A 144,179-nucleotide genomic window follows, 5' to 3' on the forward strand; every position below is an offset into this window, starting at 1 on the left:
CTTTTAGAACCTATAAAACTATCTTTGAGCTATGATCATAATTTGTGTTCTGGTAAGATTTGAGAGGAACAGACTGAAGAGAATTAGGACGGTAAGCATAACTCTATGAGAGATTTAAACCTAGCTGGTTAAAAAAAATACTTCGACGTTTTGTGGTCTGTGAAGAGAGGAGGGAACTTACCAGTCTGTATCCCCTTTCCTAGTAAAGTCATGAGGCGTTGCGGATATTACCAGTGTTCAGCTCAGTTACATAGTAAGTCATACACATATATCACAATCTATTCTGTGTAGCAAGTGTAAGTGAAATGTCTTGATAAGGAAAAGGATGTCAATCGTAAGCAATGATGGCAAGAGATGCCTCAAAGGAAAACGAAACACACCTGGTGATGCTTGGACATGGCTTTCCAGGTACACAGCCATTGCTCCTTCCTATTCCTCCCCATAGCATACCCTCCAAAACTCAGAGTGGAGCTAACAGGCAAGATATGAAGTCAGTTGTTGATAACTTATTTAGCATTAAAGCATCAGAGGCAGAAATTAGGAGGTTATAACAAACTAACAACCCTGCATAACCCCCGACTTTAAAAAATTCACCACCCCACTGACTAAATTCACATTACTGAAAAACAACAAATGAAAATCTAAGACAGTAGGCAAACAGTATATACTTTAGAAAAATCTTTAATGTGTTGTTTGGAACAATTCTATGAAACAAATATGTAATGTAATTATATTTTCTATTAACCCATTTCATTGTGAAATTCTTCATTCAGGGCTCAAAGGTTCTAGGATTATCAGTGATGTCAAAAATTCTAAGAAAATCTGACCAAGTCATAGCTGTTTGTAAAATTTTTTCAGTTTATATTTTTCAAAAAAAAATCTCTTTAGCACTTGGACAAGGGAAGGTATGCTACATAGTGATGGCCTTTTAATTTTTATTTGTATTTTGTTGGCAGTTCAGTTCAGTCGGTTTTGACAACATTTATTGAGCACCTACTATGTACCAGGCACTGTACTAGATGCTGGAGACACAAAGATGAATAAGACATGGTCCCTGTCCCCAAGGAGCTTACAGTCTCTTAGAGGCAAACAGGTAGTGCAAAGACGTAGAGTTTATTCTAAAATGGACAAAAATATCAATAACGTAGTAATATTGGGTCTTTAAATACAATGGCATGTCATTGTTTGTAATGTCAAGGCAGACAATTAAAATGAAGACCATTTGCATATGATAAAACAGTAAAAATCATTAAGACCTAACTTTTAAAGATTCACATGATAAAGGTAGTTAATACTAAAAATTTACATCATAGTTTTTCAAGTATTTCATACTTAGAAATATTATTGCCCACATTTGTGCTATAGTCAAAGCCATAATTCCAGGTTACTGAGTCATTCACATCTCAGCACGCTGGGATTCAGTTTCTCACTGAGTTTATGAATTAGAATGGCTAATTCCTCAGTCGCTTGGCTCTTGTCCTCCAAAAGTTCATAGCGAAGGCTGGAGATATCTTGCTTGATTTCTTTTAATTCACCTACGGTATTTGTATTAAAAAACATATAATTGGTAATTTGCCCTTCGTATTTATAAAAAAACAAGAGTGAAATTTATACATGAATGCATTTGTCTCATAACATCTCCAACATAGCTACTTTAGGTGTTTTCCTTTAGAATGTTTAAGAAATGTCTGCCTTTAAAAATGTACTGACTTTGGAAAAAAAACCATAAAAAGTAGTTCAGCTATGTTTTAAAAGTAAAACTCAGCTAAAGTATTGTCCTGTGGCTCAGCCAATTTTTAACACAGGGTGATTTCTCTGTTAACTGGTCTATAATCAGAGTATCTCCTTTCTATCTTCAGGGAGTTTGTCTGGTTCCCTGAGCCATAAGGGTTGACACCTATATGGATTATCTCCCATTGCTAGGCTGGAAGGGAATCCTAGCAAAATGAAACATTTCTAAAAATGAATCAATCTATATAACAGGCAAATACTCACATGTAAGAAGTAAATTGAGGTCAAGTTTGAAGTAAGGGAAAGGAAGGAAAAAGAGTAGGGGTATTTCTTAGGGAAGGCAATGGCAATGAACATAGAGCTAAGGAACAAACAAATTAGTTTCTGTGGCACAGGGGATGATGTATAAGGAAATAACAAGCAATGGTGAAATTAAGGAGTTTAGATATGATACCACTGGCAATGTTTACATACATAGAAGTCTCCATAGGAAACTTCTGGCTATTAAAACACAACTATTCCCATAATTTAGCTTGGTAATACTCTGAGCATGTGTAGATTGCAATTAATAACTGGATTCTCTTGCAAATAATTGTAATGTAGATAAGCCATTGACCTTGAAAGGTAAACCTTGGGTCATGAATTTATCTTGAATCCAAGAAATGATTCTTTAAATCATTGGCACTTTAATAGCTTTCTATAATAGAATCATATGTAAAACATATTTTTCATGATATTTCCTGGTATCTTTATGATGCTTTAAAGTATAATCTATGTTCTTTTATTATATAAACGTCAGAACCTTTTATTTTAAAGAATTCTAACTCTTCCTCAAGAATACACACAAACATTTGATTCTTTTTGTGGCAAAAAAAAAGGTGGGGGGGGGCTTTTCCTTTCGCATTTGGCAACATAGAGGAAATAAACTGATCAAATTCGAAATCGCGAGGCCAGTCTTTTGTGGAAGAAATGGATTCTCACAGCATTTAATATCATATTTGGACCATAAGCCCAGTGGGCCCCCTTTCACCTCCCTACTACTACATTCTTCTTCCTTGTTTTTGAGTTATGGGAAGCCTACACACTAAGTGTTGTACTTAGTCTGCCAATACAGGAAACACAAATTACTCATCCTCTTTGGAATTCAGCTTCTTCATTTATTCAGTGAACAGGTTAAATTATATGATATACTTTCTTAGTTAGAACTTTGTTCAAAACTCCTAAGTTTCCTTAATTCATTTTCCTCTTTTGTATAAAAGGACTTGGAAGATGACTCCTTGTTTTTGATGCTGTCATGGTGGCCCATTGCCCCCTTCACTTAGTTATGAGGTTATGGTACAACAAATAAGGGAGGTTATGGTACAACAAATAAGGGAGGTTATGGTACAACAAATAAGGTTTCTGCTTTCTAAACTAAAACTCAATTCCAATCCTGTCTCTCTGAGACTGTTTCTAGGTCATCATGATTGGATTTTTGCTGGTTTCCAATCACACATTCTTAGATTTCTACAAACACATACCATTGTATTGACTCAGATTTGTAAGAGATTCCTTGCATTAATCAAGTAATGGCTTCAAAGCTCATCAACAGTTTAGTTTAGCCTTTTCTTATCAGCGTAGCTATATCTAGTAGCATCTCACTGGTGCTGAAAGCTATAGTTTCTATTTTTAGGGCAACTTATTTCTCCCTGGTTGATTTCTTTCCATCTCTGGACCTGTACTTTGGCTTATACCCCAGCCTTTGATGAAAAAGTGTTATAGTCCAGACAGACGTGCTGCCTAGGATATGCCTGGAAAACAGGTGCCAAGAAGAAAAGTGAAAGGCAAAAGAGAAACACCAGATGAGAAAAATGGGTTAGAGATTTCTTTCTGGACAACAAAGTAAAGATTTTTCTGAAGAAATGTGGATTCTGTTTGAGCCAACGTTATTTTACCTGCATCACCGGAAAAATGTTAACACTCAATGTGAACTCCCTGAAACAGAAGTGAAACTACAGACTACTTATGTAATAGGGATTAGAAACTCCCAGAAAGATGGCAGACTTTACATTCTAAGAAATCAGGGCATTCTGTAGTGATAAACTGTCTCTGATTGACAATTTAAATAACTGTTTCTTTAAAAAGACAGAGTTTTAGAAATGTAGCATAAGATTCTCCTGTCAATCTTGGAGGAACCCAAACAGTTACCTGAGATTGGATTTTTTTGTTTTCCTTTTTCACACGTTTTAATTTTAATTTATTACTAAAATGTTTTGTACTGAAATCAGTAATGCCCCCGTCTTTCCTACTGGGATTAAGTGGCTTAAACTTGTTTTGATATAGTATGATGAGTCAAAGTACAAGGCAACTCCAAAATCAACTTAAATTTGTTTTCTTTTTGTTTTCTTTTTTGAAAGCAGGGTAAGAAGGAATTGCACTAACAATAGTGATTTCTGGTTGACTTTTACTTTCATTTTTTACTCTCCCATATTGGATTTTTAAAGTATCCTTCAATATGAAGTTTTCCAAGTTCATTAAATTAGTTGTAAAAGGATGTTTCTCAAGTTGAAGGTGCTTACCTTCATTAACTTCATCATTTTCTTTGTCTACTTGTGCTTTCAAAACATACCGCTTTATAAGTCTTTTCATTATCTGCTGTTGGGCCAAAAAAAAAAAAAAAATGTATCACCAATGATACACATAAGTAATCTGGATCCTATTTCCCAAAGAGCCTTACATACCTGTAAAGCAAAGAACTCAGGGGAGAGAAGTTGTATGTAACTATTTACAGAAGACTCACCCAGATTTCAGAACATAATCCCTTTTCACCTTGTACTGAGTTTTACTGCATGATCCACAAACATTGCCCTGACCCAGCCTTTACCCCCACTGCCACCCCACTCCGGAGATGCAAGAAGCTTCAAAAGAAGTTAAGCTGAAAGACTTCAATTCATGGCTTCTCTTTCAAATAATGATTTCTCTTTAAGGCACATTGACACTAAATTATCATCTATAGATACTACCTTATTTCTCACTGTTTAAAAAATATACAAATATATGCTCAATATGGAGAATTTGGAAAATACAGAGAACTAAACAATAAACGAAAATCATCAATTATCCCACCGTCCAAAGATAATCATTGTTGTTATTTTAGTGTATGTCTTTCCAATATCTTTAAATTTTGTATATATACTAATTACTATATGTATTACATTTTATGTTGTCTAAATACCATATATTCTGTTACATTATATGTTTTCCTCTCATAGCAATATATATTGTGAATATATTTCAAACGAAATAAATGCTCTTACAAGATAATTGTTTATCCATATGGAAAAAATTAAATTGGAGCCCTACTTCATACCATGCACAAAAAAAGGAACTCCACATGCATCTTAAATATGAAAGACAAAGCTTTTAAATCCTTTAAAAGAAAGTATAGGAGAATATATTTATAAATTCAGTGTACAACTGGATGTTTTTTAAACAAGATAAAAAATTCTAATTATAGTATTTCTACTATAATTATAATTCTATTATAATTTCTACTTTTCAGATTTATAAACTCAACTTCATTACAATTAAAACTTCATTAAAACTTCTGTTTATAAAGATACCATAAAGAAAGTAAAAAGGCAAGCCACACACTGGGAGAAAATATCGATGATGCTTACAACTGGTAAAGAATTTGGATCCAAGATATATGAAGAACTTTAATATGAAAAACTCAAAGAATCCAATAGAAAAATTGGCAAAAGACAAACAGGCACTTCACTGAAATGGAATTGTGAATGGCCAACATGCATATAAAACAATCTCAAAATCTTTTCTTGGGGAAATACAAATTACAATTAAAAGGAGATACATGGGGGTGGGGAGGGGAATTGGATGAAGGCAGTCAAATGGTACAAACTTCATTATAAGATAAATAAGTACTAGGGATGTAATGTACAACATGATAAATACAATTAACACTGTTTTATGTTATATATGAAAGTTGGTAAGAGAGTAAATCCAAAGCGTTCGCATCACAAGAAAAAAATTATTTTTCCATTTGTTTAATTTTGTATCTATATGAGATGACTCCTATGTTCACTGAACTTATTATGATAATCATTTCATGATGTATGTAAGTCAACTCATTATGCTGTACACCTTAAACTTATACAGTGCTGTATGTTAATTATATCTCAATAAAACTGGAAAAAAGGAAAAAAGTGATACAATTTTATATCTAAAAAGGGAAAAATTAATAAATCTTATAATAATCTTATAATAATCTTATAATAATATTAATAATCTTATAATCTTATAAGTGTTGGAAAGGATATGGATCAATGGGACTTTTGTACTTCACTGGCATGAGTACAAGTACAGTAGACCACTTGGAAAAACAAGTTGGCATTATCTTTTTGTAATTGAAGTACAGCTGATTTACAATATTATATTAGTTTCAGGTGTACAACACAGTGATTCAATATTTTTATAGAGTACACTCCATTTAAAGTTATTATAAAACAATGGCTATCTTTCCCTGTGCTGTACAATATATCCTTGTAGCTTATTTTATTCATAGTAGTTTGTACCTCTTAATCCCCTATCAATTTGGCATTATCTTTTAAAGTTGAACACTTGCATATCCTTTCACTCAGAAAGGCCACTCCTTGGTATAGGCCCTAGAGAGACTTAGCACATGTGGACCAAGAGACAGACATAGACACGGTTTATAGCAATCTTGTCTGAGACAGCAAAAAACCTGGAAACAATCCAAACAAATACCAACAGAAGAATAGACAAATCATGGTATGTTACACAATGTAATGTCATTCTGTTCACTAATGAAATTAATTAATGGAATTAATGAACCATGGCCACACACAACAGTATGGATGAATCTTAGAAGCGTAAGTGTTGAATGACAAATTCAAGTTGCAGACTTCACAAAGCATGAAACTATCCTTATAAAGTTACTAAATAAAAGTAAATCCACATAATGCATTTTTAGGACTATCTATATTTGTGATAAACCTGTATTTGAAAAGAAAGCCAAAGCCAGAGGATGAGAAACCCAAACTTCCAGATAGCGACTACCCCTTAGGTGGAGGCAAGGGTGTGGCCTAGGGAGGAGCACACATGCAGAGGCGGTGGACAGATAATGTTACCCCTCTCATGGAAGTGGTGGCTTCCTAGGTATGCATGTAATTATACTTCATAATTGACGTGCTGCACATATTCTTGTGCATATATCAAACATTAAAAAGACAGTAAAGAAAAGAAAAACAAAGTTCTAACTGAAATGCAGATATAGTGAGGGTGGAAAATGTACCTCAGTTTTAAGAAAGTATGAATTATGAACCAAAGTGACCCACTAGATGCCAAGGTCAAGTAGAAAGGAGAAATCTAGGATAATTCAAAATGTCTGTCTCAGAGAATAATGACAGATTGAGAGGGAGCCCATGCTATCAAAAAGGAAAAGCCCATTTTATCAGTCATAGTAAAATATGTATAAAACTTGTTGAGTTGTGTGGAACCTGGACCCCAGGACAGACCTTAGGCAGGACTCATTCATTCATTCACCAAATATTTTTAGTGAGCGCCAGCTCTGTGCCAGGTACCATACTAGGCACTGGAGATGCAACAGTGAACACAATCCCTGCTCCAACGAAACCTCACTGGAACCATTCACTGTGATGGGTGGGATATAATTAAGTTTAGGGGACAATGCAGGCATATTCCTATAGAAAGAAAAAACAACGAAGTGTTTATCAGTTAAAAGCAGCTTGAAAGGCAGTAATACAAATCAGTGGGAAAGAAAAGACTGCTCAACAAATAATGCCTAGACAATGGACTATCCTTACAGGGAAAGTTAAAATTAGACCTTCCTCACACCATATATTAAAGAAAAGAGCCAAAGGGATGAAAAATCTAAATGTGAAAAGCAAAAACTTTGAAAGGAATATGGTAATGTTTCTTGAGAAAGCTAACAGAAAGGATAAGCCATAAGGAAAATGTTGATAAATCTGACCATATTAGGACAATCTAAAACTTTCATACAAGGAAGAATATCAATAACATGTAATCTTATGTCAGATGGGATTTTTCCTGTTGTCCTGGAATTGTTGATAAACCCAAGACTGATGAAAAAGGATGCTAAGTACCAGGTCAGCCACCATAGTCTAAGACCACGTTGCCCCCTGCAGCTGGAGCCAGCCACCTCCCCTCAGGGCTTACTGAGACTCACTGGACCAGTACTGAACTTACCAACTACTTTCTCCTCACCTCACATAAGGAAAAAGAGTGAGACATGGGAGGGATCATGGGCTTTGCGGGGAGAGAGGTTATTCTCTCCCTTCCCTGTGTGGAAGGGAGAAGGTGCACCCCGCCTCCTAGAAGCAAAGGGAAGAAGGAAATCCAAGGCAATGTAAAGTTTAGGGTTGCCTGTAGGAAAGGGAGCCTGGCATCCTGCTCCCAATTAGATGTCTGTTCTAGCAGGCTTGCTGGCCTGATCCTGGTAATTTAGTCAAAAAGGAAAAAGAACTGTGATAAGAGAGGAACAGCCATTGGGTCAACCTGTACTCTCAATATTTGACAAACAGAGACAAATTTCCACTATGTTGGGTAGAATACACATCAGTGGGAAACGATAATCTTTTCAATAAATGGGGCTTGGACGATGGGCTATCCTCATGGGAAAGGTGAAAATTAGATCCACACCTCAAGTGAGAGCCAGATCTCTGCATCAGGGAGCTGTGCATCGCCTTTTCAAACCCTTTAAACATGTCCCCGCCCAGTTAGACAGGCAGCACTTTGGTGACGGCCACAAGCAGGACATCAGAATTTGATCAGTGTTAGAGCACTAGTGATGAACAACAAGGAAGAGACTGCAACCTGCAGTTAACTCAAGGGAAAAGATGTTTACCTTTCAGCTTCTTCCCCTTCCCTCTCCACATTGCACAGGATGAACACCTAGAAGAGTTAACAGGGGGGAGGTGTGGACAAAGCAGACCACAGTCTTCAGCCACTGGAGTCACCTTCAGAGGTTTAGCTTTTGCTAGGAGTGAGGAGGAGAAGAGCACTAGATTGATTTGGAGAGTTTGTTTGTCTGTTTCTCTCTCTCTCTCTCTCTCTCTCTCTCTCTCTCTCTCTCTCTCTCGCCATGCAGCATGGCCTGCAGGATCTTAGTTCCCCCACCAGGAATTGAACCCGGGCCCTCAGCAGTGAAAGCACCGAGTTTTAACCACTGGACTGCCAGGGAATTCTCAAATTTCAAAATAAACATAACTATCTCTTTAATTACAAACGTGACACTTTCTAATAACACAAAGTCACTGGAAAGTTATGGAGTCTTGACAAGGTGTTGTAAAGGGCTCCTCCATTCAGTGGAAAAGAAGAGTTCAAAATAAGACACTTAGTGGGAAATTATTGAAAACAAAGTCACTTTTATACATTCACAGGCTGCAGCTCCATAGTGAACCATTACATGAAGTTAAAAGACAAACCAAAGAGAGAGAGAGGCTGCTTGCAAAACATACTGACCAAGAATCAGTATCCAGGACATGATAGAATTTTGACAAGTCACTAAGGTAAAGACAAACAGCCAAGTAGAATTAGGAAAAAGAATTTAAATTCACAAGAAAGGAAAACTGAATGGCCAACAAACATATGAAAAGATGTTCAATCTCATTGGTAATCAGAGAAGAGTACATTTAAAAAATTAATACCAATTCACACATATACGTTTGGCAAACATTTTTTCTTTTGAAAAAAATTCAAACCCACAGAAAAGTTGAAAGTAAAATAAAGTGACTTCAGACTTTTCACCTTGATTCACCAATGTTAGAAATTTACCACATTTGCTTTATCTTGCTCCCTGTGTCTATTATTATTATATTGCTAAAGCATTTGAAAATAATTTTCAGACATCATGTCATTTTATCCCTAAATATTTCCATGAGTATCTTCTAAGAATGTTCTCTTATATAACCATGCTACAATGATCAAAGTTTAGAAAAATTAACATGGATCAAACTGTCTAATACATAGTCTATATTCTGTCTCATTTTCCCAGTCAAGGATCACATGTTGCTTTTAGATGTCATGTATCTTCAGTCTCCTTTAATCTGGAACAGCTCCTTGGCCTTTCCTTGTCTTTCATGATGCTGACGTTTTTGAAGTATAAAGGGAAGTTGTTTTGTAGTTGGCAAAATTTAAAAATTCTGATAATACCAAGTTCTTGTGAGAACATTGGGAAACTCTTATATCCTGCTACTGGAAATAGAAATTGATATAACCACTCCCAGGTATACAACCCGGAAAAACACAAGTGTGCAAAAGGAGACATTTACTAGAATGTTCAATACAGCATTATTTATAATAGGCAAAAATGGAAAATAAACTAAATTTTCATCAACAGAGGAATAAACAAAAATTGTGTATTCATACCATGGGATATTATAGAGCAATTAGAATGAAAAACAAGATATATGTATATCAATATAGATAATTCTCAAAAATATAAAGATAAGTGAAAAAACCAGAATATGTAATGTTATTTATATATATTTCAAAACCACATAAAACTAGTATCAATACATAATGGTATGAATATACTTATGTAAATAATAAATAAAGTATACATGGGAAGAACACACAAGAACTTCAAGATAGTGAAGATCGCTGGGGAGGGATGAAAGCTAATGTAATAGAGTAGGGGTATTTTAGTTGTATCAAAATTTCCTTACAAAAGAGATCCAAAAAGAATGTGGCAAAATATTTATTAAAGTAAGATGGTAGTGACATAGATGTCTAACAGGACATTTTGTGATACCTTTCTGTGTTTGAAATAGTCCATAATCAAAATTTAACTATAATAAAATAAAAACAATTAAAATACTCTTACAAATAGGTTTTTAATGCTGCCTAGCAAATCGATGTGCCTCGCCAGCCTGGGCATTCATTCCATCTTCAGTAGCCAATAGTCCTTCAGTCATGATAAACAAATATTTTCCACTTTTACAAACAAAGCTGTAAAAACTTCATCTTGTAAAGAAACTGAGAATAACTCAGGGCTTATAAGGGTCTTATTTAGTACCATTCGGAAGTGTATTATTTAGAAATACTATCTCTACAAAAAATGAAACTTCTAAAAATTTAAGTGAGGCAGAATGCATTTGGTGTAAAAAATCTATGAATTTGAATGCAGGCCTTTATTTACTAGCTGAGTGAATTAAAGGTGCTTAAACTCTTTAAGCTTCCATTTCCCCATTTATAAAATGGGGGTAACAAAGCTCAACTAATAAGTTGTACAGATTAAATAACCAAATGCAGGTAAAAAGCATAGTTCCTGCTTGGAAAAGGACAGCTCTTGTTGGTATTATTTATAAAGTTTGAAGACTAAGATACTGCTGCCCACATTCCCTAGTATAATACTCTAAAACATTTCTGTAACATTATTCAAAACCACACTTAGAAAGTCTATGAAAACTTACATTTACTGCCAGAAGCGACAATAACAGGAAAATAAAATATTTTAAACACTCATATAGTGTTCAAGTTCCCTAGAAATATCCTGAACAAAACTATTCAGATTAAATTCCCTCATTGAAGGGAAAAGAAGAAGGCATATTCATCTCCATTTCATCTTTAACCCGCAGGGAAAATTATAGTTATGGGCTTAAATTTTTCCCTTCAAAATTTGATGTGTTTTAAGCTTTCCATGTATCCCATAAAAATGTTCATCTTAATATTTACAACTTAAAAATACTTTTCTACCACTGCACTAAGTTGGAGTCTCTCTAAAAGGCAAGAAGACACCTGCTATTGGACTGAAATCAGTTTCCCCACATATGACACTACCTGGTAATAGTCTATCCCTTAGTTCATGTTGGAAAGATAACTGATGTGAATTCCAAAATGATTTGCAGCTCAAAGAAGGTGAAAAGTTTAGCCATTTTCATTCTATTAGGTAGCTTGTCTGGTGAACCCAAGGCAGTATTGTATAGCAGTTGAGAAAGTGGGCTACAAGGACAAATAGCTTGGATTTGAGTGTGTTTTGAGTTATTTACAAGCAATCAAATCTTGGTGACAATCTGTGTAGTGGAAATGTTAGCATCTATCTTGTAAAAGATAATACAAGTTAATTACATAGAAGGTGTTCAATTAATGTAACTCTTATACCTTATTATCATTTATGTTTCTTTTATAAAGAAAATTTTGATTAACCCATCTTAATAATGTTGGTACTGTAGGCAAAGATCATGAAACTTGTGAGTAATAAGTAAAAATATCATTTAAAATATTATCTTTACCTAAATTTATGATGGATTCTTTAATCAAAGCCAGTACCACAAATTAGATCGATCAATAACAGAATCATCTTCTTTCCCTCTTGGTCAAATTGCTAACTAATGCAACAGAAGTCTATAAATTAACTTCCACATTCCACAGACCTCCAGGAATTATCCATATTTCTCGATATGAGCATGTGAGTCACTGTTTAAGGAAGACACTGTAATTTTATTGAGTGGACTATGGATTTCCTCTGTCCACGGTGTGGAAAGCTTGGTCCTAGTTACCTCAAGCATTATCTCTTGCAAACAAATCCAAGTTCATTTCTCAGCCCTCCATTAAGACTGGGAGAAGGAATGAGATTTGGATGGTTGCATATGTGTGTATGCCCTGCCTTTCCAAAAAGCATCAAAGCTTTTTTCACTTGCTTATTTTTTACTGATTCAAATTCAACTAACAACTGTTAAGTAATGTATCAGATACTTTTACATTTATTTCCTCATTTACTCCTACAGAGAAGCCAAATTTGACTGACATCTGTAGATTGTATAATCTGAATTTTAGCAACCTATAAAGTGTGACTATAAGGTAATAAGATTGATTTGGACAAACACAAAGAACTTGGAAGTAGAGAGCAGAATTGTAGGGTTGGAAGGGTCCTTGGAAATCATGTGTTTTTCATTTTTTCATACCAGTCATTGTGACATACATACCCTGACAGATCACCATTGCACAGCCTCTGAATAAACATCTGTGATTCAGACCCTGCTACTTTTTCCAGACAGTTGGTTTGGTCTATTTTTGGACAATTGTAGCTGTTAAAAAATTCCTTTGTATTGAGCCAAAATCTGCTTCACTGTACTTTCTAACTACTGGTCCAAGTTTTGTTCTTTGGAGAAACAAAGAATAGATTTCCTTCTTCTACTTGATCAGCTTTCAAATATTTTCCTCCTCTGGGTTTCCCTGGGTTCCCATACCATTTTATTTATATCTCACTTATACCACATAGCCATATCCCAAGGTTGTATGAATGTTCACCTACTTTTTTCTTTCCTTCCCTTCCTCTCTACCTCCGTGCTGTCCTTCCACTCCAGTGGAGAGATCCTTGAAGCCATGGACTGTATATTTGTAGTCTTACAACCTAAGACCATGCATAACAGAGGATATTCTGAATGTGCCCTGAAGCTTAAGGTGAATTCCTCATATTACCATGTACTTCCAGTAAAATCAAGCCTACATGAATTAGATCAGAGACCGTCATGTGGGCCGAAGACAGTCTAACACTATCTGAGCCAGAGGTGTTCCCAAGCCAAAGAAGGTTGTTAAAGCAGAGCTGCCACAGAAGAGAGCAGAGAGATAAGAACCTAGAGCCCAGCTTTTGTGGAGGCTTACAATATATTCTCATTTCTCAAGGTCATATTAGCATATCTATGTACTTTTAACTTGAATTAACACAGGCATTCATGAGCAGAATTCAGTCATAGCTATCCCTCCAAGTCTTTATGTTCTCCAGAAAAATCATCCCCAGTTTTTCAAAAACTTCTTTATATACATAAAAATTACCTCTGCATGCTCTTAATAATTAACGTTAATGTAAATAATACTGCCATTGATCAAGGCACCTAAAAATTTTTCCTTTGTTGCCCTGTGAGACACATCTGAATCTCTGTCTTTGAAGTAATTGTCATGGAGAGGAAACATTCATTTGAATGTAAAACATGTAAGATGATGACCTGATTGGTGATGGCCACATATTTTTTTGAAGGTGGATGTAACTTTTTTTTTTTTTACCGAGCCCTGTGGCACGTGGGATCCTAGTTCCCCAACCAGGGATCAAACCTGTGCCCCCTGCAGTGGAAGCGCAGAGTCTTAACCACTGGACCGCCAGGGAAGTCCCAGGATGTGACTATTTTTGAAAAAATGTGAAGTCAGATGGCACTGTCTTATTAATAAGGTGAATGATTAGCTGAGTTCAGGACTGAGAAAGTAACAAAGCACTTTTGTGTGTCTTATAAACTAATTACAGAAGTAACTCTTTAGAGATATTCCAAAAATATTCTGATCTGTGATATAAACCATTAGAATTAGTGTATTCCAAAGGTCACCCCTTTGAAGGAAAGATCCCCATTTAGCAGATTAAGATTAGGAATTTCTTTAAGGTAAACCACATACTCACACTACATGAGACAAAAATCCATAACAAATAAACCAATTGTTATCACTCATGGAGTTCATAACAGGTAGATTTTTATCTAAATATAATCAAGACATTTATATGAAGTTTGGTGTGTATATAGCTGATTGAGACTTTTTCCCTCAGTTTCTCTTTTTCTGCTATCACTTTTGGGGAGCTACAGAAGACTATGCCACAGGCACAGGGAATTCTTCTCTTTAGAAAATACGAAATATACAGGATTCTGGAGTCTCTAGGCATTTAGCAAGGATCATCTCATGCAGAGGCATAGCCATTTTCAATTTGACAATAAACTCAGAAGTTTCTCCACTTCTTCTAAATCACTCAAAAGCAATAAGGAGAATAGGAAACAGAAACACTAACTCCTTCATTAATGAGACAGAGGAATCCATATTCTTTTTTAGATAGGTTATATGTAAGGTCAAATGGGGATATGGAGAAATGCCAAGAGCAGACATTCATGGCTGAGAATGTCACTTGACCTTTTGATACAAAGGCTACAGAAGCTTAGAATTATAGGGCTGAAGGAGAAATTATAAAGAAAAGCCATAATTGCTAGAAGTACTTTGTGAGTGAGGTGGAGAGGGAGAGTCTGCCTTGTGAACGATCCTGCAGTGCTACTTTTGACAAGAGATAATAAAGAATACGTTGAACTCACATACACAATGCTATGCCTAAAGGCAAATTCCTGCTAGCCTGGGACGGGGCCCTGGAATTCTCTGAGCCCACTCCAACCTCCTGAAAGCAGCTGGTCCGAGAAGAACTTACTTCATTCAAAACTGAGTAATAGTCAGTAAGGAATCTACAAAACATCTATACTAAGACAGTCCAAGAAAAAAAGGAAAAAAACAAATAGCAAATAAAGAACACTCACTAGAAAAATGCTAAAGAAAAGATGAAAACACATAATGCCATTATTGAAACATAATCTTTTAAAAATAGGGACCAATCATGTCTTCAAAATAAGAGCACATGGAAAATACGGTAAGTCAAAGTAGGAAATGATATATAAGTTGGAAAATCTCAAGAAGAGGAGGAAGAAAAAAGTTAAATCATCACAGAAATGAAAGATATATTTGAAGCAGCACATATGAAGATAGACAGGAATAAAAGACAGGATGGGAAAAAAAAGGAGCCAAAGAGAGAAATGGATGAAAAATTCAAAAGGCATAGAGAAAAAAAAGATTCAGCAGGCATCTAATTGGTATCTCTGAAGATGAGACCTCAAATAATGGAACAGAAAAAATATTTCAAGGTATAATTCAAGGAAATTATTCAGAAATAAAAGAAGACTTGAATGAACAATTTGAAAGGACGTACTCCATGCCAGGAAAAATTCATGTAGATCCACCTACAGAACAATCAATTGCAAGTTATTGGATTCAAAAGATAAACAAAGAAAATTTGGGCATTCAAATCAAAATCTCAGGTCAACTATATGAGAAAAACAATCAGGCTGGCCTCAAACTTTTCCATATCAACATTCCATTCTAGGAGCAGTGGAGCAATGTTTACAAATACATCAAGAAAATAAAGTCATATCTAAGAATTTTACAGCTAGTCAATATGAATATATAGAAAATAGGAAACAGTTTAGGACATGAAATAACTCAGAGAACGTAGTTCCCATGAGCTCTTTTTGAAGAAACTGGAGGAAGATAAACTTTACCTGACAAAGAGATTAATGGAAAATTAAGGCAAAAAGACTGGTGGTGAGTACTGACTGTTTAACTGTGGGACTAAAACTAAAACAAATGTGAATTATAATCTTACAAGGTAGTGAAGGGGATCAGAAAATATCACCCCCAAATATATCACTTTGACATAGGATTACTTTGAGCTGAAGGCAATTAAGAAGCAGAAGACACAGAAGGAGCTCACTGCCTTCCTCCCAATTGCCCAAGAACAGGACACAAATTTCCCTTTGTGAAGATCTTCCCCCTCCCCTCTCCCATACCACGAGGAAGAGAAACAAGCATCCTCACTAGAAACAGAAAGTTGGCTCAGAGATGGGTCTACACAAACACAAACCTTACTACAGTAACCCTAGTCTTCCATTAATTTCCCCACATATATACTTACCTTCCCACAATTTACCACCCCTGGGAGCCCAAAGACATCCTCTTTCCTTTGTCTTGTCACTTCTCCACAAATTCATTGCCCTTTTTAGGATGATATATAAGCCTCAATTTCTAACTACCCCTTTGAGTTACCATCACCAAATTCTCCCATGTGTTTGCACTTTGCATGCATAAATAAACTCTGCTTTTTTTCTTCCTGTTAATCTGCCTTTTGTTAGTTTAATTCACAGGCCCCAGCTACAGAACCTAATGGGTAGAGAAAAGGTTTTTTTGTTCCACCCCTACAATTCTAATGATTTAACTAGCAAAAGCTGGGAGGAGGAGGGCAAAAATGGTGAAAGATAAAATAACTATACTGATTTTTTCATATTTTAGAGCTGGAGGGTCAAAAGATAAAACTTGAAATTTATAAATCAAATAACAGATATAAGTATGTGTAAAGCACCAAGACAAATAATATAATCCACTTTTGCAGAGACTGCCAATTCTCTTCCCTGGTTTTTTAGCTCAGCACATGGCCACTAGGAATTAAGACTTATTTCCCAGCCTCCATTGCAGATATGTTGCTTGTGTAACTTTACAGAAGTTCCTTACAGGAAGGAGGCATCTTTCTTCCCTATCACTGTCTGACTATATTTTGGAATGCAGAAATAATAGCCGGAGCTCCAGCAGCTTTCTTGGACTGTGAGATCATGTTAGAATGAAAGTCAATCATGACCGAGTAATATGATAGAAACAGCCTGGGCCCTTGACAGTGGTAGGTACCATACCAGTCCTGGAATGACCACCTCCAGAATTCTTGAAGAGAAGAGAGAAACACATTTCTATGTTCTTTCAGCTATTAGTGGTTGGTATTTGGTGGTTCTGTGTGATTTGCACCTCTTAATCCTAATTAATATGAACACTCTGAGGACTACTTTAAAATGATACTGGGTACACGAATGAAGATCTGAACAAATGGAAAGGTGTGTCATATTCTTGAAAAGGAAGACACAACATTATAAAGATGTCAATTCTTCTTAAGTTAACACAACCCCTAAAATACCAACAGAATATTTTTCAAATTATACAAGCTGACTCTAAAGTTTAAGTAGAAAAATAAACAAGAAAGAAAAACCAGGAAAATTATGCAAAATAATTGGAGTAAGAGTCTCTTCAAGTAAGAGTCTTGAAGTAAGGACATATGTATGTGTTTCTGTGTATTTTGTTTGATTTTGTTTTAAACTATAGTAATTAAAACAATGTGGTTCTATAGCATATTGAAAGCCCAGAAATAAATCTAAGTAGATATGGGAATTTAGTAAATGATAAAAGTGATATTTCAAATCAATAGAAAAGACAGATTATTCGACACACCCAGTTGTGTAATCATCTGGAAAAAAATAAATTGGATCCCCACCCACACATTGCATCAAACTATATTCTATACAGATCAAATATTATCATGTAAAAAGTGAAACCATTAGCGTACCAAGGAAAATATGGGTAAAAAATTTCTTAAATATCCTCATATGGGAGAGGAGCTTTTGAAATAGGACACAAAATCTGAAGCCATAAACAATTTGTAAAGTTGACTACACACAATTCTAAAAGGTTGGGAAAAAATACCCACAAATATTAAAAAGACACACAACAAACTGGGGGAAAAATTCTCAACTCCTACCACAGGTAAAGGGCCGATTTTCTTAAAATAATTCTTAATTCTTAAAAGAAATCTTCCTAATTTATAACAAAGAGCCCATCAAGAAAAGCAAATAAATATTGGGTCTTAAGCATATAGAAAACTAAGCCTAAAGAGATGGTCAAATTCATTCATTACAAAGAATGCAAAGTAAAATGTGACACTGTGGTATCATTTTCACCTATCAATTTGGACAAGATAAAAACCTTTGGTAACATACTATTGGTAAATTAAGGAGGAAATGGGCACTCTTGTACGTTTATTGTTAAGAATATAAACTGGGCTCAGATGCAGGCCGAAGCCCCCGATGGTGCACTCGGAAGCAGAGAAGGCGAGTGCCCAGCGCCCCACATGACTTAGACCCCATGCCCGGCCCTCAGGCGACTGCACCTGACCGGGAAGCCCCTGACAGGAGGCCACCGCTCAGGCGTCTCTGGGACCTGAGGAAAGGAGCCCCCGACAGGATGCCCGGCCCTCAGGTGACTCTGTGACAGGACGGCTGCCCGAGGAGTGAACTTCCATTTTGGAGAGGGGCCCACATGTGAGGGAATAGCAGATGGTCTCTATCAGCTAAGGGACTGAGCTCAACAACCAAAAGGAAGAGAATTCCAACAACAACCATGTGCCTGCTAGAGGACCTGGAGCCTTAGATGAGTCTCCAACCCTGACCAGCAGCTCCTGTGCAGCCTCCTGTGTGAGGCCCTGAGCAGAGGACCCAGCTCACCTGCACAGGTACCCAAAGAAATGGTATCCTGGCAAAATGAGGCAGGAGCAAAAGAGTTGAACATGCATGAAAAGGAAAGTGAATCCTAGTCCATTCAGTCTAGTATGAAACGGGAAAATTATTACAATCATTTGAAGACCCAAGAGAATGATAAAAGGCACACTATCAATAGAGAATTGTTTACTCATGAGAAACTGCTACCGTGTAGGGGAAGGATAATAAACCTGAATTGGTTGTCTAGGAGCACTCAAGTGCTTCCACTCAACCTTGGACACAGTTAAAGACAGCTTCTTTGTGGCTGGCAGAGAAAACCAAGCAGCTTTGCCAGCAAGAGGATTCTAAGGGCGGAGGAGAAGGAAAGTAGCAGGAAGGAAAACAGACATCAAGAGGGTCTTGGTGCTCTGGCCTGGTGTCAGGCCTGAGCCTCTGAGGTGGAAGAGCCGAGTTCAGGACATAGGACCACCAGAGACCTCCCGGCCCCATGTAAGATCAACTGGCAAGAGCTCTCCCAGAGACCTCTGTCTCAACACTAAGACCCAGCTCCACTGAATGGCCAGCAAACTCCAGTGCTGGACGCCCCATGCCAAACAACTAGCAGGACAGGAACACAACACCACCCATTAGCAGAGAGGCTGCCTAAATTCATACTAAGTTCACAGACACCCCAAAGCACACCACCGGATGTGGATCTGCCCACCAGAAAGACAAGATCCAGCTCCACCCACCAGAACACAGGCACTAGTCCCCTCCACCAGGAAGCCTACACAAGCCACTGAACCAACCTTAGCCACTGGGGGCAGACACCAAAAACAATGGGAACTATGAACCTGCAGCCTGCGAAAAGGAGACCCCAAACACAGTAAGTTAAGCAAGATGGGAAGACAGAGAAATATGCAGCAGATGAAGGAGCAAGGTAAAAACCCACCAGACCAAACAAATGAAGAGGAAATAGGCAGTCCACCTGAAAAAGAATTCAGAGTAATGATCGTAAAGATGGCCCAAAATCTTGGAAATAGAATGGAGAAAATACAAGAAACGTTTAACAAGGACCTACAAGAACTAAAGAGCAAACAAACAATGATGAACAACACAATAAATGAAATTAAGAATTCTCTAGAAGGAATCAATAGCAGAATAACTGAGGCAGAAGAACGGATAAGTGACCTGGAAGATAAAATAGTGGAAATAACTACCACAGAGCAGAATAAAGAAAAAAGAATGAAAAGAATTGAGGACAGTCTCAGAGACCTCTGGGACAACATTAAACGTACCAACACCTGAATTATAGGGGTCCCAGAAGAAGAGAAAAAGAAAGGGTCTGAGAAAATAATTGAAGAGATTATAGTTGAAAACTTCCCTAACATGGGAAAAGAAATAGTCAATCAAGTTCAGGAAGCACAGAGAGTCCCATACAGGATAAATCCAAGGAGAAACACGCCAAAACACATATTAATCAAACCATCAGAAATTAAATACAAAGAAAAATATTAAAAGCAGCAAGGGAAAAGCGACAAATAATGTACAAGGGAATCCCCATAAGGTTAACAGCTGATCTTTCAGCAGAAACTCTGCAAGCCAGAAGGGAGTGGCAGGACACATTTAAAGTGATGAAAGGGAAAAACCTACAACCAAGATTACTCTACCCAGCAAGGATCTCATTCAGATTTGATGGGGAAATTAAAACCTTTACAGACAAGCAAAAGTTAAGAGAAACCAGCACCACCAAACCAGCTTTACAACAAAGGCTAAAGGAACTTCTCTAGGCAAGAAACACAAGAGAAGGAAAAGACCTACAAAAACAAACCCGAAACAATTAAGAAAATGGTAATAGGAACATACACGTCGATAATTACCTTAAACGTATATGGGTTAAATGCTCCCACCAAAAGACATAGACTGGCTGAATGGATACAAAAACGAGACCCGTATATATGCTGTCTACAAGAGACCCACTTCAGACCAAGGGACACATACAGACTGAAAGTGAGGGGATGGAAAAAGATATTCCATGCAAATGGAAATCAAAAGAAAGGTGGAGTAGCAATTCTCATATCAGACAAAATAGACTTTAAACTAAAGGCCATTATAAGAGACAAAGATGGACACTACATAATGATCAAGGGATCAATCCAAGAAGAAGCTATAACAATTGTAAATATTTATGCACCCAACATAGGAGCACCGCAATACATAAGGCAAATGCTAACAGCCATAAAAGGGGAAATTGACAGTAACACAATAATATCAGGGGACTTTAACACCCCAGTTTCACCAATGGACAGATCATCCAAAATGAAAATAAATAAGGAAACACAAGCTTTAAATGACACATTAAACAAGATGGACTTAATTGATATTTATAGGACATTCCATCCAAAAACAACAGAATACACATTCTTCTCAAGTGCTCATGGAACATTCTCCAGGATAGATCATATCTTGGGTCGAAAATCAGGCCTTGGTAAATTTAAGAAAATTGACATCGTAACAAGTATCTTTTCTGACCACAACGCTATGACACTAGATATCAATCACAGGAAAAAAAACTGTAAAAAATACAAACACATGGAGGTTAAACAATACACTACTAAATAACCAAGAGATCACTGAAGAAATCAAAGAGGAAATCAAAAAATACCTAGAAACAAATGACAATGAAAACACGATGACCCAAAACCTATGGGATGCAGCAAAAGGAGTTTTAAGAGGGAAGTTTATAGCAATACAATCCTACCTCAAGAAACAAGAAACATCTCAAATAAACAACCTAACCTTACACCTAAAGCAATTAGAGAAAGAAGAACAAAAAAACCCCCCAAAGTTAGCAGAAGGAAAGAAATCATGAAGATCAGATCAGAAATAAATGAAAAAGAAATGAAGGAAACAATAGCAAAGATGAATAAAACTAAAAGCTGGTTCTTTGAGAAGATAAAATTGATAAACCACTATCCAGACTCATTAAGAAAAAAGGGGAGAAGACTCAAATCAACAGAATTAGAAATGAAAAAGAAGAAGTAACAGCTGACCCTGCAGAAATACAAAGAATCATAAAGGATTACTACAAGCAACTATATGCCAATAAAATGGACAACCTGGAAGAAATGGACACATTCTTAGAAAAGCACAACCTTCCAAGACTGAACTAGGAAGAAATAGAAAATATAAACAGACCAATCACAAGCATTGAAATTGAAACTGTGATTAAAAATCTTCCAACAAACAAAAGCCCAGGACCAGATGGCTTCACAGGCGAATTCTATCAAACATTTAGAGAAGAGCTAACACCTATCCTTCTCAAACTCTTCCAAAATATAGCAGAGGGAGGAACACTCCCAAACTCATTCTATGAGGCCACCATCATCCTGATACCAAAACCAGACAAAGATGTCACAAAGAAAGAAAACTACAGGCCAATATCACTGATGAACATAGATGCAAAAATCCTCAACAAAATACTAGAAAACAGAATTCAACAGCACATTAAAAGGATCATACACCATGATCAAGTGGGGTTTATCCCAGGAATGCAAGGATTCTTCAATATATGCAAATCAATCAATGTGATACACCATATTAACAAATTGAAGGAGAAAAACCATATGATCATCTCAATAGATGCAGAGAAAGCTTTTGACAAAATTCAACACCCATTTATGATAAAAACTCTCCAGAAAGTAGGCATGGAGGGAACCTACCTCAACATAATAAAGGCCATATATGACAAACCCACAGCCAACATCATTCTCAATGGTGAAAAAACTGAAACCACTTCCTCTAAAATTAGGAACAAGGATGCCCGCTCTCATCACTATTATTCAACATACTTTTGGAAGTTTTAGCCACAGCAGTCAGAGAGGAAAAGAAATGAAAGGAATCCAAATTGGAAAAGAAGAAGTAAAGCTGTCACTGTTTGCAGATGACATGATACTATACATAGAGAATCCTAAAGATGCTATCAGCCTTAGAGGAAAACATAGGCAGAACACTCTATGACATAAATCACAGCAAGATCCTTTTTGATTCACCTCCTAGAGAAATGGAAATAAAAACAAAAATAAACAAATGGGACCTAATGAAACTTAAAAACTTTTGCACAGCAAAGGAAACCATAAACAAGATGAAAAGACAACCCTCAGAATGGGAGAAAATATTTGCAAATGAAGCAATTGACAAAGGCTTAATCTCCAAAATTTACAAGCAGCTCATGCAGCCCAATATCAAAAAAACGAACAACCCAATCCAAAAATGGGCAGAAGACCTAAATAGACATTTCTCCAAAGAAGATATACAGATTGCCAACAAACACATCAAAGGATGCTCAACATCACTAATCATTAGAGAAATGCAAATTAAAACTACAATGAGGTATCACCTCACACCAGTCAGAATGTCCATCATCAAAAAATCTACAAACAATAAATGCTGGAGAGGGTGTGGAGAAAAGGGAATCCTCTTGCACTGTTGGTGGGAATGTAAATTGATACAGCCACTATGGAGAAGAGTATGGAGGGTCCTTAAAAAACAAAATAGAACTACCATACGACCCAGCAATCCCACTACTGGGCATATGCCCTGAGTAAGCCATAATTCAAAAAGAGTCATGTGGTCTTCCCTGGTGGCGCAGTGGTTACGAATCTGCCTGCCAATGCAAGGGACACGGGTTCAAGCCCTGGCCCAGGAAGATGATCCCACATGCCATGGAGCAACTAAGCCCGCTTGCCACAACTACTGAGCCTGAGCTCTAGAGCCTGCAAGCCACAACTACTGAGCCCACGTGCCACAACTACTGAAGCCTGCGTGCCTAGAGCCCATGCTCCGCAACAAGAGAAGCCATGAAAATGAGAAGCCTGCGCACCACAACGAAGAGTAGCCCCTGCTCACCGCAACTAGAGAAAGCCTGCGCGCAGTAGCAAAGACCCAACACAGCCATAAATAAATAAATAAATAAATAAATGAGTCATGTACCACAATGTTCATTGCAGCTCTATTTACAATAGCCAGGACATGGAAGCAACCTAAGTGTCCAGTGACAGATGAATGGATAAAGAAGATGTGGCACATATATATACAATGGAATATTACTCAGCCATAAAAAGAAATGAAATTGAGTTATATGTAGTGAGGTGGATGGACCTAGAGTCTGTCATACAGAGTGAAGTAAGTCAGAAAGAGAAAAACAAATACCGTATGCTAACACATATATATGGAATCTAAGAAAAAAAAAAAAAGGTTCTGAAGAACCTGGGGCAGGACAGGAATAAAGATGCAGACGTACAGAATGGACTTGAGGACATGAGGAGGGGGAAGGGTAAGCTGGGACGAAGTGAGAGAGTGGTACTATCCAATGTAAAATAGATAGCTAGTGGGAAGCAGCCACTAGGCACAGGGAGATCAGCTCAGTGCTTTGTGAACACCTAGAGGGGTAGGATAGGGAGGGTGGGAGGGAGATGCAAGAGGGAGGAGATATGGGGATATATGTATATGTATAGCTGATTCACTTTGTTATAAAGCAGAAATTAACACACCATTGTAAAGCAACTATACTCCAATAAAGATGTTTGAAAAAAAAAAGATGCTATCAGAAAACTACTAGAGCTAATCGATGAATTTGGTAAAGTAGCAGGATACAAAATTAATGCACAGAAATCTCTTGCATTCCTATATATTAATGATGAAAAATCTGAAAGAGAAATTAAGGAAACACTCTCATTTACCATTGCAACAAAAAGAATAAAATACCTAGAAATAAACCTACCTAAGGAGACAAAAGACCTATATGCAGAAAACTATAAGACACTGATGAAAGAAATTAAAGATGATACAAACAGATGGAGAGATACACTATGTTCTTGGATTGGAAGAATCAACAGTGTGAAAATGACTATACTACCCAAAGCAATCTACAGATTTAATGCAATCCCTATCAAACTACCAATGGCATTTTTCACAGAACTAGAAGAAAAAATTTCACAATTTGTATGGAAACACAAAAGACCCCAAATAGCCAAAGCAATCTTGAGAAAGAAGAATGGAGGTGGAGGAATCAGGCTCCCTGACTTCAGACTATACTACAAAGCTACAGTAATCAAGCCAGTATGGTACTGGCACAAAAACAGAAATATAGATCAATGGAACACTATAGAAAGCCCAGAGATAAACCCACGCACATATGGTCACCTTATCTTTGATAAAGGAGGCAAGAATATACAATGGAGAAAAGACAGCCTCTTCAATAAGTGCTGGGAAAACTGGACAGCTACATGTAAAAGAATGAAATTAGAACACTCCCTAACACCATACACAAAAATAAACTCAAAATGGATTAAAGACCTAAATGTAAGGCCAGACACTATAAAACTCTTAGAGGAAAACATAGGAAGAACACTCTCTGACATAAATCACAGCAAGATCCTTTTTGACCCACCTCCTAGAGAAATGGAAATAAAAACAAAAATAAACAAATGGGACCTAATGAAACTTAAAAAGTTTTGCACAGCAAAGAAAACCATAAACAAGATGAAAAGACAACCCTCAGAATGGGAGAGAATATTTGCAAATGAAGCAACTGACAAAGGAGTAATCTCCAAAATATACAAGCAGTTCATGCAGCTCCATATCAAAAAAACAAACAACCCAATCCAAAAATGGGCAGAAGACCTAAATAGACATTTCTCCAAAGAAGATATACAGATTGCCAACAAACATATCAAAGGATGCTCAACATCACTGATTACTAGAGAAATGCAAATCAAAACTACAATGAGGTATCACCTCACACCAGTCAGAATGTCCATCATCAAAAAATCTACAAACAATAAATGCTGGAGAGGGTGTGGAGAAAAGGGAACCCTCTTGCACTGTTGGTGGGAATGTAAATTGATACAGCTACTATGGAGAACAGTATGGAGGTTCCTTAAAATACTAAAAGTAGAACTACCATACGAACCAGCAATTCCACTACTGAGCATATACCCTGAGAAAACCATAATTCAAAAAGAGTCATGTACCACAATGTTCATTACAACTCTATTTACAATAGCCAGGACATGGAAGCAACCTAAGTGTCCATCAACAGATGAATGGATAAAGAAGATGTGGCACATATATATACAATGGAATATTACTCAGCCATAAAAAGAAAAGAAAATGAGTTATTTGTAGTGAGGTGGATGGACCTAGAGACTGTCATACAGAGTGAAGTAAGTCAGAAAGAGAAAAACAAATACCGTATGCTAACACATATATATGGACTCTAAAAAAAAAAGGTTCTAAAAATCATTCTAAAAAATGGTTCTAGGGGCAGGACAGGAATAAAGATGCAGACGTAGAGAAGGCACTTGAGGACACAGGGAGGGGGAAGGGTAAGCTGGGACAAAGTGAAAGAGTGGCATGGACATATATACACCACCAAATGTAAAATAGATAGCTAGTGGGAAGCAGCCACATAGCACAGGGAGATCAGCTCAGTGCTTTGTGACCACCTAGAGGGGTGGGATAGGGAGGGTGGGAGGGAGACGCAAGAGGGAGGGGATATGGGGATATATATATATATAGCTAATTTTCTTTGTTATACAGCAGAAACTAACACACCATTGTAAAGCAGTTACACTCCAATAAAGATGTTAAAAAAAAAGAACATAAATTGGTACAAGCTCCATCAAAATCAGTTTGATAATAGTTAAAAAATTAAAATGCACATATACTTTAACCAGACAATTCTATAGGCTTGCAAGTTTCAAATATCATGTATACAAGGTTACTTACTTGTATTGCCTGTAATAGCTAAATATTGGCAATATCCTCTATTTCCATCAATAGAAGGCTGATAAATTAAATACGTAACCATTACAAAGTAAGACTTTGACAGTCAGTGTGCTAAGCACTTTTGCAGAATGTGCTGCTTCCAAGAAAACCATATGAACAGGAGTATACCCATTAACTGACATTACCATTCATTATAAATTCTTTGATCCTCATTCTTGTGATCTTGTAGTCAACAGAAATCTAAAGATTTGGTAGTCAAAGTGATCAACCAGATGGCAAGGACTATACCCTCTTCTGAGTTGGAAAATAGTGTTGAAATGTCACATCCAAGATCAAAGCGCAACAGATATTTTAAAGTAGTACTGATGCAACAGTATAGCTTAAGATTCCATTTGAAAAACAGATTATCTGGAGAAATGTACCAGGTTTTTTTGTACTGTGAGAACATTATTTTCCTAATATACCAAATCTCCCACTGCTTTCTCCAGCTCAAGGTGTATGAAAGTGACCTTCGGAAATTGTGGCAACACCTTGCTTTCAATATCACAAAGGAACTCTTCTTCCTCAATCAACCAACCAAACAAACAAAACAACAGCAAGAAGAAGAAGGAGAAGGAGAGGAGGAACTTGGAGTCTGATTTTTAAGTGCCCTCTAACATACCATTTTCTCTGTTCTGTTCTACCCTCATAGTACATCTGAAGAAATAATTCTACTCACTTTTCTCTCTCACACACACACACATGCACACACACACACATGAACACAGAGACATATATGGAACTACATACAGATAAAGAGATATGTCTAATGAATGCTTACCTGATAACGTGTTGGCTGATTGAGAATGCTGTTAAAACTGTGTGATTCAAAAACTCTTGAGTTAGACTGAGTGAAGAGGTTTAACTAGGAAAAAATACAATTAACCTAGTAAATTAGAATACATTTATTTGGAAATCATAAATATAATCTACTTTATTCTCCCTGATAACATTTCTGGAGTCAACATTTCCGAGGGACATCTTGTGGAAGCTGAGTTTTATGAATGACTTCATATATTTCCAAAGGCAAAAATTAATGTGAGCAACACACTCACATTTATCAAAATGTTGGACAGATGTACTGTAATAGAACTGTTTAACTGAAAAAATATTTTTAAAAGTTGGCTCGTGTTAAACATAATTGTTCCTGGGGTCCTTGTACACTTTATCAAAATGTCTTCATGGCATCTCGAAGGAGAAATTGCACAGAAGCAACTCTATCTGCTCCTGAGCCTGTGGTCCTCTCCTACACTTGAACAGATAACACACTACAAGTTCAGAGGGTATAGGGTATCATTTGGTATTTTGTAATCCTAAAACATGAGCCAAAACAAAACGTCTTCTTAAGTATCTTGGAAGTACCCTGTGCCAGGTTCAACACTTTGGAGAGAACTGGACTAAAGTATTTTGGCTTTCTTTTCTTTTTCTTTTTAAGGTTTAACTTTTGAGTGGGTAGGAACAGAAAGCAAGAGAAGACTGTCGTTACTGTCTACCCTTCACGTATGTGAACAGGGCCTGCATCTTATTTGCAGATAAGCTGCTACCTATACAGTGTGATTCAAAGGCAGGACCCTTTATCCAAAAAAATGCATTCACTCCACCATCTGTCTTCCCACCATCATAACTTAGGAAGGGGTGGGATACTAGAAGGGAAGGAAGTGGCACTTATAGGTAAGGATCCTCCTGGTTTTGCCCTCTTTCGATTGTGGCAGGAGAAAACCTCAGCTAACAAAGTTAATTCTCCTATTTGCCACTAGAGGTCAGTCTCTGACTGTTGACTGAGGTTAGAGGTGAACGTTAGATTGATTTCTTGAGGTTCCTTCCTGTCCTCTAAAAAAGAAAAGCAGAAACATAATTTCTCCAAATGTTTACTAAATTCAGGACACAGAGAGTATCTATAAAGATTAATAAGATTAAAGAGATAAAAACAGCTTCCTGAACAATTTAAGAAATAAAATCTAAACGGCAGGGTTTTTTTCTGGCCGCACCATGCTACATGCGGGATCTTAGTTCCCTGACCAGGGAATCAAACCTGTGCCCGCTGCAATGGGAGCACGGAGTCCTAGCCACTGGACCACCAGGGAAGTCCCAAGATGGCAGTTTTTAACCAGATATGGGGAGACAAGGAAGCCAAGCAGCATGGATCCTGAAAGATCAGTGCTCAACCTTCTTCTGTTTCCAGCAACGTCTCTGAAGAAAGCTATTCTTCCTGCCGCTGTTGCAATACAGGCAGGAGAGGACACCCTAAACAGAGCACATCTGCCGCCCTCACATCCCTGTGAGCAAGCTGTTTTTTTAAAAAAAACAGGGGTCTAGGTAGCCACAGCCAACTTGAATGTGCTCTTCTTAACCTGTTAGTATTTCTCCCCTTCTACATTATGACAGTATCAGGAATGAAGTCAAATGTCAGTGAAACCATTTGCCTACAGAAAGAAAACTTGAGGGTGTGAAGTGCTGGAGCTGTGAGTTCCCATGCTTGAACAGCTTCCCTTTTAAATAATAAAGCCTCAGAGAATAATAATCAATTCCCAGAGAAACAAATTGCCTTCCAAATAAAGTCCATCTCAGCAGCAGCAGGAGTTGCCCAGGATGGCAATTAGAACCCAGCCCATTTAAGACACCAGCTAAGCGGCAGCTAAAGGCACAGCCGGTGGGGAGGAGGTGGGGCAGTAACCAAGCCAGAGCCGCAGCTGCTGGGCAGGAGGCAGCCAGGTGCAGCAGAAAGAGTTAGACCTCTGAGGCCGGAAAACGCCAATTCCACAACTACCCCACACTGGCTAGCTCTTGTGACCTTGCATAGGTGAGTTGTTTTAATGGCTTCAGTGGTCTTATCTATAAAATGGGAATAATAATACCTACCTCACAGCGTTGCATGAGGTTCAAATGTACGGCAAAGCACTTTGTAAACTGTGAATGAGGAAGGGCACTGATATTTGTTGAGGCTGGAATTTTGTGCCTCTCATATCCTCTTCACAATAACCCTGTGAAGTTTTCTCTCTTTCAGGTGAGACAATTATGGCTTAGGGTAATGAAGTGATGTATCCATGTTACTTTCTGCTAAGCCTTAAGCCAGAATTGAAACCCAGGTCTAATACCAAGGCTCTCTTCCTTACATTATGCTGCTTCTCACTGTATACAGTGAGATATTATTTGAAATCATAGCCAATCACTGTCTTGCAACCTAAGAGCCTTAAGAGCCCATATTCAGGTCAAACAAAGAAGGTTTAAAAGGCTACCTTCTTAAAGAGTAAGATGTAGAGTATTACAAATCTTGGAAATGCACATCTCTTTTAAAAAGTGAGAAATTAAATTGCACTAATCCTGTCTTTTTCCCCAGCATCAACTGAGAAAAAATATGCACTTTATGGAGGTAACATTGCTATCTTGTGGGCTCCATTTTCACAACTTTTAGGCAAAATTATATTTTAATTTTGCTCCTGTCTGCTTCACTCCCTATTATTTGAGGTTCTGCCAATATCCTTCTGTATCCTATACCAATTCTACCTCTGCAAATTAAGTTCCTGATACTAAAGTGCTAGCATGGAACTCATCTTTGTTAAAATCAAAGTATGACTCAATTAGTATGACTCAAGAACAAACCATTCTTGATTATTTATAAAAGGGAGTATTTATGGTTAATATTTGGGGGTGCTCTTAAGCCTGTATCAAGTTTATGATATTAAAGGAAAAAAGATTATTTAGCCCAATAAAGGGTTTCTACAAATAAGAATAATATGTTGGTGGTGAACTATATATACAACCAAGAGAAAAATGTGATGTTAGAACTATTTAACTTCAGAATAACAATTAGGAAGCATGGAACACACACAAAAAAACAAAGTGTTTTCTAGCAATAACTTTTCTGTTTACTTTTAACAAGTTAAAGAAGTTTTTTGTTTGTTTGTTTTTAATTTGGTAGTTTACATGAAATTCTGACCTAAAACAAGGCATAGACTAAGTGACTTCTTGATATATTATGAAGATATTAAGTATTAGTCTATGAAAGACTATGGAATGGACAGTTACTTCCAACATCTTCTAAGTTCACACATAAAAATTATTGAACAAACGTCAAAAGACAAGGAGAAAGACAAAACATTTATCTTCAGGTCTCAGTAAGCTTTTGATACCTACCCTGGACTTTGAGTTACCCATTCCCATTTCTATATCCTTCTGTAGCCTTCTCCTTCTGCATTTGGAAAAGTTAATGATCCGCATGATGAAATAAACGAATGACTTTGGACTAGGAACTAGACTGAAGGGTGGAGGTAATGTTTTTCCATCATCAAAATATGATAACCAAAGTTTTGAGCGAGCAAACTTCCATTCTACGTCACTGTCATCCTGTGTCACAAAAATAGAAAAAATATAACAACTGATTTTAAAAACTAAATATTCTAGTAATTGATCTTACAATGAACATACATTATGCTTTTGAAATACAAAAGTGGCATATATACATTTATCTGCATATAATCTCTATTGGGCTATATAATATTCTAAGTAATATCATTTTCATGATATTTAAAAATTTTTTCTCTTCCATATGCCTCTGTCTGTACCCACTGAAATTTAACCAGAATTTCCTGTCCCCTATCCAAAAAACAAAGCACAAGCACAAGAAAAATTCAGGGTCGAGGAAGGATGAAAAGATTAATTCCTCCTTCCCTCCCGACTCCCTCCAATTCTGCATATTCAACAATAGTTCTCCGTTCCCCTCCTCATCTACACCCATCCAAGCCAGGTTGTAGACACAGCATATTATAAAGGGCAAAGAAAAAAGACAGCAGCATTCAGATGAATTGCACTTTGGAGGTTCTGTGTCTGCCATATGTACTCAAATGTCACATAAGGCCCTCAGTGGCCTATTTCTGTCTTAATCTCCTTTTATCCTCAGTGCTGCCCCCTGGTGGTGGGCATAAACATTCTATCTGGTAGGAAGAATGGAGAGAAGAAACGGAGCCGGTCCATGATTCGAAGTTGGCTCAGTCATTTCACACTGCCCAGTCTGCCATTACTACACCCAAGCAGGTGTTCAGAGTACCAGTTTTCATCTCTGGAGGACCTAACTTCTGCTTTGAGAACACTATCTTAATGTGTTTCTAAAACACAGATAGAGACTCGATGGACTTAACAAACAGTAAAGCGCTAAAGAGATACAGCACACTAAACTGGAGTACACAAGAAAATATATATACAGTGATGAAGAAAGGCACCAAATCGAGCCCAATCCCAAACAAAAATAAAGTGATTTCTAGATTCCTAAAAATTCTGACTAGATAAATAACATCATCAAAGTTTACCAGGCATCTAGTAATTCCTCTACTGGGATCTTTCAGATGGTTGGCTGGCCAACGTAGGAGAGAATAATTTCCCTATGGCCAATACTTCTTCTAGACACTAATCCAGCAATATTACCCTGAGAGAAGGCAGAGCGATGGTAAATGCATGAGGACCCCTGCTGTGCTCCTAGAAGATACTAGAAGGTGTATTACCACCTATCCAGATGGAAAACACAGAGAAAGGCCCTACTGTGGTCTAGGCCTCTTTGTTGACAAGAGCAGGCGCTCCAGCACAGGGCACAAAAGCAGACGCAATATGCTGTTAGAACGAAATGGCAAGGACAGACACAGTGGGTAGGAAGCGGATTTACCTCAATCTCTTGGTATGAGCTATTAATCATAGCAATGAGCATGTTGAGTAGAACCACCACCATAGTTACATTGTATATTCCATAAAGAACGTATCCAATATTCTCTATGAATTTGTGATCATATTTGAGCACAACGGAAGTCACTTCAGACAACCCAAATATTGACCAAAACAAAGTCTTGAAACTTTCTTCTACACTGTTGAAAGAATAAGGCACAGAGTCAATAAATAAACAGTTTTCAGTACGAAAAAGTCAAAAGTAAAAACAAGTTAAGGTCTGAATACTGCACAGACGTAAAATGCTATTGTATTAAACTATCATCATAATACCCCGATCATAACAATTTTGTTATAATATTTAATAGAAAAATTTCTCTCAGGTTTTTAGGAACTGGTGATTAAATGGTGCCGATGCCTAGTTTTTCTTTAAGTTATCATCAAGTGAAAAATTTCTGAGCTTGGCAGGGGAAAGCTGAAGTCATTCCCCAATACCCATTCCTTTTTCCTAGAAGGATGGAAGTTTGGGGTTTGATTTTGCAGGTGGTTTAGGAAGTTAAGTCAGGCTTTCTGGAGTAGAACGAGATTAGGATTAAAATTATATACCCACTTCAAAAAAAAGTATGTACAAACTTATTCCTTGCAGCATGGCAGCAGGGAAGAATGAAAACTACCAAAATATCCATCAGTAGAAGAGTGGGTAAATAATTCTGGTACATCTATAAATGGACTGCTATGCAGCCACTGGGAAAAAAATGAGACAGATCTGGCTTCATGTGTTTATATAAAATGATATCCAAGACATATTATTAGAGAAAAAATGAGATGTAGCAAGTGTGAAATAGTCTACTGTTTTAATAACAAAGAGGGGTATACAAATTCTTATATTCTTCTTTATGCAAAAAACATCTCTGAAAGTAACCAAAAGAAACCATTGCCTCTGTACCTAAGGAGAACTAAGAGACTGGGGTCCAAGGCTGAGGAAGGGGACAGGCTCTTCACTGTAGATACTGCTCTACATGTATTTTTCGCCACAAGAATATATTACCTACTTAAAAGTTTTACTTAAGTGGAAGTGAAGAGAAGGCAACAGAATTAAAGATTCCTATTCTTTTCCCTTAATTTATATAGTCTACTTCCTGATTCTTCCATCACAGCAGTTAGCACTTAAGCCCTCACCAGACTAATTACCTACTTGTATCCCTTAAATGAACTATGCCAACTGAATTTGGCTGGTTTTGTCATACAACCGAGTGATAATCACTGATCTGTGAACCATGAGAATAATCCTTAAACAGTTACACATGTAGAATTCCAGTAAAAAGGAGGGTTCAAAAGTAAGCCCTTTTTTTTTCAAAGAAAAATGTATGGAAATAGTACTTTTTTTGGTTTGTTACAACAGATTCTAAACAACAGTTTTATAGATTTGTAGGTTTTAGTACTAGTTTAATTCAATCATTCAACAAATATTGATGGAGCACCTATTATGTTATAGAAATTGTTCTAGACCGTGGGGATAGAGGGTTGAGTAGAAAGGTTCCTGTTCCTGTAGAGTTACTCTCGATTATGAAATATTTGATGATGTGATGTTATAGCATAGATGTTAAAGGAAGAATAAGAAAGACTATTAGCCTCTTTGTTCCTGCCGTGAATTTAACAGCATCACAAAATGCCCCCACTCCCTCCTCTTCCTCCTTTGCAAACCTTCCCGCCTCTAATGCTGGGAATATAGATTCCCGAGAATCCATATGTGTGGGGAGAGGGGGAGAGGGAAAAGGAGAGGACACTGGCAGTTCCTGAGCTCCTACTATGGGCAAGAGGCTTTATATAAATTACCTTCCATATCCTTACAATGACCTGATTCAAACCTTATTGTGCTTTTTTTTTTTTTGGCCTCACCGTGGGGCATGGGGGAATCTTAGTTCCCCAACCAGGGATTGAACTCACACCCCCTGCAGCGGAAGCGCGGAATCTTAACCACTGGACCACCAGGGAAGCCCCTATAACACTTACTTTAAAAACAAGAAACTAATACTGAGAAATGTTAAGATACTTAACCAAAGACCACAGCTAGAAAAGAGCAGATGTTGCATTCACAGCCAGGTCTGCCTGATTTTCCAGCCTATGATCTATCTACTATATTGTGTTGTCAGGTCCTCACACAAAGCAGTGATGAAATGTAGTGTATAAGATGAGTTCTCATAGAGGTCAAAGGGGTACTACTGTGTGCAGGATCTCTCTGTCCTTCCCCCCGGGGTTCAAACAGAATTTTTTTTTTTTCATTACAATAAAGTGAGTTTCAGTTCTCTTTCACCCCTACGATCTGCTCTATATTAACTACTTGGAAAAATTCATTTCAAAACAATTTAGATGCCTGGAAGGGCTTGATATTCTACTTTAGTCCACAGGGAACTTACTGAAGGTCTAGTTTGTTTTCAGCTGTGGCATTACAGGGCACAGAGGGTACAAAGGGAGGCACAGAGGACCTTCTGATCTCCTCACCTGGAAGGACCACAGTACAGACGGAGGGCCCGCCTCCCTGACCACTAAACAGCAATGGGTGACAGAGGATCTGGCAATGTGGACTCCTCCACGCTGAGGGGACTTAAAGGGACAATGACTAAGAAAGCTTATTCAAGGAAGACTTCACGTGGAAGGTAAGCCTCCAGTGCAGACGCCAGTATGATCAAAGGAAGGAAGTGGTACTACTGTACAGTGGACGGTACAAAGTTTAGCTATAATTTCTTCTCCTTCAACTCCCTGTACTGATTAATGATACATTAACATAAAAGCCAATGCTCCGGGACTTCCCTGGTGGCGCAGTGGTTAAGAATTCACCGGCCAATGCAGGGAACACGGGTTCGATCCCTGGCCCAGGAAGATCCCACATGCCACGGAGCAACTAAGCCCGAACGCCACAACTACTGAGCCTGCGCTCTCGCGCTCTTGTGCCACAACTACTGAGCCTGCGTGCTGCAACTACTGAAGCCCGTGCACCTAGAGCCTGTGCTCCACAACAGGAGAAGCCCGCACACCACAACGAGGAGTAGTCCCCACTCGCTGCAACTAGAGAAAGCCCGCATGCAGCAACGAAGCCCCAATGCAGTCCAAAAAAAAAGCCAATGCTTCTTTTTGAAATAATAGTAATGGCTACAAAATGATGAAACTAAATTTAATGTCACACATAATGTAAGAGATATCCAGTATTAAAAATTTGCTACCCAATTCTCTTAAAATAGCTAGTTTTATCTAGGATTTCACTGAGTTTTGATCCATTCTGTGGTCAAACATTCACTAAACTCAAAGCGATGAGCCTTTGGAGCAATGTAATTGCACACAAGCACTGTTTCTGTTTTTTGTTTTCTTAGGTTTTCCCCATCCCTTTCCTTTTTTTCTTTTTGCGGTATAGCTGATGTACGATATTACATAAGTTTCAGGTGTACAACACAGTGACTCACAATTTTTAAAGGTTATATTCCACTTACAGTTGTGACGAAATATTGGCTGTATTCCCTGCGCTGTACAGTATATCCTTGAGCCTATCTTATACCCAATAGTGTGTGTCTCCTAGTCCCCCACCCGATTATTACACCCCCCACTGGTAACTACTAGTTTGTTCTCTACATCTCTGAGTCTGTTTCTTTTTTGTTATATTCACTAGTTTGTTGTATTTTTTTAGATTCCACATATAAGTGATATCACACGGTTTGTCTTTCTCTGTCTGACTTATTTCAGTTAGTGCACTCCAAGTCCATCCACATCTTCTTTATCCATTCCCCTGTTGATGAACACTTAAGTTTGTTTCCATACCCTGGCAATTGTAAATAAAGCTGCTATGAACATTGGGGTGCATGTCTCTTTTTGAATTAGTGTTGTTTTTTTTTTCTTATATATACCCAGGAATGGCATTGCTGGATCACATGATAGTTCTATTTTGAGTTTTTTGAGAAACTTCCATACTGTTTTCCACAGTGGCAGCACCAGTTTACATTCCCACCAACAGTGTATGAGGGCTCCCTTTTCTCCACATACTCGCTAACATTTGTTCTTTGAGGCACTAACTATGTTTAATGGATTTTTTTCCTGCTCTTAAAAACATCTTTATTACAATCATTGAAAAAATTTTTTTTTGCTTCATCTAGACTTGTTAGAATTTCCCTTCATCCTACCTTTTTTTGTAAAATGTTTTACTTACGTGGTAAAAGCAGCATTTACTTTAGCCCCAAGGTAGTAAGAATAAAGTATGAACATGCCAATCATAAAAGCAAGAAACACCATAATAAAGAGGACCATGAACTTAAATATGTCCTTCACAGTCCTTCCAAGAGAGATCTGTAAGGGGCCGAAGCTCTCATTTGCGGGGAGGATGTAGGCGATCCGAGAAAAGCTGAGCACGACAGCGATGGCATAGAGACCTTCAGATATGATCTGAGGGTCCGAAGGGAGCCATTTATCTCTGGCTACAAGAAAAGAGAGAGAGCGATTAAAGACGGAACTTTCTTTTTTTAAAATTTTTTTTCTTTTAATTAATTAATTAATTATTTTATTTTTGGCTGCATTGGGTCTTCGTTTCTGTGCGAGGGCTTTTTCGACTTGCGGCGTGCGGGGGCCACTCTTCATCGTGGTGCGCAGGCCTCTCAGTGTCGCGGCCTCTCTTGTTGCGGAGCACAGGCTCCAGACGCGCAGGCTCAGCAGTTGTGGCTCATGGGCCCAGTTGCTCTGCGGCATGTGGGATCCTCCCAGACCAGGGCTCGAACCCATGTGCCCTGCACTGGCAGGCAGATTCCCAACCACTGCGCCACCAGGGAAGCCCAAAGATGGAACTTTCTATTCATTGCTAACTATGTGGAATACCTTAAAGAGGAACTACCTTGTAGGTAGGTGGTTATTATCTCAATTGAAACTACTCTACATTTAATGAACCATCCAGGCACTACTTTTCATGTTAAACCAGAAACATATGAATTCTACATTCATATGGTTTCTTTTAATGGAGGAAACGCTATTATAAAGATACAAAGCTGACTTCACATTGAGCAGAAACAGAATAAAGTACAAGAGATGAAAAAAGAGGTGAAAATGCTTCATTAGATACAGACTGTGTCCAGGATGACAAAACAGCTGACCTGACTGATTTGTCCCCTCAGTTACCAGATTTATTGACCGGCTATTTTATCATCCTATAGGCTCAGTTGGCACAAATCTTCTTTTCCCTATTTCATGGGAAAACTAGTTCATCTAACAGTTTATGCAAGTAAAATGTCATATTATAAGAAGTGAGAATGTCACTGAATCACAGTGGTGCTGTCAATGTGATGTCTGAGCAACACAGCTGGTTCCTGGAAAGTATAAAATGCTACTGAGGTGCAAAAATCTTGGCAACAGATTCTAAATGAGGACCCCCAACACCCCTTTCAAGGTTACTTTAGTAAGTTCACAGCAGACTATTGGATACTCATTTCCCTAGAAGATCAGCGAAACACTAGGTGGTTAATTCTGTGAGAACTGGGTGACTCCCAGGAGGATGGTGCACTGCAGACATTTCCAACAACAACAAAAATGAACATTTATTGAATGTTTAATATGTACCAGACACTGTGCTTTCAATGACTCTATGGATCTAAGGTTATTATTCTCTTCTCAAAGATGCAGAAACCAAAACTTAGAAAGGTTAAAAACTTGATCAAAATCACAGTATGGAGTGAAGCCTAAATTCACAGATTTCCATTCCTCCACATGATAGTCGTTAGACACACACAAGTAAATTTAAATAAGAACGTACTGAAATAGTCAAGATATGTTACACACAAATACAATCCAAGCTATTTCCTTAATTGTAAGTGGTAATCACTTGCTCATTTGATCTGGTCTCCTTGGTGTATAAAAATCTGTGCTTGCTGACAATAAGAGATGATGTGTTTAAATTTCACAGTGTGTAAAACGTACACCTTCATTTTAGAGCATGCACTCAGCCTTCTTCAATAATGTTAACATACTGCTGGTACGTATCACAATGTACTTATAAAGAGTTATTCCTCACAATCAGAACGCATTTAAACTCTGTGACTGAGTTTCCTTATCTGTAAAATGAGGGTTAGACAATAATTGCTAAAATCTTTTCCAGGTTTAAGATTTTGCAACTATATGAAAATTTGCTAATTGCGGCTTCCCAATTTCGCCTTAAGGGAAGGGAAGCTAACATTACTTAATATCGGTTTGCAGTGGGCAAAGAAGGCATCGGTATCCATGCACCTCTGATGTCATTGGGGTCTCCTGCTCTCATGATCTAGAGAAGCCTGGCTTCTCCATCCCACGTCGTAGGAGCACAACATCCTTCCCAGCATTCCTGCTGGTTCTGCAAAGCTTACATTCTCACTGTCACTTTAGCTCCTATTTCCTGCCTCTGCTGAATTTTTGTTCACTTCCCCATACAGCAGTTTAGCACCTTTTATTATTTTATCTCCTCTAACCCAGGCTCTCAGGGACTCATCTTCCACATCAAACAATTTAGCAAGCTATTTTTCCCCCCACTTAAAGACAATTTCATGTCCTAAAAATATATAAGCATAATCATGATGTTAGGCTTACAGGTAATTTTCTCCCACCTTGCAATACCTCCTTTTTACAGATGTGAAAACATCAGAGGCACAGAGAAGTAAACTAATTTGAACAAAGTCACACAGCTAGGGAGAGTCAGTGCCTTGATATGAATCTAGTTTTATACAGCTCTAAAGCTCAGGTTGTTTCTACCATCTCTACACATTCAGCACGCATCTCATACTAAACATACTCTTTACTGGCACTCCCTTCCAAAATGTGCTTGTAATAACCTTCCTGAGACAAAAGAGAACTCTGCAGCTGATAACTTACCATAAGTGAAATACTGTATCTCTGGTGGAAGTGTAACTTCACTGAGGTCGCTCTCTTGGACATAACTGTCCACATACTGTTGTGCTTTTGTTGCCTGAAGGAAAGCCAGGAATCTGGCTGTGAAAGCAGCAATGAAGATGGAGAGCATCCCGAAGTCTAGGACATTCCACAACTGCAAAATGTATTCCCTGGGTCCTTCCAGCCAGAGCTCCTTACACTCAGACCACATCATTCCTGTCACAAGACGCACAGGTTACAGACAAGAGTTTACTGCTTGGATCGGGAAGCTACTATTTCGTCCACCATCAGTCCCCACCTATAAAATGCCCCAGTGTAAAGCATGCCACTAGGCACCGTAAAGCACTGATGGACGACAGCTTGGGAAGGGAGGTGCTGGGCAGAGTTAAGTGAAAGAAGAAGCTTCGACTGAAGGAATGATTCACTCCATCAAGTTAGATTTTGGTGAAACATAATTCTACATGTGGCACAAGAAATGGTGCTACTCTTATGGGGGCAGGGCAGAAGGGAGGGAAGGAAATAAGCAAGGAAGGCTCTTCACATCAAATGATTTTGGCCCATGAAACACTTGGAGGAGAGGAGAAAATTCATCTTTATAAAATGACAATGGTTGTCAAATCATGGTGATTATTAGAGAAATAAGCCCCTAATTGAGAACCGTACTCTACACTTTTAACAAGAACAGTCTTCCAGTCATCCAGGAACACTTACCTCATTCCCCTACCCTCTCTCCTCATTTCAGCTTCATGCTGAGAAGGTGAGGAATGTCATTGGAAAAAGAAGAAACCCTTAAGCAGGAGGCCCTAGGACATTATGAAGAAACTGAAAGCAGAAAATGTCGTTCTGGGAGAAGAGGACAAAATATGCCAGTTTAACAACTTGTCCTGACCATGTAAGGGGAAAATATTGCAGCACTTTTAAAAGACATGTAGTGGCTCAAAATAAAATTCATAAAATAATTAATTGACCCAGGTTAAGGCCACAGGAGTGAATGAGGAGGAGAACCAACCCATTAATTTGGGAACTGAGAAGATAATAAGAAACATTCTGTGTGAAATAGAATATACAAAAATGACTTTGGATTAGTGATCAATAGATAAACTGGTTCCAATCTTTATTTTTTTCTCGTATTGCTTAAAATGTTTACCTTAACATAGTTATTCAAAAAGAGCTATTGTGAGGTGAAGTAACAAACATTCTGAAAATGGAAACTCTCCTTAAAAAAACCTCTGAAACGGAAGCAATAAATGTTCTTTAATCATCAGTTAATAGCCACTAGGTTATTTCAGAACTATTTCAATTAAATATTTGATCATCACAATTAGTCACATTTTATTTTTTTTAATTAATTTCTTTTTAATGTCTTTATTGGAGTATAATTGCTTTACAATGGTGTGCTAGTTTCTGCTTTATAACAAAGTGAATCAGCTGTACCTATACATATATCCCCATATCCCCTCCCTCTTGCGTCTCCCTCCCTCCCACCCTCCCTATCCCACCCCTCTAGGTGGTCACAAAGCACTGAGCTGATCTCCCTGTGCTATGCGGTTGCTTCCCACTAGCTATCTATTTTACAGTTGGTAGTGTATATATAAAAATGGCATTTTATTCAGTAATTGAAGTTGGATTTCTGAAACATGGTATATTGATAATTAAGCTTATGTTACTCATAAAAATTTTGTTTAGTGTTAAGGGATACCTTGCAGCATTATCAAGCTGCCACATTATTCCAGTATTTGTTATTCTGCTTATCTTCCAGTGGGGCTGTTGTCACCATATAATGTACCACAGCATTTTACATAGAACATGGCAATCATTATATAGATGTTATTTTGGGAGAAATTAGAGTACTTGAAATAAAAGGCTTACCAAGAACCCAGACCATAATTAGCATTTCAGTCCATGTGAACCGGGTGGTCTTCACCCTGAAGATCTGTCTGGGATAGTCAGTAACAGTGATATTGGGCAACGTGGTGATTCCTTCGAATCTGTCTGAGGCATTGAACACAAGCAGGCCCAGGAAGATGATGAAAGAAGCAGCGTGTGCCACAAACTTCATAAAAGGGCTTCGCAGGATTTTCCCCAGCTGTGAGAAGGCAAACAAACAGACAGACAAAAACAAAAAACACCAAAACCTTTTACTTGAGGAAATCTGGCTTCCACTTATGAAAACTACTATACAGGATAAAAAAAAAAAAAACAAAACAGATAAAATGAGAACATTCTCAAAATTCTGCTTTTGTTTCTGAAGAGTTATACGTTGTAAAAATTACTCCTTTTAGGGGATGCTTCCTCTAAGAATAATTTAAGAGGTCTTCAAACTTCATTGTTTCTAAATATCCAATTTGTCTTAGGATAGACTTCATTCACAGATGCATTTCTGGAAATTACAAGGCATATACTGGTTATTCTTATTTTTACATGAAAGATTATGCAGTGGCAGGATTTTAGAGTCTAGGAAAAGAAACTCCAAATTTGTAATATGTAATTCTTTATAATTGAAATGTTATGATGAGTTTGTAGACTCATTCATTTATAATTGAAATGTTATGATGTTTTTGTAGCACATTACAAACCCTTTGAAGATTAAAAGAAACTTACTACTACAGAAGTAAATTTTTGTTCTCACTTCTACATATTCCAAAATCGATTTGTACTTTGTATGATATAAAAAGGCAGAAAATATTTTAATAAACATAAATATTTTATCTGTTACTATCCAATAAGAGCAGAGAGATACACAATAATTAAAACCTCTAAGTAGGTTAACTTAATGAAAAGTCATCCCTGAGTTTGGAAAATCATATAAATAGTACAAAAGCATTTTTAAAGTTCAGTTTATAATGATTTTAAGGTAACTCTTTTAAAATCCCATGTGATATAATGTCCTTAAAAGCCATATGTTCTAGTAGAAATGAAAACAATTCCTTCTGTCCCAAGAGCTTCTGCAGTCTAAGAATTAGGTATATTTGGTAGATTTATCAGATAAGTTCTCTATTCTGCATACTCAGACCCTACTTTCAAACTCAGTCTGTGACCTTGAAAAGTACCAAGGTTCACATTTAAAAGACTGTAACTTCAAACAAATGTTTTTGTATGTCCAGAAACTTAATTTGATGTCAACAAATAACCAAAGAATGTCAAACATTTCTGGGATTGGACATGAATGCACATAGACAAATGTCACATTTTCCATATTAGACACAGAAAAATAAACCACTCATTTACATATCACTGTGCTGTCCCACAGCTGCCGAGAGGGCACACTGCGGTAGTTCATCCATAGCACATAGTGATTTGGGGGGAGTCGCCAAGTCTGTTTCTCCTAAAGGTTGATCTTTGAAAATGTTAAATAACATGAAAAAAAAAAAAAAAGCAGCATGCTTATCCTAAAAATGGGATACATGTGGAGAATTCTTACTATATTGTCCTTTCACCACAGGATAAGTGGTATATGGCAGGTATAAATGTGGGCTCCAGAAACAACTCAATTCCCTCCTTTCCCTTCTCTGCTGGGCAGAGTTCACCACATCATTAGCTGCACTTTTACAAGTGAAGAGAAAAAAGAATAGACTTCAAGATGCCTACTTCAAACTCAATATGTTTTAACTGGGTAAGCTGCCCTAAGAGACAAACACGTATAAATCTGAACATTCCAATTCATTTCCCCCAGGAAGGGAAATTATTTGGGTGGGATATGATTTTTGCTTTAATGCATGTTCTCTCCCTATTTATAGTTTTTAGTCTTTAGTGTTTATGTATTAGCAGAATCGTAAGGTATTTGTCCATGATATGTAACAAAGGAACTTAGTTGAGTCATCAAAATTGATCAAAATGACAACATTTCTGCCTTAAACTGCATGGGCAGCTCAACGACGAAGTGAGATGGATGAATATTCTTACACGTATATGGGCCTGCAGAGCAGGACTCCGCAGGAGGAGACAGATGCGCCAGAGAGATGACAGATTTCCAGGGTCATTTGTGAGTGGCCTTGACTCATTTTGCCTGAAACTGCCTCTGATTTTAACAAAACCAGATTTTAGAATATAAAAATAGGACTAAAGGATCTCAGAACTGTTTATTCTCCCTGGCAGTGTCCTTTATTAACCTAATACAGATTCTGTTAGCATGACTCCTATTCCTTTCCACATCTTGTTTAGAGGATCTCTTAGGCACAATTAAATTGACTGTATACTGGCAAAGTTGAGAGAGGGATAAAGGTAGTGAACAAAATGATTCAAACAAAACTAAATAGATGAACAATGTAAAAAATCCAAAGCCCCCCAAACCCAAATTCAACATTTTTTAGAATCTCCTGAAGGAACAAAGGGCTAGGGGAACCTGACATGTGCTTTCTTGAAGACTTTGGATAATACCACTGTTCAGAACCGAGCTTAATACACCCAGCCTCAGATCTTTTTGACAGGTTCAACCGAGCTGCCTTTTCAGTTCTCAGGTTAACTGTTTCTTGGAACCACTGCAGGAGGGCTCTTCCTCTTCCACAGGCCAGTCTGGAAGACTATTTATTAAGCTGGCAATAGAATCCGTACAATTGCTACTTCACTTAAGCAGCTTTTCCTCCTGCTTACCATGGGGATTTTATCTTAAAAGCCTAAGTATTATATGCCTGCAAATATGATCTATCCCACTAGTACCAAATCCTTTTCATCCCTTATTTGAACTAATCCAGTCATTAAAAAGCAGAATTCGTGTTCTTGAGTCAATTAACATTCAGGGTAAAACTGATAAGAGCCTTAAGTAGGAAGCTTTTTCCTTTTTCATCCTCAAAGGACATAGTACACCAACCACAGAGGAAACAGAGGTGAAAAAGCCGGTACCCTGCTGCAAGGTGCAATCCAGTAGCCGATGGCAAGGAACGGAAGGCCCAAGGCCACGACCAGAACCACCAGACACTTGATAGCTACCGTCTGTTCCCGCAGGCCTGAGAGGTTCTCGTACCAGATTGTCAAGAGCTGCTGCTGGCAATTGGGGTGAGCCACAAACTGTTGGTCGGGACAGAGAGAGAGGGAGAAAGAGAAGTAGGTTACCATGCCACTGTCGACAGTTCGGCTACCGAATGCATGTGCATCCTAAAGATATTAATGCACATTTTGTTTCCAGATATAGGCACTGGAAGGTTTCTGGTAATATTCTTTACCTTCCCTTTGTTTTTCAAAATTGCTCCAGAACTATTACAAGAACTAAAGTGGAAACATGAGGGTAAAACTGACGTTGTCCTTAATCATAGTTCTTTCTCTCTGTACTTGCAGACTCCTCTATGGAATCTGGGTGACGTATGCTTTCCTTTGCGGAAACGTGTCCCATGTTGCTGTCTGCCAGCTTACTTGCATTCAGTTCAAAATGGAAAAGAAAATAGTTATTTGGTTTACTGGCTACTATAGCTAAAAGAGAAATGTGTTACTGTTTCATGAGCAACTCCTAAAATGATACATCTATGAAAAATATATACATGATACGTCCTATGTGTATGTATGCCCTACCATAGCAAATATGCAAAAGATTTGTAAAAACTCAGTGAACCTCCAAGTGTTATGCTTGATCCACATTTGCTCTGCTTCCAGGAATTGGCATCAAATATCACGTCCATCCTATTTTAGTAATCTGTACTCTTTTTTTTGCTTCCTCTATCACAGGTCAAAAAAAACACAAACATTTATCTCTATCAATTCTTTTATAATTACAGCTCTAATCAGGAAAAACATGAGCAAATTATACTTATTTTAGCCCTGCTATTTTATTTTATTATTTTATTTTTGCCATCTGATTTTGCTAAGTCATCTGCCTACATCTATACAGAAGAACTGGGATTTCATTAAGGTCCTGTCTTCATTCAGGTAGCAGAATATATTTGTAGTCAGGCCCATGTGAAAAGGTCCCTACATCAAAAGGTGCCTATCTGCAGCTGGATATGCCTTTCTTTGAACGGCCAGCTGCACTTTGCCCAAGCTTGGGAATTATTCAGGGTCATTCACAAATCAGCTACGAGTGTCAACATATTTTTAAAAAAGAGTGCTTAGCAACACAAAAATCAAGGTATAACTGTCTTCTATAAAATGCAACAAACAACAAAGAACCTGTTAGGAAGTACCCATGAAATGTTTTTGCAAATTCTGAGAGGCAAAGGAAGCAGCCACAGTTCCCACTAACTAACTAATCAAGTTCTAGTTAATGATCTGAATGCTTCTTAGTAACTCTAGGCAATTCCTCAAGTTACCTGGCTATTTATCAATAGCATACCTACAAGGAAATGAACAGGATTCCACTTAGTGGTGTAGAGTTTCCCATCAGCTGTTCTAATTAAAAAAAAAAAAAAAGAAAAGAAAAAACAAAAATAAAACCTCATCTCCCAGGTTGGGCAGTAGAGGCACAATTTTCCTCAAATTCCCACTCTTTCCCCCAGTGTGCACCCGCCCTCTGGGAAGTCCACTGACTTTGCTATGACAGCTGCCACCACTGTGCAGAAGGAAAACTTGACAATCCATTGACAGAGGTGGTGAGGATGAGTTTACAAATATCAGGTTTGAAATACTTAACTGAATTTTTTTCCAATAATACAAAGGAAATGAACAGCAGGATTTGGGAGATTGAAAGTACTAAAAGGAAGATGCTATTTTTTTCTTGCTTGATGAGTTCAATGTGAAAAAGCATATTTTATCTTGTAAGTTCCTCTTAATTTAGTTATAAAAATCCCAGGTCCTGAGGCTCACGGGTCATTGCTAGTGGCTAAGTATATATTAGATCTTCTTTCCAAATTCAAGATTCTGTCACTCTTCCAAAGTTCTGATTTTTGAAAACAGTATTTCAAGATCAATGCAGTCATTACTTGAACTCATGATGAAATAAAATCAAGGTTGAAGGCTTCCTGGGGTCTATGTAACAATTTCCTAGGAGTCTTACTGAGAATTTCTCCAAACTTCCACTTCTGCCCCTGTACTATATTGGATCATTACCTTCCTGCTTCACCCCTCCTTTTGTGTTAAGAATCTTCATCCCCTCTACGGTTCTTCTTCTTTTTTATTTTTTTAAGATTTAATTTTATTTATTTTTGGCTGCACTGGATCTTCATTGCTGCATGTGGGCTTTCTCTAGTTGCAGGTAGCAGGGGCTACTCTGTTGCGATGCTCGGTCTCTAGGCACGCAGGCTTCAGTAGTTGCAGCACGCAGGCTCAGTAGTTGTGGCTCACGGGCTCTAGAGCACAGGCTCAGTAGTTGTGGCACACAGGCTTAGTTGCTCTGCGGCATGTGGGATCTTCCCGGACCAGGGATCCAACCTATGTCCCCCACATTGGCAGGCGGATTCTTATCCACTGCACCACCAGGGCAGTCCCCCTTCTACGGTTCTTAAATGTCTGTCTCATTCATTCATTCATTCTTCAAAATGTCATAAGCCCCTCCTACACGCCAGGCAGGTGTTAGGTATTTGGTACAAGAAGACCAAAATGGGAACATCAGTATTGCAGTAAGTGATAAGTGGTCCCTGTTGTAGAGCACACAGTAAGCTCTACATAAATGTGAAGAAGTTATTATAATGGAGACTTGGATTCCATATGCTTGCCAAGATAAATAATCAGCATTTAAAATAGTCTTAATCTGAATGTTGGTCCAAATGTCTTGGTGTTTGGAGGATCTGCATTTGTGGGAAGTTGGAGAGATGTAACTAAAAGGCAGTCCTGTGACTCCAGCTAAGCTCAGCTTAGGAATGGGAATGGTGCATTCAGAGAAATCTACAGGTAGAGCATACAATGTCATCAGATCAGATTACCACTTGGGAAGTCAACATGCACTTGTTTATAGGCCAAGGGTTTCTGTAAAACAGAAAATCCACATGAAGTTAAGAGACACTTGGACACGTGTCCCTGTGAAATTGATGGACAAATTTCCCTTCTGTGGCTGTCCAGCCTTTCTTTCTTAGGTTTTAAACTCTTGAGTACAGAAATATTAATGTTGTAGTATGGCTCCCTCTTCTTGTTCTTCCTCCTTGAGCTAATCTTTAAATTTGAATCTTTAAATGCTTTATGGCATTAATTATACTGTATAAAGTTTACAAAGCCCTCAAAGACTTGGTGGAAATCAATCTTTTCCATATGGCATTATGCAATGATCAATCTTTGACCTGGTGTGACTTGTACAATACAGTGCAGACACTTAATATATGTTAAATACTAGCCAAAATCATGGTGTTTGCACTTCACTTGTTATACTTTAAAATTCAACCTAACAGGTATATTTCCTATACTATTAATTCTACCCTCTTCTTAACTGAGATCATAATACAGCACCATATGGGATTTAATCCACGGAAAGCAAACACAAATAGATATTTTCCTCCAATGATTTAAAATCCTAATACAAGTACACAAGGAACATTTTAAAAAAGAAAATAAAACCAGTATAATAGTAGCAAGTGAGGGCAAAAGAGCTAATCCTTCTAGCAGATGAGTTTTGCTCTTTTCAATGACTTCAAAATAGGGCAGTAACCTTTATCTCTTAAAACTGTATTACCTCCTAAAAAATGTCCTTATGCTGCCACACCAGTCACAGCTAGCTGGATAAAATTTGTATGCTGTTTCTTAACTTCAGTGGACCAACAAATTGAAACCATTACAGAAATAATACCCTTATTTGAGGTTTTCTGATATAAAGGGAAAATGCTTGACACACAAGAAAGTCTCAATCTTTCAATGGAACAAAACTACTGGAGCATAGAGAACAAATTTTATTCCCTGCCAAATGACTGACAGATTGTAAACTGAACCACCAATCAGGGCAGTTGATAAATTTCAACCTAAAAAAAATTACACTGTCTTTTTATCAAATTAGCTTTTCCAAGAGCTATCTTCATGGGAATAGTGTTGTACAAAAACATGGTAGGAACACTCTGTCTTTGTTTTTAATGACATTGCTGGAGCCATAGTTTACAATATTTAAAAGAAAATATTCTTGTGAATAAAAATTAGATCATTCATCTTCTTTATAAAGTTCTTTGAATTGTGAAATATAAACTGAAAACTCCACTGTGCTGCACAGCAGAGACTGGCACAGCATTATAAATCAACTCTACTTCAATAAAAAAAAATTTTTTTAAAGCCCCTGAAAACTTACATTGTACACGTTTTCTGGATTTCAAACCCACTGAGTGCAAAATGCTGTTACCAAGAGCTAACCCACTGTTGCCTCTCAGGTGCCTGAGCACAAACATGGCAGAAGCCCTGCAGTGCAGGACCCCTTCCCGTGCCGGCTGCCACATGCACGCCAAAGTCTCTGCAGTGGATTTACCACTCTTTCATTGTACTGCTCACTTTCTGGGCTTTCTTTTCACACTTTCTGCATATACAGTGGATAATTTTATGCGTCTATATTGCTGCATGTCTCGTTTCTAGATGATCTTGCTACGGTTAAACCTAATCTCTCTCTGGAGGAAATAGAGCAAGGAGGAAGAACTCAGGAAAGGATTTCCTCTTTCTCAAGAGCTTGGTTTTCCAGATTCGATGATCTATCCAGTGCTAGTATCTTTTATCTTTGTCAAGGGCTTTCTTACAATAGACAAAAGCTCACTTGAGATAAGTAGGACTCCCGTTATTTCTATGGGGGGAGTGGATTGATATTCATCCTCAAGTCAGAGAAGATAGAGGTACATTCATAAATAGAGCTCAGGACTTTTTGGAGGGCAAATAGTCCATTATTCTAATTGGAAAATAATGAATGGTTTGCCTAAAATTTAATTTTCTTGTACTTATTTTCAAAAAACCAAATTTCACCCTCCACTCTATTCCATTCTCTTTTGTAGAATAATGTGGGTAACTCTACAAACGGTAACAACATTTACTATCTTTCCAGTTTTATTATTTACCTTAAAGACCCCTCAGAAGTGAATCTGGGATGAATAAGCTTCAACATCCACTCCCTGATAGAAGATACATTATTGTTTGTTCCCCACTAGTAGCGTATGATTGCTCATTTCACCAACAGCACTGAGAACTGTAATTTTTAATTCTTTAATAATTTGAGCGAGAGGAGATGGTATCTGTATGTTAGCATGCATTTCTTTTATTACTAGAGGGTTTGAAATTTTAAAATATGTTTGTTAGCCATTTGAATTTTCTTTTCTGTGAATTACCTATCCAAGCCTTTTGCTTATTTTTCTACAGGGCTCTGGAAATTTTCCCTATAAATTTGTTTGCATACTTTGGATATTAAGAATACCAATCCTCTGTAAGTTATAGTATAGAAAAAATTTTTCCCAGTTTGCCCTTCACCTTTTTTGTTTATGATCTTTTTGATGTACAGAGGTTTTAAGTTGCATGTTGTCAAACAATTTATATTTTTGTTTTTTATCTCTTCTACTGCTTTTATATTAAAAAATCCTTTCCCACATAAACATTAAATTCATGTTCAGACTTCTCCTATTCAGATCTTTTATATTTTCATTTTCTTCATTAACTGTCATTGAGTCTCTAAGGCCTAAGGTGAACTCATGGTTATTCCTAGGGAAGACCTGAGCCCAGAAAGAACCCAACAGACCCAGAATCAGAGTTGAGAGTAGATCTTGGGCAGATGGCAGAAGAGACATCCTGAGTCTCTTATGGGACCTAAACAAATGAACATTAATCAAACTGGTTTCCTTGGTGGAATTATGGGTTGATTTGAACATATACAAGTTTATTATATTATCAGGGGGGGAAAATTCCATAACATATACAGTATTTTGAAATCCCAATGCCATGCATGTAGCTATGGGTTACTTCAGTGCCACAGTGGGTAGGGTTCATGAATCATTATAACCCAAGAGGTTATTTTACCTGGGGACTAGAAATGAGATGATGGAAAAAGGAAGCAGCAGAAGTGGGTGGGGGTATTTTTGCTCCTTGCTAGATGGAGATGGGTGAGTGTTGAGTGAAGAATGAAGGAAGCCTTGGAGAGAAAGAAAGAGGAACTGGGGCTTTTGGGGGGGCATTCCAGAATAAAGTTCTTATATACATTTATTGGGTGAAGATTCCAAATCAAAGATTTTAACTAATATTCCTTTTATAGCATAAACCAGACAAAACCAGAAATACCTGCAAAGTCCTAAATCTCCTTTCAGTTCCGAATACATTTTTGTTGTTGCTGTTTCCTGGTAGTTGACTGATAGCAAATTTATTATTAATTGACACCTCATACATTGTAAACTACACATCCATTTATTTAAAATCAACATGCAAGAAGACATTCACTCTGCAAGACAGTTTGGTTAACAGAAGCACATCTGTAGATGAGCTATCTCTGCTAATATGACACTTTCAACGCAATGATAAAGAACCAGTGACAACCGAAATCAATTCTCTCCGCTCAGGTGCTAAAGAGGAGAGATGCCTGTTGTGTAAGATCTGTGAATAAATGTCCAGACAGTTTTCTAAAAACAGTTTAATATCAATCTTATGCAAAACTATCTTTTTCTTCCAATACAGCAAAACTTCAACTAGCAAGAATGCTCTGAGAGGAGGGCAGTTAAGCCAATTCATTTACCTTGTAACTGACAATTCCTTGAAAAGTTATTTTACTTCAAGATTTACTGAGAATCTTCACATTTCACTATCTTATTAAGTAGAGGGGAGATCTGTCATTAATGGCTGGCTATAATCTTGTGAACACTACAATGTGGAAGTTCTCTACGTTGTGGTAGAACTGTGTATGTGTGTGTGTACACACATAGAAACACAGAGAGAGAGAGAGGGAGAGAGGGAGAGAGACAGAGAGAGAGAGAGAGAGAGAGAGACTCCCCCGTCCTCATTTGCCACTAGGGTACAAACTTTGGCCTAGGTTCCACTGGTCAGAGGCACATGGGCAGACCTCTGACTTGGAAGGGGCCTTTTATAACAGGCAGCACTCAGGGCATCCTTTCTGCTAGTGGGGAGCTGGCCATCTGCAGCAGAGGCAGAATTGTTCTGTTTGGGCCACAGAAACTCCCTTACCAGGTCAGTTCTGGGCCTGGTTCTGGGCAAGCTTTCTGCAAGCACAGCTTAGATAAGCTTGTTCCTCCACCTCTCCTAATGATTCTGTGAGCCTCCTGATAACCTTAACTAAATTTTTTTCTGTTTAAATTGGCTATGGTCTACCACTAAGAACGAGAACCAGCACAATACACATGAAATGTCTTTGATGACTAAGAACTGAACTTGTTTAAGAGCCATCATTCTGAGAATGAATTTTCAAATGCAGAAATGTGATTAGCTAATACTTATTGAGCAATCACCATGTACTATGCCTGTGCTAATTACTTTACTTGCATTAGCTCATGTAATCCTTAAAACAACTGCAACAGTAGTTGTCCTCACTACCAACAAGCAGAACGAAGTTTAGACTGATCAAGTGACTTGCCCTGTCACACAGAGAAGACAAGTCAGGACTTGAACTCTTGCAAGTTGGCTCCAGGGCCTGCCCTCTTGTGCACCATGTCACACTGCAGGAAGGACAGAAGATTCCATAGATTGACCAGTTCACGAAACCAGATCTATTCCCGACAACAGCTTACTTCTTCGTGATTTAAAGCACAAAAATTTAAGTTATATAAAATATATATACGCGATTAGATTCTGGATAACTGAGATTTTTATTATAAGTGAAACGTCCTAACTACAATTTACATGAATTATTTCAAAGGCCCATACAAGTAGCAAACACATAATACATAACTGTTCTATCTGCAGTAACCAGAGTAAAAAAGTAATCATAATTTTTTTTTTTTTGGCAACTGCATAAAATTCCATAGCTGTGTGATCTTAGACACGTCATTTAAGCTTGGTGAACCTCGGTTTCCTTATAGAATAGAAATCTCATCATCGAACACCTATTTTATATGTGAAATGGATAATAACAAAGGCTTATTGCAAGATTAACATGCGAATGTAAGTAACAGTGCCTTACAAAAATGTTTACAAGTAACAGATTTTATTATCATTAACCGCATTTTAATGAGCAGTTTACAAAGTTCTTTTGCATATCTTAATCCACTGAAATCCCACCAAGACCCTGAGACAGATAAGAGGTATTATTCTCCTTTTATATGAGGAAAATGAAATTTAAAGAAGTTTTACGACTTATCCAAGGTCCAAAAATGGATAAAAGGTGGAAAGGATCGGAGCTAGATACTTGACTCACAACTTTACCATGATACTTCATTTAATCTCTTTCATGAAGTAAAATAAATCTTCTTATCAATAACGTCTATTACTGCTATTATTTTAAAATCTTTCCTGGGATTATGGCATAGTTGATATTACATGTTTATTCTAATATGGAGCTGGACGAAAGTAGGCCACTCACCTTTTTGACTTCATACTTAATGGCAAGTTTGACACGACTCAGTGAAGCTTTATGCCTGTGCATCTCCAGAGGCTCTGCCGATTCCAGATCTCCATTCAGAATGGCTTCTACCTCTTCCGAGTCTCGGCAAAGATCCAGCACACCCACTACGAAGTCTTTGCATTGCATGGAGAGCTTGCGATAGTCATTCTAAGACCAAGAGGTTTAGAGTTTAATGCAGAGAATGTGCTTTAATTCAATGGAAAGTGTTTAGGGGTTTTGTGAATTAGAAAAAGTCTCCCTACCTCTGGGTAGGAAGTTGCAGCCCCCAGGTGGATGCTAGTTTTGTTCAGTTCGATACCGGCTGGATTTGCTCCCACCTACCCCCTTAGCCAGCACCTTCTACAACCTGTACAACCATGTGAGACAGTTCTGAAAATGGTGTGCATGTCAGTGACTGATTTATATTAAGAGATGTTGGCTAAATGCTAATGCTGAAAGACCAAAGAATCGAAAGAATCTTTCTTGTACAGATGAACAATAGTTTTCTTAAAACTCAAACAAAACCATTTCTACAGTGAAAGTTCTTTAAATTAAGTGGCAATTTGGCATAGAAGATTGACTATGTATGAAAATGGCCTGTCTGGTTTACTATCCATTGCCTCATTGGAGACAGTGCTTCTCAAACTGTAGTCCTCGGACCAGCAGCCTCAGTAGCACCTGGACATGTGTTAGGAGTGTAAATGCTCAGATCCCACCCCAGGTGTCCTGATTAGAAACTGACAATGAGGGCCCGCATCTGTGTTAACACACTCTCCAGGTGTTTCTGATACACATTTGTGTTTGAGAATGATGGTTCATAGTGAAGGCAAAGAGAAGGATAGGTACCAACGTGGAGGGTATTTTTTCTTGTTTGTCTGAAGGGCACATTATAATGTCCTGCAGAGCTTCTAGAGAGAGAGAAATGTCTGATTATATGTAATTGAATTCTCAAGGGTTGCAGAATATCAATACCTGAGAGAAAAATTTTCAGGCTACTGGAACTAACACCTTGCTAAAAATAATCCGTGACTCCTTAATTTCATTAGCATATTTATATAGTGCCATGGACTGGTATGAGGAAGTCAGCTGTCAGCATTCCCTGTTACCTACTGAATGGAGCTCTACTTCTAGCTCATTGATTCCAGTCTAGGTGTCAATGACCATCTCTTGGGAAAGGGCCTTACTTTTGCAACCCCCAGCTCCACTTCTACGGCTTTCACTAAAATTTTAGCCCATTAAGAAAATTAATCAGATGATAATCTAATTTGGTGCACTTGAGGAAAATAGAATCCCTCATTCCAACATGTCCTGAGATACTGTATATGTCTAATAACTGAGTAACATTTAGCACAGCAGAATTTCTGGGCTTCCAAAAATCATACTTTAAAAATGACATGAAGAATTTCAATTTTTTTCCCCTTAAATGATTAATTAACTTGATTTGATGGGCAAAAATCATGTCACCAACTAAAATAAACAAGAAGAGGAGAGACGGTTTAAAGGCTACACAGACTAGAATAGTTTCCATTTCAGATATCAGAAATCCAGATAAAGAACAGTTGCAGTTAATCCTTTTCCCCTCATAAGGGAACAGATAAAATGAATAAAAACTTCAATCTTTGGTTTCCATTCAAGTTGGTACCATGCAACTGATAAAATTAATAAAATGTTCAGTCTCTGGTTTCTATGCAGAGTGTCAGTTAAATATCCATCTGCCTTCCATTCCTGAAAGACTAATGAAATATTTTATTATAGCATCCAGAAGAAGTGTTATCCATGTCTGTTTCCATATAAAGCTCCCCTTTTAATACAATTTTTTAGATGAAATTTCCTCATGTTACTCGTCAGTTCAGACTGTTCTGTAAGATTTGGTACAACACAGGATGGCCAATTCTCCATTGATCAGAAATAAAAGAGACTATTTTCTATTCTTGAAGAAAACATAGGAACCAATTTTGCAGTAATACCTGAATAATAACTCATTATTTTTAAAAATTATAATCTGTAAAATTATCCGATCTTAAGGAAAGCTTTGTGGCTTTTTCATATCCACTAAAAGATCAGTCAAAAAGCAAAAAACAGGTAACCAAGTTGCAAGGACAACACTGTTTTCATAACAATTTAAACATTTCCTGCTGGAAGAAGTCTGCTATCCAAGTACAGAAAATAATCAGAGCTGGAGGTAATAGCGATTTCTTCTACTGCGGTTGTGGGATACCATTTGCCAATATATGCAGAGCTCTCAGGGAAAGATGGAGAGCACCACTAAAGATGGCCTTTCCTCAGTTGCAAAAGGAACTATCTAAAGTCTGAATTGCAACATGAGCCGACTCTGTCAGTTCTACCATGAGGTCCTGTCTCATGTTGCTTCACAACTCAGACCGTTTATCTGGTCTGAATTTTCTAATGACACTGTCTTAATTTCGTTTTGCTTGATCATCTTCACCGCTTTTCCATTACCATGGCCCTCCACAAAGTTACCAGATGGATCTGCAGCCCACTTTACAGAGCAGGAACTCAAAACCTGGAAGACGTGCTCAAGCCAGAGGAAGAACAACGAAGCTCGGGCCTCATCACAACCTGTCTACAGGCTTCAGCGGGTTTTTAATGTGTATGGTTTAATCATCATTCTAATCCCTTTTTATCCTTAACAGGAAAACTGAAATTCAGCTCTAAGCAGGCGTGGTCCTGTCAGATCCTTTCCCTAATAATAAAAGAGGCAGGATAGTGCAGTGATTAAAAGGATAAATCTGAAACCAGACTTCCTAGGTTCAAACACTGCTTCTACCACTTACTGCTTCTACCACTGTGTGATCTTATAGAAGTTACTTAGCCTCTCTGATGAGAATAAGCCTATCTAATATTGCTACTATGAGGATTAAATGCTTTGAGTGTGCTTGGTACACATCAAATACTATAGAATTGCTTCAGTGTTACCAGGTACAGCATGTTACATAGAATAGCTAGGACTGGGACCCAAGGCACCCAAATCTAGGCTTAGCAGATGGGACCTTGGCTACAGTCTTTGTTTTCTCATTTGTAAAATGAGAGGTGTGTATAGTCAGATGATTCCTAGGTATTTTCCTGCTATGAAATGCTATCTTGCTTTTGGATTACATTCATTTTCCTCTTCCTTACAGTCCTACTGTGATTTAGGTTGAAATTGTTTTTCTGCTTTAAAGAGGGGAAATTTGAGGCACGGAGAAAACAAATGGTTTTTTTTTTTTTGCAAAAAAAAAGTGCATCATTGATTCAGAATTAGGAAATTAGTAAATTTCAGTTTAATAAATGACCAGCTTCCTTGCCACTGACATTTGAAGGATTAGACATGGAATCCATCCTGTCCAATATTCTGTTTCTCAAAATAGCTTCAGATAGCATTTGCACATCGAAAATACTTCTTTAATAACCTGTCACCAAGCTGTCCTCCATTAATCTATCTATATCTATATCCTAGAATGTTCAACCCTTGGGGTAATGACCTTCACATGTTTTCGGCACCATGCCTCCTGCACTCTTCAAGGAACTGTGAAAACTGCACAGTGGCTGAGAACCTTCCGTGAAGCACCTAAGTGATGGCAGTTTGAGGGATGAGAAACTGGATCTTACAGGCCATTGATAAGATAAAATAGTCATACGTGTCTGAAACGGAAAAAAATTCACGTCTTTTTCACTAGGGAACACGTTGTCTTTTTTTTTTTTTTTCATTTCAAGGCCAGTACTTTGAGCTCAAAGCCTCTATGGAAAGAATATAGTGAACACCATGGAATAGGGCAAATTAAGTGACTCTGCCACAGAAATAAGCTTTACTTCCTGCCCTTTCAGAGCTCTGAGTCTCTGGGTCAGTGCTGTGAAAGCACTATTTTCTCTGTCTGTCTAAAGCCCTGACAGGTGGACATGAGTGTGGGATGAGAAGGCAAAGAGGTGAAAGGAAGGCAGATAAGAAAAGAATAACAAGGACAAGTGAGAATGGGAAAGAAAAGGAACATTTAGTCAGGGGAGAGAGACCTGTAGTCCTTAGAGACTGTAACTTCCAAAGAAGTGTCTGTATTTTGGCTCAGAGATGGTTATGCTACACGACTGCTTTCCATATAATTCAGAAAAAGGAACTGTGAGATTTAGATGATTTTTGCATACCCTTAGATATTTGGCAGCTTTATGGATGCCTTCTTAAACTCAGTTGTGTTTTCTCCTCTTTTTGCCTCTTCACTTATAATAGTTTCCCACCTTTGAAAGGTTATCAGAGGTGACTCTTTATGTCAGGGTAAAGGAGATTCCAAGTATTATCAATATGGGTTTAGCTGGCTTCAAGGGGAAAACTATGAATAACAAATTTTCTTAACATTGCTTCACTGAGACTACTTCTCTGGACAGAATTGCATACATCACCATCTTTCGGAAATTATTAAAACATAATCTAACCACAAAGCTACAGTAATCAAGACAGTATGGTACTGGCACAGAAACAGAAATAGAGATCAATGGTACAGGATAGAAAGCCCAGAGATAAACCCACACACATATGGGCACGTAATTTACAACAAAGGAGGCAAGAACATACATGGAGAAAAGACAGCCTCTTCAATAAGTGGTGCTGGGAAAACTGGACAGCTACATGTAAAAGAATGAAATTAGAACACTACCTAACACCATACACAAAAATAAACTCCAAATGGATTAAAGACTTAAATGTAAGACCAGACACTATAAAACTTTTAGCGGAAAACATAGGAAAAACACTCTTTGACATAAACCACAGCAAGATCTTTTTTGATCCACCTCCTAGAGTAACAGAAATAAAAATGAAAATAAACAAATGGGACCTAATGAAACTTAAAAGCTTTTGCACAGCAAAGGAAACCATAAACAAGACAAAAGGACAACCCCTCAGAATGGGAGAAAATATTTGCAAATGAAACAACAGACAAAGGATTAATCTCCAAAATACACAAACAGCTCATGGAGCTCAATATCAAAAAAAACCCAAACAATCCAGTTAAAAAACGGGCAGAAGACCTACATAGACATTTCACCAAGGAAGACGTACAGATGTCCAAGAGACACGTGAAAAGATGCTCAACATCACTAATTATTAGAGAAATGCAAATCAAAACTACAATGTAGTATCAACTCACACCGGTCAGAATGGCCATTATCAAAAAATCTAGAAACAATAAATGCTGGAAAGGGTGTGGAGAAAAGGGACCCCTCCTACACTGTTGGTGGGAATGTAAATTGATACAACCACTATGGAAAACAGTAGGGAGGTTCCTTAAAAAACTAAAAATAGAACTACCATATGACCCAGCAATCCCACTACTGGGCATATACCCTGAGAAAACCGTAATTCAAAAAGAGACATGCACCACAATGTTCACTGCAGCACTATTTACAATAGCCAGGACATGGAACCAACCTAAATGTCCATCGACAGATGCATGGATAAAGAAGATGTGGCACATATATACAATGGAATATTACTCAGCCATAAAAAGAAATGAAATTGAGTTATTTGTAGTGAGGTGGATGGACCTAGAGTCTGTCATACAGAGTGAAGGAAGTCAGAAAGAGAAAAACAAATACCGTACGCTAATGCATATGTATGGAATCTAAAAAAAAAAAAAAAAAAAGGTACTGATGAATCTAGTTGCAGGGCAGGAATAAAGAGGTAGACAAAGAGAATGGGCTTGAGGACGTGGGGTGGGAGAGCGAAGTTGGGGCGAAGTGAGAGTAGCCTCAACATATATACACTACTGAATGTAAAATAGTTGGCTGGTGGGAAGCAGCAGCATAGCATAGGGAGATCGGCTTGGTGCTCTGCAATGACCTAGAGGGGTGGGATAGGGAGGATGGGAGGGAGGCTCAAGAGGGAGGGGACATGGCGACATGTGTATGCATATGGCTGATTCGCTTTGTTGTGCAACAGAAACTAACAAAGTATTGTGAAGCAATTATACTCCAATAAATATATATTAAAAAACAAAAAACATAATCTAGAACATTCCCTTTTGTAGAACCTCTTCTACAGACTTTCAGTATATATCAAGCAAAACGCTTAAAAACAAGGTTTGAGTGACACTTGGAATAGTGAATTAACAAATTTAGAATTATACTTTTTATTACTAAGTTGAAATAAAGTGACATTTAGACTTTGAACACTTTTCTATTCTCTTCAAACAGAATTTGAAGTTTTAAATTTGCTCTACCTGAGTTCTGTCAAAAAAATGATAATTCATTTTAGGTACAAGGAAATAAATCTTTTCAAATACCACATAATGAATCTTTTCAATGGGAGTAGATATAGGTGATATTTATTTTCTTCTTTTTATTTTCCCACATTTTCCAATTTTTTTACAATAAATATGTGTAGCTTTTATATTAGAAAAGAATGCAATGGAATAACAAATAAAATTATTTGTTATCTAAGGCCAGATCTCCAGAAGGACAAGATGAGTGTTGATGGATGTCGAGGGAATTTGGTGCATACAGAAGGGAAAAACCCCCCACAAAACTTTCCTACCATTTTCTTTCAACTACTTCCCTTGAATTATATTGCTAGTTGCATTTGTGTAACACTTAAGTGTGAAAGACTGCAAATATCTGAAAAGCAGAATCATCACTTTTTCTGTGATCTGATACCACAACACTAAATTAAAAAGATTAACTCAACATACAGAAAATAATTCAAGGAATTTATGCCTAGAATCATTCTCTTAGGTGGATAACGGGAGGCAAGAACCTGCTGAAAAACAGTCTGACTTTCACCTGATCTACGAAATCTCCTTTTGCCCCAGATTTAATAGGTAGAACCATCCAAAATGCACAGCAGGCTGTAACAATTAAATTTAAAAAATGTTCCACTATTAATGTATAGTTTTTTATAAAAATAAATAATTCTGCTTGACTGGAGTTGATGTCCAGAAAAAAAGTTCACTCATAAAAAAACAAAAAAATTTATTAAAGCAAATCAATCTGCTGTCCTTATATTTCTGGGTTGACCTCATGTCTATGGCTCACCATTTTGAATATTGTGGATTTCACTTGTGGATTTCAGGTACAGCCATTTTTGTCACAAATAAAATGCCTTTAGTCATTCACTTAAAATTTTATATTAGCCTTTTGACTTTCAGTCTAAAGAGATATACAAAGGGCTTCCCTGGTGGCGCAGTGGTTAAGAATCCGCCTGCCAATGCAAGAGACACGGGTTTGAGCCCTGGTCCGGGAAGCTCCCACATGCTGCGGAGCAACCAAGCCCGTGTGCCACAACTACTGACCTGCGCTCTAGAGCCTGCGAGCCACAACTACTGGAGCCCGTGCGCCTAGAGCCCGTGCTCCGCAACAAGAGAAGCCACCACAATGAGAAGCCACCACAATGAGAAGCCCGCGCACCACAACGAAGAGTAGCCCCCGCTCGCCGCAACTAGAGAAAAGCCCACGCATGGCAACAAAGACCCAATGCAGCCAAAAATAAAATAAATTTTCAAAAAAGATATACAAATGTTTGGCCCAATAAACAGTGCATGCAAAACTAATACTATTTCTGTATTGGGTGCCACCATACAATCAACTACAAAAGAGGAAAAATTTGGAAGGGAGACGATCGCACCACATCCCTCCTTCAACAAAAGAGAAGTCTCGTGTACGACTTAACGCGTATCCAGAACACAGAGCAGCACCGTAATTACAGCTCTCTGATCTAGCATATACCCATCCTCAGAGCGAATTTATCACAGCTCCGTGGTGAGAAAGGAAAATCAGCAGGTCGTTTGTGAACGACGCTCCCAGTCCCTCGCGGTTTTAAATCCACTGGGCGAAACTGATTCGGGAGCAAACTACGGAAGGCGCCTGGCGGCCGCCCGGAAGGGGAAGAGCCCGCAGGGCAGCCGGGGTGGAGCGCACAGCTTACCTTGAACTCCTTCTCTATGTTGGCCAGCTTGGCCAGCTCGTTGCTGAGCTCCAGGGCGGTGAGCACGGGGTCCTCGCTGGACAAGGACAGATACGCTGGGCTGGCCAGCCCCTTGTAGGCATTGATCCTCGAGCGCGAGTGGCTGAAGGAGTCGTGCCTCTGCTTCTCCGTGCAGTCCCCGCACTTGCAGAAATAGTCGTGCGGCCGCTCGATCCTGGCGCCCTTCATCAGCAGCATGTGCACCACCTCGTACTTCTGGCAGTGCGCCGCCAGGATGATGGGGGTGATGTCGGGGGAGAAGCGCGTGCCGTCCTCGTCGTAGGCGTAGAAGTCGTCGTCCTGCAGCTCCTGCTCACAGGGGCTCAGGGTGAGGCGCTTGCTGGCCGCGAAACCCGGGTGGTTGAGGATGGCCTCCACGATGCGCACGTAGCCCTTGCTGATGGCGAGCAGCAGGGCGTCGCCGATGCGCGCCAGGTTCTCCTTCTTGAGCAGCAGCTCGGTCACCTCCAGGTGCTCATTGCCCACCGCCAGCTGCAGCGCGTTCTGGCCCATGTAGTCCACGCAGTTGACGTTCAGCGTCCTGGACTCCTCCAGCATCTTGCGCACCACCGGGATGTTGCCGTACTCGGCGGCGTCAAGGAAGCGCTCCTCCTCGGCGGTGAGGCTGGTGCCCCGATCGTTGAACATGAAGGCCGGGCCCCGCACAGCCTGGCGCCGGCCCTTCTCGCGCATCACCGTCTTGCGCCTCAGGGAAGGGCTTTCCTCCATTGACCTAATCAGCAACAGCAATAAGAAAAAAACAAACAAACAAACAAACCCAGATGTATAATATTAGGGCATATTGCTTCCTCCCAGATGTCGGGCCATTTCTGGAGTACACAGCATCCACCGCGCACATCTGTGGCCCGAGGACAGCCAGGTCCGTTGCTGACACCCGCCTGAAATTTACACCTGTACCTAACACGGGCTGCTAGAACCCAGAGAGGGGCCGGAAGCCCTTCAAAACAAGAGTTCCTGTTCCGTAGAAAATGACATTCACAAGGAATAATAATATAAATGATTTCCAGACACCCCGCGTCTCCCTTGTGACTCTGGCAAAGATGGGACTCATCATACCTTGTGGAAATAACCTTACTACTGCTTTTAAAAGTCTTGAAAATAGGGGCGAGCAGGTACCTGGTACCAAAGCACTAGGCCTGAAGGCTAACGAGATTAAAATTTTCAAGAATTAGGCCAGAACAATCCTCTCAAGTCACTGCATATTTTTAACTAAATAAAATCATTGACACACACACACACACACACACAAAGCCCAGTATTTAGGCCAATTATTATCTTTCAGGATCTTAGATTTGCTATTTTTTTCTCTTAAGGATATCCCACTCCACTCCCCCACCCCTCCAAAAAACTTACAAGATTCATTTTTTGCAATAACACAGACAAGATTTAGCAATTATAAAATGAGAATATCAATCTAGATTTATTTTTTTGAAAATAACTGTGCCTTTGTAATGAGTTGTTTAATTACCAATATTATATGGTTACCTCTTTGAACTAAAAGGATATGGTATGATTTACGGTTTAAAAATCACTAGTATTACTTTATGAATAAAGCAACTACCGCTGACAAAATAGCAGTCACATAGTCAGGGGCTGAAAACTAACTAGAGAGGCATTGTCCTCCGCGGGGGGCCTGGACGTTGGCATTAGGGAGCATCTCCAACAGGTGAACTCAGAGGCGGGAAGCAGTGTCCCCTCAGTTCTCAGCTCTGTGGGCCCCAAATTAAGAAAGGAGCACTGAAGCCACTGGCAGAGGTTTCCCAGATAGAGAACAAGGAAATGTGGCCAGGCAAACCTACAGAGGTAAGGAAACCAAAGAAGTCCCCTGACAAGCTTGTAAACTTGTCCAAGGGCAGAGGGTGCTGTGACTGGCCCCCCATTCTAACAGCTCAACTAGTGTCAGGTGATCAACTTTAAAAAATTAAATGTAGTATTTATATATACACACACATTTATATGAATATACTTATATATACACATATGTACACACACATGTATCTATGTGTAGGAATTTCTAGAAAGCAATACAAGAAGCCTTTCATTGTATTTATACCTGGGGCTCTGGGGAGTGGAACTGAGGAGCCACAGGGGAAGGGAGATTCTTACTTTTCACTTACAGCTTTTACACATTTTGAATAGTTTTAACCATAGTTTGAATATTTTTATTAAAAATAAAATTTATGTTTAAATTAAAAAAGATCTTAATCCCTTAGTTGACAAAAATTTTTTAAATATAGGTACATATTACATTATACATAACCATTACACTATAATCTTTCTGAAGCTAAATAAATGCCATATGTTTGACTATTATTAGTAGGTGTGGTGTGTAGAATAGTGTGTGGAGTGAGCTGTGTAAAGTGTGTGGTGTGTGTGTGGGAAACAAGGAGGTGCAAGGCTGGTTGGGGGTGTGTGTTTTGTGTGTGTTTTTTTGTGTTGTGTGTGTATGTCTTTGTTTGTAGAATGATGATTTTTTAGGTGAACAAGAACTGGGAAATAGCATTCACTGAACTGCATAGAAGAGACCTTTGCTTCAAGATCAAACTCTATGACAAGGGTCTTTAAAAATCTTAAAAATACTGTCATTGTAATAAGTTGACATACTTATTACATTAGTAGTACTGACTTCATTAGATTAAATATTACTATTAAGCTACAAACCGGTACTCTTCAAATGGCTAGAACTTCCATATTGTATAAATGATGAATTTTGTGCCTACCATTGATAATATATTGACATTATTTATGACTACAGAATATATATGCAGAATATGTAAGTCTGCAGAATTCCAGTCTATCTCAGATGGGTTATCTTTGGGGAAATAAACTCATAACTCAAGTGTCACATCTTAATGGAATAGGGCCTTTTATCTAATGATTGCTACCTACAAAGAAAATCACTCATAAAAACGCTACCTTTTCTCCCAAAAGAGAGTGATCTGAAAATACCAGAAAATGATTCTTTCATAACTTTTTTCTTTGCATTTCTTAGTATTTTAAAGTTTTTTTTTCTTAGTATCTCTTCTTCTTTTGGAACCTATACCTCTGTTTTGTGTATTTGAGCTGAAATGTGGGGTTTTAGTACTATACAACACAAGTCACATGAGCCATTTTGATTTTGGCTTTAAAAGATTCTAACACTGAGTTAAGTGTGAATTAAGATTTTTCAGTTAGAACAAGTTATACTGCTATTTCAAAATAAAAGTACTGACTTGGTGCTACTTGTCTTCATGGTGAATCCACATAAGAAGTGTCTTTTTTTTTTTTTTAACTTTCCTTACTCTATTAAGATAAGCTTCATTAATCTGGACTGATAAAATGGTATGAGTCACAATCAGTTCATCCACAATGCATTAGCATGGCCTCAATCTCGGCTGGTCTTGACAATGCATCTCCTCTGGCATGAGAAATAAGGAAAGAGTGAGGGTGAATGGGAGAGGATGCCTAACCTTAGTAATGCTAACACTAAAATCATTTTGCCAGACATTTTCTTACCTTTAGATCCTCACCCAGTGGGTCAACTCATTCAGCACTGCAAGGGTGCATTGGACAGGGCCTTCTTTCGGGTAAAAGCATTGGAGAACCACTGACCTAAATCAGTTGCCCTACAAGCACCGTGTGCAAGCTCCTTCCTGGCTGATATGGATGGCTGGTAATAGCTGACTGCTATGGACTGAACTCTGTACCACCACAAATCCATATGTTGAAGCCCTAATCTCCAATATGGTATGTGGAGATGAGGTCTTTGGGAGGTAATCAGGGTTAGATAAGGTTATGAGTGTAGAGCCCTCATGGTGGAATCAGTGCCCTTGTAAGAGGAGAAAACAGAGAGCTTGCTCTCCCTACCCTCCCACCACCCCCTCCTTGTGAGGACACAGTGAGATGGCAGCCATCTGCAAGCCAGGAAGGGAGCACTCACCAGAACCTGACCATACTGGTACCATGATCTCAGACTTCTGGCTTCCAGAACTGTGAGAAAATATGTTCCCGTTGTTTAAGCCATCCAGTCTGTGGTACTTAGGCATGACAGCCCAAGCTGAGTAAGACACTGACCATACATCTTAAGGCAAAAAAATTTTTTCATGCTTTATGAAACAAACTTTGGATTCCTAGTACTTGTCCAAACACTGAAGCAGATAAAAAGTTCTTCCTGAGAAATATTTGTGTGCACCCAAAGGCAATCCTTTGCTCCATTCTATTCAGAGGCAAAAATATAAGCAACACTCCTCAGTTTTCGTAACTTTGCCATCCACTCATCTGACTTCTAACAGTGTGACTTGAGGCCCACCTGCCTCAAGATCACTTGGAATACCTGTTAAAATTCAGATTTCTGGGCCCCATTCTAGATGAACTAAATCACTCTCAGGGGTGGGGCCCTGGAATATATATTTTAAATGAGCATCCTTTGCAATTCCTACACACACTGAAGGTTGGAAACCTCCAGTATAAAAACAATGGAGATACCCTGGATCAATGACCCCAGGCTAGGAGGCCTGTAAACACTTGTCACACTGGTCCTGCCAAAAGCAAAGTTGGAATAACATGTTTGAGCAGTGCAGGCTAAGGGACAAGCAGCCTTACATTCATTTAGGTTCCCTACCCTTTATTACCACTTAAGATTTGATCTTCAGAAAGCTATTCACCTGAATCACAGTAAATAAGAAGCCTGTAAAATGCCTTCACCAGTGACCATTTAATGTCATGCTCTTTCTTTTATCAAGGATTGATATTTTTAAAGGGTTACTATGTTTCCTTCAAAACTGCCTTTAAAGGGTTAAAGAGGTTTTCCATTATAGTATCTATTGTACCTTTTATGAGAATTCAAGTGCTAAAATCATCCTAGAATTGTGTTATCAAGAAGCCTGTCTTAATAAAATCACACATTATTTAAAAAAAAAAAAAAAAAAAAAGAAGCCTGTCTCTCCAGATGAGTTTGCTTCCCTTAATCTAATAATATGAACTGTATACCCGTGTCTTTTTTTGTGGCCCAGGGTACCCAGGAATTTAGCTTAGATCTAAAAATGCTCAATTACCATCAGTATCCTAACCTAGGTTTCTGGCACAGTCTTTCCCCTTCTCCTAAATGATTTCTGACATAGATTTTAAATCAGTTATCCTGTATTCCATGTGTCTTAAACCTATTTTATGGTTATCTAAACTCTTTTTTGAAAAACAGAGTATTAATAAATACCCCCTCATATGGGCCACCCCTGCCCACATTCCTGGATGGTAAGGTCATGCTTTATTTGTCATTACCCAATGCCCCACAGGGAGTAGATAGTCAGTAAATATCTGTTCAATTGAGTATTCAAATCTCTTCCTGGGCCCTATCCTCTCACTTGACTTCAGCACCCACATGTACAACCATCTGTCCTCCGGTCACTCTAAAATGCCCCAACTCACGTTCTCCCTTAAACCAGCTCCCCCTCCTAACATTTGCATCTCAGGCTAGTTATTCAGGCTTAGCAATTTCAAGGTCATCTGTGACTCACTGTCTTGATCCTGTCAGTCACAAAGTTCTGAAGCTTCTCCTTTGGAATGTTTCCTGTACCGGACCTTTCCTTCCAATTCTCATTGCCAGCGCTATCCTCCAGATCTTTAACTCGTCGTGGCTGGATTATTGGAACGGCTTTCCGGCAGAGATGGCACAAGGGAAGGCAACGAAACTTTACTGAGTTCCTGGTATATGTGTCTGTTTCTCACGCACTCTCATATTTAATTCTCGTAACATTGCTAGGAAGCAGGTATTATTTTCTGTTTCATAAATAAGAAAACTGAGCTCAAAGGAAATTGCCCAAGGTAATACACAGAGTAAAATGCAGAACTGGGATTCAACCTAGGGTCTGTCTGACTCCTATTCTTCCTGGCACTTTGTGCTGCTCCTGATTTCCTCTTTGTATCCCCACAGACATCCCCAGCAGCTTGCACTTCTTAACTTCTGCTTTTACTGTCACGCTTCTCTTCAAAACAAAACAAAACAAAAACAAAAACAAACTAGGTCCTCCAGCTGATTTTCAGGGATGCTGACAGCCTGCCCCACCCTCCCTAACCAACCTTCTTCTCCTTGCTCCTCAGATTCATTCTTCACTGTCTTATAAACATATTATTCTGCTTATTTCTGTACTGTAAAGGGTACAGGTATAAAATATCCTACACCATCAAGGATATTTTTTTGAAAAATTAGCAAGGTTCTTTTCGATTTTGCCTTTCCAAATACAAGATCTTGACCCTGGTTAACTCGGGGACATTTTGCTTCAGTCTTGGGGTGGGGGAGGGATGCAGTATAGAGTTGCATGAGTTTAGGGGGAAATAAGATAAATTTTAGAGGAGGAGAGCACATAGAGAGATCAAGGTAATTTTTAGTGGTTTTTTTTTTTTTTTTTTGCAAGAAAAATGGGGTTTTGTAAGCAGAATTTGGGAAAAGGGAACTTGTCTTGAGGAAGAATTTGCTTAGTTCCTTTATTTCTCTAATTAATTCCAAAAGAACCTGATCACTGAGTGCTCTCATCATGCAGACAAGATAATTCTCCCACTTTTGACAACAAAGCCATGATGCTTACTGTCCCGGGAGAAGAAAGAAATAACAGAAAGGAAGTAAAAGTCAAGATGTGGATTTAGTAAGGTGAGGAACCACTGAGGGTAGGGGGATTCTTACCCCGCTTGTTTGATTTGGAGATCTGGAACAGTCCTGCCTGGTTAAGTAGGGAATGGTCTGGGTTTTCTCAAGCCACCCTCAGCTTCCATGTAGTGTGGACCCTGCACTGAGAGCCAGGGAGCCTGCACCAAGACTAAGGACGACCGCTGGTGCTGTGAGCTGGATAGAGGATGTTGCAGGCACCCAGCTTTGTAGCGCCCCCAGGAGCTGAGCTGAAACCACATATGCCAGAGAGCACATCTGGGTGACAAAGTCAAGTCAGCCAAGATCAAGTTACTGCCACTGACAAGCAGCACCCAGCAGACAATGAACACTGCCCAGAGACCGGAAGAGTCAGAGAATAGCACCCTTTCCTCCCTCCAGGGGACACATAAGCTCCCCTCCCCCAATGCCCAGATGCTACAGAGAAGGAGCGGCTTTCCAAGAGCCTGAGCAATTTTATCCAAGTGAGACAGTATTTCTTAAAAAGGAAACTTACTTTATATTATCAAACTAAGAGCAGTGAAATTGGCCTCACAGCATCCCTCCAGAGTGCCCTGAACCGGGGGTGGACATGCGGACCAGAAAGAGACTCCAACCCCTTATGGAGATTGCAGGGAGGAATCAGTAAGCAAAGGTCCCTTAGACACCGGCTCGCAGCACACGGAGACACTGTCCTAGTTGACTAGATCCCCGCGATAATGTAGGTCAAGGATTCCCATCTTATTAACCCACATAATTGCTTAATTGCTTAATTAACTTAATTGCTTAATTTATTGATTGCTTAATTCACTTGTTGAATGAGAATGAATGTCTGTTTAGCAAGCAAAAAACAAAACAGAATTTTAAAAACTAATTTAAACCACAGATTGAACATTTGGTCAACTTTTTTCCCCACTAGTCAGCAGGTAGGAGGCTCAGGGGAAAGGCCTGTTATGCGAGCTACATGCTGCCCATACAAGTTGTTCTGGTTTCTTGTTCCTGCTACAACTGCCTCTGGGATGTTCCTTTTGTTTCTATCCCTGGGCATACTCTTATTCTTGCCCTGTGCCAATTCAAATCCTTCCTACCTTCTGTGGTCCAGCTTACATTACACCTCTGGAAACAGAGGGTAAGGCTTCACACAGTAATAACTAGAAGACCTGCAAGGTTCCGTTCATTCTGAAATGTTGTCTTCTGAACCTTTCTGAAACCATTTCTGACCACTTCAGCCTGACCTTTTGCAATATTGCTAGTCTGCCCATAAATCTATACACTTTTTTTTCCCTCTCCTTGATTCTGTCTCCTTGATTATTTTCTTCTATGATATTCATGTCCCCTAAGTCTGGTTGAGAATAAATGCCCCATGCTTCCTATCTTATTTTTCATACTTCTTAGCCACCTCTATAGTGCCTAATATAGTGTAGTATATGTTCAAAAATACTTGTCAATTGATGCTAATTCTACAGATAAAGTGACTCAGTCAGAATGTTAACATCCTTAAGGTCACTGAAAGGAAGAGAATTAGAAAATGAAAGCTCAGAGGTTCTCTCCTAGGGTCTGTCTACTTTACCATGCTGTCTCTAGGGAACAAGAAAAATGAATAACAAGTTGCAAATCAAAATAGCACTATTAAAATATATATAGGCTGAACTTATGTATTGGAATACTTTGGTTCTATAAAAACAGTTTCTAAAATGGCTCTTTGGGTTGAATCACAAGCTCTTTAGCACTCAGCAACAAATGGACATTATTAAAGAAGTCCCCTCAAATCTTTTATTTAAGTGAGGTGAAGAATTAAGCAGCTACTCAATCTATCTAGCAAGCCAGCCAGCAATCAAGCAAAGTAAACACCACCAACAACGTGAGCCAAAGCAATAAGAATAACAGTCAAATTGTTTTGACTAATCAGTTCACCACACTGAAGGAGGCAAATGTGCCCACCGGCTAGGATCCGGTCTGTCCTTCTGTGAAGGGCAAGAAAAGCAGGAGGAGCCACGGAAGATAAGTAGTGAGAAAAGCACAGAGGAGGGGGAAAAAGTGTCAGAGAGCCACCACCATGTTAGCTACCGTATTAGGGATGGTGATAATTGGAAGTGGTAATGAAGGTGGGAAGCAGCAGGCACCCGACGGAGGACAAGAAAGTCAGAGATGAAAAGTCACAAAAGAGACAAACCCCACAGTCCCCCAGGGAAGCAGTCACCTGTCAGTCAATGTGGTCGCCTCTGGAGACATCTGACAGCTACACGCTACGCCTACGTGTGAGTGTGCTCGGAAGGAGGAGAGGGCATCTGACAGCCTCGGTAATGTCACGTTTTGAAAAATCTCTTATATGTGTATTCGTGGAGGGGAAGCAGTAGAGTGGCGGGGCACTCTGAACTTGAGTAGCCCCGACGAGCACCAGCGCGCAAGGCTAGAGAGAGGCAGCCCAATAAGCCCGACTGTCTGGTGTAGCGGGGACTACGCTACGGGTAGCGCCGCTTTCCACACCACCTGCTGCTGAGCCTGCCTCTACCGTCACCACGTACAGTCCGACAACACGCTGTCACGACCGCGGCCAAAGCAGCAAGACAAGGCACTCCGCTCCAGAAACAGGAACGCGTCACTTTCATGCCTAAAGAGTCCCACCCCAGAAAATGGTTAGAATGTGGAGATTCCAGAACTTCCAAGTCTGGAGAGAGATTTGGATCTCCACAGTCATTAATTTCCTGAGAGTTTCTGTTGGCCAGTGTTATATTCAGAATTCTCCATGCATCATTTTAATAAATCTGCTAATTTTGGTATATGCCCTAATGACTCAGCCGGAGACGAGAAGCTGTTGTTGGAGAGAAGCTCCTGTCTCTGCTCTTCATCGCTTTCCCCGTCATCCCTCTCAGGAAAGTTCTGCCAGACCCTTTAGCAGTTAAGACCAGAAAAGCAAAAAGCTTTTAAGAGTGTGTTGTTCCCTCTAAAAGTCCACTGGGAGCAGAGGTGAGGACCCCTAACCACTGCCTGCATGAGTTCTTGGTGATGCTTCTTAAACATATGTGCCCAGAAAAGAGTTTAGGTAAATGCCTTGTAGAACTTAGATGTTTCTGTTTCCAGGAACTGCATTTTGTGTGTAACTCCACTGAACTGACTATTGTATTGCTTTGTGATTATCTGCTTTCGTGACAGTCTCCTCAACAATACTGTAACATACTTAAGAGCAGAGACTGTCTCTCTGTATCTCTATAAGCCTGGCTGTTAGTACACGGCTGAAGAATATCTATCTATTGGAGGCACAGATGTGTGTGTGCTTAAAGCGTTAAGCTGAAGACCTAGGGAACAGACACTTTTCCCCTTCAGATTCAAGCATACCCTTGGTCACATAAAATAATGTGTGGAAGTAGTGGTGGAGGGGAATTTGGAGTCATTCTTCTATAAAAAAGCATGTCATGAATACATTAATATAAATTAATTATCAGGAATTAAAGTAATGTAAACAATCATTCTTCTTTCAAAACAGATTTCCGCTTAATCACATTCAATTCTTAGTTACACCACAAAATAACTGACGAATCTTACAGCTTGTGATTTTGATCTTACATAAAGTTACATTTTGTCAGGATAATCTGAGGGCAAACAGAGGATACATCTTAGAATTAATAAGCTTTTATAGTTAATAATTAAGCTTATCTTCAAAAACAAACTCATTTATTAAACTCAGTACTTTCTAAAACTAATTTTTATTATTTCAGGAAGATTAGTGACAATGAAATTAGAAATGAAATACAAATTCAGTCTATAATTGATTAAGAACTTGAGATAAAATGAACTCAATAATAAAATCAAAAACCTCTACTGACCCAAGAGAAGTTCATATTTGGCTATTTAAACGTATTAGTCACTATCAATTAGATATATATTAACTTCTAATGTTATTAAAAGCAAAAGGATCTGGTTTTCTCTCATTGTCATCCATATCTGAAGTCAAAAGTCTGAGGTTTTTAGATTCTTGTTCCCATCTCATCACCCTGCGACCTATTTTTTAACAGAGAATCCATATGCATCAGTCCTATTTGACAAAATGTATTTAGAAATGCAAAACTGGTGTAGAATATTTAGTAATGTCATGCTCTTTCCTTAACACGTCATGCACTTGTGGTCATTTAAATCTCATTTTTAAAAAAAGGTCTAGGGCCAAATTCATATAGTCACCTATTATTTGAATAGTGCAAAGAAAAGAGGGGAGTTTTCTTTTGAATAGGGGAAATTTTCTGACTAGATAAGTGTAGACAAATACCCCTGACCTAGATACTAAATTAAAGACAAAATGCTATAACAATCCTAATTATTCTCATAAAGTCACTGCTGAGCCCCTTATGCACAAGTGTGAATTTGGCACCCATAGTTCCCAACTCCAGACCTTCTATCTGGGGCCAGATTCCTCTGTGTACACCCTGCACAGGTCACTCTTCTGGCTTCCCTGCCAGACTGATAGCTACGTAGTGTTGATTGCCTGAAGGGGGCTATCTCAATCCTGAGCCAGGAAGTTGAAAGTATTCCTTCCTATGGAGAGCAGAGAGCTCTGCAAAAACAGTTGTCTTCCTCCCATTACATTTCCTGTGAAGTTTTATAAGGAGAAAACATGAACAGACAGACGTTTGCTATCCTAGCACAGTAATGAAAAATTCCTAAAGTTCTAACCTACTCTTCAGATGTTGTCCAGGATCCTTTTACCTCTTTGATATTAAGAAAAGAGAAAACCATAAATGATATTTGGCAGGGGTCAGTTGTTCCTTGAGATATTCTTATCTCCACCCACCCACCCCCGCCCAATTCTTAATCCTCCTACTTAGTTTACAAACTTTCTCAAGTTGATCTGCCATCAGTAGTCAAATTGAAATGATGAATTAATTGAATTTCATAAATGAGTTAATACTAATTATTAGTTTCCTGTGTTGCTCCTCCTAGGAGTAAATGCATCTAAAATTTCTTTGAGGAAGAGAGAAATGCTTAACCCAAACTCGGCCACAGTGTAAACATTACAGTCAAAGGAAACTGGAGATTTCACAAGGCCTGGGGCTTCTGTGAATTCAATGTCAACCTTCAGCTTCAGTTTCTCAACTGGACTAGATGAAATCCTTTTCGACTCAAACATTCTATTCTTCATCATATTCTACATTAGTTAAATTTAGGAAGTGTGATTCTAAGATGATTTTAGTTGGGGGACTTCAGATGATCCTCAAATCACACTGTATAGATTACTATCTACTTCATTTGCCTAATAAGATCAGTCATAATTAAGAATAGTCTTCCTTCTCATAGTATGAGTGTGTTTCATGTTTGGTAATTGCAATCATTGTTGCTTTTGTTGTGGTCATCCATGTACAATGCTTGGTGTCAGTCTATTTGTCTCTTGTAAAAATAAAACACAGTGTGTGTGTGTGAAAAAAAAAAAAAAAAGAATAGTCTTCCTTCTGCAACCCTGGTTCTGTTAATAATACTGTCTTCATTTGGGCTTAAATGAATACCTAAAACACAATCGTAAGGATGTTTGGTTTCAAGATGATGGAATAAAGGCCTTTCTCACCCCTTCACCTCTCAAAAATTACCCCCTAAACAACACAGAAAACAAAGAACACAAATTTCATCTTCCATGAAACCAGAAGTATTTGTAACCGCACACCACAATATATGAAAAGGAGATAAGTTGGAAGAATGGTGAATGATTTAACAGAGAGAAGGAAGGTCTAACCAGAGTGCCTGTAACAAAAAATAAGCTGATCTACCCAATACCAGAAAAGACTTGGAAACTAAAGGCAAAAGAAATCTCAGAAAGCAGAGACAAGGCAGGAGCCTAAAATGGAGGAATCAGCTGAAATTTTGTGTAAGTGGTGTGTAGTAACCCTCCCCCTAGATTGCTAACCTCCAACTGATATGATCAAGTGACAACCCTCCCACATCCCTATAAGAAATATAGGATACGAAATCTCTGGAGAAATAGAAACAGAGATTCTCTAAATGTGGGGATACCAGGCCCAGGGGAGGGGAGGGACTAAGAATGGGGGGAACCCTGGCCAGTTCCAGAATACTAGCAGCCAGGTTTATTATCTCTCAACCCCTTCTCCCTTGTGACATTAAAAAAAAAATGATACTGCATCTCTGAAATAAGAAAGAATGCTATAACAAAGGAATACTCATAAGACAAAAAGAGCTCTTAGAGATTAAAAATATAATAGATAAAATGGAAAAAAATTCAGTGAAAGAGTTGGGAAATATAGTCGAGGAAATATCTCAGAAAGAACAGAAAAGACAATCACTGGAAAACAGAATAGAAGAGATATAAAAACTAGGGGATCAGCCCAGGAGATCCAAAGTCCAAATAATAGGATTCCAGAAAGAAAGAAGAAATATGAAAATAACAGGTAGGAAATAATAAAAGAAATAATACAAGAAAACTTCCCAGAACCAAAGGGCATAATCTCCAAATACTGAAAGGGTTCACCAAGTATCCAGTTCACCAAATGAAAAAAAGACCCATATCAAGGCATATCATCTAGACATTTCAGAACAACACTAATGATGAGATCATTCTAAAAGCTTCCTGAAGAAAAAAAAAATTAAAAACCACAAACAAAGGAAGTCAGAGGGTTTTGGAAGGGATGTCTTCAGGAAAACACACACAGTAAGAGACTGTAAAAGATTTTGCTAAAGAGGCAAGAACAAGATGGAACAAATATTTACTCCATGAAAAACAACTAATTATAAAAGAAAAGAAATGCAATCATACTATACTACTTGACTCAGCAGTGAATAATAGTTACATGATCATAATAACGAAGACTTTAAGTAAGATATTAACCACAAATTGTACCAAACCATGTGATGGAGGATGGGGGAGAATAAAAGGTATAAGTGAGTGAAAATTGTTGCCTGAGAATACTGATGACATCTAAAAACATGAATAATAAGATAGCTATACCTGAAGGAGTTGTAAGTGGAATGAAATGGAGGGGACAAGAAGAAAAAAGGAGAAAACCAGGGAACTGCCATGGGTTTGCTGTTGTTCTTATAAGCCTCTATTTTTAGCATTAAGTTTTAAAACTATATTCTTGCATTACTTTGATACTATATAAAATAATTTACAACAAACCAACAAAAATGACAACTCTCTACTGTACGTAGTGAAATTACTACTCTACGGGATAAACTAAAAATATAATTCAAAGTTTCAGATTATTAAAGGTCTCAAGTCTAATGCCGTGCTGTACTATTCTTGAAAATTATTAACTATGGAGAAACCTGCCCCTTCCTTAATAATGCTAGTTTGACTTCAGTCCTTAAAGTCCAACTTCCTATCCCTGGAGATTCAACAGTGACTTGGCAAATCTCTGATTTCCACGCCAGTGGTGGAAGGGAAGTGCTGCTTCCAGTCTGAAACACAAGCCAACATGCACAACACTGTTCTCAATCCCACAGCCAAGCTAAACCTGGACTGGAACGTTTTCACAGGCCGGTACCACAGAAACTAACATCCAAGTAGACAATCTGGGTTACGAGGCATTGTGTACTCATCTTCAGATCCCCTATCATACAAAGTTGAGCATCAGAAGCTCTATTATTCTTTTAAATCTTCTAATCACTCTGTGGCTTTACTTTATATAACCTTCAAAATAAAAATTGTATATATTTATGGTATATAATATGATGATTTGATATACATATACAGTTGACCCTTGAACAACACGGGTTTGAACTGTGCAAGTCCATTTGTACACATATTTTTTTAACAAGTATACTGGAAAAAGTTTTGGAGATCTGTGACAATTTGAAAAAACTCACAGGCAAACTCTGCAACCTGGAAATATTGAAAAAACTAAGAAAAAGTTAGGTATGTCATGAATGCCTAAGATATATGTAGATACTAGCCTATCCTTACATAGGCATAAGGTGAGTGACATTTAATTATAATATTTAAATAATTAAATAATATACTTTAAATATATTTAATAATAGCAATAATGTTAGTTTTCTTACTGTTTTATAACTTTGCTTTCAAAGAATTACATTACCATATAGTATGCTTCTCTCTCTCTCTTTCTTTCAATTGGAGAAGATGTGTGTCAGCCTATCATCACAGGTAAGTTGTTTTAAAAAAACATAATCATGTTTCCAATACTGTATTATGAATATGGCATGGTAATAATACCATATGCCACAAGAATTTTATAACGGTTCATTTGTTAGTTTATAGGCTACTGTGAAACAGCCATATCGATTACACTAGGCTACCATAAAGCAATCATATTGCTGCTTCTTTGTTATCAATGCATGAATCATTATACCTGCAAATAAATATGAATTTCTTTTTCACATAATTTTTTCATTTTTGATGTCTAGTGTTAGTATCAATAATACATATAACGTCTGCAGTGTTTTGTATCATATAAGACAATATCGTTGTAGGTACTGACAGATGATTCATTTTGTAAACAGATGACATAAGCATGGTATCAATAAATACAGTACAATACTGTAAATGTATTTTCTCTCCCATAATTATGCTTTTCTTAATAACATTTTCTTGCTCTTACTCTATTGAAGAATACAATTATATAATATGTACATATAACATACAAAATCTGAGTTAATCAACTGTTTTATGTTATCGGCAAGGCTCTGGTCAACAGTAGGCTATTAGTAGTTAAGTTTTAGGAGGAGTCAAAAGTTATACATGGATTTTAGACTGTGCGGGGAGTCGGCACCCCTAACCTCTGGGTTATTCAAGAGTCAGCTGTACACAGTGAAGTGATTACTACAGGCAAGGTAATTAATATATCCAGCTCCTCACATAGTTACCTTTTGTGTGTGTGTGATGGAGAAACCTGAAATCTACCCTCTTAGCAAATAGCCCAAATATGGAAACAACCTAAGTGTCATAGACCCATGAATGTTAAAAGAAACTGTGGTGTATATATATATATATATATATATATATATATATATATATATATATATATACACAATGTAATATCAATATTATTCAGCCTCTACAAAGGAGATCCTGCGATCTGTGACAACATGGACGAACCTGGAAGACATTAGGCTAAATGAAATAAGCCAGACACAGAAAGAAAAAAACTGCATGATCTCACTTATAAGTGGAATCTAAAAAAGTCAAATACATAGAAGGAGAGAGTAGAACTGTAGTTACCAGGGGCTGGGAGGTGGGGAAATTGGGGAGATGTTGGTCAAAGGGTACAAAGTTGCAGTTATGTAGGATGAATAAGTCTAGAGATCTCATGTAGAGTATGGGGACTATAGTTAATAATACTATATTGAATACAGAAGCTCTATTATTGATTTACTAAATAATCTTTAGCAATTGACTTAACTTCACTGTGTATCAATTTCCTCATTTGCCCAATGAGAAAACCTGCTTTAAAGAGGTGTGATTCAAGTTAATTCATTTAAATGACAGCATGAGGTATTATATAAACACAAATTACTGCTTTAATTATGACAAATTTTTGGCAGCACTTCCTCAAGAAAAACTAAACAGAATCCTCTCTTCTTTTTATTTTTTTTTAAGTATGTTTATTATAATTTTTTTTTTTGGCCGAGAGGCTTGCAGGATCTTAGTTCCCCAGACCAGGGACTGAAGCCGGGCCACGGCAGTGAAACCGCCGAGTCCTAACCACTGGACCACCAGGGAATTCCCCAGAATCCTCTCTTCTAGAAGCCTTTCTCTCTTAAAGATAACACTGCTGAGAAATCTAATGATTTCTTGCATGTATGTTAATGAGTAAGGATTGAGTCTTCTTACTAAAAGTAAGGCAAAACACAAAGTTTTTCTCTTTATTTACCAAGTATTTGCCAACTATGGGTCAATTCTTCCCTTTTCTTGAACCTCTTCTCTCTAGGCAGCCTTGTCTTAGTACCACCTGCTGCTTCATCTTTTCCCGTGTCTTCTGCTTGCTACTCTTTCTTTCTGCCCCTCTAAACAAAAAAGTTCCCCTCAGAAAACTAGCTCAGGCTCCCTTTGTTCCTCTCTTCGCACTCCTTCCTTGGGTAATATCATGAACTCACACAACTCTATAACAATTCCCATTAGACAGTAGACGCTCAAATTCTCCCAAGCTTTAAACTTGCATTTCCATCTTTCTGCTTGATACTTCTATCAAAATTATCTGAAAAATCAGATTCTACTCTGTTTGTTCTTTTCAACAATGACATCACAATCTTAGTCATCTACATCAAAATCACCAAGTCATCTCTGACCCTGCTTTCTCTTTAAACCCCTGATGGACAGTTAGCTGCAAATTCCCATAGATTCTTTGTGTATTCTCTTTTCCTATCTCTCCCCATTCCATCCCACCAGTCCTACACTATTACAGATCCTAATCTCAGCCGGGAAAGCTACAATAGCCCCCTAATTTATTTATTCACATTCTGCCAATTGCCACTTCAATCCATCCTGTTCTCAGAGCGGCTTTGATCAAACTGTTGCTGCTTTGAAACAATCAATGGCTCCCTATTGCCTCCCCTTGACATACAAGATCCTATACATTAATGCCCCAAATAAGCTATGTTTCAGTAAAACTCAATTAATATTCCCTGGACATGCCTGGCATTTTGGAAGTGAGAAGGCTTGAATTAATTGCCCACCCTGTCTCTGCCTCCTATCCTATTTACTTTTTAAGGCTCATAAAGGTTTTTTTGATTTCTCCACAACCTTGTGTTGTCTATTTCTTCTCTGCCCTTGACTCATCAGAGCTCTATCCTGTGTGTATGTATTTAAGCACTTATTTTACTCTAACTTATAGCATAATTGTTCACACGTAGTTTCATTTCCACCTCTCCCTTATGAGATTTTAAACTCCTTGAGTGCAGTAAAGTTGTCATACTCATCTTTGTGGCTTACTGTACCTAGTCTTCACTTCGCACATGTAAATGCTTAAGAAATGCCTTTGAATTAAAACTCATAAGAACTGCCTTCAAAGGCTTTTGGAGTTCATCAGACATATTTAATGACTAAAAACCTCGAGAATGAGTTAATCTTGCCAGTGACATACTACTTGGTCCTAGATTTGCAAACAATTGGGAAAAAAGAAGTCTTGTTTTGAATCAATGGTTGGATAAAGAGTTCTATCAAAGGATTAAAAAAAAAGTCTTCTTAGTGATATAGTAAATGACACTTTTCCTCCTAAGTCAGTCTGTTTCAAATTCCCAGATGGAATACTGGAGCACAGAGCAGTGAAATGAGCAACAGGGTTATGCTAAGGAATCCTTTTGGTAAAAGTGGGAGTCTACCCTGGGCATTCTGCTGGATGTTAAATTCGGCTATTCTATTCTGCCTACTGAAAATGACCCTGGGGCTTTGGTAGACTGGGTATCCTTCTCCAATTCCATCCTGGGGCTGTATGTTCACTTTCTGAGCTATTAAACTGTGGCCATATTCTACTCAAAGGTGGAATAAAGAGCTAATCTCTGCTACAGATATCAAGTTAGTCTCTGCCGTTACCAAGTGACAGGCCTCAAAGAAACAAGAAGAGCTTGCTGCTCTACCTCTAGAAGGAACCTTTATTAGTGGATATCTCCTTCAAATGACTGGGTCTTTTCAGCCAGCTGTATTTACTTTACAAAATAAGTACACTACAACATTTACCTGTTGAATTATGTAAAGTCAGAAGATAGATAGGAAAGATGTTCTCTTACGAGTTAGACATCGAGACTACATTAGAATTTGTCCCAGTGCTTTGTGTAATTGACCTCAAGCTTCAAAAAGCAAAGTGTGTAATCTCTGCTCCGCCCTACTTTCTCAGATAAGAGTGCTCTGGCGTCCCATTTATTGTGGATCTACGATAAAAGAAAAAAAAATCAAAGAATCAAGAAGTTGAGCTGGGTTATAAAAACCAAATTGGCGAAAGGAAAAATGGACAATGTCTTAAAAACTTAGGGAGGCGGGGAAGCGAGCTGGCCGCGCTTTAATCCGAAAGGACCTACCTTCCCTCCATTTCCTGGGCCATTTCCAATCCAGGCTAATCTTCAGCAATAAGTGAACCACATTGGGAAGCGTCGCTCGTTTTAAATCAGAAACCTCCCTTAGACGATCTACTCTCAGCCAATGATTTGCGTTTTTAATAGGCAAGTCCGGCCGAGCCAGGTGCGGGCTCTGACCAGCCGAGCAGTGCGCGACCAGACCGGTTCGAGGTCGCCCCAGAGACCTCGCACCCCGCCTGTGCGCAGCTTGCGGGCAGCAGGGGGCGCTGCGGAACCTCCGTCTCTTCCCGGGAGAACCCCTTCCCCGGCCCAGGCGGTTAGTGCAGCCCGTCACGACTGGCCCCAAGTTCTCTACCTCCTAAAAAAGACAGACGCCCAAGGTACGTGACAAAAGAAACAGAGAGCACGCGCCCTATAAAACGAACCACTCTCTTCTTCATCCTCTCTGCGTCTCGCAGCTGGTTAAAGGCTGTTTCCAAAATTTAGCAATTAAGAAAAGTTGTTCTTTCTCACACGTTAAAGCGCGGGCCTCTACCTTTCTTTAAAAAAGAAACAGCTACTGACCCTGAGCCGCCTGGGAACCACAACCAAGTACCTCAAAGCGGTGCCGGCGGCCGCCCCGCGCCCGCTGTCTCCCCGGGAGACCCGCTGGGGCTTCGGCTCCAGTTTACCCCCAGACTGTGACTGGACCGTCGGGAGAAGAGGTGACAGGGCAAACCTTCACCCCACACTCTGTATCGCACGCCGCCCCCTCCCTTCTCCCCACGCCCGACGGCCGGAAGCGTCGGAGGGGACTGAGGCTCCCAGGGTGGCTCCACGCTGGACGCCGGGAGGAGGCCGGGGTTCGAGCTCGCGCCGGGGTCTAAGCACACCTTCCCCTTCTTTGACCTCCCGGGGTCAGCGCCGGGACCCCGGGGTCCCCTGACCACGGGCAGGGGCACGCCGGTCCTCGGTTGCAGGAGAGCAGGCGTCTGCTTACTGGAAAGCGTGCCTGGCATCCGCTGTGTCAGTCCGCGGGGCTGTTCCGTGCGCTCGAGCCGGGACGGACACCCCGGCCACGCCTTCGGCGCCCGCCAAGTCCCTCTACCGAGCAGCACCAAGGGTGCGAGACCCCACCCCAGGTCCACCGTACACCCGAGCCGCCACGCATAGGACTGCCGTGGAGGGTGGGCTTTGAGGGTACGGGGCAAATGGCGAGGCGGCCGTGGGCGCGCCTTCCCGCCCCCCGCCAGGCGCCGTCCTCCCGAGGCGCGGGCCGCGGGCCGGCCGGGTACTCACATGTCGGGCCCCGGCGGGAAGGGCGGCAGGCAGTAGTCGTGCGGTTCCCGCTGCCAGGGCGCCAAGCGCGGCTCGAGCCCCCCGTTGACGCCCCTCCAGCCCCGTCGGCGGCGCTGCGGCTCCGCGCCTTCGTCCTCGCCCTCCTCCTCCTCCTCCGGCGCGGGGAAGGTCACCCTCGCTTGCTCCTTGCACTTGCTGACCTTGGTGGACATCGCGCCGGCCGCGGTCCGAGCGCGGGGATGCCGGCCGGCGGCCTCCTTCTCCACCGCCGCCTCCGCGCGGTCTCCCCGCGGCGCCCCTTCCCTACCTCCCGCGGCTCCAGCAGTCCCGGGCAGCCCCGGGCGGGGAGGCAGGAAGAGAGAACGGCGCGGCCCGAGACCGAGCAGTTAGAGGCGGGAACCAAAGCCGTGTCGCCGCCGCCGCCCACCATCCAACCGTGGGGGCAGCCGCCACGCCCCTGGCTGTGAGGAGGACGCCCGGGGCCGAGCGGGCCGCTGGTGCTGGGAAACGCTCTCCCGCCCCGCGGCGGCGGCGACGGCGATGCCTCCTCCGTGCCCGTCTCCTGTCTCCGACAGCATCACTTGCTAGGACAGTACAGTTACTCAGGGTGAAGGAGAGAGAGGGAGGGAGAAAGGGAGGGAGAGAGGGGGGGAGGGAGAGAGGGGGGGAGGGAGAAGAGGGGAAGAATCAATTCCTTATCAGATAGTGAGAGCTCGAGAGGAAATCAGACAGACCAGCAGGTAGGGAGTAAGGAAATCAGAGAAACTTCCCTCCGCAATTTCCCCTTTCTCTTCCAAAACAGCCTTTCTCCTTTCAGAGATACAAGTTTCCCAAGGAAGGGAAAAGGAAGTCGTCTGGCTTGTTAATTTTCCTGCAGTTGTATTTACCCTGTTCAACTTTATATTTGTTTCAACAAGCACCATTGGTTCGTTGTGTTACTTACTCTAAGACTTCGTTGAACCTACAGAGGTTTAAGTACATTTCCCTGAGCGCCAAGAATGGTAATGTTTTAATCGTGCATGATGCTTCAGGGGTTTTTTAAAATGAATCTCAAAACATCTAACAAGATTTATATACTTTTCAAGAAATATTTTCCAGCAAAATTTAAAGTATTCTTTTTAAAATTTAAAAATTGCATTTTAAAATTCAAGAGCAGTATTTCTTCTGGGAGAAAAGACTTGTGGAATTTTCGTCAGAAGGAGTTTTAGGGATCAAGGAATTTATCCCTCGTTTTAGAAATAAGAAAACTGAGGCCTAGAGAGACTGAGTAAACTACTCAAGGTATGTAATAGAAAACTCAGATGAGACCTAGGCAAGTGTATTTTCTAAAGCTTTCTATTGCCTCAAATAAACAGCTTTCCAGCAAGTCCAACTTGGAAGAATCACAAAAATACCAAGTACGCTACTATGAAATAAGATACTCATTCTTACCATTGTCCAATTATACTGTATTTTTTTGAAGAGCAATTCTTCTCAAATTTAAACAAAGCACAAGGAAATTTAGCTCTTTTGAACTACAGTCTTAAAAAGTAAATAATATATTGTGTGTTTTATTAAGATGATAATGTCTGTATGTTTTAGGAAGCAATGATGTTTATTTATACATCTGGTACAGAAAAAACAAATAATGTCTGGTGTTTTACAGTTGGAAGCACCCTTCCCATACCAGCACATATACAAGTAGAAGTGTCAAAATCCTCACAATGCAAGTTTCCAGACTCCTTCAATTCCACCTCTGAACTATCTCTAAAGCAGGACTGCTTTCCGTACCCCAAAACCACTGCTTCAGTGAAGGCTCCCATCATCCTCCCTGCCATCTAGTCTTTCTGCAGCCCACCTCTTCCCACACCATTTCATTCTCCACGCTGCTAGAGAGACCATGCTCAGAGCAAGTCTGATCATGACTTTTCACTGTAAAAATCTCTGGTGGCTTCCCACTGCTTTCAGGTTAAAATCCAAATTTGGCATGCCCAGCCCTTTGTGGTCTGACCTTAATTCTTCAGTCTCTCCTCCCATCCTCCTTCATATACATCCTAACTCCGGTTACGCTGAACTTCTCATTCATCACCCTGCATTCTAGCCACTTTCCTGTTTCCCTGCCTTTGTCTGTGGTATTCCTGTCACTGAAACATCTCTCTCCCCTCAGCCACCTGGCACACTTTTACTTTCCCTAAAGACCTAGATTAGGTACGGCATCCAATCTGATATCCCTCCTGCCTCCCAGTAAGTTCCCACAGCTCATGGTCCTCACCCATGGCACTCTGTGCATACTACAGTCTTACCAGTAGTCATAGCACATTGAAATTAACTCCTTATATTCCTGTCTCTTTTAAGCCTGAATTCCTTGAGGATGGATTGGGATCTTATTTACCTTGAGCTTCTTGAGAGTTTATCTTTTTGTCTTTGCATTTAGCTCAGTACCTGATGTGCAGGGGAAGCTCAATAAATGTTGAATGAATTCAGGAAGTCTACAGGTTCTTTATAATTATGTTAACAACTGCGTGAACCGCTTTTATGAGGCTCTGGATAGAAGCACTGTGGGAATGCTGGACTCACGAGGGTTTACTCTTACATACGGTGTTAGTTTCCTAGGGCTGCCCTAACGAAGTATCACAGGCTGGGTGGTTTAAACAATAGAAATTTGTTTTCTGATAATTCTGGAAGCTGCAGGTCTGAGATCAAGATGTTGATAGGGTTGGTTTCTTCCAAAGCCTCTCTCTTGACTGCCTTCTCCCTGAGTCTTCACATGGTCTTCCCTATGTGTGTTCTAATCTCCTCTTCTTATAACAACACAAGTCAGATTGGATTAGGGCCCACTGTAATGACCTCACTTTTAGCTTAATTACCTCTTTAAAGACCCTATCTCCAAATACAGTCACATTCTTAGGTACTGGTGGTTAGGACTTCAACATATAAATGAGGGACAGGGGCACAATTCAGCCCATAACACAAACTAACTCTCCTGGGCTGAGGGAACTGTTTCATCCAGAGTCTGCTAACATTTTTATTCTTAAGAAGTGCATTCATGAGGTTAACGAAAACCCAGAGGAGAGGAAATCTAAAGAAAGTAGGTTCTTAGAAGAGAGAGGAAATAGGGACCTCCTTGGCATAAGCCAGCTTTGTCTTTTTGGTTTTCTTCTTTTGTAAAAGAGGGTCTATCACTGTATATATGTTGTTGGCTGTCTGTGTACTCATGAAATAAGTGCCTAACATGCATTCAAAATCCATTACTCCTTTGGAGAATGACAACAGCAAAATCAGTATTCAGTATTCAGAAAATCAACTGTTGAGGCTGGTTATTTTCAAGTAGAGGTGGTCACTGAAGCAGAAGAGAAGCATAACTTTCATGATAAGTCCAAATTAAATAAAAGCAAATTTTTAAAACCTGGTAGCAGAAGATGGATTCCAGTTTTCCCCCTGAATCTCTAAGAAATGCTATACCTTCTTTAAAATCTGTTTCACACACTGTGGAAGGCTCTGTTCTCTGTCTCTCTGTCTCCTCTCACTCCCCCTCTCTTCTTCCAGGGTTGTCTGTAACACACCTAATAAGAAGACACTGTTGAGCAGTAATTCTTGCACCCCAGGATGAAGTTTAGACTTAGCAGTTTTCTCAAGGGAGCAAGAGGATGGAAACAGGTATAATGTTCCAAACAGTGCACATTTTTAAAAAAATTTTAATTTATTATCATTTATTTTTGGCTGCGTTGGGTCTTCATTGCTGCGTGCGGGCTTTCTCTAGTTGTGGCGAGCAGGGGCTACTCTTCATTGAGGTGCCTGGGTTTCTCATTGGGGTGTCTTCTCTTGTCTCGGAGCACGGGCTATAGGCGCATGGGCTTCAGTAGTTGTGGCACGCGGGCTCAGTAGTTGTGGCTCTTGGGCTCTAGAGTGCAGGCTCATAGTTGTGGTGCACAGGCTTCGTTGCTCCGCGGCATGTGGGATCTTCCCGGACCAGGGCTCGAACCCGTGTCCCCTGCATTGGCAGGTGGATTCTTAACCACTGCGCCACCAGGGGAGCCCCAGTGCACATTTTTTTCCTCCTTAAGAATAGAAGTTCTCTTCCAAGTGGATTTTGCTTTGCTTTAAAAAAAATAAACTTTATTTTTTAGAGCAGTTTTAGATTCACAGCAAAAATGAGTGTAAGGTACAGAGAGTTCCCATAGACCCCCTACCTTGACACGCACAGCCTCCCCCAATACCAACACCTGCCACGAGGACCGTACATTTGCTACCACTGATGAACCTTCATTGACACATTTTTATCACCCAGAGCCCATAGTTTACATTAGAGTTCACTTTTTGTCTTGTACATGCTATGGGTTCGGACGAATTTATAATGACATATATCTATCACACAGAGTAGTTTCGCTGCCCTAAAAATCCTCTGTGCTTTGCCTGTTCATCCCACCCTTCCTCCCGTCTCTGGCAACCACTGATCTTTTTATTGTCTCTATAGTTTTGCCTTTTCCAAAATGTTATATAGTTGGAATTATACAGTATGTAGCCTTTTCAGATTGGCTTTTTTTCCCACTTAGTGAGATGTATTTAAGTTTCTATCATGTCTTTTCATAGCTTGATAGTTCATTTCTTTTCAGCACTGAATAATATTTCATTAACTGAATGCACCACAGTTTCTTTATCCATTTCCCTACTGAAGGACATCTTCGTTGCTTCAAAATTTTGGCAATAATGAACAAAGCTGCTATAAACATCTGTGTGCAGGTTTTGTGTAGACATAAGTTTTCAACTCCTTTGGGTACACATCAAGGAGCACAGTTATTGGATATGGTAAAAATATGTTTAGTTCTATAAGACACCTCCAACCTGTCTCTCAAAATGACTGCACCATTTTGCATTTCCACCAGTGCTGAATGAAAGTTCCTGTTGCTCCACATTCTTGCCAGCGTTTGGTGGTGTCACTGTTCTGGATTTTGGCCGTTCTAATAGGTATGTAGTGGTATCTCATTGTTTTAATTTGAATTTCCCTGATGAGGTATGGTGTGGAGCGTCTTTTCATATGCTTATTTGCCATCTGTATATCTTCTTTGGTGAGGCGTCTGTTAAGATCTTTGGCCCATTTTTAATCTGATTGTTTGTTTTCTTATAGTTGAGTTTTAAGAGTTCTTTGTAAATTTTGGATAACAGCCTTTTATCAGATATGTCTTTTGCAAATACAGTAGCCCCCGCTTATCTGCAGTTCCATGTTCCATGGTTCAAAAATATTAAACGGAAAATTCCAGAAAACAAACAATTCATAAGTTTTAAACTGCACGCTTTTCTGAGTAGCGTGATGAAATCTCGCTCGATCCCACTCAGGACGTGAATTATCGTTACTTAGGACGTAAGGTATCTTTTAGTCACTTAGTAGCCACCTCAGTTATCAGATCCACTGTTGTGGTATTGCAGTGCCTGTGCTCAAGTAAACCTTATTTTACTTGATAATGGCCCCAAAGCACAAGAGCAGTGGTTCTGGCAATTTGAATATGCCAAAGAGAAGCCATAAAATGCTTCCTTTAGGTGAAAAGGTGAAAGTTCTTGGTTTAAGGAAAGAAAAAAACAGAACTCGTATGCTGCGTTTGCTATGATCCACGGTAAGAAAGAGTCTTCTATTCATGAAATTTTGAGGAAGGAAAAAGAAATTTGTGCTAGTTTTGCTGTCACAATTCAAACTGCGGAAGTTATAGCCACAGTGCATGATATGTGCTCAGTTAAGATGGAAAAGGCATTAAATTTGTACAATATTTTGAGAGAGACAGACCACATTTACATAACTTTTGTCAAAGAATGTTGTTGTAATTGTTCTGTTTTATTAGTTATTGTTGGTAATCTCTTACTGTGCCTCGTTTATAAATTAAACTTTACCATAGGTATGCATGTATAAGAAAAGACTTAGTGTATATGTAGGGTTGGATACTATCCGCGGTTTCAGGCATCCACTGGGGGTCCTGGAACATATCCCTTGAGGATAAGGGGAAACTAGTGTATTTTCTCCCAGTCAGTGGCTTGTCTTCTCATGCTCTTGATTTTTTGCTTTTTAAAGGAAACATAAGTCATTAATTTTTCTTAGCAGCATAAACTAGTAAGATGGGGAATGCTGCATATCGGGATAATTGAACCTGAAAAAGGAGGATCCCTGAATGTATGATGTGGTAATTAGTACTCTAGTGCTTTTTACACAGAATTGGCAGGGTTCTATTAACAAGGTCTCACTAATGCTTGCAGCTCTCTTACAGGCCCAGGAGGTCTCAGGTAGTTTCCTACCTTAAAACGTTTGTTTTGAAAATTTGTTCATGGGTCACAAGTTTAGAACTCCACATTTACTTTATCACAGAAATAAGTTGTAAGTGACGGGTATAGTTCTTGGACAGCTCACAAAAGCTTACTTAACTTAAACTTGTTTCAGTGACAGTATAGAGAGGTATGTAAGAACATATACTCTAGGCCAGAGGCCTGGAGTCCAGTCCCACCTCTGCTGCTCTGTGACTTTAGGGAAGCTACCTAACCTCTCTGAGCTTCAGTTTCTTCCTCCGTAAAATGAAGATATAATCATAGTACATATTTCATAAGGTTGCTATAAAGATTCTAGGTGTTAACGGCATGGAAAACTGTGCCTTGCACCTAATAGGTACTGGTAAGAATTATCTATTATTAGTTCACTATTGTAAACTATAGAACTTACAATAGAAGTCTGAAGTCTGGGTCCTAAGGCAGGGAGCTGCCATGTCTGATTTAGATGCCCCTCTATATAAAAGCATTTACTAAATTGTATAATTGTATTTAGTAAATAGCATTTACTAAGCTGCATAACTGTTGACTTATTTGTCTGTCTCCCCCACTGGACGGTAAGCTCTATTGAAGGCAGGGACAGTGTCGTATCTGACATAAACCTGAAAACAGCAAGTGTTCAGTAAGTGGTAACTAGTAATAGTAGCAGTGGCAGTTGCAATAGCAGATGCTCAATAAATATTTATGGAATGAAAATCCAGGTACGAGGAGAAGGAGGGAGAGAACTTCCTCTGCTTTGGGCACAGTGCCAACTTCAAACAAAATCTGGGAATGGGCAAAATTCCTCTCTGGTATCTTTCTACTTTTTCTCTCACATCTTTTCCCACCTTATGGTGCCTGCCTTCCCTGGCACCTATGGACTCAGTGACTTCATGTTGCTTGAATTATCCCACAATGTTATCTCTCTGGCCTGCTGAACCCAAAAAGTGCTCCATGCTTTACAATCACCCTTCTATCTCCTGCCAGTCAAAATTGCTCTTCCTTCAGGTTAACCAACCTCAGCTAGCTATTAAGGGAAAGGGTCTTACACAAATTCACACGAATGTGTGTGAACATCTAAGAGTCCTTAATGCTCTGAGAGATTTACGTTTTTCGAAGACTGCAGTGAATATCCATTTAGTGGAATTACTAGCTGTGTATTAAAGTGAAGTGAAAGGAAGATACTTTTTACAGGGGTGGGGAGGGGTGAGGGACTGCCAGGTAGCAAGCTGGCCGAGGAGGAACTTTCCTACAGGGTTTCTGACTTTTATCTTCCCTGTTACTAAAGTTACCATTCCCAAACATCTTACGTTCACCCCCTTAGCCCCCTCATCAGCATCTGCCCATGGCACGGTCAAGAAAGGGCACAGTTTGAGGAGGGAGTGGAAAAAGGGCTAAGAGGCAGAGGTAGAGACTTTTTTTTTTTTTTTTAGAAAGAACTCTGGTCTCTCTTCCTCTTCTTTTTTTTTTTTTTTAAATTTATTTATTTATTTATTTATTTTTGGCTGTGTTGGGTCTTCGTTTCTGCGCGAGGGCTTTCTCTAGTTGCGGCGAGCGGGGGCCACTCTTCATCGCGGTGCGCGGGCCTCTCACTATCGCGGCCTCTCCTGTTGCGGAGCACAGGCTCCAGATGCGCAGGCTCAGTAGTTGTGGCTCACGGGCCCAGTTGCTCCGCGGCATGTGGGATCTTCCCAGACCAGGGCTCGAACCCGTGTCCCCTGCATTGGCAGGCGGATTCTCAACCACTGCGCCACCAGGGAAGCCCAGAGCTAGAGACTTTATGTGTAGTCTCAATCTTGAGAAAATAGGAACATAAGTGTATTATTTTTGGAAGACAATTCTCCATGAGTGCCTCCCATTTCTATACATCTTGCAAGCAGAGAGAGTCTGCCTTTGTTCTGGAATATCTTTTCAAGGGTGTTTGTAAGGCTAACAGCTTAGGAAGGCAGAGGGAGTGTCCCTCTCTGGAGCAAAGACTAGGTTTGTTTACTGTCCAGTATAATAAAGATGGTGCTCCCACTGGGCAAAGGGCAGGGAGGCTTACTGATCCTTATAAAAGATTCAGTTACCTAAGCGTGGGGTTCCTCTCTTGTAATGCAACCCACTGCATGTACAGGGATCATCTGGCCCCCTTCCTGTTACTTTGTAGGAGTTGGGACTCAGGGAACTAGCACAAATGCTGACCCTCTAGCTACTGCTATGGCTGTGAGTAAAAAACTGTCCTTTGTTTCTGGTCTGGGAGTTTTGTGCCTTTTGCCAGCATCCACGCAACTGTGACTGACCAACTTGTTAGCTTGCAAAGAGTGTAAAATCTCAGAGTGCTTGACAATTATTATATTTTACAGGTGAAAAAACTCACAGCTCTCCCCAGAGCAGAAATCTCCAAGAGTATATTAGGTTCTGAGAGGGGTTGTATTAACTTTCCCACGAGAATAAATGCATTAATTTATTAATTAATTTTTCAATATTTGCTAATGATTTTTTATGTGAAATCAGTACCAAAGGAAATCAGTACCCTCTACTTTAAAAAAAATTTTTTTTATCAGATTTTTTTTGATGTGGGCAATTTTTTAAAGTCTTTATTCAATTTGTTACAATATTGCTTCTGTTTTATGTTTTGTTTCTTTGGCCGCGAGGCATGTGGGATCTTAGCTCCCCACCAGGGATCGAACCCTCACCCCCTGCATTGGAAGGAGAAGTCTTAACCACTAGACCTCCAGGGAAGCCCCAATATCCTCTACTTCTTAAGATACAGACTTTATGAGTGCTAATAGTTTTGTGTTGACAATCTGAGGAGTGGCTTGACATTGCTACTCAGCCAACACTGCTACTCAAGGCTTCGAATGCTGTTGTGTTTGGAGACTTGAGGAGAGGTGAGGGTGAATATTTAGCTTTCACTTCCTCGACCTCTGTCTGCACGTACATACAGAAATCAAATCTGTCCAGCCTCTATTTTTGGCGTGGGCAAAAACAACTCTGCTTCATCCTAATCCCTATGATCCCTGCCTACCCTCTTCCAAAACCTATTTAAAGACATGTTCCTCAAAGTTATATTTGTCCTTCCTTGAGGGAGGAAAAAGTACTGATCACTTACGAATGGAAAACTGGCAGAAACGTGTCTATGTAAGTCACCTGTCAGAAAGGGAGTTTGAGAAAATAGAGTAGTTCAAGTTTTCCGATCATAGTATATTCACCATTAGTGAAATGAGCTAAAGTCATTTCTTATTCATATTATTTTTGTGCAGGGTGAATCCTTAGAACACATTAATAATGGTGATAAAAACTAAAGTGCAATTCTCTTTCCTTTTCCTACTCATATAGCTCTTTAATGTCAAATTTACTCTGTGCTACATGCACATGACTTACAGGTTGCAAATGCAATCCCATTCTAAGGTCTGAATCGTTCAGTAATAGAATTAAGTTGTTAGTCTCCATATTAGCAGTTTAGCTTCCTTTGTTTGTTTAAAAGCATAAATATCTACTCACCACCAGTGGATGAAGAGAGACTTGACTTTCTGACACCTAATCAGGTCTAACTAGGTATGGATTTAGGGAAGGGAAAGTGGGCCTCACTTAAACATTCTGGATATATAAAGGACAATGTTTCCCCATTGCTTTAAACCATACCCTTCCTCCCCAGACCCCAATTAGCTATCCCTAATCTTCAAATGTAACTCCTTTATCTTGTAACTCAATTTAGGCAAAGAGTTAAGAGAATACAAAAGGAAAGAGAAATGGGAGAGAAGACAATGTTTTCTGCTTCTCCCTCCCTATATTCACCTGGAATAAATTATCTTAAATACGTAGGAAATATCCACATACATGGGATGCTCAGTGGTCTAATTTTAATGCAAACTTTGATTAAAAATTAAAATTACAAGATAGTCACACAGCCACATAAAACATACAGCTCAATTATTAACACTTTTGACATGATATTATAATCAGTAGAATGTCTTTAAGGACTTTAGGGATAAAGAAAAAGGGAAGAGATTATACTGTCTAAAAAATCATGAACTATGTGGATTTGAAATGTATCTTAAAGGACATCTAGTCTGATCTCATTATAATGCTTGAATCCCTCTGCACTGTCCTGGCTAAATGTTCGAACATATATGTTAATATTTTTATAATGTCAACAGTTTTAAAAAACACCATCCACATGCCACTGTAGATTCTTTTTTAGTTCAATAAATCCTTTCTTAGAAGAGTTTCAAATGCTGGGGAAAAAATTAATTGTGTGGACTACATCTTAATCAGTGAGTCCAATCTGTGAATAATTGCCTTTATAAGGAAGGTCGTTGAATCTCTTTGCGATGGAATAATTGTTCAAAGGGGAACTTTAAGTGATGCCTATGAGGGTTCCTGGGAAGCACTGATGTTCAACACCATCTAAATCTACAAGGACTGGAAAAGTCCAATTGGACATGTACAAATCAAATGGGGACAGCTGAGTCTCCGTTGAAAGTTGGGGCTTTTAAAATTTGAGCCTTGGATACAACCCAATCAGAACTTCTTAGGATTATGAGTTGGAGATGGGAATGGAGAGCAATTACAAGGATCTGCATTATTATAAACCAAAAAGGAGACAGATTATAGATTTTTTGCATACAATAGATTTCAGTTTGACTACAAAACAGGAGGGAATGGTCTAAAATATAATTTGAAAGTGGAAGCTTTGAATCTTGGCTTGAATTTAATTTATCCTGGAAAAGGAGCTTCGTGCAAGGGACTTTGTTGGGATCCTGTGAAGGTGCTACTTGCTGCAGAGCCCAGCCACAATAACAAAAGAGCTGGTATCTGTATCAAACAAACAATTCCTGCACACACAAGTCTTCCTCATAAAAGTTAGACATTAGTCTCGGCTACTGAACCACAAAAAGAAATCGTTTCTATAGGATGTTCTGTTTCATGAGGACTTTTTTTCTCTACTCAACTGTTTAGCCAGCAGCTTCAAATTCTGAAATCCCAGGGGAGAGAGAGGCTTCTCACACATCCAAAAGAAGATGGCAGGCTCCCAAACCATAAATGGCTTCAATTTTCTTATAAAACCAGCTTAGTGAATCACAGGTGGAATTTTACCAAAAATGCATTGATAGGCTTATGCAACCAATAATACCTTACTTAAAAAGAATCAGCTTTTTCTTGGCTAGAAATAGTATGCGTACTGTAGCCAAATGCATTAGAACATCAACAAAGACAACTTTGGAGATAATTCAGGAAAAGCCCAATATCCACAAATGAATTGATTTCAGGAGGAATGATAAAAGCTCATAAGCTAACAAGAGTACATTAAGGATTTATAGTACTGTTAAGGGAACAAAATGGAATAGTTTAATTAGAATGCCTTTCTGTGAGAACATATAAGATCTTATTCATGAGTTTTGATTTGTTTCAGAAGCTACTTTTATATAAATGCAAAATATAAAATTGAGTACAAAGCAGGAAAAAATCACCAGTACCTAAGGAAATGAAAAATCCCAAGGTGTCAGTGTGGCCATGAACGAAATGATCTTACATACAGAAAACATAGGACGGGTGTATCATAGGAGACAGTCATGTTCAGAGTCCATGACTTTATATCCCAGAATCTCACATCAGCAGCAACAACTACCCTTTCCTACTATTCCTTTCTGTTTAATGTGGAGTGAGCCTATATAGAATGATGAGCCTAAATTAAACCCACAATCAAAGAATAGTGAGCTGTCCACCACTTAAAACCCTTCAGAGTCTCCTGATTGCCTCCAGATAATGTCCTTTACCTAACACTTAAGACTTTTGGTAATCTGGCCCTTGCCTATCTTTCTGGCCTTATCTCCTGCTACCTTCTCTTTGAGACTTTGTATATGTGTTCCCTCTGCCTAGAATACATCCATTCAAAAAAAGTTATTGAGCACCAATTATATGCCCTTCCTTAAATGTCTGCCTGGCAAACTCTTCAACTTTCAGAACTCAAAAATCTCCTCCTCCTTGAAGTTTCCTTCCTCAAAGCAAGTTAATAACCATCCTCTTACCCTTTTAAATAATGCCACCACTGTACCTTGTACACAGCCCTTGTGGAACCATACAGCAACGTTTTGTTTTTTCAAGGAAGTGAAAAAAAATTACACAAGTGAATGTATGCCAATTGTTAAAAGTTTTCAGTATTCCAATTGTTAAAAGTTTTCTCCTTTTCAGAAATAACCACAGTTAAGAGTTAGGGACGTATTTTTTCAGGCTTTTTTCTATATACTTATATACCCGATAGGCAATTTAGTGTACTTAAAAACACAGACCTTGGGCTTCCCTGGTGGCGCAGTGGTTGAGAATCTGCCTGCCAATGCAGGGGACACGGGTTTGAGCCCTGGTCTGGGAAGATCCCACATGCCGCGGAGCAGCTGGGCCCGTGAGCCACAATTACTGAGCCTGTGCGTCTGGAGCCTGTGCTCCGCAACAAGAGAGGCCGCGATAGTGAGAGGCCCGCGCACCGCGATGAAGAGTGGCCCCCGCTTGCCGCAACTAGAGAAAGCCCTCGCACAGAAACGAGGACCCAACACAGCCAAAAAAATTAATTAATTAATTAATTAATTAATTAAAAAAAAATTCAGAGCCTGGGGTTCTCTGAAAAAAAAAAAAAAAAGACTACAGATGTCAAGTGGGCTCTTAGGCTGTCTGACCATCACAACATGGAAGGCAGTGGAGGATGGAGGCAAGTAGAAACATGTGAAGAGTCATGTCCTGTGTGGAGGAAAGGTAGCAATATGGATTAACTCTATAAGGTGAGGAAAAACAGACATTTAAGTATGCGTTATTTATGAGCAACCACTACTGTTTTTACAAATTGTTCTCCCTTCAGGATGTTACTCTTGAGGATAAGGACTATGTTTATTCATTCTTGAGTTCTAGCAACCTATCACTCAATAAATGCTCGGGAAATCATTTTTGACCAGAACATTCCTTTGTTAAAGGTAACGATGTAAACTGATAAAGATGGTGGTGGGGATGGGAGTGATGGTGGTGATGTGGGTCTAGGCACTTCCTAAATGTATTTTATCTAAACATCATCCTCTCAGAACTTTGATAGTCTTTATGTCCTTATTAAGCAATAACTGGTTGCATTTACAGAGCTAGATTTAAAATTTTAATTCTGAGAATATTGTGAATTCTTCAGTGCAGAAGTCCTAGATTCCTTGTGAATTTCTCCATCCCATGGCCTAATTCCATTTTGTTTCTTTTCCTCTTGCTACTTTCTTTCATTACCATTTTATTTGTTGGCCCATATTTAAGGTATAAAGCTATTTTGGGTGCAAGGGATCAAATTGGATAAAAGACTGATAATCTTAGTAATAATCCTTTCCCTTAAAGCCTTTTTTATTAATAATTTGATGTTTTATCTCCTATTAAAATTTTTGGATTAAAAAAAAAAGGTCACCAGCTATCAGGAGGGCTAACCAATGAAAGGAAGTAGAAATAAATAGTCCATGCACTGATTCCTTTAAATGGCATATTCTGAGATATTTTTGAGTTTTTTTCATCCGTGTTGGTGATAGAATTATTAAAAAAAAAAAAACCTGATGTTGGCCTGTGATAGATGGTCTCATTATACTTAGAATTAAATAACTATGTAATTATAATCCAGAATTTTAGGCTTTTTAAAAAAGCCACATAGATTTTTACATCTTTAAAGTAAAGATTTTTACTTTACACAAGTCAAGATTGAAATTGAACAACAATCATGTATCAATTCATTCAGCATTTATATAATTTATATAGAGTGCATTTGTCTTCAAACTTTCCTGAATTAGCAAGAATTCTTCCCATATTTATTTTTCGTAACTCACTGAGATATGAAAAATGGTGCAGAAAATAAATGCGAAGCCTTTTGTTTGTTCTATTGTTAACTGATTTAAGGCTTTGATTATCTATAGGCACTTTACACTCTGAAAAAAGAAATTAGTCACTTTATCAAGGCATACATTTTTATCTGTAAAATTTTAGTATTTTATTTCTTAGTCACACTTCAAAACTCAAGAGATTAGTAATTTTTCTATATGAAAATGTAAAATATGTAATACATGATTATACAAACCTATTTAATTCCATTCTTTGTCTCTTTTTAATTAAACACCCTGCCTATCAGAGCTTATTAATCAATTACTTGATTAATTATTAATTGCTATGTGTATTTGATATGATATGAACATGGATAATCACAGTAGAATAATTTATAATGGAAAAAATTAGAAACAGTAAGATTTTGGCAAAGTAATTATGGTGCTCCCATGCAATAGAATACTATACTTGCACAAAAGTCATATTGTAGAAGGATATTTATTATCATGGGAAAAAGTTCATGTAATACATTAAGTAAAAATTGTCGGCCATTGAACTTTATATGTAGCTTTATACCTTTTTTCCCTTACAAACCAACACAGCAAAAAGATTATAAGAATTTTCACCTATTTCCAGGGGCAGAAGAGGAGTAGGGAAAAGGTTGTGAAAATTAATAAAGGGAAACCTCATTTAAAATGAAGTTGGGAAGCCCTGAACGAGGTGCTGTCAGGCTCCATCTGTCGCAGCTTACTATGCATTCCTGGGCAGGAAGAAGGTTACTTTACTACCCTAGCAGGAAGAAGGAAGATTTTTTTCCTTGCCCAGTAACAACCCAGCCAATGAGAACTGCAAGTACTCAGCCAATGAGTAACCATTACCACCCTGAACTCTCACTTTCCTCCAATAGATTTCAGTTCAAAGCAGCCACTCCCAACTTCCCCTTTTTCTCTATAAAGTAACATTCCTCTCCTTCTTTCTCTGAACTTGCCTACAGTTTGCCGTAGTTAGCATGTCCTGAATTGCAATTCCTCTTCCATTTCCAAACAAACTCATTTTGCTAGTAAAATAACTGGTTATTTTATATTTAAGGTTGACAGGGTATTTAGGACTTGTGATGACTTTTAAGTTTTCCTTTAGCTTTTCTGTGTTTTTCAAAATTTCTCCACTGACCATGTGTTATTTCTAAGTAGAAAAAAATTTTAAATGAATTCCTCAAATTAGAATCAGTTTTTGTTTTAATTTCACTATCCAAATCAATATTTATTGAACACCAACCTAGTGCAAGACATTGTAGGAAGATTTTTTTTTTAATTTATTTATTTTTGGCTGCATTGGGTCTTTGTTGCTGCATGCAGGCTTTAGTTGCGGTGAGCGGGGGCTACTCTTTGTTGCGGTGCGCAGGCTTCTCATTGCAGTGACTTCTCTTGTCGTGGAGCACAGGCTCTAGGCACGCGGACTTCAGTAGCTGTGGCACACGGGCTCAGTAGTTGTGGCTCGCGGGCTCTAGAGCGCAGGCTCAGTAGTTGTGGCTTACGGGCTTAGTTGCTCCGCGGCATGTGGGATCTTCCCAGACCAGGGTTCAAACCCGTGTCCCCTGCATTGGCAGGTGGATTCGTAACCACTGTGCCACCAGGGAATCCCAGGAAGGTATTTTTAAAAGACAATTTTTCCTGCAGTCTAGGAGCTTCCAGCCGTGTTTTAGAAGGATTGGATGTAAAAATAGAAAATGTTAAAAAATCAATAAGGTTTAAATAACAAGTCAAGCCAGGAATAGAAAGAGGATAAGCACATTTGATTAATTATATTGATAATTATTGCTATGAGGAGAATCAATTCTCTGCTTAACATTCCTGTGTTTAATCTGACTCACCATGAATCTAACCAACCCTTGCTTTTCTCTTTCTTATTGGTACATAAGCCTAGTTGTGTTTCATTGATGACCTCATCATTTGTGAATAATCCTGTTCTTGAGTTCAATTTCAGTGGCATTTAGCAAAGCACAATTCTGGAACCTCCTAGTTTTTTGACTGCAAGCCACTCAGTGACACGTGAGAACTTTGCAATATACAGTTGTCATTTCAGTCTCTACCCTTTGTCTGACATTTCAATTTAGGTATAGCACGTAAAACTTTCTTCCTTCCCTATTTTCTGGTGTGGATTAAAAGATGCGGGAGAAAAAATAGTCATATATTTTTGCTCTGTAGCTCTTGACATATTTTCCCAGCTAAAGAAGGGAGAGTACGGTAAGTTAATTCGTCATTTAGTCAATGCCTGTTTCTTGAGAAGTATGTAGCAATGTACTAGTACCAAAGCACGATGCTGCACTGTCAGTCAGTGAAGTGGTAAAATAAAGAGGGTTGAACTGAGGGACCCTAAATGTATTTCAAATAAGGACCCTAACCTTGGTTGTTTTCCTCCCTCAGTAATTAACAAACCATGTTTGTTAATTCTTCCAATGGGAAAGACTGGGAATGAATTATTGTCATTCAGAGAAGCTAATTCCACTGTAAAGAAATACATTACTTAGTACAGAAAGGAAATTAATGTTGTTACCTATAATAACGGAAAATGTTGGTTTAAATTTCACTAAATGTTACCTATGGGGTAGGTAAGACAAGTAATTGTTGAATCATATCCTTCTGTTACATTATATAGATTTTCACGGATTTCCTTCCAGAGTGATTTTCAAAACCGTGCGTGAGGATGTGTATTTCACCCCAGAGGGGACTTAAGTATAGGATAAATTTAAAAACTGATACGATTAAAGTGATAGCAGGGTCTTAATGACATTTCTTCATGCCTGGTAAGTGAGAAAGATGCAGGGATAAATAGTTTCCAGTAGCACTTGTGAATTATATTTATCTAATGAAAATTTATTTTTTCCTCCTTATTATGGGTTGCTCCTTCCTTCCCTCCTTCCATCTTATTTTCTTCCAATAATTTATATACACATGTTTGAAATTAGATTTCAAAGTTTATAAATCGTTTTGTCTGGGAACAAAGCAAATACGGTAGCCCAAAGGAAAACAACAGTAGCCTCCTTACTGTAACAGAACTTTTTAACAGCTCCTTTAAAACCTAAAAATAATCTATCTGAATTAAAGTAAACATAACCAAGTGAATGCTTTTTTCAAGTAATGTATTCCGTGTAAAAGTTTTTTAGATTACTGTTTTCCCATAATACTGGAACATTGTTTCTCTGAAATTGAAATCTTTTTTAAAGAATAACTTCTTAACATTGCAGTCACTCTTGCATAACTATAAGCCTGTTAAAAACACACAAATTGTTCATTTAAGTGACTACATTATCATTTTCCCAAGATAATATTCACTGTGTACTTTTCTATACCTGAAGCTAGAAGTTCTGCTTATAAAATTACTGATGGAATAGAGATAAACATTCTCCTGAGTAAGTGATTTCTCCCCACCCCCCAGAAGTCACTGTTTACATTATTCACTTCATATGAAGTAAATTTAGGATTTTTAAAAAAGGAAATAACAGTTGCTTTTTTCTCTGCTGCTTTTGGCCAAGCTGAATATTCTTGATGTTATATTTTTACCTGAAATTTAAAAGTTCTGAGTAATTTATTAGGCTCTAAATTTCTGGAAGACAACAAGAATAGAAAAAAGGAAACTCTATGATCTTTCCAAGGGTCCTCTCAGCCTCAGGGAGATCTGAGCGGTAGATGTAATAGTGAGAATTGAAGGGCTTGGGAGGAAAAGCACCCTGCCTCCAGACAGTGAGAACATTAGGGCTGGGATCTTCATCTCCTTGCCTGAAACCCTCATGTCACACGTGAGGAGAATGAGACATAAAGAAGCCAGCTGGCTTCCTGAAGGTCACTCAGCTGGCCAGTTCCCTTGTAAACCTGCACCTCCCTTCATTATCCTCCCAGTCACTTGAATAAGTCGGCCCTAAGCTACTTCTCTTGATTTCTTGTGAGCTGAGCAATTCTCTTAAAAGCATGCTTTTAAAACTGCATTAAGGAATTGGCAGTTTGGAGAGCTGTTCAGAGTATCCAGCCTGCCATCCTACCGGGATTGAACTCAGCCTGAAGTCACCTTTGCAGTTCCTGTCCTGCTCCTTCTCACCCATTCGGCATCCTTCTCTCACCACACTCCCGCTTCTGAGCCTGGTCACTTTGCGTGACCACACCTAGTGCCTAGATGCCTTTGCTAGTGCCATAGCCTTCATGCTCATCCTCCTCTACTCTCGAGAATGCTTACGCTCTTTTCTGCCTGGAGAAGTTCTGCCTTTTACGCCTAGTGCCTAAGTAGTGGATCTATTCAGTAAGTCTCTTTCCCTTCCCTGTTCCCCCTTGTTTAAGGGTGCAGATCAAGGCTGTAGGAAAACTGGGGTAAGAATCTAGATCATCTGGCTTGCAGACCAGTTAGTTTCCTACTCACTGCTTTCAGCCAAGCTCTGAGGACTGTCAACCTCTTGATGGAGGTTTCTTCCAATCTCTTAGACATACAAGTAAACGTCCCTTCACTAAGGGTGCTGAGTGTGCTCTTGGCTGATGACAGATGAGGGCAATTCCCTTCTATGACCTTCCTTTGCCCTCAGGATAAAGTCCATCTCCTTAACATAACCTAGAAGGCCTCTGCTGACCTCTCCAGCCTTTACGTGTGCTCTTCCCCTTAAACACTCAGATCCAGTCATGCTGACCTGGTCTCGGGTAGTCTGTTACCTCTGCATTCACAGCAACCCTTCATCCTTCACCAGGCAAATTCCTACCCACACATTGTGTTTGTTTCAACTGACATGTCATCCTTTTTGGAAAGCCTTTCCCGACCTTGGATTTGATGCCGCATATCATAGAAAGTATCCTAACATGGTATAATAATGGGTTATGGGCATATATGAATCCTCCACTCAGCTATGAAGTCCTTGAATCTTGAAGAGACTTTATCTCAATATCTGTAATACCTGCACAACACTTTACGCTATAATTTCATTTTTAAACATTTACTTTTTTAATTGAAGTAAAACATGCATCTCAAAAAGTACATAAATCACATATGCACAGCTGGATGAATTTTCACAAATGAAAGTCATGCTGTAACTAGCATAAATCAAGAAAAGGAACATTATCCCTAGAATAACTCTTCATGCCCCCTTACAGTCTTTGCCTCTCTTATTGCTAACACAAAAGGCTGTTGCCTGAACTTTATATAAATGGAATCATACAGTACATATTCTCTTTTGTGTCTATCTTCTTTCTCTCAATATTATGTTTGTAAGAGTCTAAAAGCTTTTTTTTTTAAAAAAATAAGTAATATTGCAGTATCTAAGATTTTAATCAATGTATATGAGATGTTTTCCGTATCACCAGTTCAGAAAGAAGGCAGCTATTAAGAGGCATGCATGAAATTTCTCTCTAGAGGATGCCTGCTCAGCATTCTTTACTGTCATTCTTAACAGAACCCACTTTTGTTCCTGTGCCACATGCAACCCACGTGATTCATGGCGGGGGAAGGGGGGTGAGCCTGGTTGGTAATCTTGCTCCTCCTTGTCAGTGATTGGCTGAGGAATGTGAGTCCCCATTTTGACCAATGAGACCTGAAGAGAGGTTTCCTGGGACTCCTGGGAAGTTTTTTGCCCACTACTCCAGGAACGTTTGCAGAAGTGACCCCTTAACTCTTTTTCTGGATGTATTGTCGTGTATAGGTGTGAGACTTAGACCTCTAACGATACCCTATCACCAGGCTCGAGGATGACGTCAATACAATGAGGAAGACAGTGCCAAGAGTCACAAGGAAACAGGGCTATCTACAGGATTAAATCATCCTTGAATCTATTCTACCTCTAAGTTTCCAGATATGTCAATCAACAAATCTCATTATTGTTTAATCCAGTTTGAGGTTTTTCTTGTTTGTTCATTTTCAGGTTTTTTGACCCTTAAAAGTAAGGGCATTTTTAACCAACATATCTCCTAAAGACTTGGATGCTTACCTGGAAGGCACATGCACCTGAATGGGCAGTGATGTGAAGCTTTGGTCATGGTAATGAGATGCAAGTCAGGCAGCAAAGCACGGGGTGGCATGGGATGGAGGACTCCAGCTAAATCGTGGGGCTGAGATGGAAATCCCTCAAGAACAAGCTGTTCTGGCACTGCCCACATTACCCTGGGCAAAGGCTCTAGGGGTACAATGTTGTAGACTTGAGGAACCAAGTAACCAAAGTACAGCGACATTCTGAGTGGTAGGGGATGAAGGCAGCTGTGTGTGCCTGCAAGTAGAGAGGCTTTTCCTTCTGCCCCTCATTTGGAGGAAATGATGGTCAAAGCAACAAAGTCGTGTAATCCTAGGTGGCCCAAGGGAGGGATTTCTTCAGAGGACAGGGATTGTACCAGCTGACTGGTTGCCAGATTTTGGTGGTAGTACATGTCCAAGATGACAAAGGATTCTCAAATAATGGACATGAAGTGTGGCACAAGTATAACCAGATTCTTGGTGTTTTCCCAACAATGTAGTGTGATAATGAGAGCAACAAGAGTGACAGGAAAGGGCCTCTTGGCTGATGGAATAGGTTTTCTGTTTTTCTGCCCCCCTGGAGATGAGAGTAATTAATATTGCCCACGGGGACTGAGAAAGCATGCCTGGGGGTACTGGAGTTACCATGAAGGGACAATGGTCCAATGGGAAAGATATTCTGTAAGATAGAGCCTCAGAGTGATTTATGCTGAAAATGAAAGGAAAAATAGTTCTTTCTTCCATTCAAGCTGGGGAAGTGGGATAGATCAGTTCCATTTACATGGGGATATTAGGGAGATTTTGTGAATAAGGCGGCATCTGATTTGACCTGAGAAGGAAAGATAGCATTTACACTAGAAGTGATATTAAGGAAGATATTTCAGTTAAAGGGAACTGAAAGTGCAGAGGCAGAAGGGCAGGGAAGAGAAGAGTGGGTATAGGACAGAGTGAGGAGATCAATTTGACTCTGCCATAGGAGAGAAGCAGAGTGTGTGAGGGTGGGGAGAGCTGAGGAGAGTGGGAAAGAGGAGTTATGTCAAGACGGAGGAGTGTTGTGAATACCTCAGAACAGGTATGAATTTTATCCTGTAGGTAATGGAGAACAAGCAAAGAAGTTTAAACATGTCAGTGATAAAATTGGAGTGGGCCTCAAGATGATTAAAATCAGAATGGACAGGGGAGGGAAAGACAGGAATTGAGGAGACCAAATTAGAGCCCAAAGCAAAAGAACAGAGGAAAGGAAGTGAATTAGGGTTGTGGTTGTAGACTGTAGAGAAATGGGAGAACTTATGGAGGTGAGCTTGACAGGAGTTGATATCTGATTGGGTGTGAGTGTTGCATGATCAAGAGGAACTGGGTCATTGTCACAAAATCTAGTCCCAGAGGTTGATAATTTTTTCACCCCATGTTACATTTTCCACACAACCATCTTGCTAGTGAAATGATTCCCAATTTGCAGGCTATTTTGGGAGTATATTTATAACAAAATGAAACAAACAAAAAACAAAGTGATGAGGTGATAGATGTGAAAAGAATTTGCCTGAAGGAGACTCCTCTATTCCATGGGGTTAACAGTAGTACTGCTTTTGACCAAGCACAATTGTGCGTTCCAGTGATGGCAATGGAAAGATAAGTGTGTTTAGAGCTCTTTTGCACCTTCACTGTCCTCCCAACTCACTATCTGAACCTGCCAGAGCTCAGTCACTGATTGCCAAGCAATTAAGGATGTGTTTTTTTAATCAGAATTTAGTTTATTGGCTAGAGTGCATTCCTTTTCTAAGCTGGAAAAGTGAGGTTGGAACTTGATGCCAAAGCATAATTCTCTTAATTATTAAAGGGGGGGAATTGTGAATGCACTCCTTAAGGAAAGGATGCCGAAAAGCTTTCTTGATGATGATAGCGGTAACAATACCTTTTAAAGTAGTGTCTTTCAAAGAATAACTTCAATATCTCTCTTCCTGAGGGAAGACCATAACCTCTTTATCATAGGGCTTAGTGCCATAATCATGCTAGTTGCTCCATAAATATCTATAAGAGAAATAGCAGGACAAGATTGTAGCAAAAAGAGAAGACCTGAGATGGGAGGAATACTAAGCAGTGATAGAATTTTAAAGCTTTTATGCCAGGAGAGCCCTCTTACACTCAGGTAATAGATCTTCAGAGAAAAAAAACAAAGAGGAAAGGCTGTTTACTCCTGAGGACTATTTGGTTCACTCATTTATAAGATTTGACTCAAGAGTTGGGATTAAGTTTAGAGGGAAATCTCAGTTCTAGAGACTCTAAACAGACTTAAATTACTCATATCCTTCACTTTTTATCTTGGATTCAAGGACATCATGGGGAATTATGAAGAATCCCCAAGGCCCATCACTTCTTCCTCAAGAATTGTCTAGAGCTCCCAATGATTACTTAATCATGACTTTGGCTGTTTAACACACTATTTATCCTCTCAGATTTACATTGCTTTGTGTAATCTAAACTAAAGATCTAATTTTTATGGCACATAATAGAATGACTAGCTATCCTCAAAAGATAACCTTGAATATCTGAGTTATATTTTACATTGTAGCCAATCCTACAGAGCACCATAAAAGGAAAAGTAGTGGTATTTAATGCAGAGCAATTAGTAACATGTAATAAAAATGAAAAGCATTGAGTAGTAAGGAGATAGTGTCCCCCAAACCATCCTTCCAACTCCATAATTTGCTGGAAATTTTCCAAAAGGAAATGGAAATATAAGGACTCCATTTTAATTGCCCAACAAGGGGGGAAATTGCTCAACTGCCGTAAGAACATGTTGAAAAGTAGATGTATTTTGAACCAAAACATAAAGGTAATGTTATGCCTTTAGAAATTCTATGTCTCCACTGTGATTTGAAGTGTTGTAGCTTATAGTAATCATCTTGGCAAAAGCAAAACATGAATAAGAAGCCTGAGTAATAATCATGAATCTGCATTTCAAGCTTTGAGTAAGGGAAAAAGGCATAACCTAGCTAAAATTCTCATCCAAACCAATTCTCCTTTAAATGCATCAAGGCATTCTTAGAAATAATTTCATCATGAGATGAGGGGCCAAGTATCACTATCCTAGGTCTGATCTAAAAATCAATGATAAAAGCTCTTATTCATACAGATTAATCACTTCATTACGTTTCCCACTGTCACCATACAGAAATTTAATAGTGAATTGGATGTAACCTGAACTCCCTTCTTCTCCCTCCATCCTTTCCTCCCTGCCTTCTTCCTTCCTTCCATTCTTTTGAATGGAGAGATGAAGTAGCCAGACACTATCATTTCCAAAACCAAGAAAATCAATTGAGGATTTTCATGGACTTGCTAGCTGTATCAGTTGCCATTGTTGCATAACAAACAACCTCAAAACAATGATTTCGAACAACCATTTATTTAGTTCATGATCCTGCAAGTCAAGTTGGTAATTTAGGCTGGTATCACCTGTGCTCCCTTATGTGTCTGCATGCAACCATTTGATGGCGAGGTAACTCTGCTTCCAAGGCTTGGCTGGCACCTCTTCCCTCTGCCCCATGTGATTTCTCATCCTGCAGAAGGCTAGCCAGAGTCTGTACAATTTTCTGTCCAAGACAGAAAGTGGAAGCATGCTAGGGTTCTTGAGGACTAGGCTTGAAACTGACACAGGTTCACTTCTGCCATATTCTGTTAGCCTAAGTAAGTAATTAATAAGGCCAACTTAAGTTCAAGACGTGGGAGACAGACTCTACTTCTTGATGGGAGGAGAGGCAAACTCACATTAAAAAGGCATGAACACCAGGAGGCTGTTAATGGGGACTGTCAGGTGACCAATCTACCATACTAGCTACTGTTCTTCTGACACTTTAAAACATTTATTAACTCAACATCATTAATCATTAGAGAAATGCAAATGAAAACTACAATGAGGTATCATCTCACACCGGTCAGAATGGCCATCATCAAAAAATCTAGAAACAATAAATGCTGGAGAGGGTGTGGAGAAAAGGGAACACTCTTGCACTGTTGGTGGGAATGTAAATTGATACAGCCACTATGGAGAACAGTATGGAGGTTCCTTAAAAAACTACAAATAGAACTACCATACGACCCAGCAATCCCACTACTGGGCATATACCCTGAGAAAACCATAATTCAAAAAGAGTCATGTACCAAAATGTTCATTGCAGCTCTATTTACAATAGCCAGGACATGGAAGCAACCTAAGTGTCCATCATCGGATGAATGGATAAAGAAGATGTGGCACATATATACAATGGAATATTACTCAGCCATAAAAAGAAACGAAATGGAGGTATTTGTAATGAGGTGGATGGAGTTAGAGTCTGTCATACAGAGTGAAGTAAGTCAGAAAGAGAAAAATAAATACAGTATGCTAACACATATATATGGAATCTAAGGAAAAAAAAAAAAAAAAGGTCATGAAGAACCTAGTGGCAGGACGGGAATGAAGACACAGACCTGCTAGAGAGTGGACTTGAGGATATGGGGTGGGGGAGGGGTGAGATGTGACAGGGTGAGAGAGTGTCATGGACATATATACACTACCAAATGTAGAATGGATAGCTAGTGGGAAGCAGCCGCATGGCACAGGGAGATCAGCTCGGTGCTTTGTGACCACCTTGGGGGGGTAGGATAGGGAGGGTGGGAGGGAGGGAGATGCAAGAGGGAGGAGATATGGGAACATATGTATATGTATAGCTGATTCACTTTGTTATAAAGCAGAAACTAACGCACCATTGTGAAGCAATTATAATCCAATAAAGATCTTTAAAAAAAAAAAAAAAAGAAAAAACATTTATTAAAGAAGTTTTTTTTTTTTTTTTAAAGGGAACGCTATTTATTTATTTATTTTGGCTGTGTTGGGTCTTCGTTTCTGTGCGAGGGCTTTCTCTAGTTGCGGCGAGCGGGGGCCACTCTTCATCGCGGTGCGCGGGCCTCTCACTGTCGCGGCCTCTCTTGTTGCGGAGCACAGGCTCCAGACGCGCAGGCTCCGTAGTTGTGGCTCACGGGCCTAGTTGCTCTGTGGCATGTGGGCCCTTCCCAGACCAGGGCTCGAACCCGTGTCCCCTGCATTGGCAGGCAGATTCTCAACCACTGCGCCACCAGGGAAGCCCCCAGAAGTATGTTTTTTATTCCCATTTTATCAAGACTTTTTATTCAGGAGTGACTATTTCATGTTATTAAATGCCACCCCCCCATTTTTTGCATATGTGAAGATGATCATGGATTGAAGTTTTTCTTCTTTGAAACAAAGGATTGCTTATCTTAATAGATTTTCTAATATTGAACCTTCTTTGCATGCCTGGAAAGAACTGTACTTGATTGTGGTTAGAGTTCTTTTATTATACTGATTAATCTCTTTGCTGGTATTAAGATTTTACATGTTTATGAATGGAGTGTAGTTTTCCTTTTAGTGATACATTTGTCAGATTTTGGTATTAGTTATAACTTTGTCAGAGCAAAGTTTCCAACGTAACAGATTTTGTCCTAAAGAACTTTTTATCAGAGATTGCTAAATTCTGGCTGGAGTTTTAACTTCTCTTTCTCAATCCCTTTATTCTTTACTAGATAACCCACTCTCTGATTCCCCCAGATTTTCCTATCTCCTCAAGACTCCAAACACACCTCTTGTATTTATTCATAGCGTGACACAGGTAGTTTCTGACTTGGCCTCCTGGTAGTTATGCCTTCGTGTTATCCCCTCATCTTGAATGTGAGAAGGACCTGCGTCTTGTTTCTAACCAACAGAATAGGGCAAAGATGATGGAATGTCACGTCGATGACTAGGTTACACAAGATAGTAACTCCTTCCTTGTTAACAGACTCTCTCCCTTACAGACTATGATAACACAAGTTCCCATATTGGAGAGGCCCACATGCTAAGGAAATGAGGGTGACTTATGGGCAACAGTCCTCAGTCCAATAGCCTCTGAAGAACTGAAACAACCAGATCCTTCCCCAGTCGAATCTTCCAGCCCTGGCCAAAACTTAACTGCAACCTTGTGAGATACTGAGAAGCAGAGAACCCAGCTGAGCCATCCTTGGATTCCTGATTTACAGAAACTGTAAAATAATAAATGTGTATTGTTTTAAGCCACTAAACTTGTGGTAATTTGTTAGTCAGTAGTAGTTAACTAATACACATTGAATAATAGATTCTCAGGGTGGGAAGAACTTTTTTAAGTTCACACGGTCCAACCTTCTTTTTTTAATTAATTATTTTATTGGCATATACCTGATTTACAATGTTGTGTTAGTTTCTGCCACACAGCAAAGTGAGTCAGTTATACATACACATATAGCCACTCTTTTTTAGATTCTAAAAAATCTCTTTTCTAGATTCTTTTTTAGATTCCCATATGGGTTATTACAGAACACTGAATAGAGTTCCCTGTGCTATTCAGTAGGTTCTTATTAGTTATCTATTCTATATATAGTAGTGTGTATATACACACAGTCCAACAGTCTAATGTGAATCTCCCCCAAGTACATGTCTAGCTTATGTTTAAATGGCGTAGATGACATAAAACTCACTACTCTAAAAGGTAGTAAAGGTGGAAAAATAGTCTATTCCATCTTCAGGAAATTACAATTTTTAGGAAACAGTTCACTTTAATAGGTTATATTTTATTCACAGGTCCTGAATCTTACCTAGGTGTCATAGCCATTTTTTATTCCACATCATAAACCTTAAATTATTTTTAAGGTTTTTTTTTTTAAAGGAACTCCTTTATTTATTTATTTATTTATTTATTTATTTATTTATTTATTTATTTATGGTTGTGTTCGGTCTTCGTTTCTGTGCGAGGGCTTTCTCTAGTTGCGGTGAGCGGGGGCCACTCTTCATCGCGGTGCGCGGGCCTCTCACTATCGCGGCCTCTTTTGTTGTGGAGCACAGGCTCCAGACACGCAGGCTCAGTAGTTGTGGCTCACGGGCCTAGTTGCTCCGCGGCACGTGGGATCTTCCCAGACCAGGGCTCGAACCCGTGTCCCCTGCATTGGCAGGCAGATTCTCAACCACTGCGCCACTAGGGAAGCCCTTAAATTATTTTAAGACAGTTATTAGTTTTATTTCTAATCTTCTATTCTTGTTTACATTGTAATGAAACTATGAACATTCTGAGACTGGGAACCAGTCATGTATATTTCTGTATTTCCTGTGCCTATGACAATCTCTGGCATAAAGGAAATGTTCAACAAATATTAGTGAAATAAAATTGAATTATCAATGTTAAATATTACCAGTTCTTCCAAAATTCCTAATATGATGTAGTTTTGTGCCCTCTCATCATCTTTGTCCCCCTTTTCTTATCAAGGTGCCCATAAATGACCTTAACTTTATGGTTTGTTTTAAGTAGTACAAAGAAATGCAGTACTATCATTTAGAGTAATTAATGAGCCCACTGTTGAAATCACTGTTCACTCATCTTGGGCTCACTGTCAGAGAAAATCTCTGTTTTTTTCCCTTATGTGAGCTATACTAAGTCCTGTCATTCCTATGTTATGTTTACCCTGCTTAATTTCAGTTTATTTTATTTGCTCACACCAAGAAGTTGATGTCTTCCTGGGTACTAATTTATCACCTAAAGTAGTCTCCTTTGTTCCTAACTGCACATTATCCACAGATTTGATAGATATTTTTATAACTTTATCTATACTTTGAATATAGTGTTGAGATGTGGCCAAGACAAATCCATTTTTCTGGTTGATACCTATTTATACATTAATATTCTTTAAATAATATCTCTTGTGCAAACTATTACAATGGCCTTTTAATTGTTGTCTCTATCATTTTCCATCTTAAATTCCTCCTTTATGAAGCAGCCACTTTATAGTTTTCTATTTCCTACTGATGTCTTCAAGCTTATCTTTTATTTGTTTCAACAAAGTCAGCATAGTTCTTTTACTGTCTCCCTCTGAAGTCTTTTGGGGTTGCAAGTCTAGTTTCCTTATATTCCTGGTTTTCTTTGTGTGTAGAACACTGTATTTGAAAATTATTTGTGGAAACAATTTGAGACCCACAGATGAAGGTACTCAATTCCAGAGAGAATTTTTTTTTCCTGTTTTTGCTAGGCTTCTGGGGCATTACTACCTTAAACCATAAGTCTAAGTTTCGAGATAGCAATTAAATCAGAGGCTTTAAGTTATCTTCTGGGCTGTTTCCCTTCTGATTCATGCCTATCCTGAATGTGCAGCCCTTTGGAGGAGGATTCTCAGTCTATTGAAAGGAGGGTCTTCTACTAGATTCTCTACCAGGTCATCTCCCTTGTCCAACAAGACCATCAAAACAAAGCTTCTGATCTACCCAGATTGGGAAGTGCCTTTAGTCAAAAACAGTTTCAATGCCCACTTCCCTTCTGTATCCATTACCTTCCAGAGTTCTCATTTTCCCTTCACTTTTGGCCTTTTTAAAAACTGTCTTATCTTTTTAATGACGTTAAGAAGAGGTTTCTTTTAAGTGTTTTGGTTGTTTTCAGCAGGACAATTGATTCAAATATCATAGCCCACCATTACACAGGAATCTGCTTCACTTCAAATCCTTACTCTGTTACTTTGTAGCTGTGTGACTTTGGATAAATCATTTAAGCTCCATGTACCTCAGTTTCTTCATCCATAAAATAGGGGTAATAATAGTACCTACATTACAGGATTACATGTAAAGAATGTAATATGCTGGCACATAATAAGTATTCAATAAATGTTAACTATTTTTCGTATGTATTTTCATACCATCTTATTTATTTCCTTTAGGGCACTTATGACTCTCAAAGATTGCCTTGTTTATTTTTTATTGTTGTTATTTTTTTCTTTCAATAAAACATAACTGCCATATTTTAATAGTTACCACTATAAATTGAACAATATCACTTTAAATGAATTAATGAATGTATTCAAGTTTTTCACTAAAACATCAACTTTGGTTCAATCCCAATAACCCACAAATTAAAAATAGGCTATTTTATGTGAAAAATAGTCTCTTCTGTAGCATATTCTTTTAAAAAGAGAACAAATTAAAAGCCCACCTTAATCCAAGAAAAGGAGAAGAATACTTAGACCAGATTTTACAAGTTAATTGCCAAAATCACTTGGATATACAGCACATTACTTCTATGTTTGGACAAACAATGCTCCTCTTCAAATTTTAAAAATCAAGATACCTTAGTTTAAGTATCTTTTAAAATTTACATATGTTCTCATTTGCAGAATGTCTCAGTCTTTCACCATTTATTATAATTCTAGAGACTTCTTATTCGTTGGAGCCATTACTCCATTCACAGGAACTCAGGGATGTTCAGCATGTAATTTCTTTCATTAGAACCTTTTGATAAAACTACTGCATTATGTGCTCTATTCTGTGCCAGTGGGCGGAATGGAATAAACTATAAACATGTCTGTTTGTGTGAGTGCCTCTCTGTGGATGGAGATGCCATTTGGATTACAGTTCAGGGGGTGAAAACTTCCTTGTCATCTCTGTCTTCTCTCCGTTCAGTGTCTCAGAAGGATGTAGATCATATTAGACATGATATTGGGCTTGTCTTAGGAAATGCTCCTCACTCTTTGACTTGGACACAGATGTCTCTGTTCTATTGTCCATGGGGAGAACAGACAATGATTTCGTCTGCAAAGAGAGCCCAGGAAACCCCTTCCTTCAGGAAGCCCTCCTTAAGCTCTCTTTAGTTGCTTTCCAATGGGCAACTTTATTGGCTCTAATTTTTTTTAGTTAGCATAGTGGGCTAATCTTAAACACAAAACTTTTATATTCTTTCTGCTTGCAGAACATATAGTCCTTTGCAAAGAGAAATCTAAAAGTTAATACATATTTGTGTAGTATACTCAGCTTTATGCAAATATTTTCCCCAAAAGTTATGCACATATTAGATTTTTGTAAATCAAATCACAGTCAATTATGGTAAGGGGTCTTTATATTAAAAAAAAAAAACTGAGGTGAATTATTTTGGAAAGCATAGAGTGAAGGGGAGGAGTAGGATGAGATGAAGTTTTATAATTCTGAAGATAATTATATTTTATTACTTGTATGAAATAATAAGTTACATGCTAACCATTGCCTGACCAGCACTGTTATAATACAGGGTCCTTCTAGGGGTATTCTGTGGGGTATCTTTGTATCCCTCATGCCACAACATATGGTGATGTACAAAGGGAAGTATGCATTAATCTATAGAAGGGAAATGAAATGGCAATATTGAGAAATCAAACACAAATTAATTTCTTTTAGGGTATGTAGTCTTAAAGTCTTGAATAAAAGAAGAGATCTAGGGAAAAAATAGTCTCTAAGACTAAGTGTGTCTAAATGAGAAGGTTATCAAGGAGATATGGCAGAAGTGAAATAAAGATGGTGCTGAGCTTTTCTATTAAAACATTTTTTCTTGTGGGTGATTGATAGGGTGTCATCACATGGCTTGCAGGAATAATGTGATAAGATTTTGTTTTATTAAGATAACACTGAGAGCCATCAGGTGAAGAATTAGAGGGAAAAGTGACTAGAGACATAGAATCCCACTACAGAGTAATTATAGTAGTTAAGGCAAGGAAAGTGAGAGCCTAATATGGGGGGAAGAGATGGAGAGTTATTTGGGAGGTTGAGTTGATAGAACATAGACTTTAGTGAGACTCACAGTTTCTTGTTTTGCACTCTTGATGAATCGCGGTGCCATTTACTAAAATAAGGAATGCAGGATGTGGGGTAGCTTGGCTGCAGAGGAAGTGGAATGGAATTAAGGAGTAAAGATGATGAGTTCTGTCTTTGACATCCTGGAGCTATCTGTGACTACCTAGGTAGGGTTGTTCAGTATAGGTGTTGGATACATAGGACTGGAACTCAGGAGAAAGAACAGGGTGGAGATAAAGGTTTGAACACCATTGGTATGTAGGTTGTAGGTCAAAGCCATGGGAATGGATAAGATGACTCCTGAGGATCAGTGAAACAAAGAGAAGAGGAGTATGGATAGGAAAGAATGGCTGGAGGAAAAGAAAGCTCAGCAAAAGAAGGTGTGTCTTAGAGGCCTAAGGGGGAAGAGTGCCGAAGGAGAAGAACATTTTAGGAAGGAAGGATTGTCAGCAATGTCAGAAGGTCCAGAGAAATCCAGTATGATTAAGTTCTGAAAGATTTTCACTGGATTTGACAAGTAGAAGGCCTTGTGGCCTTTGCCAGAGTGCTGGAGAAGTCAATTCAAAGTGAGATTCAAATCCTCCCCCCTCACCATTAGCCGTCTCCAGATACTCCCTGACTCACCCCACCCTGTTTTTTTGTGTTGTCTGGAGTGGGTTCTTTACCCTAAAGTTTAAGGGCAGAATTTTCTCCTCAAAGCAGAAAAAGAGCTTGTGTGTAGGGGACGTGGTAGGGTGAAGGGAATCAGATTCTAGTTGTTTGAGAAAAGCCAAGTTTTGAGCCCTGGAGAAGCCAAGTTCCAAGGGGTTCAAGTTGGGACTGCAGACCCAAGGGTGTGAGGCTGGGTAGACAGGGTTAGAGGGAAAGCAGATTGCAGCCCAGGGAGAGAAGCTAGGGGGTTGCCGAGAGCTCTGGGCTGTGGGCGAGTGGTTCTAATTCTTCTTTATGGTCTGGGTGTGTGTGTGTGTGTGTGTGTGTGTGTGTGTGTGTGTGTGTGTGTGTGTGTGTGTGTGTGTGTGTGTGTATGTAGAGTATGTTTAATCCTATCACAGTAGCCCTTTACTGTCAGCCATTCGATGGCACCTATTACCCAGGAGAAAAAAGGCTTAGTAGGTAAGTCCAACATCCTCTTTACTTCACTTCTGCCGTATCTTCTTGATATGTTCATGTGTATAAGCTGGCTAGAAGCAGGGCAGTAAAATGAAGAAATGGTGACTAAGTGTAGAGCAACTTTTGAGGAGTTTGTCTATGAAAGAAAGAAAAAAAGAATGAAAGTTTTTATACACTGGATTTTAGTTTTTAAAATGCGCAAAGATGCTTTGCTTCTTAAATTTAGGAGTCACTATAATTTGAAATAATGAATTTTTGAGGTTTTGGTGATGTTAACGTAATAGACACAATTAATAAGTACATTTATTCTTCAAAAACTCGCTGTAGCAAGTGGGGCTAATTACCAGAAAACAGATTTTAGTCTCAATGATGATTAACAACAACAACAATTTTTATGTCTGTCTTTTTATTCTTATTTCTACTATAATAAGAACAAGAAGATAAGAAGAAGAACAAGGCTAATGGAACTCCAGAGCGGGTGAAATTGAGGGCCGTGTGAAAGCCCTATAGGGAGTAACGCTGTTTTCTAAGGTTGCCTCCTCATCTATCTATCTATATATTTTTTTTCATAATCTGATTTAAAATATGTCTTTTTCATTTTTTCCATGGCTTGAAGACATTTCTGCCATGCGTATAAGCTAAGGACTTTGGACTTAGTCACCTTTCAATTGATCTGTGTTATTTACCTAGGGGCACATAAATTTCCAATGCACTGTCTCTGTGAGGTGTGAAAGCAAACAGTCTTCTCCTCCTGGCAGCTGACGCCCATGTCCTGCTCAGTTCTGATTGGCTGAATCCACTGGCCTGATTGGACCTAGCCAGTCAGAGGGCACGTGTGCAAGGGCAGGTCACAATTACTGTCCCTTATTTTTCTAAATAGATATTAAACAGTTGGAAAGATAGTAAATGAAATTTCCTTCAAAACACATCTCTTCCTTAAAAGTGGCTGAAAATATTGACACAGTTATATGTTCTGGTGGTAGCGATATGTATGAGTCAGATCTCTTTAGATTAAAAGTGACTGGATTAAACCAAACTGAATTAAACCAACAAGGGAATTTTCTGGCCCTCATAATTGAAAGTGTTGGTGAGAGTTCAAGCTCATCTGAACCCAAATGCTCAAATACTGTCATTAGAAATCTGTCTCCCTCCACTTCTCAGCTCTGCTTATCTCTATGCTAATAACTTCACTCCCAGTTTCTGACCAAGTCATGAGAAAAGTGGCAGCCAGCAGCTCTAGGCTTACATCGTATCAGTCCATGAACTCCAGCAAATAGTGGACACCTCTTTCCCAATTGTTCTGGCAGATATCCTGGAGCTACGTTTTATTTAACACAGTGGTGAAATAAAGTGTCCATTCCTGAAAAAACCTCTGAGTCCAGGGGACTGGGCTTTACCAATAGGCCAGGCTTACACCACGGACCCACTCCTAAAGGTGGGGTTGGGAGTGGGAGTCAACCACCGAACAGCTACATGGATACATGTGCTGCATTCCTGTGTTAGCTCAGAGGGTTTTATTAGCTCAAGTCCCACGTTCTCACCAGACCTTTGCACATGCAGGGGAGGCAGGCCCCTTTTTACCAAACAGCAGAAACTGTTCTTGAAAAGGGGAAAGAGACAAAAACTGATGTGAGGGAAGCAGCCCTCTAGCAGAAAAACTGAGAGACAGAAAGAAAAAGGAATAGCATGAAAAAGAAAGCAAACATTAAAAGAGAGATTTAAAATAAACAAATAATTATAAACAAATATGAGGTTCATTAAAAAGCTATAAAGTTAATCACAACATTTTGCCTTGACCAATTCCTGCAGAACGCACCCTCCCTTGGTAATAAGCCCCCTGAGAATGAGCTGTGTTGACCTGTTCCGGCCCATCCTCAGGGTATACTTCTTTCTTGTCTTTTCCTGTATTCTACATTCCATCTTCCATCCCTTCTTTACTCTTTCTGATTGCTCACATCTCTACTGACAGCTTCCTCCTTACATTCATAGCTACTGTCTTCCACTTTCTTTTGCCTAATTTTGCTTCACCTCTACACAGCAAAATTTTATTTCACATTCCTCCAAGGAGGGAAGGAAAAGAAAAAGATGAAGATGACACTCTACCAAGCCCCTGGCATAGCTATTCGATTTACCACAGCTAAAACATGCTACATAATTTTCAGGGCCCCTTGTTCAAAATGTATCAAGAAATTCATGACAGCAGAGCATTAAACTAAGAACAGGGCCCTTCTGGGGCTGGTCTCTGTGCTGCTGTCCAGGATATACATTCGTGACACTGACCCTGGGCAGAACTCTTTGGTTACTTCCCAATGCCATCCTCAGATATTCCTTTGCTTTCACATGGCCATCCTTTTAGGTAGGGGGAGGCTTGTCCCAACCTCAAATCCAGGGGAGAGGAATAAGCCAATAGTATATCTCCATTTCCTTTGTCAGAAATTGGTTTAGGCCTGATCGTATGATACACTTCCGGCCAGTGAGATCTGATTTCATTTTTGATGAAAAGAGACACAGGAGAGGAAACAGGTCTTCTTTCCCTAGACATTATTATCTGTGCAAGAATGCCCAGCATTGCTGTAACCATCTTGCTAAATGAGGAACACTACTGAAAATGGCAAAGTGAAAAGAGAGAAGGAATCCACCAGTTGGCCGTTGAATTAACTAGCTATGAAGCCATTCCTGCTTAGGCTTCTTGCTATGTAAAATAATAAATTTTTTTTTTAAATTAAGCTGTTTGAGTTGGAGTTTTCCTCTTATAGATCAAAGCAGCTCAATTTGTATGTCTTAGTAATCAAAGAAATTCTTACATAAAAGTAAATTCTTACATAAAAACGAGAACAGAAAATATTAGACAGAAACGTAAATTGTGATGCAGCACGGAAGGACAAGTTTTCTTGGAAAGTGTTGCTTCCCCACTAAAGAGACCCATCTCATACTGTCCAGTTTCTTTCTCTCTTGTGAGATGTTGAAACAATACATAGAAAGTTTAGAAACAGGAAGCAAAGTCTCAGAAAATAAATGAAATGCAAACCCAGATTTCAGAAACAGTTTTGGTAATAGAAACTTTTATTTATGTATAAGATCTCCTGAGGGCAACATGTGAGTAAAAGCCACCTACCACTCCAGAAGCAGAAACAATAAATCCTCGAACGTGCTTTTTTGTGTCACCTTTGAAATTACCACTGTAAGTGACTTATAACTAGCTTCAAGAACTTACTTATTGGCAAAATAGAGATAAACTAAAGGGACATCTTTCTCGAGATGTTACCAAATATAATCGGAAGCTATTCCTTATAGTCAGGACTTTGTCTATTTTAAGTAACAGGAAACCTAAATGAAGCTGACTTAGCTTACATAATCAGGGGCTCCAAGATGGACTGAATTCTGGCCCAGCTGGATCTAGGCTCACATAATTAATGCTCTTTCTTTCTGCATCTCTTGGCTCTGCCCATCCTTGAGAGATACAGTGCTCTGATTGGGAGGGTCTCCTCACATACCCTGCGCTGGCACCAGGAGGAGTTCACCTACCCCAGTCGCCTAGACTGAGAGTGTGGGAGGGGTGGTTTCTGAAGGAGAACGTGTCTAAGAAGATGAGGGAAAAGATTCTAGGCAGGCAAAACCAAGTTGCCTATGTTACTATTGTACAACAAATTAGTGTTGAAATGTTATTCTATTAATAGCAAGTATTGCAGGGGAAAACAAATGTTATTCAGAAGTCAAAATAAAGAATTCTGAATCCAAAACTAATTTATTTAGAAGTTAAGATTTTTTTCTTAATATACCAGTTAAGTTTGGAGAATTGAGTGAAAATTTTAGTCTTCTGTCTAATCATTCTAAAGACTCATTATCTTTCTAAATTGAAGGGATTTGTGAATTCACACATGTCCAATCTTCAAATGTAAATTGAAAGAGGAATGAAATTGAAACCAGAGACATTATGTATATTTCCAAATCAAAATGATGACAGATTAGAGATAACAAAGCAAGATTCTTGAGTGGAACTGTCTATTATGCTCCATCAAAGTGTCAGTTAAAAAGCCCGGATGTAAAGTCCCATAACTTGATTGGGTTCATATCAACATTTCTGACTGCTTGTCAGAAAAGACAGTTTAGTTAGGGAGCTGACTTCATGTATTGGAAAGTAACAGCGTGTATCATCCTTTCCTCTTAAACAGCTTGTATTAAAATCTTCCAGTCACAAGATAGTGAATGAGCTGAGTTACTGGAAAAAATCTAAAAAGAGTTCCTATGAAATGAAAGGCATACTTCAAATTTCTAACTGAACTTTTTATTTATTGTGAGTTCAGGGATTCACCTTTTTAAGAACCCGATCTCTAGACCTGCATGAATTTGAGATTGCCTCATTTTCATTGGCACAAAGACAAACACATTAGTTCCTTATCCCAGAATAACAAGACGTCCTTTATTTCAAATGGTAGAGGTAACTTGGAAACATTGCCGTAATTTATAGATACTATGTAATTGTAAGACACATTGTTATTCCACAGACTGAGGAAAAATTAGCTATTTAAGTGGTGGTTTATCTGAGTCAAAATTATGGCATTGCTTTGCAAGGAGTTTCTTGCATCTCATGCAAACCCAACTCCTTTTTAAGCTATCACCTGAGGAGTTGTGCAATGTTACAGTCAGTGCAGATGGCAAGTCCTCGGATGGGAGTGAAGGTGTTGATCAAATGAAGAGCTATCTAAAAAAAATCCCAAGCCGTTCAGTATCATCTTTTAATATCTTGTTAAGCAGGCTGCATCCATCACCAGAATGTACAATAATAATATGTTACTAAGAGAAAAGCATGTATCTGAAACTAAAACTGGCTGTGGCCTGTTCTTCCTTATAAGGAAGAGGTGGCATAATTCATTTCAGTGGAGAATTCAATTTCTATAAATCTCTATATGGCTCCTTCCTCCTCACAGAGACTTTGGAGGACGGGAGAGGAGAGTGAGACCTGGAGCAGGGACCCATCGTTCATAGTCTTTGGCCATTTATGAGGGGCTTGGTACTGAGTTGGAGGATAGATGTTGGAGAGAGCTGCAGAGTTCGCTCCCACCCTGTCAACTGTAGGAAGAACCATTGTTATTGTTGTTGTTTTAGTCATTTGTGGCAGCCAAAGAGGGAGGCAGAGCCACAGCTGGGCAACCTGGTGGGAAGCTAGAGTTAGTGAAACAAAGAAGGAAGCCTAGCATTATATTTAAAGTCGTCTGTCTTAGAAATCTGTGATGTAACCTTCTTGCCATTCCTTGGAATCATCAGTAATAATTTGCTGTACATTAATTTTTTGAGGGGGAGGGTGTGGTTAGAATTCAAGGAAAAACAGCCTAAGTTCCACATCTAAGGTAGTGTGACTCGAAGAAGTGGAGGCAAGACTTAAATGAGACTGAGAGCTCCATAGGGCAGGAACTCACAGAGTCACAAATAGAGCCCAAGGTTGGCACAGAAATTCCAAGGAGGGAATGGGATGGTGGCTTGAGTTGACATCGGGGTTACTAACATACTAATGATTACCAACATGTATTGAGAGATTTACTATATACCAGACCTTGGACTAAGAGTTTACTCGTGCTCTCTTGTACATTCTTTGCAACAATCCTACATGGTTTTAATCACTTTCCCTGTTTGAGATGAAGAAATCGAAGCATAGAAATGTTAAATAACTTGCCTTGGGTCCTAAATGCTGAAGCTAAACTGAGAACATAGATCTGCATGACACAAAAGCCCATGTTTTTAACCAGCAACTTATACTACCTTTCCAGGGTCCCTATCAGCTCCACAGTACTGATTCGCACTCTTTGATCCACACTCCTTTCCCTTAGCAGAAGTAATTAAGTGATGCCTTTAAATGCTGCCCCAAATTCCTAGATCTTTTTAGTTTTAAAAGAAATCACTCTTATCAGTAGTGGTTACCGATTATGTAGTTAGTATGTGTGGAAGGAAGAAAAAGTCTAATACCTAGTTCCTAGCCTTATGAAAATCATAATCAAGTTAGATAAAAAAGCATTAAAATGGAAATAAAAAGCAATATATGACATTCCAAACTAAAAACCAGAAGTCTCAGCTGATGTGGGGTACCGTAAAGTTATGGAGAAGGGTGTTATGGGATTCCTGGGTCAGCTCCTCAGAAGCTGTGCAGGTTTGGGCAAGTCTCCTAACCTCCCTCACTCACAGCTGCCCATTGGCAACATGGGAATAGTCATAGCCCTTGCTTTACCCACCAGAGCACTGACATGAGTCTCAAGTGACATGACGAATGGAAAACTGCTTTGTAAACTGCAGAGTTATTTTAAAATTCGAGTGCAAACACGATTGTCCCCCAGATATTTAAAAGCAGCTCATCTTCTGCGTCAAAGGTCAAATGCCGGAAGATAAGACTATAACCAGTACATTCAAATGAGACAGCACTTTTACTCTGTCACTTATGTGGGGAGAATTAGTGGCAGGACAGCAGGCAGCAACTGTAGCAAGGAGCCACTGGTGCCAGTGAGGAAAGACAGAAGAGCAAACACAGTCAACCCAGACCCTACCCTCTCCCTCACAATATCCTCTCCTCTGTTGGCTATGGAACCAACCAGTCTTAACACTCTGGATATTTCTCAAGTACACTCTTTTTTTCCACTCCATCACCACTGCTTTCCTTCAGGCACTCATTGCCTCTTGCCTAGGTATTGCATCAACGCATCCGTCCATTTCCCACACCTCGGTTTTCTTTCTAAGATGCAAATGTGGTCATGTCACTCTCCAGCTTAAACCCCCAGACTGCCTTCCCAATGCCTGGATAAAGTGTAGAGTTGAAGCTCAGCAGACCCCTTCACAATCAGTTTTTCCCTCTTGGAGCTTCTCCGGTTGCACCCCGCAGTCCAACTTGACTCTCTGCCTCGCAGCTCTTCAAGTAAGCCACGGTCAAAGCCACACCTTTGCACGTGCCCTTCCCCTTTGTTCTTCTGACGATTTTTCACCCAACCGTCAACATTCAGTACCAGAGCAGCGTCCTCTTCACAGCCTTCCTCCCCATCTTCTCCCATCCTATCACCACACCCCACACACCCAGAGAAAGTTAGGGTTCTCTCTGACCCACTGACACATTATGCATGCTCCTCTTACAGCATTTTCCACAGGGAGTATCATTAATTACTTTTTTTTCTCCCCCACTAGACTGTGCACTCCCTGAGGGTAGGGGCTTCCTCACATTGAATCCCTGCACCTAGTACATAACAGCTCCTTAATAAGCATTGAGTGGATAAATGTATTAACACTGACTTAAAAGATCCCCCTACTTGCACAGTTTTTTAAAATGACTACATTAGCAATATATTATAGAAGCACAGCTTGCTTGTAATTTTCTGTCTCACATACTCAGCATGGAAATTTTTTCAGTCGGAATAACTGAAGTTGTAATCATTTAAAAGAGGTGACACAAGCTAAATGGATTCTTGTGCTTAGAAAAATGTAAGAGAGTACAGTGATTAACAGAAAAATCCCACCAAGACATTTCTTTATCCTCATTTTCATGTCAAATCTCCTTGTTTTAGAACCTGCAGTAAAGTTTTGACTCTATTAATTATGACATTACTGCCTGCTGCTATCAACTTAAGGACAATGTCAAAAACGCTGAACTGTGAAAACCAAAACCAGCAGGGGTGAAGGAGCATGGAAAATGGAATGTTTCAGTATGAGAAACTCTCTAAAGGAAGGAATCCAGTGCCCAGAGACCATTATCTGGTAAAAAACATTTGTCGGACTGTGGGTATAAGCCAAAAACATTTCATTTACAGTGGGCACCATAGAGGAGGCCAGTGCCAGACATAACTATTTTACCTGCTTTTTCTGTGTCATGGCAAGTATCACAGAATTCTATAGGAAAAGTAAGTGAAATGCATTAACCAGTGACCTACCCTCTGGGAAGCCACAATTTACAGCAGACTAAGTAATGACACTGAGGGGTCATGGCACCCAAATTGGTCTGGCTTTCTTTATCAGTAGGATTTTTTAGAAAGGGAAATTGGTAGTCTTTTCCCCTTTCTCCATTTTTTAGAGGCTCCCTTAAGTAGCATATTCAACTGAAGCCCATGAGTAAAATCTTGCTTCCTTACGAAGGCTGGGAGTGCTGCTCTTTTTAAAAGGACAGAGGAGACCTGCCGCTGAAGGGCAGGGCAACATGACATCTTTTCCTTTCCTCAGCTTTCAGTACTCTAACCTGTGCCCTCATCGTCCTGGGGCTGGAACGCTGCACCTGCTTCAGACACCTCCCATAATCTCAGCCCATCCACTGTTCCAGGCTTTACTGAGCCACCCAGCTCCGCAGAGGAGCACCTTGCAGCACCGGGCGCAAGGTGCTCCGAGCTCCTCTCACCTAATACTGTGGGGCTCCTCACACGCCTCAACGTGGGATGCCTGTGGGACCTACGGGACTCACACCGATGGCCCGAAAGTGTCTGTGCTTGGAGGCGGGATAACCAAATTCCCTTCTCTTCCATCCCTTGGGTGGATAGATCTGAGGCATTTCTACATGGTTCCACAGGTGGTGCCATTGGCAGGAAGCCCCAGCTGCCCACAGTGGCAACCAACCAGACAACACACCCTTGTGTTGGCTCTCCTCCCTCCCTGTTTCCCACTACCCAGTTCCCCACTCTTGTTCTCCAAGATCACTTCTCACAATGAACTACCTGCACGCAAGCTACGCCTCAGGGCTCCACTTTCTGGGAACACCCAGGCTAAGCCAGCCTCCTAACTGGTCTATAACAGATACACTGTTTTCATTACTAAATGTAACGGGTAGAAATATACTTTTTTTGTATTTGCAATAATGAAGTTTCCACTTCTACTTTGTAATTGGGGTGGGGGAGTACTTATTTGGTCCAAGGTAACTCAGCATCTGTCAGTTAAAAAAGTCTCTTTAGATTATTATAGGGTCAGTCCTTTAGCATTTAAGCTTGGCCAGTTCTGGATTCTTCCCCCCCGTCTCCTCCTGCACTTCCCCCCAGAGACCATTTAAGTTCTCAGATACTTAAATATCACCCTAGCTTCTTTTACCTTCCCTAGGACAGCATCTGCTTTCCTCTTCCCTAGGACAAAAGTCCAGAATCTCCTGGTCTAGTAATAGTAAGAGATTGTAGGGAGAAAAAAAGAAAAATAAGAAAAATATGGTTTAAAAGATTACAAAGATATTATGCTTTTTCAGGTCTCTCCCCTCTTTTCAATATCTTGATACCATTGTCTACTAGCACCATTTTTTGCCATGTCAGTTCTCTAAAAAGGAACCAACAGTGGCTTCCAATTTACTATCTTTGATGTCTAGTCTGAACTTCTCTTCTCCAGCTGTACTTAAACTCAGTGTCAATATCCCTTGAAGTGAAGGAGTACATAGGGTACCAAAATTGGGGTAATATTAAGAGGAGGAAAGGGGACTAAGTAGGTGACCAGCGATTGCCATTAAAGTTTGCCAACATGATATGCTTTTCTTACTGTCTTTCACATGACCTCCTGCAGCAAAAACAATGCCTGGTTCAATAACTGAAGTTTACTCTTGAGTACACAGACAAACTACATTTCCCAATCTCCTTGCAGTCAGGTTGGAGCCATCTGACTGTGTCTGGACAGTGGGATGTAAGCAGAGCGATTTACACCACTGTGAGCCTTGGCCCATAAAACTCTTCCATCCCCAATCCTCCATCTCCTCTTCTTCTGTGGTAACCTTGGGAATCACACATGGAAGATGATGACATCAAAAGATAGATGAGCTTAGGTCTCTGAATGGTTGGGTGGAGATGAATCCTTTATTCTCCCCACACTGCCACCCCCATCACATTAGATTGGGATGTAAATGAATAACTAAGGTTTATTTTGTTAAGCCACTGAGACTCGAAGATTGTTATAACAGTGAGTGCCATTTACCCTAATGCAGCCCTCAGTCTCGTGCATGGGAATTCTCTTACCTAAAGTGTATACTCTCTTCCCTCCATTTTTTCTAATCAAAATCCTACCAATGTGTAGAAACCCACCTGGAATCTTACCCGATCCACAAACTTTTTGATGACCATTACAGCTCATGGTGACCTCTCTCTACTCCTAACTCCTAGGGCACTGTTACCCTATTTGGACCTTAAATAAGTACTTACTTACTTTCTTATATGGCTTTTCATGTGCTACTTGCCCAACTAGATTATAAATTCCCAACTGTAGAAGGCTATTTATTATTATTATTATCATCATCATCATCATCATTAGGTACCTAAAGCAATTATCAACAGTCTATGTAGGTGGTACATCAGGAATGAAAAGTCAGAAGTCACATAAGGCTTATAAATGTCCTATAAATGTCATTGTATGATTCTAGCTTGGGCTAAATATAAGAATTCAGCCCCAGTAATCTGGCTCACAGGCACAACAATGAATTCCCTGAGGATAAAATTAATTCCTATATATAAATGAGTTGTTCAGAAATACATTTAATTTTCTTTTTCCCTCAAGGGCTAATTAATGTTAGCATTTCCCCCAACTCTCCCGTAAAAGCATATTGAACAATATCTCAAATTGTGAAAGGAAGGATTAGAATGTGAGATTTCTCTGAAATTCCCCACACTACTGATTTTCTCTCACCCATATTTAGCTTCTCATTTGAAATGAAAGTCAGCAGGTTTAGTACAACTTGTGCTGGATATTATGAGTCTACTTTTCAATAATAACAACAACAACAATAATAATAAGTACTTCTTTCCATTCCTGAATTTCCTCTCTCTGACCCTAAATGTTAAACAGTGATATTCATCATTTTTTGTTCTCTTTTTCTAATTGTGAGAAGAACAAGCTGCTAAAGTTTATCATTTCAGGTAGGCATGATTAATTTTGCAATTAAGCAAAGGGAAGTTTGGGAGTAAGTGTTTTAAGTGTAAAGACTAAGAACTTGAACCAAGCACATATTCACAAATTTTATACAAGTTGCTGTTTGAAGATGCTGGAAACCATTTTAAACTGGAAAAAAAAAAGGTGACTATAAATTTTGATGCTGTTGAACCGTGCCTGTTCAGTAATGCAGATACCTCTGACTCCCTTATTCATGCCAGGGGGCTTAGTGCTAACAATTTGCTTTTCTGTCCAGTCAATGCACTTTCATTCTGAGCTGGAGAGAATACTCTGCAATTGTACAGTTCATGCCCTCCAGACGTTAGTTTCTTCTCCATTGAAGCTACTTGTGTAGAGATCAGTGTCTGCTGGCTGTACCAGTGTTTCTAACAATCACACAGCATTCAGTCTCATCCTTTTCAGTTCCCAAGTGCAACATGTTAATGATGAAGAATAAATTTTCTAGCCTTTCAAGGAACAGCTTGAAAGGACACAGCAACATGGGACAAATATCTAAAAAAGCAAAGAAACATTTTTATGGGCAGTCTATCACCATTGCATCTGAATTTCTTAGCAACCATAATTTAACCTTTGGTTGACAGGAAGGAAGGACAAGAACTAGGATATAAATACACTGGTTCATATATTTTCCTCCTCTAAAAACTCTAATGTGAGAATTGCCTTTTAATATGTGGTTGAAGTTTTTTTTTTTTTTTAAATACAGCCACCATTAGAGATTTTCTGCAGAGGTTTTCAAAATGTGTTTCTCAAAGCCACAGGTTTTCCATGGTGGTACCTCAGGGCTGCCAAAATTGGGGCTGAGTGTGTGTGGGGGGAGGGTTCTTTCCCCTTCCTACCCCAGGAGTTTTGCTTTTTATGTTTTACATTTGGATTTCTACATAAAATTTACAATAAAAAAAATGGATTCTGAGGGGAAAAAAATTTTAAATCCCTGAATGATGGAATCGTGGAGACATTTTTTTTTTTTCCAGTCAAAGCAAATCATTTTTCTGCATTGAAATAACCAAAATATCATGTTTCAGGAATGTGTGGAGGATATTGACCTGGGATATACTCCCTTTTCCTAGCAGCAGCCTGATTTCCTTTTGGGGAATTACCTCTTTCTCACTGACTGTAATTCTGGTGGATGGTGAATCCAGGGACTTCCCTCCACAGGAGCTGAAGTGACCTGATCTTTCCTCTCAAAGCCCCAGGACAGCAAGGGCTTTGCTCCTTCAATCACGTGGTCTCTGAATCTAGAGTGAGGGACATAACGAAGGAACACAGGGGCTTGATGCATTTCATCAGTGGTACCCTGACCTGTCAGGAGACCTTGCTAGGGTTCTTCCTTCTTGTTCTTCCAGAGCTGCCCTGGTGCCTGCCCATTTCCAACTGAGATAGTTCCACCTTCTGGCAATTTAGTGGCTCCCTGATAATCCTTCTACCTGAGGGTGTTTTTTTGCAGTGTGTCTTCATTTTCCTTGCCTTGCTCTTTCCCAGTCCCTTTTGGACCAGCCCGTAGACTGCCTTATGGCAACGCTCCACTCAGATTTAGCTACTGGCTGATCCTTGGGACGTATCCTTCTCTTCTTATAAGGGCTTTGGTGGTCCACTTACACTCTATCCCTCTCTCCTCCAATATATTCACCAACCCTTCCCTGTTTTCCATTTGCTCTTCCTGTGCCGTGCTGATATCCCAGTGTGTCCCTGATTCTCTGTACCGTATGAGTTACAGCAGCAACGGTATGAAAGTATGGAGGCCTCAATTGTCTGGAGAGTCAAGAACACCTGCCACGAAGGTAAAAGTAGAGAAATTCAGAAACAACAAGGATGTCAGGAACCTGAGAATCACAGCACAGACTGAGAGGCAGGAGGTATTAGAGAAGGGGCAGGGAAAACGCACAAAATCCAGACACACAAGGAACTCAGGACCAGGTGCCACCATAATAAGAAAGTTATTCTGCGGTAAGGTCTAGTTTGCACAGGGGTTCTCTATATTCTGCGCCAGAACAGGGACTGCTCTGGTGAGGTACCTAAGCATCCCCCGCCACCCATCGAAAGAAGACAATATAGATTTATCCAAATTCTGTTTGGTTTTCATGAAGACAGTCCACCATTTTACTAACACAATGGAGACAATAAGACCCTCTCCATATGATTTTTAAATAATAATAGCTGTCACTTATTGAGTGCTTAGTTTATGCCATGCTCTTTGGTAAAGTGCTTTGAGTATAATGAGAATTGATTTGAAGGAAGTTAAAAAAAAACTTGCCCAAGATCACACCCCAAGTAAATAGTAAAGCTGAGCTTTGAGCTCCTGTCTGTCATCTCAGAGCCCAAGTTCTTAATCACTAAACATCCTTCCCCTAAAAGCCATTCATTGCACTGGGCTCTGGAATACACCCGTTAACTATGTCTTCCAACTCCAAGCTTCCTACCTGGAACTTAAGGAGGAGTTCAATAAATACGTGTGGAACAAACATGAAAGAGCCTGTTAGCTAAACTCTCGCCTGTTGGTGTAAGAACGGGCACAGTAACCATTGTTTGCCTACAACCGCACGTCTTTCTTCTGGGAAATGCTCCTTCCCCTACTCTACCCGTGTGCAAAGAGGAGCTGCCCTTCACTTTCCCATCCCACTCTCTCGTGCCTCCTCTGTTTGGCCCAGGTGGCCCTGCTTAGAGATGACTGGAACAGGTTTGGGCCCAGCTGGGTGAACACAAGCTCGGCCAATCAGAATCCTCCCCTCTGATCTCGCAGCTGGGACCTTAGTCTCAGTCTCCCTCTGGTGGCGAAGCTAGGAGAAGTCTGGCATGAGAGCAGCTGGTGTTTCTACATTAGGTCTGGGAATATAAAGCTGACCTTTATATTCCTAGACCTAATGTATATTGTATGTAAATATATATATATATTTACATATATATAATGTATATGTAAATATATATATATATTTCTGTAGTCAGAAACTGAGAAATTGAGAGATAGAAACCATGAGGAGAGAAGGAGACATAGTAAGAATGGCAGAGTTTGAGACCTGGTATCATGTTGTTCTCAGGTCCCATCTCCACTCTTTTCCTTACACCCCTTGCCAACTAGTTGGGTTTAGTCACTTCCAACCAAAATAGTTTTGACCAAGACGCCGTGTTTATAAAAATTCTCACTAACACGTTAGTTCATGTTTATACTGAGAGAAAGGGGAAAATACTTTTTGTCTTTTGTCTCTGGAGATGGCATACACTTCCTTATTGCTAAACTTAGACTCTGCAGCTGTAGATGGGAGGGTAGTGGTAAAGGTTGACAGAGCAGAGAAACAAATTTTTGGAATTCCACCAGTAGCACTCCTGTTTTTGTATATTCCTTGCTGACTGTCAAGAATTTTATATTGCAAGGAGACTTTCCTGACCATCAGACAGTGAGAAATAAATTTTTATAGTATCACATATTTCTACATAATAGCTGGTAATAAAGTTTTTATTCTGAAGAACTCTGGGACACATAAATAGAGGTTCTTTGCCACCTTGGACATGAGGAAGTGAGCTGAGCTTAATTTAATTCCTCATTAAATTATTCTACAATAATTAAATAATTGGTATAATATTACTATTACTTATTGATTTGTATCATGGGTAAATTGTGAGATAATGCTTCATCTTAACAAACAATGCATCATGGAATTGCTGCAAATATTTGGTTTCAGAGTATAAAACACTGCCCTGACAATTTACAAAATCTCCTCTTACGTGGAAACCAAAGGTCATAGTGAGTCCACATACATTTAATTCACACACAACTCATTAAAAAACATATTATTACATGAAGCTAGGCTGCTGAGTATGGGTATGTAGTTTGTGCACTGCACAATGACACCTAGCTTGGAGCACAAATGGGAGCTGAAATCTAGCCCTCACTTCTCACCCTAAGCCATGTGCCCACGAGGCTGCCTGCATGCCTTCAATGGCACCATGTAGGCCAGCAGTGGCCCTACTGAAAACAAAGCAAACCTGCCTGGAACCTAAAACTCTTTTGAAAGAAAGATGCATTCTTCTGAAACACAAAACAGATAAATAATGACAGAAGTAACATTTTCCCTATAAAAGTTAAGCACATAAATGCCCAATAAGTACTTATTAAACTAAATGAACACCTTATCGAAGAAGAAAGGTAATGGTTTTCTTGATAATATGCCAAAAGGAAAGTGAAAGCAAATGACATGTTCTCATTTCTTTTCATGGCTTATTTCTTCCTTATAGCTGTTTTTGTTTTTTGTTTTTTTTTGGTCCACTCTACTCAACAGCATGAGCATTGATGACAATCCTATTGTATCCCTTCTCTTGTCACATAGGGATACCAGAAGAGTAAACAATTATTTTAACTTAAAAATTTTTTTTTTCTTACTATCAATGTTTCCCTCCTCCATCTCTACCCTCATAGCTGCCCTGATCCTCCTGGAACACATGGCCAATGGGGGAAGTAGCCCCAGTGAGTCGCATAATCACATCCCCATCACTGCGGTTTCGATTTATCAACATTGACAATAAATTCCTCTCTGTGGCTCACCATAGTTTGCTTTTTTATACCACAGAAAGGTCCTGGACATGCTTACGGTGCTTTCTATAAATAACAGCCACACATTTCCAGCTTTCGAAGGAGCACATTCTGCTAAACATAGACTGTGGAGACAAGCAATCCCTGTTTTTCTTGCTGTATATCATGGGTGCTAATTCAGGCTCAGTTTTCCTTATTTCATCTCAGCTTGGCCTTGGTTATTTTGGGTCCTTCCACAGAGGTCACCATATCACTTCTAGTGCTTCAAAGTTAATACCCAGGCCAGTAGTATCTGCAGCCCTGGGATTCTGGAGCCTCACAGCTAAAATCACCATTAATTGGATGAGCCACAGTGTTGTTAAATCGTCTCACGGATATTCTAAGACAAAAACCAGAAGTTTGGGAGTCTCTTGGTAATTACAAGAGCCATAAGCCATTTGAAAGTTGAGATCTGGGTATTACTGACCTAGAACTTCCCCAGCTGAAGCAGGAAGACAGACAACTTGGCATGAATAGCTAGAGTTAGGCCAAGGGCTCTATGGAATATGTCACTAATACAAAAGACTTATAGTGTGATTTACTCAGTTCTCCCAGCCAGTGCTAGCCTAGAGGATAACCTGGGTATTATGGGATGTGACTTGGTTAAATCTTTTCTTTCTTTTCTTTTTTTTGACTTTCTATTTTTTTCAAAAGCATATGCCATTCAGCAGCAGAAATGTGAACAAGAAGTCTTTTGGAATTACTTGTTATTGGCTCTTTATTTTGGATATTTTTTTTGTTTAAGACCTTGCCCCTTTCTGTCTATAACCTTACATTTAGCTCTAAAATGCCAACAGGCCCATCAGTCACACCAGATGTATCACCAGAGTATTAGCGATCTATGCAGTGCTTTTCAGTTTAAGAAATGTGACATCGTGTCCAGCCCATCTCGGAGTCCCAGAACAACCCTATGGACCAGGAATTGTTATTCCCACTTGAGAATTGAAGAAACTGAAATCAGATCGATTCTTATAACAGGTCCACAGAGGACAGCCAGAACCCAGCCTCTAGCGGAGTGCTCTTTCTGTTTCAACCAGAGAGTCTTTTGTCTTTAGAACTGGTGTAACTTGGGTGGTAGAGAAGGTACTGGATCAGAGCCCCAGGACTTCTAGTAAGTCTCTCCTTGCCAGCCAGAGAAACTTGCAATGATTGCTTGAGCCTCAGTTTCCTTTTCTGTAAAATGAAATCCCCTTTTGCTCTCACATTCTATGATCCTATGATAAGCAAACAGGACCATCAGGAATCTTTCCTACTCATAACAATACAAGTGTGATATGTGTACTTTACATGCAAAGGAAAATAGAAAAGTTGATAATTTTTCTCTTTCTGTGACTTTCTTCTGTCTTCATTTCTTTTACCATTCCTTTAGTCTGCTGCAATGGGTGAATTATTTACTGCCATTCAAGTCTGCATTCTTGTTAACTGCTAAATGAAGAAATAGTGCTTTTCTCACATGATTTTATTGAGAGTTACTGCTCTGTCTTCACCAAATAAATCATAATACAATGTGTCCATATAACACAGCAAAATCTTATGGAAAGTTAGATTGGCCTTTTGGGGGCTTTGGGGAGTTTCTCTTTTGGGGCTTTGATTTTAGGTTCATCTTACAGCATTTTGTTGGCTTCTGTGTTTGGGTTGGAATAGAGATGCCAACATTTTTTTCATTTCTAAACCTCTACTCTAACCTTGTCATGCATGTGAAACTGGTCCTTGCTAGAAACATGCGGAGAAAAAATGACTTTCCCGGGTGTCTCTCATCTAAGGCAACAGATCTGCCCATACAGTTAGATCAGAGTTTATCAAAGTGACTTCCCTGGACCAACACCATCAGCATCAGCTGAGAACAAGTTAGAGATGCAAAGTCTCAGGCCCCACCCACATCCTGCTGAGTCAGAAACCCTGGGGTTGGGGCACTGAAATTTGTTCCAAGCGCTCTAAAGTTTGAGAACTACAGAGAATAGATTATTGTCCTATTAGAATATTTTTTCATTCCTGAACTCCTCAGCACAGCTCTGTGGAAGTGAAATCACAAAGAATATCTGTTAGGGGAACGGAAGAAACTTTATATAGGGCCATTAAGGCACAGTTATAACTAGAGTAGAACAGTTACCTACATTGTTAGTCTCTATTACCTTTTTAATTTTCTTATCACTACCTTAGACATATACTATGAATGTCCTTTTCTGTATTTTAAATGTGTTTTAAACCTGAATCTATCAATTAGCATCAATACATAGTATAAAATTTACAAACCTAAATCTTGTAACTACCAAACTATGTTCGAACCCTAGTTCAATCCCACTGAACTGAGACTGGTCATTTTTCAGTAATCATCCCTTTGGGCTGTTACATGGTAAATCCCTTTTTGTCTTTTAGTTCTTGAGTGATTCTGGGTCAATATGATCTATTCTTCCAAATATTTCTCCACATTGCCAATTGCTATTCCACACAATTTTGTAAGAGACCAAGCCTGATCTTACAGGCTTGTCTCTGTACCCTGAGGAACCCTGAGGAAAAAGTACCTTCTGAGGACTTCCCTGGTGGCACAATGGTTAAGAATCTGCCTGCCAATGCAGGGGACACGGGTTCGATCCCTGGTCTGGGAAGATTCCACATGCTGCAGAGCAACTAAGCCCGTGAGCCACAACTACTGAGCCTGCGTGCTGCAACTACTGAAGCCCGCGTGCCTAGAGCTCGTGCTCCGCAACAAGAGAAGCCACCGCAATGAGAAGCCCGTGCACGGCAACGAAGAGTAGCCCTGGCTCGCCACAACTAGAGAAAGCCCGCGTGCAGCAACGAAGACCCAACACAGCCAAAGATAAATAAAATTTTTTTAAAAAAGTTAAAAAAACAAAAAAAAGGAAAGAAAAGAAAAAGTACCTTCTGGAGGCACTCCATCTGGTTTGTTAATTCAGTTAATAGCAGAGTCCTTTTCTGGGGAAAACATGTTCTGTTTTGATCAGAACTTTAATTTCCAAGGTTAATACTCACAAGCTTCTCAAACATGGAGGTTCAGCCTTAACCCATTACAAACATATTATTATTCATCTCAGGATGGCAAGATTTGGGTTGTGCTACTCAATAATTGTGTGACTTTGAGCAAATTACTCAACCTCCAAGAACCTCATCTGCCAAATAGGGGCCTCATAGCCAGAGTTCAAAATCTGGAGGAGAATTCCATTTTTTAAAAATGCAACTCACCTCTTTCCCCACCCGCAAGGTTTTCAGCTTTCGAGGGGAGACCCAAGGGCTGTCCCTTCCCATTTGTCTTGGGAAGACAATAGAGCTTTGATGTCTATGGTACAGGTTTGAGTGCGAATTCTAATAACACTTACTATCCTGTGTCTTTGGGCAATTTACTTAATCTCTTTAAACTTTAGTTTCCTTATCTATTAAATGAGGTAATAATACCATTTATCTTGCAGCGTTGGAGAGATAAGTATATAAAATGCTTAGCCTGGCATGGAGTGAGCATTCAAATGTAACTGTTATTATAATTATCATGATTGCCTGTCTTTCTTAGCATATGTCAAATGGTACTGACCCCCTCTTTGGACCATACCATCCATTGATTTTCTATTTTTTTTTTTATCATAGTAAGACAGAGTTATAGGACATGATTTCCTTCACTCTTTTTCATCAATTCAATGCCAAGCTATATGTGACTATTGGCCACACTGTTTGAAGCAGACTTTTTGAAGATTAAGATGGGGCTTCTCAATTGATGATTGGTTTTGACCTCTGGAGCTGAATGGTTCATTTATGGGCAGATGACCACGGGCTTTTTCTTATGGCCCGTAGCCTGTAGCCAAGCCCATTGCAGACCACTGGGTAGTTCTTGCCACCACCATCCCCGACGGCGGGTGGTGGGGGGTGGGCACGGGCCATGGTGAAAGCTAATCACAAAATTCTTTTGCCTTCTATTGCCTTACATTGTAACAGCACCCACCCTCACAGAAGCAGCTTTTCATATCTTTCCAGTTGCCATCATCATGCCTTTGATCACTCCTCGTTTGGCGAGAGCTCTACACTAACAGCATAAAATGGAACTGGATTCTGAACTGGCCTTCCAATGACACGGTAGAGATGATCTCAAAACACAGGGCAGGAAGGACACTTTTGATAGTGTTTGCTATTTTGATAGCATTATTGTCCTTAATTTATAAAACTTCTCAGACTTAGGATTCAGCTGGTCAAACTGTTATTTTACAACCTTAAAAATATGCTCTCACACTGCAACCTCTGCTTTATACATAGGCATATTCCCATAATTAGATCATGAGTTAAGTTTTAATCATATCAATCATTTATAAATTATATGGGCTAAAGTGTGACTAATGGCCCTAATTATTAAGTGAAGAAATATGTTGGAAATTAAGTCTTTTAACAGTACCCAAGCAGGTAACCATTTGATAGAAAAGTCTTAGCTAGCTTAACAACTATATAAAATAACACATCACATATTTTTGCAAAATGACTTCTGTATTAAAAATCAAGGTTAGAACTCAAGAGTGTTCTCTTTTGTCATGAATATATTTCAATTTTTGCAGCAGAAACAAGAGACTGCTTTTATTATACTATTTATGGTAGTTAATTATCTCTTTATAAAAGGAGGTTTCATATAACCTATTTTAGGAAAAACAGTTAAGAAGCTATTTTGGTTTTCAGTGTCCAGAGATTTTGCTCCTTAATTTTATACCATACTTATATATTGTAATCAGAGTGGGGTTTTTGTGCATGGGTTTTATTCAGAGGAATTTACTGAAATTCAGAGCGGATATTAGTCCCTGCCAGTCACCAATATGAATACAGCTCAAGATTGGTCAGTGATTGTACTATTTTCAGGGATAGATTGGAATAGAGCCTGGTGGGGGCAGGCCTGGCTGGGGGAAACTTAGGGACAGCAGCTTTACTTCATGAATAGTAGGAAAAAATTTTGGTATGTGCACATTTGCTGTTATTCAGTTTTGTAGCCAAACATTGCTTCTTGGGTTTTTTGTCTTATCAATGAAGCCAAAGATATCCCAGTTTTCATTGGTGCTGTCAGTTTGATTCCTGACTTTATCAAAAAGCCATTCTAATAATCTCCATCCTAGTGTTAGCCTCAGCTAAATAAATTCTTCTTGAAGGTGTTATCTTCAGTCTTACAAGAAGCTACATTAGAGTTGAAGCATAGTAGTGATGAAGGCATAAGTCCATGCTAAACCAGCTTAGGGAAAAGGAGCTTGGCTTTCTGAGTGTTAAGGTGATTGTTCACAGAATCCTGACTCAACTGAAATTTCTACGTGTGAATGTGTCATGAGATGAAATTTTAACTGAAGAATTGAAATATTCTTCTATACTACTCTACAAAATTCTCCCTCTTTATTAAAAAATGCACTGTGAGGTAACTGGCCCTATTAACAGAGATAGTGGTATGTAAAACATTTTATAAGTAATATATTATCATGCAAACAATAATTATTATTACAACTTTTAACAAGTGAGAACTTCATGGCCGAAATAGTGAAACAAAAGTTCCTATAAGGTATCATGAATAAATAAGCACACAACAGGCCCAGCAGTGTTTAGCAATGTTCCCTGATGAGGGATGAAATGTAATATCTATAAACAGAGTCCTGGGCCTTCCAGGTTATTTATAAAGTCTGTTTGGGATTGTGGTAAAGATAATTCTCAATTTCTGGAGCCTAAATCTCTCAAAGACTTGTCCTTTTATTAATCATTTACATCATACACGATGTGTTCTAATGTATATGCTTTCCATCTGAGATATTACTGTAGCCAAAATACTTCAAAAATGTTAATGTATATTTATATTCTCTAGAAGTTGTTCAATGTAAGCAAGGAGCTAGTTTAGAACCTCCAACCCTTGTAGATCAACTCACCCAAAATCAATACTTTGAAAGACAAAATTCAGTTAACTGAATGACCAATTTGCCAAAAATTACTGATTTAGAAAAAATGGTTTTAATATTTGAAAAGGAATACTCAGTTTTAGTTACTGATGATAAAACATACACAATTAATGCCGATATGTCATTTGAAGAACTGGCCAAAAAAAGAAAACTCTAAAAATGCTTAAAGTTTGAAGAAATTGAAATTGTCGCCCCAAAAAATAGTCAAAATAATTCCAGTACCTATAAAATGCTACAAACTTGCTTTCAAATAAGGGGTAGTTGGAATATGTATACTTTGTGGCAATTTGCTGAAAGGCTTGATGTGAAAACTTTACAGAGCATCAGAAAAGCCAGGAGGGTGTCCAGAGGGAGTATTATACTGGACCATGTGATTAACGTGGGTAGAGAAATAAATGAGCTGGAATGTGACAGGAGAATCCGCATCACCTCAAATGTTGACTATGAGTCATTAAGAGTTGAAGGTTGATATGCTACCTGACAAACTGGCAAAATATCTTTAAAATATTGCATGATTAGGAAAATGTAAAATGGCATTAAATGAGATCCCTCGTTACTTTATTGATTTTCCCCAAACTTTGAAGAGTTTTAGTCTGTTGTAAACTATACAGTTTTGTTGTTGTTGTTTCTCCTGTGCATTGCTACAAAGTGAGTGTAACTGAATCTCCAGGACACTTCATTCTTTGGCATCCTGTGTCGTCAGCCGTTGTACTCAGTAATCATTGGAATTGATATTTGTGTCCCAATGTGGATATTTCTCTCACAGTGGCAACTGTCCTAGAACTTCAGTTACCCGCTTCTTGCTTCTTAGGGCTGACAATTCCTGTAGCCTTGGATGACTTGATGACACCAGCTACCAGAATCGCCAATGCTACTTTTCTTAGGTATTATTAGTAGTATCTATTATTGCTGTATAATATGGTTGGTAGTGGTCCCTCATGTGTTAGGCAAACAATAGTGGAAATTTATTGGCAGCAATCTGGAAGCCCAATCCACTTATGTTATCCTCAGGGAAAGTCGGGCTTCCCCTAGCATGATGTGACAGTCGGGAAAGCAGCAGAAGTTGATACCACATAAGCAACTGTAACAAACTCCAAGGCTGGAGGCATGTATCTCAGTCTCAGGACATGGGCTTAGAAATATTTTTAGATGCAGGAAAGTGGGAAGTGGTGAGTGGTTTTGAAGTTTCCATCCTTACACTGCTGCCCCATAATCTGCTAAATTACTTTGATACATTGAACTTCAACTATGAAGATGAGAAGATAGTCTCATCTTTATACCCAGAATCTTATGAAGGGAAATTCCTGTCTTCTGACAGTTTGTGTCATCAGGAGTTATAACATTACACATTACAGCAATAAATGAGGTTCACTATGTGTAGGTATTTTTTTAAATTTCAGCTTTATTTATTTATTCCTCTTAAAGCATTTATTTATTTATTTATTTGGCCGTGCTGCGTGGCATGCAGGATCTTACTTCCCCAACCAGGGATTGAACCAGTGTCCCCTGCAGTTGAAGCATGGAGTCTTAACCACTGGACTGCCAGGGAAGTCCCTAAATTTCAGCTCTGTTGAGGTATAATTGACCTATTAAGTTTTAAGATATTTAAAGGGTACATAGTGGTGATTTAATATACATATACATGATTAAAGAATCCCCCTCATCTAGTTAATTAATACATCCATTACTTTATTTATTTATTTATTTATTTGGTGAGCCCATTTAAGTTCTAATATCATATGATATCACTTATATGTAGAATCTAAAAAAACGATACAAATGAACTAATATACAAAACAGAAATAGACCCACAGACATAGAAAACAGACTTATGGTTACCAAAGGGGGAATGTGGGGGGTGGGATAAATTAGGAGTTTGGGATTAATATATACACACTACTATATATAAAACAGATTAAACAACAAGGACCTACTGTAGAGCACAGGGAACTTATATTCAATATCTTGTAATAACCTATAATGGAAAGGAATCTGAAAAAGAATATATATATATATATATATATATATATACACATATATATGTATAACTGAAACACTTTCAGGTGCTGTACACCTGAAACTAACACAACATTGTAAAGCAACTACACTTCAATTAAAAAAAATAAATTCTACTCTCTTAGCAAATTTCAGTTATACAATACAGTGTTATCAAATACGGTCACCATGTTTTACCTTAGATTCTCAGACCTTGTTCCTCTTATAGCTGGAAGTTTGTTCAGGTCTTCTTTATATCTATGTGCCTATTTATGTGGTTCTTTGCCTATTCCCTATAGTGAAAAACTTTCAGCAACAGATGGATTCGCTCCAAAAGCCACAGAGGAGGTGGAATGTCCAGCTGTTTGGGAAAGGTTACCTAGATTCTTGATAGCTTCCATAATATTTCTTCATTTAACATGCGCAGAATAGCTTGAGTGGTCTGTGCTCACCAGTGCCCTTACAACTTTGCCCTCTGGGATCACGTATGTCTTGAAATGCAAACTGGGTACATCTCAACTCTCCTGTACCTCTTTTCCACCACACACTGTTCCTCTGGTAAAATAAGCCCAGGAGCAGAAGTTGATACAAATTCCAGTGACATTGCATTTACACTGTCTTCTGACAGTTTGTGTCATCAGGAGTAACTGCCACATCATTTCAGGGTTTATCCTGAGAATCAAAGTCAGATGGGCAAATTTTGGGTAGGGCAAAAACTCAAGATTCATGAGTTTCCACCTCACTTCAAACCCACCAGTGTTTTCATTCCACATTCTGTGTGTTTGGTGCCTTTGTTCGAGATGAGATGGCAAGACAGACGTGCCAACACAGTTATACACAGCACATGAACGTGAAATTATATAGAGCATGTTAATTTGTTTAATGCATTTGGGGATTCAGACATATCTAATCAAGCATCTGACGAAAAAAGATGGGAAGTTACCACTGTCAGGTAATCGTATAAAATCGTATAAAATGGACTGTCCAATTTTTGTTGAAATAATAGTATTTCACATGAAAATTATTAGATTACATTGATAAATTTTTTGAAATATTTTAACATTTCTAGGGTTCTTATTCCAGTATCTTAGGCAACATTAGTTAATATTTAAAATGTAACTCAATTTGAATATCAGCAGTTACCAAAATTAATCATTTCTCTAAAAGTGCCAAGGTTATTAAAGTCACAATAGTATAATTGTCCTGACTACCAAAAGCACATGTAGGAACCGCCAAATGGGTCACAGATGATAAAACATGCAAAATTAAGTTTGATACTTGGTGCAGGGTCGGGCACATGGTAGGTATCCAATAAACATTTATTGAATTAAATATTGAAATAAATGTTGCTTGGGTGCTGTTGATGGGTGTGGCTTATCTTGCAAGTCTCCTTCCTCCCTTATAGAGAGATTCTCTTGTCATCCTCAGAACTGTTAATTTGGTTTCCATTGCCCTTCGTCTATCAGACATGTCTGGACTCAAACCATAGAAAGTGTTTAGTGTTTTTTTTCTTAGCAACTCCTCAGCCCCTGTGCACATGAGTGGTTCAAAAAGATGGATATTGCCTGCTTCCTCTGTTTCAGCCCAAACAAAAAAAAACTTGTTACAGATGGATCTGTGGAGTGATGATTAAATTCAGTCATTCTGTAACTGATCAGAAAAGTGTAATTCTTACTGAGGATTGTGATTTAGGAAACCAACAGAAATGTGGTTCCAGTTGAGCCAGATGTGAGCTATTGGCCTATCATCAGAGGCTGGGTTGGAAAACGGTGGGCACAGTACTGGCTGGTGAAGCTGCCGTGGGCGCACACCGTGGTCATACTGAGTGTGGTGGTAGGAGGGACAAATTTCTTTCGCTGTCATTAACACAAAGAGAAATAAGCCACCACCTCTGCAAAGCCTTTTCTTTTCAAAGTGAGAATTTTGAAGCCATTTGACAAGGGAAAAAAGGGGAAACTAGTTGATAGCCTTTGCTTCCTTCCCTAGGGTTGAGGGTTTATTAAAGGGCACTGAAAAGGGGCAGAGATCAGGAGGATGAATTTGAGGCAACATCTTCAGATAGAGAGTGAGCTAAGCGATCTGGACATTGGGAATTCTGGCAAGATGGGAAAAGGAAGTGCTGCTGTTTCATTTACTGGTGTAACATAAACCTAAGTAAACAGTCGTATCTCAGAGCATAAAGCACCCTCTAACCCCTACCCTTCCACACCCCATAAATATGATGGGGGAAAAGAAAGCTGGCGAGTAACTTTCTTGAAATTCTCAGAATACAGGGTCTAATCATAACCTACTCTTTATTTTCATTTTGCTAGAATAAAGAAAATAAAAACTTTTTTTTTTTTTACCATTTAAAAATGGACAAAGTGATGGAACACTAGAGTGGTTTACTGAAGAAAGAGGAAAAACGAGAAAAATTCAGTTATCCTTGGTCTCTTAAAGAACACCTCAGGCAGGACAGGCTGTATGCAACATACCCCTGATCTGTGAGAATCTCTATACTTGCATAAGAGTTGTAAGGAGCACTGACCATGATCTGCACATATGAGCATCAGTCTCTCCAATATGCTTTGCTGTGTAATTAGTGGAATGAGAAATGAAGACATAAAAAGGCCAGGACTCTGAGAAATTTGTACACGACTGTTACTGCTCTCATCTGACTCCGTTTCACTCTGATAGCTCCTGTGGTCCCTGCTAAGGACTCTTTGCTGATCCAGAAGAACGTGCCTCACACCACCCTTCCCTTTCTCAAGATTCATAATAAATGATTTGCATCAAGCCAGGCCTCCAAAAGAGACCTGCTGGGTGATGCGGAATGTGCACAGAGCACAGCTGAGAAACAGACCGAGAAAGTGGCTGGGGTCATAGAGCTCGGCATTGCCAGGGGATGCACGGGACCAGAGAGACTATCATTTACTGGAATGGATCTTTCTGGGCTGTAAGGACTTGATATTTCAATGTTTATGAAATTACCTCACAGGGAGAGAGAAAGCAATTAACTATCAGAGTAATTTCAAATAGCATTTTAAAATTCAGGATAACAAAAACAGGGAAAAGTGGATGTCATTAATGAATCACTATGGCAAGAGGAGAAATGAAAACACGCTTTTAAAGTGATCAGAACGTATTTATGAAACGCCTACTGTTTGCCCAACACTTGTGAGATTAAGAAAGTCATATAAAACATGATTCCATCCCTTAAGGAGATCATAGGATTTATATTTGACTTAGCTATAAAAGCATTTTAAGTATACAAGACAGGTATGTTTACAAGTATATGGGTTATATGCAATGGTGAATTGGTAAATCAGCTCTCTTAGAAAACATAAAACTCTGATTTGTAGTGTTTGCCAGTTTCTGTGGTACATATACTCCCACCATGGCCATCACTGAATGCAGAGTTGGAAAGGGGTGCGCAAAACTGTCTCTCACAAGCCAATCCAAGCCAGCTCCAGCACACGTGGGTCATGTGTCTACATGAACAACACCTTAAATTATGTTATTTAGATGTCTAGATAAGGGAGGTCAGCCAGCCAGACTCCTATTAGGAAGACCTTAATGGGGGAAGATAGGATTTAAACAAGAGGAGGTCTTTGTATGTTGAACTTTAAAAGATAAGGCTGCTTGGTTTATTCTCCCCACCTTTTCACACCCTGGCACAGCCTCTGGATGTAGTAGATACTCAATAAAGAAATGTTTGCTGAATAACAAAAACAAATGGTTAGACTGAAAGCAATGGGGAGGTATTTTGGAGCAAAACTTTTTTTCTTAAAAAACAAAAATAAAGTTGGAGAGACCAAAGCAAGTAGGACCAAACCTTAATGTCTATTAAAGCTGTTGGTAGATGCATACCTATGGTTATTATGTATTTTATTTCCTGCTTTCTTCTGTGTATTGGAAATATGTCATAAAAAGTACTTAAATCTTTAAAAAGCTGAGAGGAAAAGGGAATTATGTGAACAAAGGCACAGAAGTAGGAATGAACACAGTCTGGTGGGTGCCTAGTAGACACTTTGAACCGATCAGAGTGTGGCAGGCAAGAGCAAAAATCAAGGTTGGGTGTAAGAATGTGAATGAATGGAAATCCCACCCCAGTTAACTGCTGCCTTTCCCACTGCTTCTTAAGTGGTCCTAAAGAACTCAACCCATTCTTTCTCCTTAGAATTATAGTTCATTTGTTAAATTTTGAATTTCTGTATTTGTGGAGGAAAAATATTAACATTAGTCAAAATTAGAATTAGATGGGGAGGGAAATATTTCACCTTATTTCACAGGGAAATGGACAACTTAAATAAAAACATTTGTTTTTGTGAAATGAGATCAGTGGTATCACGTGGTGTTTATTAATGCAGCCACCTCCATATTGAACACAATCCAAGTTGTCCAACCCCCTTTTCCTGCCCTAAAGGCTCACATATTCTGAAGCAGTCTAAAATAGTGTCCAGTTGGACAAATGTATAGATAGGCATGGGGTCCTCTGAATTAGAGTTCAGTGTTCTATTCATTGCATAAAGCAAAGAATAAGTCAAACATAAATTTACACTCTTTTGGAAGTCTACTGTGGACAGAATGAAGGAGGACAGAATGTAATAATCACAGCAAGCTGGCATTCAGGGAACTGGAAAAAGTGTAGAGAAGGGCCTTCTCCAGTCTGCTCTGTATATCTCACATCTCTATATTAGCATCTTGCAGTGTGAAGGAGCACCTCAGAAAATAACTTAGAGCACAAAAGTTCTCAGAAAATATTCACTGTACTTTCAATGCACTCTAAATAATGCATTTAGCACCTTACAGACATGCCATCAAATCACAGTAATAGGCAGACAACAACAAATGCTTGCCTGAAACACAGGATTTCTAGAATTGAGGATGGGGCTTACTTTATTCTTTCAGGTCCTTATTATCTAAAGTTTGCTTAGATTAGCTACATTAGAATCTGTATTAAAATAAAGGCTACAATGGTGGCTATCTATGAAGCAAATGGGGTCACAAATTAATCCCCAGAAACAATCTTCAAACAGGGGGATTGATAAAAAAGTTTACCAACTGACGCATAGTTACGATGCACCTGGTACACATTTTAGTGACAAATAGTCATTTGGAACACACTCTACCATCCTCCTGTGTTTTCCTCATAGAGTCTAAGTCCAAGCTGAGCCCCATTAAAACGCTATTTCATTCTCATTTACATCTTCATACACAGTCATTTCCCCCTTTGTTAGACTCTCTGAGTTTGCTTTTATGAATTTTTTAGAATATCTCATGGTATAAAAGTTCTACCAGTTATCATGGAATTTCCAGGTCAGATGGTTTTCCTCCTACCAAAAATTAAGTAAAGAGAATAAAAAAAGAATCTTTTCTTATTCCATTCTACCATGCTTACCAAATTCTGACATTTCTAGCCACCATTTATCTTCATTTTTTCTCATATTTACAACCTTCAGAGACACATATGAATCAGTCCCTAATAAGCTTCTCTCAGCTAATGTGTTTAGTTCTTTTCATTTCACCACACTATTTATTTTAAATTTAAATTTTTTATTGAAGTATTAGTCGATTTACAATGTTGTGCTAGTTTCAGGTGTACAGCAGTGATTCAGTTATATATATATATATTCTTTTTCAGATTCTTTTCCATTATAGGTTATTACAAGATACTGAATATAGTTCCCTGTGCTATACAGTAAGTCTTTATTGTTTATCAATTTTATACATAGTAGTGTGTATCTGTTAATGCCAAACTCTTAATTTATTCCTACCCCTGCTTTCCCCTTTGGTAACCATAGCTTGTTTTCTGTGTCTATGGGTCTATTTCTGTTTATCACACTATTTAAACCTAGCATTCTTTAAACTATTCCTGTGTTCCTCTCTGAATTTTTTCTTTCTCTTCAACTTTCTGGCACTTGTGTTTAACACTATAAAGGAAAACTTGTAGAACATATCTTTAAGAACAATTTTGGACTGAATGCTTAAATATAGCTTCCGGAAATACAGATTTAAGTGCAGTATTTCAGATGTGGTCTAATAGGCCATGTGAAATGGCAAGAGTGCTTTCCTGATTGTTGAAACATATGTTCTGATACTCAGCACAATTGAGGGCCAGAGTTTTCCCAATTATCTCTCCTTCTTCTGTCCCAGGTTCTCTTTGACCTATTCTGTGGCTACATATCCTTATGTTAAATCCTCATTCCTCAAACAAATAATCTGCATTTTCAATGCTTGCCTCTTTCTCATGCTTTTTCTCCTAGTTTTACACTTTCTTCAGCTCTCTTTATTAGGTCCCCAAAACCTTTTTTTAAAAAACAGCTCTGTTTTTATGTGAATTTAAGTACAGCCACATATTGTTTTTTTTTTTTATAAATTTATTTATTTATTTTTGGCTGTGTTGGGTCTTAGTTTCTGTGCGAGGGCTTTCTCTAGTGGCGGCAAGCGGGGGCCACTCTTCATCGCGGTGCGCGGGCCTCTCACTGTCGCGGCCTCTCTTGTTGAGGAGCACAGGCTCCAGACGCGCAGGCTCAGTAATTGTGGCTCACGGGCCTAGTCGCTCCGCGGCATGTGGGATCGTCCCAGACCAGGGCTCGAACCCGTGTCCCCTGCCTTGGCAGGCAGATTCTCAACCACTGCGCCACCAGGGAAGCCCCACATATTGTTTTTTAAAACCATACGGTTTACCACTAATTTCCCAAAGTTGCAGTAAACTCTCAAAACAAAAAAAAGTGGCCTCATATATACGACGGGACTCAAATTTAGACTTTTGGCATTGTTCCCAAGAGGAGACACTCCCAGAGAGTCAGTCGTGACAAGAATGGTATGCTCAGTTTGCAAAAATCTATCAAGCTATACACTGAGGATATTTCCACTTTTATGTATGTATTTTATACTTCAATAAAAATTTAAATAACAAAAAACCAAAACAAAACAAAACAAACTCTGTATTTGTTAAGATAAGATTTAGCCAGATATCTTACTAATCCTGGCATTGCTAAGATTGAGATTTTCATGCATTCTCTGAGGCCTGGATAGGAGATAATCTAGATATTTCATATGCATTTAAATGAAAATAACATACCTAAATTAAGATGAAGTATTTGGAATTTCATAATAGGACATGTTTTCTATATCTTTGTGTCTTTGCTTCTTGATATACCCATCTTTCAAGCAAAGCGGTGGTATCTCTTTTCAAAAAATTAAATTAGGGCTCCTCAGAAATCTGACATCTTTATGTTTTCTTTAAATGATGCTGAAATAAATGTAACATATTTTTACAGAGGTTAGATAGAGATTATTTGCTAATCCATCTAATTATGAGTGAGTATTATGCCAAATTGGGATTTCTGGTTTAAGAGGGAGTTTGAGATGGTACATTTCGATATTAATGACGCAAAAGTCATTTTAAAATTGCTGTATAAGGTGGCATGTTAATGATAAAATTCAATTTATGTTCCTTATACTGAAGTAGTATGACTTATATATTACAAAAATTACAGAGAAAAACCCTTGGAAAAGTCAGTTAAGAAACTTCCATTAAAGTTCCCTCTGGTCTCATTGAAACCCGTGTCTTCAGTAACCTTCACAGCTATTTGCCCATAATTCCCTAATTTGTATTTCTAGTCCAGACCTGTCCTCTAGACTCCAGGCTATATGTGAACTTGACAGCACCACTTGGATGTCTCATATACGCCTCACCTTCTACATGTTCAAAGCTGAACACGAGGTCACGCTCCCAGCCCTGGTCCTCCTCCAGTGTTCTCCACGTCAGTGCTCGGGGGATAACACTGCCATCTACTCGGTTGTGCAAGACAGAAGCCCAGTAGCTATCCGTGGCATCTTCCCCCTCTCCCCATATCTATCTACTCCATCACTCCGTTCTGATGTAGTGTATCATCTCCTAAATAGTAAATCTGTCCACTTCTCTTCATGGTCACTGCCATCCATTTAAGCCAAAACCATCGTCATTTCTTCTTTATTGATTGGGTGACTAACCATCCAGGTTTGCTCAGGACTAAGAGGGGTCCCAAGATGTGGGATTTTCAGTTTTAAAAAGGATCAGTTCTAGTCAAAGACAAATGAATTGGTCATCCTAATTATCAGTGGTATCTCCCTGATTCCACTTTTGCCTCCCTCCAATCCTTATCCACACTGAAGCCAGGGTGATTTATTTAAAATAAATATTAAAAATATGATGTATCACCTCATACCTGTTAGAATGTTTAAAATTAATAAGACTGACCATACCAAGTGTTGGTGAGGATATGAAGGAGCTAGAACTCTTATATACTGTTTATGGGAATGTAAAATGTACTTTTGAGTAAAAAAATGTATTTTGGAATGTAAAACCACATTGGAGAATGGTTGGGCAGTTTCTTAGAAAATAAACTTATACTTACCACCCACTCTTACATTTATCCAAGGAAATATATGTCCACAAAAGACTTTTATATTCGTAGAAGCTTTATTCAGGATGGCCCAAAAGTAAGAACAACACAAATGTCCATTAACAGATTAATGGGTAAACAAATTGAGATATATCCAAAGAATGGAATACTACTCAACAACAACAACAACAAAAAGACACATTACTGATACCTGCAACAACATGGATGAATCTCAAAAACATGCCAGTGAAAAAAGCCAGACATAAAAGAGTACATACAGTAAAATTCCATTACATAAAATTGTAGAATAGGCAAAAATAATATATATAGTGAGAGAAAGCTGATTAGTGGCTGCCTAGGGCTGGGGAGGTATCACTGAGACTAGAAAGGGGCATGAGACAACTTTCTGGGCTAATAGAAATATTTATATCTTGATTTTTGTAGTGGTTACAAGCATTTGTCAAAGCTCATCAACTG

At 39.1% G+C, this 144,179-nt stretch overlaps 1 protein-coding gene across 3 annotated transcripts; it reads right to left on the minus strand.

Annotated features, from left to right (window-relative positions):
• Nucleotides 1-737: 737 nt before the first annotated feature.
• Nucleotides 738-80,736, minus strand: TRPC3 (transient receptor potential cation channel subfamily C member 3). Of its 3 annotated transcripts, none has more exons than XM_068543382.1 (12): nt 80,193-80,736; nt 60,275-61,046; nt 52,348-52,536; nt 43,863-44,027; nt 40,893-41,109; nt 39,006-39,239; nt 36,331-36,595; nt 32,140-32,335; nt 30,621-30,830; nt 27,268-27,351; nt 4,290-4,365; nt 738-1,535 (listed from the first exon to the last, which is right to left on the minus strand). In XM_068543382.1, exons 1-12 carry the CDS (start codon nt 80,402-80,404, stop codon nt 1,393-1,395), a joined length of 2,763 nt encoding a protein of 920 aa, XP_068399483.1. In that variant the 5' UTR covers nt 80,405-80,736; the 3' UTR covers nt 738-1,392. The 3 variants fall into 3 exon arrangements, with proteins under 3 accessions (XP_068399483.1, XP_068399485.1, XP_068399484.1); XM_068543384.1 differs by lacking the exon at nt 80,193-80,736 and adding an exon at nt 79,894-79,957; XM_068543383.1 differs by lacking the exon at nt 43,863-44,027.
• Between the last annotated feature and the right edge of the window lie 63,443 nt (nt 80,737-144,179).

The sequence above is a fragment of the Eschrichtius robustus genome, chromosome 4 (assembly GCF_028021215.1).
Source record: "Eschrichtius robustus isolate mEscRob2 chromosome 4, mEscRob2.pri, whole genome shotgun sequence".
Classification (NCBI taxonomy): Eukaryota; Metazoa; Chordata; class Mammalia; order Artiodactyla; family Eschrichtiidae; genus Eschrichtius; species Eschrichtius robustus.

Bases quoted from the DNA above. Each gene is read 5' to 3' on its own strand.
- TRPC3 (XM_068543382.1), bottom strand. From the start codon at position 80,404: ATGTCCACCAAGGTCAGCAAGTGCAAGGAGCAAGCGAGGGTGACCTTC. The intron at 32,336-36,330 runs GTAAGTAAAACA...TTCTTTCAACAG, and splicing joins GTAAATGCTGCTTTTACCAC to TGTAGAAGAAAGTTTCAAGA. The intron at 27,352-30,620 runs GTAGGTATCAAA...ATTTTTTCCTAG, and splicing joins TGGGTAACTCAAAGTCCAGG to TTAAACCTCTTCACTCAGTC.